Raw genomic sequence first — 144,179 nt, forward strand, 5'->3', positions numbered from 1 at the left:
TTTTTTTACTATGTCTTTTATAAACTATTCTTCATTTACTTGCTCCAATTTATTGTTATTTACTTTTGTACTACTTAATTGGTTTTAATAGTAATGCTTTTAATTGCTTTACAATATTGTTCTCTTGTAATTTTTGCACGTTTATCTTTTAAATTGCTCTTTTAAATTATTCTTTTAATTGACACTTTTAATATATTGCTGTTTTAATGTTTAGCACCTTACATGATTTTAGCTGTTCTACGCCCGCCATGTTCATGGGCTGTTGCCATGTCTGATGTGTATTTTGTGTAATTTATGTTTCTACTGTTCTCTGGATATTTTTTTTTTGATTTTAATAAACATTTACCCGTATAACCTAAAAAGGGCGGGTCGGGGTAAATTCTTCCATAGAGCGTCTAATAATTTGACTGTAGCTTTCGGCAAGGATTCATAAGGCCAGAGAGGTCCAGGTCGCAACTTGACTCATTGTTGCCAATATATTTTTTGTGTATTTTTCTTTGAGATTGTCGGTTAGAATCTTCAGATAGCAAAGTTTGAAATAAATACAAGCACGCATTTACAAATATAGTATATGCTTATGCTATAAAAAGTTTAAAAGCATTGCGCAAATAAACGATATGTAAACACTTCTGTACCTAGGGCTTAGAGGAGATCTAGGGCCACTGGATTTCTGAATCAGATGTTGGTTTTTGGTGTCAGTGAGGTGAATGTTGTAGAATGTTTTATTTATGTGTCAGTCATTGCTGCTTAAATTGACGCGTTTCTTTGGGTATATTTCAATTTTACCTTTCATTGTTTCTGTACCAATTTATCAATATTTAATGTTTTATTTTTTAAATTTTTTATTTGTAGGGCATCTGCTACATTTTAGATTTTCAAATTCATGATTCATTTCAAAAATTTTTGATATCAAGTCCTCGTATTGTAGCAAAAAAATGGCTTAAAGATTAAACACCGCAATTTATAATTTATGTTGCTGATAAAAATGGCAAAGGGACATAAGTTAGAGCAATTTTTTATTTATTTTTTATATTCGTCGTTAAGCAGCCGACCCAATTTTGGGTTTACGACTTCTAACGTTCAACTCCGTAGCCTTGTCATTTTGAACCAATTCAGAAGACAAGGAAACTCCTGGATCAGTAACCCCAGAGGTGTTGATTTGTTATGGAAACATGAAGGACTTTGCAACTCGACAGATTTAACGTGCATCAGTCACCATTTACTGCACGGGGAGTCTTCGGTCGACCTGGGATCGAACCCACGAACTCTTGGACATGGGTCCAGTGCCCTACCAACCAGGATATCCCGGTCCTAACGCAATTACTTTGGCTTTAATGCATAATAAGTTATTTTTTTATGAACCAAGTGCAACAGCAGCAACATGCAACTTAGCCATAAACTGCTTTTACGCCAATTACTTTCAACTGCCTGGAAGCCTGGTAGGAGGGCATTGGTCCCATGTCCAAGAGGTCCTAGGTTCAATCCCCACCGACTGAAGACTCCCTGTGTAGTAAACGGTGACTGCTGCACGTTAATGCTGTCGAATCACAAAGTCCTCCATGTTCCCATAATAAATCATACTCCTGGGAGTTACTGATCCAGGAGTTTCCTTGTCTTCTGGATCGATTCAAAATGACATAGCTACAGAGTTGAAAATAAGTAGTCGTAAACCCAAAAACTGGGTCGGCTGTTGAAAGACGGATATAAAAAATAAAATTTCAACCAATTAAACCAAAAATAGATGAGTGCTAATTCATTTATATTAGTTAATTTTCTTTTTTTTAATTAATTTTGTTAAACTTATCTCTAAAATTATTTTAATTGCTTTCAATTTTTCGTTTTCCATGGTTTTACAAAGATAATTCTTATGAACGAGGAAAACAAAGGGAGACTACTCACAATGAAGTTCTAAAGTTAAATGAAATAATCAAGTTTTGCATAAATGCTTTTAACTGTACTGTACGACTTTTAACTGTACTGTTTGTACTGTACGAGCTATTGACTAGGGCAACGTAGAAAAAGGATTTTCAAGATACTTGAAAAATGAATAACAATAATGAAAGCATAATTATTTTTTTTCTATTCAACACCTGCTAGAAATGTGTGGGTCACATTCCTGATGTCACATTCTTAACCACTTCATATGGATTATACAACAATTCGAATATTGAAATATTTTGTTTCCTACGTGTTGACATTACTAAAAAGCATTATTTATGACCAGTTTTTTTGGGGGGAGGAGGGGGCTTTCAGCTAGTCTTTTTTTAGTGCCAATCACTAGGATACAAATAAATGGTGCAAAGTTTTTTAAGATGGTTTTAATTTAAGATGTTAAAAGCTTAATTTATAATTATGATGCTACGATTTATCGATATTTTGCATGCGCACATTAGCCTTCTGTTAATTTCATGAAACTATTTTTTAAAATAAATACATTTATTACTCTCAGAAAATGTTTTTCAAAAATATCTTTAAACTCAATCCGAAATACTTTTTCCATAGTCGCAGGGCAAACAAGCCACTAAAGTGAGATGATTTATATCGTCATACAACAGACACCTTGTTAACTTGTGTCCAGAAATAGTAAGTCTAGGGATATAAAACGTGAAATAGATTTTGGAATAGGCTCTTTTCTTTGTGAAGAAGAAATAGCCTGTCTGTGTTTTTCTTCGCACTCTGCACTGTTTTTATTTTCTATTTACTGACAGGTGTCTGTGCTCATGCACTTTATTAATTTTGACCTTTATTTAAAACTGTCTTATGTTTACTAAAACTTGAAAAATGCAATAATTCAATTTAAGTGATTAGAAACTTAACTTAAAATATTTTTAAAAAAGTATGAATATTTTATTCGAACTTCTAAAGTATGTATACATTTTTCCCGATGCAATATTTAATCGTAGTCGCTAGCTATTCTTCGTAGTTTGTAGTGTAGTGTGCTATTTTTTAAATGAAGTAGTTTAGTTTGTTGTGCGATACAAAAAACAGTAATTTGTAGCGATTTCTGGCAACTACTTTTAAGGTTTACTAAAAAAACAAAGTTTAAACGACGCTAAATATTTTTCGAATCTGATTGGTGCAAATCCTTTCCAGATGACGCAATGAGAATGCCGCTGTGACAAAGCGTTTATAATAGTGGTGGGGAAACTTTTTTTAAGACGGGCCATTTGTAATAACTAGACAATCGTAGTGGGCCAAAGAATAATGCTTAATCGTTAAAAAATTTATGTGTTCTATAAACATATGCATATATTATTACATACATTTATTATTTTAATAGTAAAAAAGCAAAAGGTAAGAAAATTATAAGCACAAAATATAAAATGAATTTAGTGTAGTTCTTGATGCGAAGTATTATCACTTTATTTTCTGGTGTCATTACTGGTTGATAGTGCATGAGAAAAATGAAATTGAGACTGTTTCTTCAAAATTTCATCATAGTCCGGTTCCATTTGCGAAGCAGAAATTCTTAAAACTGATGAAAGGTGCTCATCTGTAATTCTGTTTCTTAAAGAAGTTTTCCTAAGCTTCATTGTTGAAAAGATTTGTTCGCATATATAAGATGAGCCGAACATTGTCATTATCTTCATTGCATGAGTAATTAGATTTGGGAAATTATCTGGACTTAAATTTTTATAAAATTCTAGTAATGGTATGAAAAGTTTGTTTCAGGAGAGTATTACAGTTCACTTCTATTAACTCAAGTTGAAATTTTGTATCAACTTCTTCGGAATTAACATTGAATGGTCGCAAAAATAATAAACTCTGGTTCCATTTTTCTAAAGTCCTGAAATCTCCTTTCAAATTCTGAAGATAGTTTTCTCAAATTATTTTCTTATTTTTTAATCTTACTGTTTGATATAGTGAATTTTAAAGATTGTATTCTTGGATTGTATCCGACCTAAACTCATCTGTTTAGGTCGGATGGATTTGTCCAGAATACTATTATGTTTTGAATATCGTCGCAGGTAGTTTTTATGCGGGTCGTCACATTACGAAGTAAGAACGCGTTCAAACATTCTCACGACGGCACTCTTAAACGGGCCGGATTAAACCTTTCCGCGGGCCGGACTTGGCCCGCGGGCCGTAGTTTCCCCATCACTGGTTTATAAGATCAACGTCTAATGCTCCTGAGCAGCAATTATTTCTTTCATATTCTTAAGTTATTTAATTTTTTTCTTTTATATATGTGTATATATATTATTAAATAAAAATACTTCAAGAAAAAGAAAATAATATTTAAATAAAAATCAATAGTTTTATTTTTCTATCTATAAATTTTAAATTTAGAGCTAATAGATAAATTAGAATTTTTTAATTCTTTATTTCTAACAGTTCGGATTTTCTAAAAAAGTGAATTAGGATATTTGAAAATGTTTAATTAAACGAATTGTTAAAATAACGAAAGATTTAACTTTAAATACGGATTTCAACTCTCAAGAAAAGTTGGATTTCTGTTACCAATGATTTAAAAATACAGTCAAACCCCGCTATTGTGAACACAGCTTATAGTGAACTCCCGGATATAGTGAACGAAATGCTCGGTCCCGTGCCTTGCTATACACGTATAATGTTATTTTTAGTGGATATAGTGAAACAAAAAAGTGAGGAAGTTGGATATAATGAACTTTCTTCTGTCTTCGACTGATTTCTCCCCCATTTTCTTCGTAGAAATTTCTACTTCAAAATAAATGCATATACCGATTTTTAAAACCATCTATAGAAACTACTTTTATGTGGTCGAATGGCAGGTTAGACAGGTTTAAAAAGCGGAATAACAGAAATTCAAGAAAAATTATCTGAGAGTCGGGAAGTGTTTCCATATCTGATGTTGAGGATTGCTCATCAGCTAAAGATTACTGATTTTTTTTTTATACGCAGGACGAAGAGTAATAAAAAATAACACATTTTTGCTACTACATAACATTTTTCAGTCATTTATATGAATATAATGTAATAAAAGGGAGGAGTTTGGGAACCATTAGTGAAATCGCCTGCGTAACGGATATAGTGAACTCCCGGTTATAGTGAACCGAAATTTAGGTTCCTTAATGGTTCACTATAGCGGGGTTTGACTGTACCTGAAAAATTTTAAGAATAACAACTTAAGCTCAAAGTATTTCAAAATATTAAATGAAACTTCTTCAAGAAAAGAATTAAAATAACTTTGTACGTACCAAAATAAAAAAAGAACTAGGATAAAGGAACCTTTTCCACTTAAATAGCTTTAAGATTAAATGAAACGTAACACTTGTTCAACTTTCTAAGCCCAGAAAAATTTTCTCCATCATAAGAAACGTTACGTTTAAGCTAATACCACACAAAAAATTTTCAAATAAATAAATCATTGCTCAACTTTCAAAAGCAGGGTTGAACATAAAACTTCGTTTTATTCTTAGTGCTGTGTAAAATTTTAAAGGAAAGGTTTGAAAAAATATAGTCCCATTTAAATCGCAAAATGTATTTTATGCTAGATGGTAAATGAGTCATTTTTTCCTTAATTTCGCAGATTGCAAAAAAAAGTTATTTTATTAAAACTTTCAGCTTTACTTTTTAATAAATCTTAAAGAAATGAACTCATGACAGTTTTGAGAAATTGATGAAATAGTGAACCATGTTTATCTGAAATATGCTCAAGGCTTTAAAAAAAGAATTCGTTTCGAAAAAAATACGTTTCTTTTATTCGGGAATCTTCAAATAACGCTTAAAAACTGGAAAAATCCCGGAAAATTAGTTTATTTATAATATATTATTTTTTTTAAACTCGTTTTACAATATTTTCACGATAGTTTAGCATACGAAAGGTATTCGATGTATAAAATCAATTATCTTTCTTTGTGAAAGAACGCATAATGAAATAAAAAATAAAATAAAATGGCGGGAAACAGTTTGAAATTTCAAGACCGACTAACTCCCTTTAATATTAAGTTATAATTTTAAAACTCGGACTCAAGGTGGGCCTCTACAAGCCGAATCTCCCTTCCAAAGTGTACTTTTATAGATCAATTAGGGCTATGGCTAAATATATCTTTTGTTTAGCATGCCGGGAGAGGGTACTTGAAGCTATGTAGCAGCACGATCGCCGTATAAGCGTGGTCCAACGGCTAAGATCATGTGCTTGTGACTTACGCCTGGAGGGAGGGGGCAAGGTTTCGAACCCCGCCTGTGGTCAATTTTTGAAATATTTTCTTTTTTTTTTCTTTTGTTTATTTTACATTATATTATTTATTTAATGTGTTCTTCGATATATTAAACTTGGAGTGGATTGGTTCATAACAGCAAAAATTGGTGGAAATTATCGGAATTCTCCTTACACTGTTTTGAGACGTGATAGCTCAGAGGCTAAGGCAATAAACTGTCTTTGAGAAGAGCTAAAGTTCGATTCCCAGAGGCGGTTTGAAGCCCACTCAACTTTAGATCGATAGGTATCAGTTGGTGTGTAAAGTAAAGGGGGCCTGTGCGCAGTTCTTACCACATTATCACAATCATGCCGTTGGTCACGAAATTGTGCAGTCATACCCCCCATGACCCAATACAGGCTGTGGCGGGAACTCTTTACTTTACCACTGATTTATTTCTATACAACACTGCGACCACCAATCTTGGGAATTTTAATGACCGATGCATTTAAAATATAATATAAAACAATGCGTAAAATTAAAAAAATAAGTAGTGAAAAACTATTAATATTTGACCTATCGGTAGTTTTAACCAATGCAGATGTGTAAATATTTACATTTCCCACACAAGGTAATAAAAAAAAAACCTATTCGAATGTGCTTAAAACAGGGTTTCTTAACCTGTGGTTCATGAACCCCTAAGGGGTCCATGAGTCACATTTTGGGGGTCCGCTAACTACTCCTAATTTTTAAAACGTTTGGAAGCCTACCCATTGCTTGTAAAGCGATCTATGGCAGCTATAATTCCGTTTGCTACGGTGTATCTTTGCGAAGCGGGATTTTCCACACTCATGACAATAAAAACAAAACATCGAAATCGATTGAATGTTGAACCATGACATGCGAGTTGCTTTGTCGAAAACTATACCCTAAATCAATTTGTTAATTAAGGAAAAGCAACCTTCACATTGAAAATCTTAATTATAAAAATTTTTTATACTATTAAAATAATAAAAATAAATGTTTTCTAATTATGGATGTCTTTTTGCAATTATTTTTTTTTCACAGGAGGGTGGTCCGTGACTTCTTAAAAAAATTTTAAAAAGGGTTCATTATACCAAAAAGGTTAAGAAACACTGGCTTAAAATATTAAAAGTAATTGATAAATAGAAAAATATTTTTCTGAAATTATTTAAATGCTAAATGTTTTAATACTTAAATTAATGCTAAATTTAGTAAATAACAAAAACTACTTCCTTTGACAATATATTCTGATTCAATGTAATGAAAAAGTTATGCAAAGAATAAAATTAACAATCAGCGGTTCAAGCAGTCAAATTAACAAAATTGTTGGATAGTATTTTTAAAATTTTGTTATTCCTTATAATGCGAGTCAAAAATTCGTCGCAAAAAAGACATGTTTTTCCAGAACACCCAAAAAGTGTTCCGTGGAAGGCCGAGCGTTAAGACAATTAAATTGAGTCGTGATTCATCAGGGGATAGAGCCTTCCAATGAGGTGAACCGGGTTCGAATCCCATCGAAGGCTGGTCGATACGTATTCCACATTCTGCTTGCTGACGTAAAATATCCTCAATTGTAGACGAGTCATGGGTTAGACTCCCCTTGCAGTCAGGCTAACCGTGGGAGGTTTTCCTCTCCATGTAACGCAAATGTGGGTTAGTTCCATAGAACAGTCCTCCATGAAGGCAAATTTCTCCCAATACTTGATCCAGGAGTTCACTTGTCTTCTGGATTGGGTTCAAAATGACAAGGCTACGGAACATTAGGAGTGAAGTACAAATGGGTCGGCTATTCAACGACGGTTATAAAATAAAATTCAATTAAAGTAGTAACAATTTTAGAAACCTAATATTATATTTATATCGAATCATTATTTATTTAATATTTTAATTATTTCCACTGAATTATTAAAGCAAAATGTCACTGAAAACGTTCGCAGTTTTAAAAAAATACCTCGTTATTAAAATAAAGCTTTTAGTTTTGTTTCTCACCTTTATTTTCCCAATTCACGTTGGACCCATAACGTTTTTCATAATTCAAATTGCCTTTGTTACGTATCATTTACGTCTGGCAAGTCTTGAAAATGAGCGCTAATTTTGAGTACGTGAAACATGTCGACTGTTATTTCAAATCAGATGTCATTTGAACCTAAAAATTATGAAAATTATTAAAGTGCTCACCAAATAATCCTATTAAAACGAGTTATTAATAATAATTCGAAAGCAATGGAGAGGAATGCCTATAAGCGAAGTAGACAATAGTACACATTAAATGTACGCTACATATAGAATTTTTTAAAAACCCTCAATTCGTATTTTACACCATCATCGATCTCAGCGACACCTGTGCTAACTGTTAAAGCGTGACAAGGACAAAATAAAATATTTTTTGAAAAGACTTTATAGATATTTCTTAGCATATTTATATATTTTTCGAAATTTTGACACCTATCCTTTGATTTGGTATTAATATGGAAATTGTCATTTGAACCCAAAAATTATAAAAAAAATTATTAAATTGTCCACCAAATAATCCCCTTAAAACGAGCTATTAATAATAATTCGAAGGCAATGGAGAGGAATGCCTATAAGCGAAGTAGACAATACTATACAATAAATGCAGGCTATATAATTTCCCCCCGCCCCATTTCGTATTTTATACCATCATCGATATTAGTGACTAACTAACATATATGGCAGTACTTTTACTTTCGTTACTTGTACCGTCGGTACAAGTAAAAAGTACGTACTTTTACTTGTACTTCGTTACTTTTAAAATTTAGTACTTTTACTCGTACTTTCGTTACTTTTTTCTAAAACTCGGTAAACTTTCTAAAAAAAAATGCTTATGTTATTTTAATTTATAAAATTAATGTGCAATATATATGCCTTCACAGCTAACTTCGTGTTTAAATACCTTCTGTTTCAACAGTTTCAACTTATACTGCACATTCAATTATTTTTCACTAGCTCAAAGATCTCAAAGCTATCTAGTTTGCTTTGTTTATGTTTGTGCTTTTAAAACGCGTTTCTAAAGAGTAAAACAATTTTAAATCATTGGTAATTTAAATAAATAAAAATAATAAACTAAAAATTAAAATCAATAGATAAAATTTCTTTTTCGTGCAAATCCATAAAAAGTTTGATATTAAAATTATATTTGATTTTAAAATTATATTATACGATTATATTATAAAATTATATTATAATATTCTTCAGAATTTAAAAATAAATTAATATCCATAACTTTCAAAATTAAAAATAATTAAATAAATAACAACAATTTTGCAAAAACATTAAAGAACATAAGAATATTCTTCAATAAAATTTTAGGTTACTTTGAATTTTCGATTTCCTAGAAATGTACTTTTAAATCGTTACTTTTTTTGTTCAGTACTTGTACTTTTACTTGTACTTTTTACTCGTTAATTTTTAAAATAAGAACTTTTTACTTTTTACTCGGTACATTTTTTAAAAATACTTGTACTTTTACTCGTTACTTTTTAAAAGTAACGTTGCCATACATGCTAACTAAACTGTTACATACAGAGTGACAAGGACAGAATAAAACATTTCTTCAAAATGTTTTATACATATTTCTTAGCATATGTATACGTTTTTCGAATATGTATATACATTTTTTGTATATGTGTTTCGAGGGGGGCTGCAATTTTGTTAACGGTGGTTTTGGCCCAGTTTAACAGATTTTTGAGATACACATTGTTAGAATTATTATTCCAAAAGGTGTGTTTGGCATCTCTTTGGAGGATGATATTTGCTGAGAGTGAGAATACTTTAGAAAAATTTCTGGCCGTAAAAGGTATTATAGCTTTTTTAGGGGTAAGATTGTTAGTGGCGGAGAGTTAGGAATAAAATTTTTTAATGATTGTAGCCTCTAAATTTCGAAAAGCGGGAATGTAAACATTTTGATGTATAGTGCTGTTTTTTACATAAATACGCGTACCACCTGAAGCGGTAGTAAAATTGTTTCTGTTATTTAAATAAATAACATAATTAGGGGGTTTGCAGCCCCTGCTAAAGAAATGAGTTTCCTGGATAAGAATTGAAACAAAAATATTATCCAGTATGCATTCCCAAAATTCTTGGAATTTCGGAAGCAAACCCGCTGCATTCCAGAATCAAATCGCAAGGGAACCTGTCGTAAGGGATTAGGAGTGGGAACGGCAGTGGCCATTTTAATTTTGATGGTGCTTTCTTCATTCCCAAACTCTTTTCCAAGTTCCATGGGTGAAAGCCCTGAACTCATTAATTTTGGAACTTTGGTTGGTTTTATTAGTGGGAGAAGGAGTAGACTTAGTGCCCTTTAACTTAAAGGGCACTAAGTGGCCTTAGTGGCCTTAGTGACCTATGTTCGCTAAAAGCTTTGCGCACCCTGAGGAAAAGTTTTAGTTTTGTGGTGGTTTGGTTCGCCCGGAGTTTAGTGGTATTTTTATTTTTTATGGCTCTTGTTTTGAATAATATTTCTATTTTTTGGAATATTAGGTTTCCCATTTACGGGAAATGATATTCATAAAACCGGGTATGATATTAATATTGACATATAACTGATATTGGCGTCAGTTACTAGCGTGTTCCCCGCCACAGTTAGCGCGCAAAAGTCGTGTGTTTAAGGGATGTGTGCACTCCTTAACCTGATGTGGCTGAGCGCAACGAAGGCATTTAATTGGACGATGGCACATTTCCGAAGAATGGTTAAATCCCTGGCACGGCTTTGGGCCTTTCCTTCCTCGATAACACTCCACCTTACTTTCTGTTCCTAGGAGTTCAGTCAATTTTCTCCGAATTTTCTGATAATGCGATTTGGGGGTAAAATAGGGACATGGCGGTTTTCTTAGCTCCCTGTCTGGTTAATTGAGTGAGGCCATGCTCCTCAAAATCCTAGGTTTTGATATCATCGACGAGAGTGAGAAAGAATGGAGACCCTTTATGTCGATTTTAAGTAATCGATCCTCCTGTATGACGAAACCCTTAAGCTCTGCTCCCCTCGTGAATAAAAAATCGAAAACATTCCGATACTTATCAGGAGTCGATACCTTTAATTTAATGAATTGTTTGGCGAGGGGCAGGAGTAGCCTGGTTGTTAGAGCAATAGGCACATGTCCAAGAGTTCGTGGGTTCGATCCCCGCCGGCCGAAGACGGTGTTGTAAATGGTGACTGATGCACGAAGTCCTCCATGGCTCCCTAACAAATCAAACCTCTGGGGGTACTGATTCAGGATTTTATTTGTCTTCTGGATTAGTTCAAAATGACAAGGCTACGTACGGGTTAAATATTAGTAATCGTAAACCCAAAATTGGGTCGGCTGTTCAACGGTGATAAAATGTGAAATAAAATTGTCCGGCGGGTTTTGCTCGCCCGGACAATGCTTCTCTTTTTAAGAGAGAGAGGGACCAATCTTGCCTCGGTTTGATCAAAAAGGGCGGTGTTTTAATTACGTTCTAGTTCGTGCTTTAATATTTTCAGTTGTGTTTTTAATCAGTTCGTGTTTCAACAGGGTGAGCTTCAAATCGATACTGGGGATCGAACCACAGCTCCTTATAATGTCAAAATAGTTGGAGGAGAATTTTGCTGATTTCTGGGATTCTGAACTAAGCAACACCAAATTTTAAGTACAAACATTCGTAAACATGCCATACCTAACTGTCTGTCAAGTTTAAAATTACCTCCGAGCACCGATTGGTGTGTTCCCCATAGTAACAGTAGATATATATTTTATAATAGAATGTGAAATATTTTTCTATTATTACTAATAGGCAATTATTTTATAATAGTTGGATAAATAAAGTTGAAGAAATCGTGCCTCGCCCAGGTCGTCCCTCCTTATATTTCTACTGAAGTATAATGCTCTAGCGAAAAAGATTCGGAAGCTTTTTTCATGTGGAAATATCTTCATGCAGAGTAAACACGTTGCTGTGCACTTCTGGTAAGTTTTAATAAAAATTTATTGGTTTTACAAGTTTCAATGTTGTTTTTGAACATCTTGTGAATGTTTGTTTTTTTTTTTTTTTTTTTTTTTTTTTGTAGGACTAAAGTAATGAACAGTGTGCGAAAAATATATAAATAAACAAAATTTTCTGAATAACTTTTGATTTTGACCATATTTTTAAAAACAAATGGTTCGAGGGTGGGAAGACTTCAAATATGTTAGCTAGTGTGGATACTTTAAGTTACGTAATTAGATTCAAAAAAGCCTTTTTTCTGAATAAACACACCAATTTTTGAACGGAATATGATTGTCGACCCCCAATATGAAAGGGGTGCTGCAATCTGGATAATATGGCCCCATAGTTCGTCCAGGAAAGCGATTGAAATTGTGGTCCCTTAATTATTAATTTTACTTAATGAGTATTCGGGCGGAATTCCCAAAAACTTTTAAATCAAATAACAAGAAATTTTTTGAAGAAAGACACGAGCTAATCAAATTGAATGTTCTGCACATCGATATTACAGATAAAGTGCATTCATTTATCGTTACACTACCGATACTGTCAAAAAATACTTCAAAAATTGCAGTTTCATACAATGGCATCACATAGAAAACCTTTGGAACATTTAATAAATACATTAATTAATTCAGAGAATTTCATAAATATAGAACATACTCTTAACGAGCTGCTGAAATCTTTTTTACGAAGGAACCTTTAAAGTTTTTATTTTATTTTTATTATATTACTTTTATCTAAGATTATTTTTGTTTTATTTTTATCGTCGCGGAACAGTCGACCCAATTTTTGGATTTACGACTACTCATGTTCAACTCTGTCATTTTGAACCCAGTCCAGAAGACGAGGGAACTCTTGGATCCCCAGGAGTATGATTTGTTATGGGAATATAGAGGACTTTGTGACTCGACAGATTTAACGTTCATCAGTCACCATTTACTACACGGGGAGCCTTCGGTCGATGGGAATCGAATACACGCCACCTGGGACATGGGCCTAGTGCCCTACCAACCAGACTATCCCGGCCAGGGACAGTATATTAAGAATTTTTACCACAAACGCTTTTCCCAAAACCGTGACTTTCCACCCCATTGACGTTTTGCGCCTATTAAGCATAGACAGCGCTGGCTTTAGATAAGCTAAACTTAACCTAACAGTCGTGAGTGACAGTTTCAAACTTACAGCAGTTATAAAAATAGCACTCTATGAGGAAAAAAAAAATTTTTATATGACGACAGAACTTTCAAAAATGACGTTAATATGCAATCGCTACATAATATAATATGTCATTTATCGTCTACATCAGCGGTTCCCAAATAATATTTCGTGGAACCCTGGTGCACCGTGGAAGCGTCACAGGAGTTCCAAGAGTTTAAATTTTTTTTAAACTTGAAATTATATTTATACTTAAACAATAGACCCTAGTTTCTTTGAAAGTTTGGTTATTTTTATGAAAGTATTAAAGTGAAAAAGAAATGGCAAAATTTATAAAAAATTGCATCCATATTCCTCGTTGAACTTTTCAATTCAAAATAAAATTACCCAATTTAAGAATAACGAGTTATGTTTCTCTAATAAATATTCTTAATGTATATGAGAGTTTTTTTTTTTTCAAAAACGCAATTATTCATTTTTAGCTAATGTATGCAGCAAAAACAAATTCAAAACTGAACTAGGTAGGTACTACTCCCGACTTGAAAATTTTGACATAAAATCAATAATTTTAAGAGTTTTACTAATAAAACGGTTACTGTACAAATTTTATTTTTCACATTAAATGTTACCAAAATAATTGTAGCCTTTCTTTGGTCAATATGATGCAAATAAATTTTGTTTATATATTTAAGGTTCTCCTAAAATAATGCTCCATCATTTTAGGGTTCTGTAGCCGTAAAACGTTGGTCTAAATTGCCACTCTCGAACCTGAATAATCCGATCATAAGATCAAAACTTTAAACATTTTTGTTTTATTGTATTGTTTTATTGTATTAACATTTTTGTTGTATTGTGGTACAAAGTAGTATAAAGTAGTAATATAAAGTAGTATGTAGTAATAATAGTATTAGTTTCTCATAGTACAAAGTATTATTCAAATTAATTAACTTTTGAGAACTTTTTTCGTGAATAATTTTTCTGAGTTTAAAGTATTCATTTTTGAAAATTTTAATACAGAAATTATAAAGACTACAGACCGAGGGAAAAAAATTATCCAACCATCAAGATATAATTCATTATTTATTTTAAAATGCTAACATTTCTGTTTATTAATTAAATAATATTAATTTCCCTTCCAAACTTAATAATTTCGGTATAAAACCATGAAAATTAAAGTAGATCAAGTTGAGAAATTCTTAGAAATAAGAAAAAATTAAAATTCATTGTCAAGAAAAACCTTTAAATATACTTTTTTTTTAATTAGCATAAAAGCTTTATGACTTTTACTCATATTCCGTTTTGAAATATTAAGAATTAAATAAATAAAATTAATCTTGGGTCATTACTGTTTTCCCACCGTTGTTTTGTCATTATATGATTACACGACATCATAAATACGTATATTTACATGTCATGCTGTCTAATCAGAACCTTCAACAGGCAATATATTCTAGAATTAATTCTTTTCAAAACATAGCTATATTTATTAGGGCCCTTAACATAATTGGAAGAAGGCAATTTCATTTTTTAGTCGATGTATCTAAAAAAATAATTTCTGGATAATTTTTCAGTTATGATATTCTGAAACGTGGGCATATGCGATGATTAAAATCCTATAATTTTAATTCCATTTCATAAGAAGTGCTAAAATTTTTAGATTTAAAACTAACAAGTGTTCATCTTTTTAAGGGTTTGTCTTGAAAAAAACCTTCCCAACGATATTTTAACCGAATTCAAGAGGTTTTATGAAATTGGCATTTTATGATTAGTGTTATATTTAGAGAAGAAGAGGAACAACTGTGGACTTAGGCAAAAGTGAGAAACATGAGTAATTTTTTTTTTTTGTCAAATATCCTCTTTAAGAAATTGTAAACTAATATCATTGATGTTTTACACTTCACTTCCATGTGCAGTTCCATTATCATAATGTGAATACGTAAGTAGGAATTTGTAAAAAAAAAAAAAAAAAAAGGGTTTTCAGGTGCAGAAGTAATTTTTTTTCTTTACTCTTATTTAACATTCTCATACTCAGAGTTTGTACCGCAGTGATCTGATAGTAAAGACACGGTTCCCTGCAGATCACCGAAGTCAAGCATCACTGGCTGTAGTCAGTGGTGTGCGGGTGGGTGACCACTTGAATTCGTCTTCGTAGGGACCGAGGGTGTGCGGTATGGGTCCTCGTTAAACTGTTCTACCGTAAGTTGCTCGACTTCGCGTGCAGGTCGTTGGACTACCAAAGCAGGGGAGCCATCCCTTCAACATCCCGGAGCATGACTTCGGATCATCCTCAGGGATGTTTCCCAGACCGTCACCAATAGCCCATTGTGCAGCTCTATTGCGACGTAAATGAACTAATACAACAACACTATATTCAGAATTTCAACAAAGAGTGACAATACATTATAAAAAATACTTTTACCTATTTTAAAATCAGCATTTTTGCGTACTTTCAATTAGCATGCATTAAGCATGAACGTCATCGTGGGGCTAGTATAGACGCATGATGGTGGGACTAGTGTGGATGTACTCATACTGACATCATTCATTGTCCAATGGAAGAAATATGAAATATTAATCGGAAACAAATGCAATGTTTTTTATTTTCTAAATTAGAACGATTTTGTACAATAATATATACCTTTACAATGGGTGGTTTAAATTTCAAATTACAAATTTGGTTCAAAAGCTTTCTATTAATTCACTCTTTAAGGGCTTTAAGAAAATTTAAATATTTTTAACTAAGCTTGTTCTAAGAAAAAAATTCCATATTGAATTGAAGAAGAATTTTCGTCACGTAGTTAACTAAAACAGAATATCCGCGAACCGTCATCTTTCAAGCGAGTTGTTTTTAATGCTCCGGTGCGGAAGAAAATCGCTAAGAAACTCACTTTCCATTCGGAATATTCTCAAACTATGTTTATTAAAATTGATTCAGCTTAAAATTGGTTCTGTTCTTTTAAATAAATCAAATTAAATAATATTTTCTAAATCTAGTGTATCTTTTTTTAGTATAGTGAAATGCTCTATGAAAATTAATTAAAATATGCCAATTCTCCAGTCAAGCTTATGTTAAAACTGATTCCATTTTGGCTTTAAATATGCATTTCTGAGTTGTAATAAGAGATTAATATGTCGTTTCAGTTTTTCTACGTGCAGATGGGATAACGTAGTTATAAACATCCTTTACAAAAATATTATGGAAAAACTAAACAACCTTGTTATTGCCGATATACCAGAATGCAGTCTTACATTCAAATTAGTGTTTAAAGAAAATACTGAAAGGGTAACAGATTCTACTTTGTTGTTGACGTATGCCTGTTAAGACAGAGGGGTGAGATTGTTCTTGTTTTCCAGTGGCGCAATCCATGGCCAACAGTTCGACTTCTGCCACACCCATACGTCACCCCAGTTTATAGGGCATGCCCATTATCCATAGATGGTAATTTTGACCTGAATCAGAGAACGATCCATCTCCAATTCAGGGCCGGGATAGCCAGGCTGGTAGGGCACTGGGCTCATGTCCGATAGTTCGTGGGTTCGATCCCAGGCCGGCTGAAGACTCCCAGTGCAGTAAATGTTGACTGATGCACGTTAAATCTATCGAGTCACAAAGTCCTCCACGTTCCTATAATAAATCAATGCCTCTGGGGCTACTTATCCAGGAGTTTCCTTCTCTTCTGGATTGGTTCAAAATGACAAGGCTACGGAGTTGAACGTTAGTAGTCGTTAACCCAAAAGTGGGTCGGCTGTTCAACGACGGATATAAATATAAATTAATATTCTATTCTATTATATTCTATAAATATAATATTCTATTCAGTACCATCAGAGGTATTGATTTGTAATGGGAAAATAGAGGTCTTTGAGACTCGACAGATGTGCATCAGTCACCATTTACTACACGTTCCCACGTCTTCGGCCAGCGGGGATCGAACCCACGACCTCTTGGACATGTGCCACCGTAGCTAAACTAAAGGCCGGTCGCACACTGAGGAGGCATAGAATCAAGCTCGTATAGTTTTTTCATGGGGGTGTTTTGTGATTGAGGAATTTATTATCTAGATGTAGTTTAATTAAACCAATTACATACATACATGTCAGGGCCGTAACTACGCCGGGGCAGCCGGGGCCCCGACGGTCAAGGGGCCCCCATATGAAGAGACCACATCATGTTTTTGTTTTTTTCAAAATAAAGCACTATAATTATATATATGTAGAAAAGAAATTGTGTTAAGATAGAGTTGATGAAAATTTTCTTTTTTGTAATTGCGTACCTACTATAACATAAAGGGAAGGGTAAAAAACAGTAAAACACCTTTTCACAAAATGTTTCCCTTTCTTAAAAGAGCAAACACGCTTTGCAGAGAAGGGGAAAGGCCACAGCTGCATGTAGTTGATTGCGTCAGACCCAGTGGCGTGCCAACCAGGGGGAGGCAGAGGGCCCCTCTAAAATTTAGATGACGGGGCAAACGATGCGTTTCGCCCCTCCTGAAATTTAGACACTCACTAAAATAAAGTCAAGTAAAATCAGTAATTTAAAAAATAAAAAAACGTTTCAATTTTGAAGCTATTTTTGAAATAGAAAACTTTATATTCCTCTAACATTTATGTGCCTTGCCTCTTTTGAGTTATTCGCCAAGACGAAGTCTAGTAAAATAGGTAATTTTAGAGGAAAAAAAAGCTATTCTTTTTCAGCTTTGAAGATATACATCAAGTTATTCTGTTATGGGCGATTAATATGTTTTTTGACTTTTGGAAAAGTAAAGTAAAAGTAGAAAAAGTATTTTATTTCCAATTTTTACTCTATTTTCTTCCGAAATAGTAATGAGGGGACGAACGTAGTGTTTCGCCCCTTCTGAAATTTCAATGTGCTCAAAAATAATAAAAATTGGTAACTAAAAAAAAATGTCATCGTTGAATCTATTGTCCAAATAGAAAGCTTTATTTTCTTCTGAAATAAAAGTGAGGGGGCGAAAAATTTGCTTCTCATTTTCTGAAATTTAGACATTAATAGAATAAAATCAAGTAAAGTTGAAAATTTTAGAAGAAAAAAATTGTTTTGTTTCATAACTTCGACGATACTTTCCAAATAGAAAACTTCATTTTCCTCTTAAATTATAGCAAGGGGATAGAAAACTTTAATTTCTTCTGATATAAAGTAAGTGGGGCTAAAAAAAATTTTGTATCTTCAGAAATTTAGACATTTGAAATAATAAAATCCAGTAAAATTGTTTTGTTTTTTTAAAAATAAAAAAAAAGAAAGGAAAAAAAAAAAACCTTTGAAGCTATTTTTAAAAAAGAAAATTTTATTTTCTTCTTAAAGTGAAGGGGTGAAGAATATACTTCACCCCTTCTGAATATCAGACATTCGCAAGAATAAAGTAGAGTAAAATTTATATTTAACTCTTATTTTCGACTTTAAAGCTATTTTCCAAATCGAAAAGTTTAGCCTCCCCTTCTGAAAATATGACATTCGCTACAATAAAGTAAAACAGAATTGAGAATTTCAGAAAAAGAAACTACTTTTTTTCCCAATTTAATAGCTATTTTTCAAATTGAAATAGAAAATGCCCCCCAAGAAAAATGCTTCGGTTTTGTTTAAATTTTTTTCTACATATTACAACTTTTAATTTATTAAAAAAATTTAAAACAAAAACACGAAAAAAGAAGAAGAGCACACCATAAAAAAAACATAACAAGTGTTTAGAAAACTAAAATAAGCACCACTGTTTTTCATCCTGAAAAATGCATTCTACACTGAGACTAATAGATATATTTGAAAGCGTCTTTTGATTGTGGGTGGTATGAAGGTGTTAAAACCTTCATATCCCCCACAGAGTTGACCCACAGTTATCTGACTCCTCAAAAAAATAGCCATCTCCTTTTACACCATGGGAAAATGACCTTTTCCTTCTTCAAATAGCCAAAATCATTTTTACGACCCTGTGCTCTTTTGTGCTTTTATAAAATGTCATACATTTACAGTACCATCTATATGTCCCTTAAGTTGTCTGAAACTAGCAATTATCTAGATGTTCTAGGAAAACGGATGTAAGCATTTAAGGGATCCAAGGGGATAACTCTTGTTAATAAATTCCAGTTTTTAACTCATTTAATTGCGTCATTTAAATTAACCATTTTTAATTCAGATATAAATTCTGTTACCAATATTCCATACCATACCATAAATTAACATACTGTACCATAAATTCTGTTGTTCAATTTTTGAAATTAAAATTTAACTTTAATTAAGAGTTCTTAAAATTATTTGCAACTTCATTTTTTCAAACATAAATCGTGATATCAATAATTCCCATTCTTAATAAAATTTTTCTTTGGAAAACAAGAAAAACCAAATGTAAATTTATTTATAAGGAGGTAAGTAAATGTTCGCATTAACTCATTTAATACATTTAAATTTTATATTTATATACTGTTAGAATTCTTTTATAAGAATGGTAACATAAAAATTGCTTTTCTTTATGTTCGTATATAAAATTTAATTTGTATAGTACTTTCATTGATAATTTTACTGTTTATTGTGTGCATGAATTTTGTTCTTATTTTATATTTTTTAAATTATTAAGACCTTTAAATTTTTTAAATTGGAACTTTGAATTTTTAGGGTTTTCAACAACTTTGTTTTCATTAAAAAATGAAATGCAATCTTTATTTTATATAAAAAAAAATAATATTTAATTTAATAAAAAAACTCATTTAATTTAATAAAAAAGCTATGAACATCAGCTTAGAAATCCGTAGCAATTAAAATTCATTGCCATGACAAACCATTAAAAAGAATTTTTTTTTAATTAGCAAATATGCTTTGACTTTTTCTCATTTTTCTTTCATTAAAAAAAAAATTTACCCTTTGTCATATCGTTGGTTCAAAACTAAAACGACACTTCTGCACTATCTTCTCATGTTATTTGAATGAGAAGTGAGTGCAGAAGTTTTGAACCATCGATATGATTACAAGGCGTCATGTATACATAGGCCAAATATTCAAGAACGAATTCTTTTCAAAATATAGCTATATTTTCTAGGGACCTGTCCATATTGGAGTAAAGCAACTTTGTTTTTTGTTAATCGATGTATATAGAGAAAGAATTTCTGTATATTTTTTCAATTAGGACTTTTTGATGCCGTAAATTGGTAACATTTACGTGCAGTGAACAAAAAACGTACCACCCTGAATAACTTTTGATTTAATGATCGGATCTTCACGTTCTAGGACTCCATCTTAATAATTCGAGGGTGTGACTTCAAATATGCAAATTAATTAGTGCACGATATTTTATTTTAAGTTACGCAATCAGTCATACTTTCCCTAAATAAATATAACTTTTGTTCAACAGATTCGATTTTCTAACCCCCGTAATATAGGAGGTAGCTGTAATCTGTGAAATATGGTCCCAATAGTTGGGTCGGGTGGGCTATCCAAAGTTTGGACCCCCAAATGTTAAGGGAATTGAAAAAAATTTGCACACTATTATAAAATTCTTTTATCTAAAGATAATTCCATGCAAAAAATAACTTTTAGTAAATATTTATTATTTTTTATTTAATAATAGTCTGATGTTGTTGATCATTTACGTCGCACTAGTGCTACACAATAGGCTATTGGCGACGGTCTGGGAAACATCCCTTGAGGTTTGATCCTCTGCAGAGGCGAGGTAGCCCGGCGACCTGCACGCGAAGTCGAGCACTTTATGGTAGAACAGTTTAACGAGGACCGTATTGTAACCTATATACTATATATCTAAGTACAGTATAGGTTACTTTATATATATATATATATATATATATATATATATATATATATATATATATATATATATATATATATATATATATATATATATATATATATATATATATATATATATATATATATATATATATATTCATTCGTGAATAACACAAAAGCTTTCGAAAAGTCAGAAAATACACTTTATCATGCCTTACTATTGACCGTAGTACATGTTACGCTATATAATACCTATAAAAAAGGAATTCGTTTGCTAAGAAAACCCCCACGGATACTTGATGTTATCGTAAAAATCTTTCGGACGTCTTTGATTTATTTTGTTTTATTTTTTCCATTTCTTGAAGTATTTTCTTGATGTGTTGAAGTAAATAGAAGGACTGCATTTGACAAGTCTTAAAAGCGAACGGCTTTTAACGAAACTCTTGACACAGAAGTAGCGCTTCAGTGCTTCAGGAGTACTTTTTCAGTTTCTATACCGTGTTTTAAGTAGAAGTGTTGTTTATGTATTTTAGCTTCATAATTTTGAATAAAATCGGAAGCATTATGAAGCAATGCAAAGCTAATATAGAAACAGTTATATATTTAAGCTTAAAAGAAAAAAATTTTCTCCTTCAAATTCTTGGAGACTGTGAAGAGGTTAAAACTCGTTACTGCTTCCCTGATTATCCCCAGTTAACTTTGGGTATGTATATATATATTGCAACTATTTATTATCCCGAGTCAACTCCTCCACTGTTATAAATTCCTTCATGTAAGAGGAGAAAAAAATAATAAATTTTTTTTAATCAAATTTTTCAAATAATTCTGGCACCATTTTTTTTAAAGTTACTTTAGTAACATATCGTCAATATCTACACCATCAAACAGTGTGTATATTTCTTTTCGTTTGGCGTACTCAGGTTTATATATATATCTTTTGCATAGACTAATAAATCATCAAACTCTCGATATAACCACATTCGAACTTAACCACCAATTCGTTTTACCTGAACCTGCCATTTAAAGCAGTGTTTTGGTAATAAATAAAAAAAAATTTGATTTGTGTGAGGATAGTATTTATCGACAATGTCAACCTTAATCTATGAAAGGGTACCCCATCATAGATTTGAGGTAACATGTCTTATATACTAGTGAATTGGATTCGAATTTTTGTAGTGGTAGACATACTACAGTACACCCCCACCAGAATTATAACTGTGATAGAATTCAATGGACAGATACCACTAGTTGATTCATTGCTGTTTTGTGAGAAGTCGGGAGAGCTGTATTAATATCACGAGTATTTTTTTTTAAATTTATATATCTGTAAGATTTGTTTTTGTGCGAGTACAGGTATTTTTTGTACACCAAAACGCAAATTACTGAATGAAAATTAAATAATTGAAATTGAAATAAAACATAGTAAAAATATGCACATGAATGCTTTTTAGAGCATAGTTTTTTCCTTCTAAATAAATCAAAAATCGTTACATGCATTTTCTGGACATAGATATCATACACTTTTTTCTAAACGTATAAAGAAAAGTTCTATTATAAAACAAATTCAAAGCTGAAAAATTATAGAATTTTCACTATCTCTACTTTTATTCAATTAACGATTAAAACGTTTTGAGAGTTGGAAAAATTGTCATTCCGAATTGCAGCTAACGAAAAACATCTCTGCAACGAGATTTAAAGTTTTTAAAAAATGAATTTAAATTAACTTTGACGAAATAAGTTTCTGCAACAATTGAAAGTATCCTATACACGTTTCAGGCGCTATTACAGAAACCGTGATGTTTTGGAACGCAATGAGTGAAAAATATCCTTGTAACAATTGAAAGTATCCTATACACGTTTCAGGCGTTATTACAGAAACCATGAAACGTGTCGTGCGTTATTACCGAAACTTTAATGCAAAAACTGGAAAAATAGTCGTAGGGGAAAAAAACGAAGGATGTCTAGAACTTTAAAAACATTGGAATTGTAGAGATTTCTAAAAGAGGACTTTAAAAGGCATTTGTGAAATTTATACAGTTGTGTACAGAATTACAGTACAGCAAATGGGGTTTACTTGGAAACATATTAATCAGGTATGCGTTTCGCTTAACATTTTCATATTAAAATTAGATAAATAGATTTTATATTTTAATTGGATAAGTCGTTGGAAATTAATATCTGCACATTGTATTTCAAGGAAACGTATAAGCATATCGATTCGTCATAACGTGCACTTGATTAATCAGTCTTAAATGAGGAATTCTGATTAACCATTTCGAAATGGTAAATGAAATAAGTTCCATAAATAAGTCCTCTATTTAACGAAGTCCCTAAATCTCGATAATAAGTTCGCAATATGGAAAGTTCGTGAAATAGGAAATCATCTTTTGAAATACTTAAATGACGGAAAACAGGTTTTAAATTCATAAACACAAGACATCATTAAAATAGCAAATGATATGCCTTTATCTTGTAATCTAGTATCTACTATTTATTTTATAAATCTTAACCATAAAAGAAATCTGCATGGAAAGCAAGAGTAGAACAAACCATTATCATGCTACATACATTTTCAATTAAAAAAAGCTGAATTTATGTATTGCGTTTATCATAAAAGTAATTTCAAGCATACATTACCACATGCTCTCATAAATTTAATGGCTACCGATAAAATCCATTCATTTTGTCTGAGTTTTTCGTTTGAAAGGCAAACAAAAAGAGACTGCTGTCTCTAAAATTAAAAGCATCTTAGAAAATCAATGCGAGGTCACTTCTCCCATAAAATGCGTTAACAAGTTTGAAATGTTTCGAAATATTTTTGGAAAATAGGGAAAGTGAATCTCAAAGAGAAGTTCGTTGAATAGAAAATTCACTTCGCAATTTGAAAGTTATTTTAGGACATCCAAAATGTTCTTGGTTCCTCGAAAATAGAGAAATTCACAAAATGGAATTTCGTTAAATAGAAGTCCCACTGTATATCAATAAGTTGTGATAGAAAAGATTCGTCTTACTATACTTTAGTAAAAGATTCGTAAGAATATGTGTTTACATCAGACCGCATACAAGTATTTATCGAAACGAATCCAGTTCATTCTATGTAAGATCATTTATATTTCTTGAACGCGTCTGTTCGGAAACTTTAATGGCTTTTCCTATACATAAACGTTGCAAGAGAACAATTGAAAAATCATTGTATTTTCTACAAAAGTTCATTACTGGTAAAGACAAATTATACAATCATTAAGAACAGATAATTTTATCCTAAATTGTTGATCTTTTACACAATATTTCATCAATGAACTCAGCATTATTCATACGGTCGTTCTTGGCCAATGAATGGGGCCCAAATGTATTGCACTGCGATTATTGCAGAAAGTATTGAGACTATTCTTGCGAGAATTGAGTCATAAGAATGAATTGAACTTTACAAATTTATGAAATCAATTATAACCTAGTGTAGTTGTCAGGATAAAATCCTTTAATTATCATCAAAAGTTTTAGTAATGACAGAAACTTTTTCTACAAAAGAAATTTTTCCTCATTTCAAAAGCATTTTCAGCTGAGGACGGGAAAAATTAGTGTATTACGTTGTAACCATTTAAAATTATTTTTATCATTGTCATATTTACGATTAATTTAATTATATAATTAAAATCAAGTACTTTTATTTTGTTTTTTTTAATAACCGTGGTTGAACAACAGACCCAATTTTATGGGTTTACGACTCCTCATGTTCAACTTTTAACTTTGAAACCAATCCAGAAGACAAGGGAACTCCTGGATCGAGCATTGGAAGAAATTTGCCTTCGAGGAGGACTTTTTAATAGAGCTCACCCGCATTTACGTTATACGGAGAGGACGACCACGAGAAACTCCCACTGTTAGCCTGACGGCAATGAGACTCTAACCCATGATCCGTCTACCACTGGGGATATTTCACGTCAGCACTGTGGTTGGTGCAAGCCGGATGTGGAATTCGTATCAACTGGGATTCGAACCAGGTTCGAATCATTGAAAGGCGAACGCTCTATCCCTTGAGCTATCGTGGCTCTAATATCAAGTATTATAATTATTAATAAGTATAAAGTATTAATAAATTTTTCTCGAATATCTAAATATTTTCTTTTCCATAATTGATATAAAAACACTTGCTTACCGTTAAGGGTTGGTATGCATAGTGCAATGCATTCAAGGAAGAATTTAAATATTTAATATCATTTTATTATACAGAAGTTTTATGAATTAAAAATTAAGCTACGTTTGTAGCGTGGAATTAGTTTATGAAACTAGTGGCTGGTGTGAAAAGGAATGGTAAGTAAAAATAACGTAAAGTTAAACAAAAAAAAAGAAGGAAAAATTAGAAATGAAGTTGTATATTCTTCTTTCCTTGCGTAAGTGAAACTTTTTAGTACGATTCTACCTCTGCTGAAAGTAAATCTTTTCTTCCAAAATCTTTTTTCCTCAGTCTTAAGTAGCAGGAGAAGTTTTCGTGAGAACAAATCATTCTCCGTCGTTCTTTTTTTTCTCTTTTTTCTCGTTACCTCCAAACTATTCCTGCTTCTTATTTACATTCTTTCTTCTTTTTTTTTACCAAAAAAGAAAAATTTTTGATAAAGTTGAGATGGAAGATAAAAACTAAATGTTACTATCTGTACTCAAACATTTCGCTGCTTTTACTTTCCTACACACAAATGATTTTTTCATGGTTATTCCTGCCCAGCAAAAATTCATACAACACACTAAACATTAAATTTGCCTCTCAGCGAGGTTTTTATTTCCACACATGAGTCATAACTTCTTTATGCAAATATATTTATGTGATTATGTCTTGGTATAATGTTTGAAATACAGTAATTAAGGACTTATTATTCTTTAAAAACACAGACGCATGAGGCACTTAAGCATTGTATTTCCATTTTTTAAAAAAATTTCTTTCATAAAATTTTTAGTTTCCCCAACATCCATCGAAATTGAGTTTTGATCCATATGAATTTAACAATGTTTCTGTGATTTTATCTTGGAATAATGTTTCAGTTAATTACCTACCTTGTTATTCCAACAAAATATAAATTGCAAAATCTCTTAAACATTGTATCTTCATTTCAGAAAGATTTTTTAATTTCCCAAGCATGTATCGCAGCTTCGATGCTCTTCCGAATGTCTTTCTGTCATTATTTTGAAAATATGCTTAAAGTAAAATTATTCGCCAAAACACGGAACAAAACATGGCCAAATTATTGGACGCACTATAAGATTCTATGTAAAATCTTAATTATCAGGTGATACTCTATACAGCTTTATTGGTTTTATTTGACTGTTTGTACTTGTTTACGTTCGTGTATCAAAGGGTTAAATTAGACGATATATTATATAAATATAGACTATTTATTATATCAGATATTATATTACTATATTATAATAATTAGACTAAATTTTATTAGACGCACTGTAGTTTTTAAATAATTGCATGTTCTGCACGAGTTTGTGGGCATTATTTTTATATTTAAGCGCACATGTAATGCGTTTTTATTCATGAAATTTTTTATATACTTCCTATGTGCATTTATTTTTAACGTATTGCATTACATTGTCAACCAATGAATACTCAAATATAAAGAAGTGTAAACCGATTTCAGTTGCGTAAAAGCACTAAAGTTGTGGAGTATCACCTGATAATTAAGATTTTACATAGAATCGTACAATGCGTCTAATAATTTGCCCAGAGACTGTAATAGTAATATACAAATTATAAGAAACCACCATATAACGTCGATAGTACGTTACAATGACGAAAGTGTAAAAAAGGGATGCATAAGTAATGGCTGACAAGGAAGTAAAACTACCCACAATAATTCTGTATGTCACTCAGTGCCGTAACCAAATAGTTATGACACAAAAGAAACCGCAAGTGGATGATTTTTTACGCGGTGGGCCACCTGGAATATGGGTTTGCTGGAATAGGCTAAGAACTTTCAATCGCCTCTACCCCCATCTCTAGATTACAGTAACGATTCTAAGATGATGGACGTGTTAGAAGACGTTACTGTACTCGTGAACCCAGATTTACAACACCGAATGAAGACAGATAGTTAGCAACAACTGACTAAAGAAGGAGCACAGCATTCACCCTGTCCCTTCGGCTATCTACAGTCACCGGTACCACAGTTTCGAAGCAAACCATGTACAGACGCTTGGAAAAAATTGGCATAGATGCGCGCATGTTTATCTGATGAGTTTCACTCACTGTCCCCACTTATTATCCTGGAGAAGAAAACATGCATTAAGGATATCATTTTATGACCGTCGTTAAACAGCCGACCCAATTTTCGGGTTTGCAACTACTCATGTTCAACTACATGGAATTGTCATTTTGAACCCAATCCGGAAGACAAGGGAACTTCTGGATCAAATATTGGGAGGAAAGCCACGAGAACCTCCTCCGATTAGCCTAACGGCAAGAGGACTCTCACCCACGACCCGCCTCTGACTGATTTTGCACTGAACTGATATTTCGCTTTAAAAAAAAGTTCATTAAAGAAGAAAACAAAAAATAAACTTTCTATTCGATTTGGGGGGCGCCTCTAATCAGGGGGCCCAGGGCAGCAGCCCCGTATGTCCCTGTCTTAGTCTGGCTCTGAATGTCACAGCCATAAATAAAGTGAAAGGTTAACCATGTTTTGAATATTATCCCTTATATGGCCATAGTGTTAAATAGAACCGTTTGTAATCTTTTCGGAATTCATTTGTTCGTTTCGTTAAAAGTCAGATTGAAAGAATGTGTTGCATTCAAAACTCAAGTATATAATAAGATTGGATGGTGCGTTTTTTCAAGTTTCGGCGTAAAAATCAGTCGGAAGTAGTAAACCGGAAGTTTTATGACGAATTTTAACCTGTAGCGCCATCTGCGTTTAGCTTCACACGGTTAACCAACCAAAATTAAATTTCGAAAAATAAGCCTCTTTGCGAAATCGTCTGTATTTCCGGTTCCTGTTTCTGTCTTCCTTGACGGTATTTAGGTAGGTCATTTGAATGACTCCTTTAAATTGATCCCTTCAACCTAATTTTAAATATCTTTAATATTTTAATCGAAAAGGTAAATTATGGCTGAAACACCTTTAACCGAAACTGAAGCATACAAGCTATTGAAAGGTTATTTTGACAATAATAAGAAAACCCTTATTTTGAAGGATTTGTTTGCTGCCGATCCTGACAGATTTAATAAATATAGGTTTGTATAGCTTATTTAAGATTATAGTCAGTTGCTATGTTAGCTTTAAATTTAGTTGAAAAGTCTAGCATTCTTTAAATTAATTCTTTGTCCTTCTTAGCCTTACTTTACTTACTCCTGCCCCTGGAGAAATACTCCTTGATTTTTCAAAAAATCTGATCGATGACAAAGTTTTCAAGCTTTTAATCGACTTGGTAACGTGCTTTTAATTTACTTTTGAGTCTTTTAGTTTATTCAAGCATTATTATTAATTTTTAAAAACAATTGTTTCAGGCAAAGCAAAGAAATGTGGAACAATTCCGAGATGCGATGTTTAAGGGTGAAAAGATTAATTTTACTGAAGATCGTGCTGTTTTACATATTGCATTACGAAACAGAAATAATCTTCCCATTTTAGTAGACGGAAAAGATGTAAGTTTTTAATTTTGGAATTTTACTAAATTTTGTGTTTTAATTTATCTTTAAAAACATTATAGTTATTTATCTTTAAACATTACAGATTCCAATGGTATTTTGAACTGCTAGTTTAACTCTTAATAATTGTCGAGCTAAATAAATTGTTTTATTGCATTATACTCCCTGTACATTTTTCTACACACCTTCTTAATTTAAAATTTGTAAGGCTAGTAGTTTTTGCACCGCAAAAAAAAAAAATAATAATAATAATAACATAAAGCTGAAATTTCAAACAGTATAGCTGTAATGATTTTTTAATGTAGAAAATTGATTTATTATTTCTTGGTAATTCTGATATGTATTTGTGATGTGCTGTTATTTATTTTTATGTATTAATTTCTAGAATGTATAATAATCAGAATAAGTTTAAGAGCTTAGTATTAACATTTTGCTTATGGTTGGTACAATAGGCAGGCCAGAATAACAAACAAAGCACTGTACTCAAATGATTAAGAGCAAAACAATAAAGATTTTAAAGTGGTAAAACTTCATTTTTAGAATTTTTTTAAAAATTATTCCAGTTACAGTTTAGAATAAGAAATTTTGTTTCTCCAATAATCGTTTTTTCTTCATTTACATGTGCAGCATGAAATCTTTTGTGGGCAAACCTTGAAACGGGCGACATTTCAGTACAGTGATCTGTTGTACCAATTACAATCGCCAAGGTGCCAACTAGATTTTAAACTTGCAATTTTTTAAAAAAAAACAAAAAACATGTAGATATTTGCCAGGGGATGGTTACAAGTTATACATTTTGAGTTGGTTGATTTTTTAGTTTTTCACGGGCCACTGAAGTTACCAAGACTTGGCAATTGATCTGGCACAGATCAGGATACGGAAATCTCCCCTTGAAACTTAAGCCTTTGCATTTTATAAAACTTAAGTGCATATTTCTGGAACTGCTCAATATTAATAATTTGAAATAATTTTAATACTTTTATACAGCAATACGCACTTATGTATTTATTATTTATAAATATGCACTTATGGATTTATTGTTATTTATTACAATAATTGTATTATTAAAAGTATAATAAATAAAATCCAACAAACTTATCAATTATGCTTTACTTTTGGGATTGTAACATTAATGTGCTAAAATTAATCGAATCATGTTACGTAAATCTTCTACTGCACATCTTTTTATTATTAGTTTGAGTCAGAGTGTTATCAATTTTAAACAGTGGAATTATAAAGATTGTTACACTCAAATCAAAAATTATTTAACTGAAAGATCCCAAAAAAGATGTTTGTTTTAAGAGGGAGAATTGATACAGGGTAGCACAAGTTTTATTTCCGGTTCTATTTGTATAGTTAATTCTGACCATTTTACACGATTACCAATGCAATTCTCTTTTTAAAAAAAAAAATCGTTTTTTTTAAAATTCTTATTTAGTTTTCGGTTCTTATAAAAAAACTCAAATATTTTTCACCAAAGAGGTGAAGGGTTCATTTTAGCAATAGCAGGAAAGGTTTAATATTAATATCACCTTAGAATACTAAGTAGATATTTTATTTATTATTTTAATTACAAACCTTGAGTCAACACAATTTGATGTAAAATTTAATTTCAACGTAAGTTTGATGTAAAAAAACTGTAAAGACAACTGCCCTGCCTTCCCTTTGATCCCATGAAATGCACCCTTTTTGTAAAAATAAACCACCATTTCTTAAAAAGATTGCTTTTGTTTTATTCATATTCCATTTTGAAAAAAATTAATTCACTTTTTAAATAACAATTACACACTGGTCAAATTATCTGTGTTTATAGGTTTAATTCTGATTGCTATTACAAATATTTACTTTGTTGGGATAACTCTTAACCGGTTAAAGTTCTATGATAAATTACAATAAACAAATACTTCCTTTTTTTTATAAAAAATAATTTACCTTTTAAAGGTTTATGTGCTCATAATTTTCAGTTTAAATTATAGAAAAAAAGCTTTGAAGTTATTTATAAATTTATCATTTTCTTAGTTTACTTTTCTTTAAAAAAAAAGCATGCAGATTGCCTTTTAGTATGCCTGTAATTATTTTTACAATTCACAAATTTTTCTCTTAATCTGATAATGAGAGAGAATTACTTTTTGAATTTTACTCATAAAATAGTTTAAAAATTTTTGAGGATAAAATTCAGTTTGTACATAATAGGATGTTTTGATAAATTTTTACAGTCTTAAGTTATTACAGTTTTTCAAATTTTTACAGTGTTACCCTTTCAAAACTCAGACTGCCCTTTTCAGAGGGGAGCCACCTTGTCCTTTTTTCATTCTTAGGGAGATCTCTGTGTTACAGTCAAAACTTGCTATAGTGAAGTCCCGGATATAGTGAAAGAAATGTTCGCTCCCGTGCCTTGCTACACACGTATAATGTTATTTTTTGTGGATATAGTGAACCAAAACAAGAGAAAAGGATAGATATTATGAACTTTTTTCTGTCTTCGGCTGATTTGTTTTCTTTATTTTTTTGTAATAATTTTGAAGTTTCTATTTCAAAATAAATATGTATACCGATTTTTAAAACCATCTACGGCATGGAATGTAGCGATAAGCATTTTTCTTTTTTGCTTCTTTATTGAATAGCATTATTAAGTTGGTTCAGCATTCAAAGAAGCCGCAATCTGGACAAATGCTTGAAATCAAAGACGATGAACTTGTGAGATTGTGACGATTAACTTGATTTGGTGAGATTACTTTTATGTGCTCGAATGGTTTAAAGGTTTAAAACCCGGAATAACATAAATTCAGGAAAAATTATGAGAGAGTCTGGAAGAGTTTCCATATCTGATGTTGAGGATTGCGCATCAGCTAAAGATTACTATTTTTTTTTGTATGCAAGGCGAAGAGTAATAAAAAATAAAATTTAACACATTTTTGTTACTACATATTATTTTTCAGTCAATTCTATTCATTTTATTGGTCATTTATTTAAATAATGGGTAATAAAAGGGGAGAGCTTGGAAAGATTAATTAAAATTGTTTGCAGAACGGTAGTGAACCGAATTTTCGGTCCCTTGATGGTTCACTATATATATTATATATATATATATATATATAGATATATATATATATATATATATATATATATATATATATATATATATATATATATATATATATATATATATATATATATATATATATATATATATATATATATATATATACTAGGGGTGCACAACCTGCGGCCCGCGGGCCAAATGCGACCCATCAACTGTTGATGTGTGGCCCGCTGGAACTTCTGAGCGCAACAAAAAAATTCTTTTAGTTTGTTTTTTGTTTAAACAATATAAATTTTCTTAAATTAAAATAGTTAATTCAAATTTATATTTTTCTAAGTGGCCTATATTTTTTGCACTTTTATTCTGTATGCTTCTTTTTGGTTAGAATTTATTTCCCCCCTAATATTTATGTATACCTATATATATTTGATAAATTAATTATCGAGAAAAATGTAAAAAGTTTTTTGAAAAAAGTATCTGTTTCTTTTAGTTTTAAATAAATTCAAATGATTAAAAGCCTTTAATTTTTTGCTGATATGTTATTAAGTTTACTCATAAAAATAATAAGTACTTAGAACACTAACATTTAGATAAAATTCATCATATTTGCCGCTAACATGACTAAATATGTGTGCGACCCTTCGCTAATCTACCTGCTGTGCAAGTGGCCCTTCACTCAAAAAGGTTGTGCACCCCTAATATATACATACAAAAAGGGAGAGAACCCTAATCCCACTATTGAGATACTTCTACGATCATTGTCTCTCGAATAAAATTTGGAAGTTATTTTATTGACCATTCTGTTCTGTAACAAATAGTCCTTAACACTGATTTATATATATTTTTTTACCTACAAGTTTTTTTTTGAAACTTTTATGTTATACTTTCTATGGAGAAAACAAACAATTGACAATAAAAGAATAAATTAAATTTATTAGTTTTGAATAGAAGTTCTATGTCTTTGATAAATTTTTTTTTAATAACAGTATGCATTGCTTAAAACAATATACTTTTTTCTTTATGCTTGATCTTCAATTTCTTCCTGTTGCTAACTTTGATGTTCTTTCTTTAAAAATGAATTGTGCTTATATGCCAGATTTAAAAAAGAAACAATTGAATGCCAAGTTTGCTTCAGATTTTTTTTTTAAAAACTACATAAATATCAAAAAATCTCTTTATTCAACAAAATTATAGTAGATAGGAATGTTTTTTTTTTTTTTTTTTTTACAAAAGTTTTAGACAAATTAATCAATTTGATATCAACAATATCCTTGTGTGTGTTTATTTTTAACTGGGTTGTATCTAATTACACCAACGTTAGATTTTAAAGCACAATAAATACTATAATTGCTTCATATAAAGGATTTTGATTTGTTTCCTATCCACATTAAATATTATATCGTCACGTTCAAACATCATGAAATGAGTATAGATGAGTTTAAAAACAAGTTTTTTAGTCGAATCAATGTGTTTGAAACCAGTAACACAAAAAGATGGTCATTGACTAATGCCATGAACTTTTTTTTTTGTTGATTATCTACACAATCCAATAAGTTTTTTTTTAATTCTTACATTTTTAAATGAAAAACTTATTTTGTTTAATTTATTTTGCATAAGTTTGATTTGCACACTATATTTTTAGCATCATATTTTGTTATTAACTACGAGAAAGATATTTTTATTCAGCCTGCGCTTGAATTATTTTCAAGAGAACTTATTACGTTACAAGAACTGTTTCTGTTATTTTATTTTGGTCTTTTAAGTATCAAGTCGAGTTGTTTTGATGTTGTTCAGTCTGATATTAGAAGAAAAAATAAAAATAAAAATTCAGCTATAGCTTTATCAACATAATTAGTAATTATATAGTACATTAGTTTGGACATTAGTCATATCATTTCTTTCTTTCTTTTTGGGCAATTTTATCAATTTACAAATGTTGTATTTGCAAAGTTTAAGAAAATTTTAAAATTTGTGAGAAAAATTTTTTGAATTAATGAATTGTTTGAAATTGGACTCCAATTCAAACAAGCCATTCATTTCAATTAATGTAAATAAGTTCCAATGAGTGTAAATGATTTTACTTTTAAAAGTCTGCAAATATGAACTTTCAAAATGATGGGAATGCTATAATAACTTTTCTTTTTTTTTCTTTGTAAAAGTAAAAATTTGTTTGTTATCTGAATTGAGCAAAAAAACTTATTAATTTAAGGTTATGCCTGAAGTGAATGCTGTTTTAAATCATATGAGAGAGTTTTCAGAGAGTGTTAGAAGTGGACAATGGAAGGGTTACACTGGTAAAGCAATAACAGATGTGGTCAACATTGGTATCGGTGGATCAGATTTGGTAAATAAAAAAAATTTTTATATCTTCTTCAACAAGCAAAAAAAAAAATCAGTATGCTTTTATATGTACAGTACAGAACCCGTTATCCGGAAATCAGAAAACCGGAAAACCAAAAATCCAGAACGAAATTCGATAAATTTTCTCGCCATTTTTAAAAAAAAACTTTTTTTTCCTCATAAGATTTTACGATTTTTCTTTCTTTTTTAAAAGATGTTTACCTTACCATCATTTTAAGATTGTTTCCAAATATTTTTTTTTTTAATTGGGTTTAACAATAAAAAAACGTCTTTTTGTAGCGATTCAGAAAAACGGAAAAATCAGTTATCCGGAATAGCGATGGTCTCGAACGTTCCGGATAATCGGTTTCCTACTGTAATTGCAACTGAATATTTTTTTTTCATAGAAATTCATTTTCTATAGAAATTCAGTCAAATAATTTTAATGACAAGTTTTCACAGGGTTGCCACTCCACAGGAAGAATAGGGAAAATCTGGAAAATACAGGGAATTTTAAAAAATTACCAAGAATAACAGGGAATTTTGAATTTTTCTTTAGAAACTACTAAAATACAGGGAATTTTATTTCTTTTTCCGTCTCTTAAGGAACGGTAACCAAAGTGTAATCTATAGGATATTTAAGGATGATATTCCAGCTATATTAAACTAGTTCATTTACTATAACATTATTTGTTTTAAGTACGTTCTGCTGTTCCTTTTTTTCAGCAATTATAACTAGTAGTATAGTTTTCCCAATATAGCTCCTGTCTATAATACATACATATTATATCTTGTGTATAATATGTACAGGAAAAACACAGAGAAATTTTTTTCCAGATTTGAGTGACAATCTTGTTTCAGCATTATTATAAACTAGCTGTATTGCAGGTATTTAAAGTGCAGTTCATTGTTTTGTGTTTATTTATAAATTTTACTTTTTATGTGTTGTATAACTTGCAAGTATTAACTAAACTGGATATTAATGTAACTGTTTAAATGCATTGACAAATTATTTACTAATTATCTTTTTGATCGATAAATTAAATAGCTAAAAAAAATCCTATAGCCTCTTAGATAAGATAAGTTTTAAGTATCATAAGTCATAAAATATCACTATTTAAAAGAATTAGCTCTTTTAAAAAAATATGTTTTAGTTTCAGTATGTAATAAATTTAAAACTTTTTCTCGGAATTAAATTTAATTCTCTCAAGAAATGTTGTTGCATCATAAGTTGAAATGATTTCAAATAGTAATAGTTATTCCATCCATGCATGTAAGATTTTACTATCCATGCTGTTTCATATGTTTTCTAGGATAATTTTGTATACTTAAAGACAGCATGTAAACTTACTCTAAAGGAAATTTGTTTGATTTTTAGAACTTCTTATATTTTTCAAAACAACTACTAATCCTCCAATTAGACCATTACAGAAAAATATAACTGTCATACTCATTAGCAAAACTTTTTTTAGAATAGTTTATGTTGATGCTTTAATACTTGTTAACACAGAAAAATTTCTCTTGTCTTTTAATTTTTTGTAGTGTAAATTACTTTTTTAATTATAAACATAAAACCATTATATGGTTTATGTGACTCTAGCATTTTATTTTATAAGAGATTGATAACCTGTGATGTTTGATGTTTACAACTTGAGATAGTGGTGTGACAATATATGAGTTTGGTTTGATTCTAGAACATATGTATCCCAAGTAGCACATACATGATATCGTCAAAGCAGTGCAAATATAAAAATGTCTATTGATTATAGTGTTCACAGTAACTTTAGTTTTTACATTTGAGTTGAGTTTTGATTAAGATTTTCACTAAAATTTGGTTGTCTCTAAAAGCAATAGGCTAAAAAAAGTAAAATTTTATTTTATTTTTAAAAAAAATAATAAAATAATGAATTTAATTAAAATATGCTTAATGCACAAAATATTGCAGCAAAACTATTATTTTACTTAGAAAGTGTCTTGACTTTTGTAATAAGTCTCTATAAAATTAAAAATTTGAATTGTTTTTTTTTATTAAGCATTAAAAGAAATAATTAAAGAAAAAATAATTAAAGAAAATTTTAAGGATAAGAAATAAACAGACCTTGGAGTAAAATTTTTATTCTTAAGATTTTACTATTAAAAGTAAATTCTTGAGCATTAAAATTTTTTTGAATTTTAGTAAAAATTTTCATTTAATAAAATTTGAAAAATCTTAATCATGAATCTTAATCATTCATCAATCAAATTTTAGTGAAAATCTTAATCATTATATATTAGAAATTTATAGTGATTAAGATTTTCACTAAAATTTGATTATCTCTAAAAACAATAGACTATTAAAGTAAAATTTAATCTTATTTAAAAAAAATAGATTCAATTAAAATTTGCTTAATGTACAAAATATTGCAGCAAAACTATTATTTTGCTCAAAAAGTGTCTTGACTTTTGTACTTACTTACTTATCCTCTAAGTGCCTTTGGGCACTTAAGGCCTCTAACATATCCCTCCAATGCCTCCTGTCTCTAGCAATAGATCTTGCTTCCTCCCAGCCAGATATTCTACATTCTTTGAATTCGCCCAAAAACATGCGCTGGATGATAAGTCTGGGTCTTCCTCTTGTTCTTTTACCATCAGGGGCCCATGTAAGCGCAACAGATGTAATTTTTTCTTTGGGCATTCTAAGGATATGTCCGAGCCAGCTCCATCTTCGTTTTTTAATTTCATCTTCTATTGTTTTTATTTTAGCTTTCTTTAATAGATTTTGACTTGATACTTTGTAAGGCCAGAAAATTTTAAAAATAAATCTTAAACATTTGTTTTGAAAGGTTTCTAATTTTTGCATTTTGATCTTAGTCTGTTTCCAGGTTTCTGCGCCATATAATAGTACTGCTCTAACAATAGCGTTGTAAACAACTATTTTTGTCTTTATTTCAGTATTTGACTCTCTCCAAAATTTATGTAATCCCTTAAAACATGTTCTTGCTTTGATTATTCTCTGTCTAATATCTTCACTACTTCCACCTTTTTTATCTACAATAGAACCTAAATAGCTAAATGACTCTATGTCATCTATTTCGTGATTTTCGATTTTAATTTTGTCATTTTTCTTTTGATATATTCTCATTACTTTAGTTTTCTTCTTATTTATGAATAAACCTACACTATTTGAATATTTGTTGAATTTGTCTGTTTTAAGCTGAAGGTCTGTACATTTGAATGAAATAAGTACGATGTCATCAGCAAAATCAAGGTCTTCTAAAGTAGTTGTGAAATTCAACCTTATTCCTCTTTTTTCATCTTTCAAGCTGTTTCGCATAATCCAGTCTATCACCAGTGTAAATAAAAATCCTGATAAAAAACATCCCTGTCTCACGCCAGTTTTTACCAAAAAGAATTCAGTTAATTCTCCATTTACTTCTATACATGCTTTGCTGTTATCATACATATCTTTGATTATGTTAATATATTTCTCTGGTATATTATAAAGTGATAAAATTTCCCATAATTTCTCTCTCTTAACTGAATCAAAAGCTTTACTGAAATCAATAAAGTTTATATGAAGAGGTGTTAAATTCTAAGCTTTGCTCAATGATATTTCTAAGTGTAAAGATTTGCTGCATTGTCCCATTTCCACTGTGGAAACCTGCTTGTTCTTCTCTTAAAATTCCATAAATTTCATGTTTTAGTCTATTCAAAATTATCCTTCCAAATATTTTTCCCGGTATGGAAAGTAGGCTAATGCCCCTCCAATTTTCGCATTTTGTTAGATCGTTTTTCTTGGGAATTTTCACTATTACTGCTTCTTTCCATTGCTCTGGTATTCTTTCATTTCTCCAGATTTCATTGAAGAGCTTTTGCAACTGTCTTGTAGCGGTTTCAAAATCTGCCTTAAGCATCTCTGCCACGATTCCATCTCTCCCTGCGGCCTTCTTTGGTTTTGTGGCCCTCAGGGCATTCTGTACCTCATCCAGTGAGATATCTTCCAAAGAAAAATCTACAGTAGATGCTACATTTAATGCAACATTTGGGAGTTGCTCAGAATTTTCAACATGGTGTGCGTTAAGCATATCTTCAAAATATTCTCTCCATCTTTCTTCGATCCTCTTATCCGTAGGAAGTAACTTATTGTTTTTGTCTCGTATTGCACACTGCGAATTTCGTTTATTTCCTTTTATTTGTTTCACTTTCTGATAGAAAGTACTTATTTGTCCTTTTTGCGCTGCATCTTGAGCTTCAGTGCCAAGGTCTGTGAAATATTTCCTTTTGTCTATTCTGGCTGACTTTTTTACTTCTCTATCAATTTGACTATACTGCTGTCTATACCGATTAAATAATCTTTCAGACTTTGTAGTTTCCATCTGTATTTTCTTTTTCCTTCTGCTTTCAATTAGTATTAATGTTTCTCCCGTTATCCATTCTTTGCTTTTCTTTCCTTTCTTTTTACCCAACACTTTTTCTGCTACGTCGCAATAAATGTTTTTAATATGTTCCCAAGTCTCTTCAACTTTTTCTTTTACCTCATTTTCTGATTGCTGAGTGTTGCCATGATTTTCTTCTTCCTTTAACAGCTCAAATCTATTTTTCAACTCGATTGAAAATTCTTGTCTGCACTCTTTGGCTTTTAACTTAGCAATGTCATAGCTTATTCTTTTATGTCCCGTCTTCTTTGATGATTTTCTTAATTTTAGTTTTAATATTGCTAGAATCAAGTAGTGATCTGATCCAGCGTCGGCACCTCTCATCGCTCTTACGTCTCTGACTTTTGTAATAAGACTATAAAATTAAAAATTTGAAATTTTTTTTTTATTAAGCATAAAAAAATTATATAATTAAAGGAAATGTTAAGGATAAGAAATTAGCAGACCTTAGAGAAAAAAATTTTAATGCTTAAGATTTTACTATTATAAGTAAAATCTTAAACATTAAAATTTTTTTGAATTTTAGTGAAAATCTTAATCATTTCACTGAAATTTTAAAAAATTTTAATGTGATAAGAAAATTTCAAATTTTAGTGAAATGATTCTTGATTTTTGTAATAAGACTCTATAAAATTAAAAATTTTATTTTTATTTTATTTTTTATTAAGCATTAAAAAACTTTATATATAACGAAAATGTTGAGGACAAGAATTTAGCAGACTTTGGAGAAAAGTCTCTTGTCTAGTTACTGCCTTGTGTCCGGTCATTTTACGGTAAAATATGGAAATTGGGGGAATTCAAAAGAACTCTTGGTAATTAGTAACTCATTTTTGTCTTGAAATACAGTAGAGAACCGATCGGGAGCATCGCTATTCCGGATTTGTTTTCCTGATTTTGCTAAGTCCTGATTTTTCCGGTTTTCTGATTCACTACAAAACGACTTTCTTTTATTGTTTATCAAACCTAACTTAATAAATATTATTTAGGAATAGTTTTAAAAAGAAGAAAAAACGAGAAAGTCACGCATAATACATAAGTGTAATAAGATAAAAAGGAAAGAAAAAAACAAAATTAAAAATATATACAGAAATATATACTTTCTTCCTTTTTTTTAGAAATGGAGGGGGAAATTTATGGAATTTCGTTCCGGTTTTCTGGTTTACAGATAAGAAGTTCTGTATTGTACCTTTTTTTCATGTTACTTATTTTATATTTGTGAATAGGGGCCTTTGATGGTTACAGAAGCTCTGAAGGCATACCACACAAAAGGACCCAATGCTCATTTTGTATCAAATATTGATGGCACCCATCTTGCTGAAACTTTGAAAAAACTCAATCCAGAAACAACATTATTTATTATAGCTTCAAAGGTAATTCCTGAAATCTTTTTTCTGAAGTTTTATTACTTATATATGAGTATCATATACTAAGTCATTACACAGTTGCTCTCATTTAATTTTACAATACTTCTTTAATTATTTTACAATTAAGAACAAAAATAAAATTTTCCAGGTCTTTGAAATTGTAACTGTAACAATATTTTCTTTCATACTCAACTATGGTTATTTTGTGTACCCATTACTTGACTTTTCAAACTTGAAGTGAAGATCTTCAAATAAGAAACTATATGAATAGAAAAATTTAGTCATGTCAGAAAATTTTTTTTAATCAACCTAACCAATAAGTTGTTCTTGCTTGTTTGTAAATAACAATGTAATCTTTGCCTAAGCAGAAAAGATGTATCTCAATTATTTTTTCATTTTATGATTTTTTTTCTTGTTTAGTTGAGCTACTTGACATTCGTCTTAAGCAAGATGGTTGTATCCTTTTTAGAAATATAGTTAACTCTCGCTACTATGTTATCTGATACAGCAATAACTCCCTCTATTACAGTAATGTTTCGTGGTCCGGACGAACTTGCATATGAATTAATGTTATCCTCCTCTCGATATTACGATATTCTCTGAAACAATAAACCCCTGTAAAACAATTTTTTTTCTTCCAAATTTCAACATTATTTTTTCCATAGACTCCCCAAAAAGGCTGTTAGCGACGAAAATATCAAAAAAGTCCACAAAATAATTTTAGATTACCGTAAAGTGAAGTTGATCAAAATATCTGAGACTCTGAAGATATCAAAGGAAAGTGTTAGACATATCGTGAATGAATATTTGGGTACGAGAAAGCTCTAGGTAAAGTGGGTGCCGCACGAGCTCACAATTGACCAAAAACAGCAAAGAATTGATGATTCTGAGCTGTGTTTGAAGCTGTTTAATCATAATAAATCTGAATTTATGTGTCGATATATGACAATGGGTGAAACATGGCTCCATAATTTCACATCGGAGTCCAATCGCCATCAGTGAGTGAACTGCTTGAGAAGAACCAACTCCAAAGCTTTGGAAGGATGCAAAAGTCAGCAGGCAAAGTTATGGCATCAGTATTTTGGAATGCTCATGGTTAATATTCATTGACTATCTTGAAAAAGGAACAACCATCAACATCGACTATTACATAGCATTATTGGAGCGCTTGAACTACGAAATCGCAGAAAAACAGCCCTATTTGAAGAAGAAGAAAGTGCTGTTTCATCAAGACAATGCACCGTGTCACAAGTCAATGAAAACGATGGCAAAATTATATTAATTGGTCTTCGAATTGCTTCCGCATCCACAATATTCTCCAGATCTGGTCCCCGGCGACTTTTTCCTGTTCTCAGACCTCAAGAGAATGCTCGTTGGAAAGAAATTTAGCGCCGATGAAGAAGTAGTCACCGAAACTAAGCCCTATTTTGAGGCTAAAGACAAATCGTACTATAAAAATGGTATCGAAAAATTATATGACCGCTATAATTGTTGTATCGCCCTTGAAGGAAACTATATTGAATAATAAAATGAAATTTTATCAAAAATTTTTTTTCTCTATGATAGCCTACGAACTTTTCAGCCCACCTGTTATATATTGGGTCCCAAAAGTATTAATGTAGCAAGGTTTTACCATATTAGAAAATCATTAAAGAAATCTTATCTCAAAAAGTTTTTGAAATCTTGTCTACAATGAGAGTTTTGCTCTGGTAAGGAAAGAAACGGAAGAAAATATTCTTCCAATAATTTATACAGCACAGCAAGGACCCCTTCAAGTTAATTTCACTTTTTGCATGTTTCACAATGCTTCTAAAAATTGCTAAGTGAATCAAAAAGTTTTTGCACACAATTATGAAATTCCTTTATTCAACCATTGTTCCTTGCTAAATAATAGTTATTATGATTTATCTTATCTAATGAAGGGGATTTGAATTGTATTACGTTGTTAAGTATATTATTTTCAATGACAAATTACAAAATTTAAATGTAATTGGTAGAACGGTTCTCAAGAAATCGAGTTTTAAATATACGACTTATTTAAAATTTGTTAACCCAAGAAGAATTTTGTTCAAACTTTGTATTTTGTTTAAAATTAAGTACTTTAAAATGGTATAAACATTTGCATTCATTGCAGCTCAAAAATTTACAGGGAATAAAAAAAATTTTCCATCTTTTCCTTCATTATGAAGAATAATATTTGGGCTAGTAGTTGCTCCTTTATCTTCTTTTCATAAGTAATACCAACTAGTGGGCAGCAACTATATTTTACGCTCCAATCTATTTTTCTAAATAACATAATTTTGTTTTAAAATGTTCACTGCCTTTGTGTTTTAATCAGCATGCCTAAGACAGGGTATCCGCACCTGGAAAGTCATGAATTTCAGTATTGAACAAAATTTGTCATGAAATGTCATGATTTTAACTATTTTTTAAAAAAAAAAACATGAAAAGTTATGGATTTAGGTCGCCGAAAAATTTAAAATGGAATTTACTCCCTTCACCCCAATTTCACGGTGTTCCGAATATCTGAATTTGTAATAAAATCCCCACTCACAGTCATATTTGATTAAAATACAAAATGTTTTTATTGTGTTCTTTAAAAATTACGGTGTTCTTTCAAAAAAAGAAAGAAAGAACATAATTTCTGGAGCAAATTATCTTTCAAACTTCTGTGATTTCAGAATTTGTTTTTAGTTATTTATTATTTTTTTTTATCAATTTAAAATTTTAGTTTAGGCTTTTTATATTGCACTTACTTTAAAGAAGAAATAAAAGCAGTTTTAAATAACTACATATATCTGACAGTATTTAGTTATTTGCTTTAGTATGTTTTTCAGCTATTTCATTGCATCTATCCTTTCTTTACTCTGTTTTTTAAGTTTAAAATCAATGATTATGAAGATGCAGAGTATAACAGTTTTGGTCATACCCATCATTTAATTTAATGTTATTATAATGCTTTTTTAAATTTATTGTTGTGTTTTTGTCGGAGAAAGTAGTAGCTTCGTTAAGCCATGAAAATTTCTTAGAATTAGTCAAGAAAGTCACGGATTTGAAAATCTAAAATGTGGCAGATACCCTGAGTAAAGTACATAGTTTTATGTTTTTCAGTATATTTTATTTTAAAATAATTTCAAAGAATCCATTTTTAGAATCAATGTTTAGTAGATAATATGATCTATACAGCACAAAAATCTATTTAACGGAAAGCCTCTCATTTCAAGGTTTGTGTTATCTTCTCTGAAAGTTGATTTGTTTATATTTCAGCTAAAAAAATTTGTTTTGAAAACTAATTGTATCATACATATTTATGTATACTGCACATTTCTAGAGCATCACTAATGGTGGTCATTCTATTTTTAGACATTCACAACTCAAGAAACCATTACAAATGCAGAATCAGCAAAATCCTGGTTCTTGAAGTCTGCAAAAGATGTAAGTAAAACAAAATTTCAAAAATAAAAGTATAACCATTTGATTGAAATAGCTATAAATTAGAGTACCATTTAATCAGCAGGGGTCTGTCTAGACAATTTGTGAAAGGTCCAGTTTTTGTGAAATTGTGACTCGTAATCTGTGAATATAAAGTAAACAATAAGTCACCTTTTTTCAACCAGGGTCCTGTTTTGTGAATTTGTGCAAATAGGGTTCTGTTATTGCAAAAATACTTTTTCAATGAGTTTTTAAATTGTAAATGGATACAAGATTATGGTCAGCACTGTAAAATTATAATAAAAGAAAATAAACAGCTATTGCTGCTACTAAATTAGAGATGCAACATACAAATATTTGATATTAAGCCTGTACTACACAGCACAGAATATTCATTTCATAGGAATAATGGAAACAAATACACAAAAATATTTTAAATAGCACAACTTAGTTATGTATCACTTCTAATGTGTTACACATTAATTAACTTAAACAATTCTTAAATTTATTATATTTTTTTAAAAAAAATTAACACATTTAATTTTTATTTAGTAATATTTTATCAATTAATTTTATGAATAATCTATTGCTCAATTATTTATTTACAAAAAAAATTATCATTTAATATCAATGAGAATGTACGCATGATGTTTGTAGAAATAGAAATATTTTCTTAGAATACTACATTTGAAATTTATAAAATTTTTTTGACTTCAAAGATGTTTAGATGAATAATAGAAATGAAATGAGATTAAATAATTTAGCCTTAGAATTAAAGCAGAAAAACATGATTAACAAAATATTAGAGCAATATACGCCGATTTCCAGTAGATTTGAAAATAGCTGAACACTCAGCATCAGTCAATTTTTCCCACCCATTTACAATAATACGCAAATGTCTATCCAGTGTCTCTTGTAAAGGGTCCGATTAAAAGATGAATTATTTTGTGAAGGGTCCGTTTTTATGAAAAGATATTTTGTGAAGGGTCCGTTAACGGACCCAAATTTCTTCGAAACAGACCCCTGATCAGTATTATAATTTTTTCGTCTGTGGCAGAATTGCTGCGACACGTCGTCATTGTCGTAGAATGTTAGAGAGTTCTTGCAGAAAGATTTTTCTTTTGAAAAGCAAAAAAAAGTTACTTTACTAAAAGTTTGCTTACAGTAAAAAAAAGTTTTCTTTTCTACAGAAATTTACACCTAATATTTGAATCATGCATGTAGATAATCACTTTTTGACACTCTCAATTTACGACGATAGTATCGTAAATCGATGTAATGTTTCGGTTGTATTTTCAGCAGATATTGATATTTTACTTTAATGATTTTAAATATCCAGATATATTTCAAACAATATGGAAAATTTGAATCGTGCATTTGAGTATTTACTTTTTTAGGCAATAATTCTATGGAATTTTTGGCAGTTATTGCTACTAATTTCGTCGTGGTTTTTAAATGCGATATTTTTATCTGATATTATTTATTGCAGCAAACTAGTCTCATAACGAAACACGCATTTGAGCAGTCTGATTCGCGTGATTTCGCTGTCGATCTCTTTTTTGGCAATTACTTCTACAGATTTCATTATTTTTAAATTTTTTTTTATTGTGATGATTGCATTTACAAAATGCGAAGAAGGAAATATCACCACACCTTATATTTTATTTTGATAGTTTTACTTTATTTCTAACTAACTGTTAGTTTTTACCCAGAAAAATGATGAAACAATCGAGACAGCTCAAGTTCTTAGAAGAAATAATATTAATTATAAGAATAATTAGTATAATTCTAATTCTTATGATTATAAGACTAATTATAAGAATTACAGAAGTAATCATAATTAGAAGAAATATGTTTGCAGAAAAAGTACAATGTAAACACCCTGTATATATAAAAAATGCATTGAGCAATGAATCAAAAATTCTTTGTGTTTATAATAGATAAAAATTGACAATATACAATTTTGTTTAATTGTAATAAAGTCTTTTTGTTTATTTCTTTCCAAACATTCATATTTCATACATTCAATCAAGAAACTTTAAGTTCGGTCATTTGACCGGCTATGGTAGAAATAGATATATATTAAGTGTTGGTATGTTTTTAGTGTTAAACACTTTGATTCTTTAATTATAATATAATTTTTATTTATCTATTTCCATTTAGCCTTCTGCTGTAGCGAAGCATTTTGTTGCTCTTTCAACAAATGGAGTAAGTTGAATAAAACTGTAAAAAATATTCCATCATTTTTCATTTTATCTTTGAGATAATAAAAATGACTTTCTTTTTAGGCAAAAGTAACTGAATTTGGAATTGATGAAAAGAATATGTTTGGATTTTGGGATGTGAGTTAGTTAATATGTTATTATTAGCATTAATTTTTAAAATTAGGATTGAATTATTAAAATTCATTTTTTGTTTCAGTGGGTCGGTGGTCGTTATTCTCTTTGGTCTGCCATTGGTCTATCAATTGCTCTGTATTTAGGTAAAAATATGTTTACATAATTTTATTATTGATATTTTGAAAAAAGATAGGGTGTACATTGCCTTTAATATAGGGGTGCACAGCCTTTTTGAGAGAAAAGCCGCATGCACAGCAAATTGACTAACGAAGTGCCACGTGCATATTTAGTCATGTTGGGGGCAAAAATGATAATTTTTTATATACAGTCGGACTTCTATTTAACGAACTTCCATTTTACGAATTTCTCTATTTTATGGATTTTTTCGAGGAACCAGGAACATTTTGGAAATTTCTTTGTAAAATAACTTCCGAATAGCGAAGTGAATTTTCTATTGAACGAACTTTTCATTGAGATACACTTTCCCAATTTTCCAAAATATTTCTTAACATTTCAAACTTATTAACGCATTTTTATGGGGGAAATGACCTTGAATTAATTTTCGATGCCACTGCTTTGTGAAATGTATTACTGTTTTCTCTAAAAATTATCTTCACTGAAGTCAAGCATCACTGGCTGCGGTCAGTGTGCGGGTGGGTGACCACTTGGATCAGCCTGCGTAGGGACCGAGGGTGTGCGGTATTGGTCCTCGTTAAACTGTGCTACCGTAAAGTGCTCGACTTCGCGCGCAGGTCGTCGGGCTACCGAAGCAGAGGTGCCATCCCTTCTGCAGAGGATCAAAATTGTGATGGCATGTCTTCGGATCATCCTCCGGGATGTTTCCCAGACCGTCGCCAATAGCCCATTGTGCAGCTCTAGTGCGACGTTAATTAACAATAACAATCTAACTAAAAATTATCTTAGAGAAAGCAGTAAATTCCCTTTCCCTTTTTGTTTTCATTTCAAACGAAAAACTCAGTTAAAATTAATGGATTTTATCCGTTGCTATTTAACTTAAGAACGCATGTGGTAATGTATGTTTAAAATTACTTTTGTAATAAATGCAACTGTAATTTTATACATAAATTCAGCTTTTTTTAATTGAAAATGTATGTAGCATGATAGTGTAACACTGGATAATGGTTTGTTCTACTCTTGCTTTCCATGCAGATTACTTTTGTGGTTAAGATTTATAAAATAAATAGTAGATACTAGTTTACAAGATAAAACTGCATCAATTGCTATTTTTATTATGTTGTTTTGCTATTTTTATTTTCTATTAAACGAATTTTCAATGTAACAAACTTATTATCGGGATTTAGTGATTTTGTTAAATAGAGATCTGACTGTAATTAGTTTTCTAAACACTAAATTTTTATATATATATATATTACAATTAAGTGTAAAAAATCTACTTTTGTTGAAAGTAGCAACTTTTTCTTAAAATCTTTTAAAAGTAGTTCATATTTTTTCTTTTTGTTTCACATTTTGCTACACATCATAAGTTAAAAAATGATTAGGTAACTAAATTAGGGATATTATTATTTTAGAATGCCATCTATAACTTGAAATTAAAAAAAATTTACTGTCACGGTTTTATGCCTAGCCAAAGGATTTTCTATCCAAATATTACATATTTTCCCTCTTGTCAGCAAAAATAAGCAAATCAATCTAATTTTCGGATTAAATTCAAATTAAAAAAAACATAATTTTCCACAGAACAAAATTTAAATTTTTTTGAAATTAATTTTGTGTTGAATATTCTTTAGAAATCTTTTGCGTTTTCCTTCTGTGATCGAAATTCTTAAACTCTTAATTTCTTGAGCTCTGAAACTCCTAAAAAATTATTTTGCCTCGAACTCTTTCATTCCTTGAATTTAATTACAAACTTGAAATTCTTATCATTGTAATATTTTTGTTTATTTTTCATTTAAAAAAATTATGAAAATCGTGAAATTTGACTGTCTTACCTATGTATTACTATTACCTCTCCTTCCCTTCATCATCAATGACTTGACAGCCCAGGGTGGGCCTTGGCCTTCTTAAGAAGTTTTTTCCAGGCTAACGTTTTTCCTGTTAGTGTTTCGAGTTAGTGCTTTCTAGTTTTTAAGACCAAAAGGTCTTTTTCTAGGCCATCTATCCATCTCAAATTCTGCCTGCCTCTTTTTCGTGTGCCGACTAGTATGGCATTGAAAACTCTTTTTGTGGTACGGTCTTCGTCCATTCCGATAACGTGGCCTGCCCATTTTATTCTTTGCCGTTTAATAAAGTTGTTATTCTCCTTAATCACAGCAAAAAAAAGAGCCCTCCTTCATTAAGTGATATTTGAAAGTCACCTTACAGTCCAACTATGTATCTCAAGATATTTTAAATTCTTGACAAATTTTATTGATATTAATGGATAGTATTTGAACTATAATTTTCTTACCATTTCTTATTCATGGTATGCATTGTGTTTCAAAATTTCTTAAAGGTACTTTTTTTGTTTTTTGAAAGCCCTTAAAGGTGCTTTTTTCATTAGGGTTTTTTTTAAAATGTTTAATATTTCCTTTCATAAAATGAGTTTGTAGATTTTTGCCACTATGCAAAAGCGTGGTTTTCATATTGTTCTATTCAATGTTTTCACAATTCAATCAATCGCAGCCCATTTTGACATACTGTCGGTCCGTAGCGTCTGTAAGTGCAAGCGATTTTACGCTATGGAAAACTTGCGAGTCCGCATGTGCGTCTACTGAGCTACGTTGGCTGAGATTCTAGCATTCTCATATGCAACTCTGCTGCATTTTGCTAGATATTCTCAATTTCAGGCTTCATTTTCCACCTTCTGAAATTGAACTGAAAAATCTCTTGATCACTTTTTAATGGCTAATATAATCGAGAAAATAGTTCTTTCTCAAAAACTGGTTATTTTGTCATGTCCATGTAAAGTCTTAAAAGGTGCTTATTTTTCGTTGAAATATTTGGCTACTCACCCTGTTAGCTTTAACATTGGTTATTTTGCTGTTACTACTAGAAGTTTGCAAAGTCTATTCTTTGAAATTTCGTCAAATGAGAAATAAGTTATTTTTTTTAAAAAATATCATAAAACATTCTGGTTTTACAAAAATGATGCGTTCCTGGCAATAGAAATAAATAAATTGATCTCCTGATTTTTTTCTCTATTGTTATCCCACCACTTACAATGACTTCTAAAGCTTAAAAACTGTTTCAAAATACATGAAAAGTATTTAAAAATATTTTCAGGCATTCCTAGGGGCATTTAACTTATTGCCTAAAATAACATGCTGTGCAAGGCATGTAAAAATCTTTTTTGAGTCAATGTCCATACTACCTCTGAGCACATGTAAATTTCACTTTTTTTTAATAAAGAAAACTTTTTCATGGATTAAACACCATGTAGTGGGGAAAAAAATCTTCAAATAAATTTATTTAGAGGCTTAATAACTTTGAAATAAGGTATCAAAATATTGTAATACTTGCAATTAATGATTTATTGTAAGCTTGTACATGGTGCATAGCGGTTTTAAAAAGTGCTTAACGGTGCTTATTTTCAAATTTTTTTTAAAAGCTCTTAAAGATGCTTTTTAATTGGGTGTTTTTTTAAAAGTGCTGATTTCGAAAAATGAACTCCTTTCGATTTTCCTTTTCGAAAATGAGATTTTTTTTTCCTTACCATGACGATTTTCACCACATATTATGCAAAAGCGTGTATTTCACATTATTCTATCCAACATTTACACAATGCATTTCGGCATACCGTTGGTTCATTGCTTATCAAACTACCAATCATTTTACATGTTTCATGAAATACTTGCGAGTCCGTATGTGTGTCTACTGACTTCGGTTCGGTGAGATTCTTACACTCTCATGTGCAAGTCTGCTGCATTTTGCTAGAAATTTTCAATTTCATTTCATTTTCCACCCTCTGAAATCGAACCGAAAAATTCTCAATCATTTTATTATGGCTAATATAATCAAGAAAGGAGTTCTTTGTCAGAAACTAGTTACTTGATCACAATCATGTAAAGTCTTTGAAAATTATTTTACATTTTGTCAATGTTTAGGGGAGAGTGGGGTCAATTGTAACAGGGTACGATTGTAACAGAGAAAAAATTTCGAGTGTCGGGTTCTAGATTTGGTTCCTAGGTGGCGCACAAGGTGTATTTAATAAATCTACATGTACACCCCTGATGGCAACCATTTTTATGTACTTTTGAAAGAGTTACATCACAAAAGATATTTTCACGCCACGCAAGTACTTTTTTTGGTATTAGAATATTATATTGTAACAAAGTAATTTTGTTTAAACAAATAAAAATTAGTAACCGAATATGTAAGTGGACACTTTAATTAACATTTCAATAAAAAAAAAATATTAGTTTTGCTAATTAACTAGCATTGTTTTTAACAAATGAAGCTGAATTGGCATCTTGGGGACAATTGTAACAATAAGTAAAGGGACGATTGTAACAGCTGAAAATAAATAATCTTATGTTTACAAACCATTACTTAACTCTTTAAGAATCACCAATAGTTTCCTATATCATTTATATTATGTTGCATGTGCATTATTTTATTTGTCACCTTTCACAGCATAAATTAAAATTTTTAACCCCTTAAAGTTAAAAGTTTAACCCTTTAGGTTTCTGCTCATTATTATTTTTACTCCTAAAATATCACTACTATTTTGATCAATAAAAAAATATATCACAACTATGATAATATGTATAATTAACTATGTTTTAGTTGAATTTATGAACTGTTACAATTGACCCCGTAAGTGGGGACAATTGTAACAACTGCACGACTGTCAAAAATTGTTAGTAACTAATATAATAATATTTAAAATCAGCTATTTATTTTTTTTCTAGTAGAGGATAGTCTACTTTACTCGTCTGTCAATTAATACTAATAATATATTGGATTTTCTGTTAGTTAAAAATAGTTAAGTAAAAAATGTTACAATTGACCCCACTCTCCCCTATAGTGCCTAAAAATATTTTTTGACTGCTTTAAAAGAACCTAAAAGGTGCTTATTTTTTTGTTGAAAGATTTGGCTACTCAACCCTGTTGTGGAATAAAACACATGAAAATGAATGTACTATAAATATATCTTTTCTATATTATGTACTATAAATGCTATATATATTTTTAAATAGGAATGGATCATTTTGAAGAACTTCTTACTGGTGCTTTTTTTATGGATCAACATTTCTTGACCACACCCTTAGAAAAAAATGTAATGATTATTATTCTCTTCTTTTATTGTGCCAAATTGTGTGTTCTCATTTTCATGTACTTACATTTTTATTTAGGTTCCTGTAATTTTAGCTGTATTAGGAGTTTGGTATCATAACTTTTATGGAGCTGAGAGCCATGCTTTACTTCCTTATGACCAGGTAATATTTCCTTTTAAAAGTTTTACCCCATTGGCAAAATGGGTCATCGTTTGGATTTATGGCGTCCATACACTTTTTCAACTGTGTTCAAGAGTAATAGTAAACAGTGCGCATGCATTGCTATGGCGACCGCTGCTGTTTTTATTTAATTTTCACTAGCAGGCATTTTTAATCTATTTACGTCCTGCAGTGGACTGATCGTTAAGACACGGTTCCGAGCAGATCACCGAAGTCAAGCATCACTGGCTGTGGTCAGTGTGCGGGTGAGTGACCACTTGGATCAGTCTGCATAGGGACCGAGGGTGTGCGGTGTGGGTCCTCATTAAAATGTTCTACCGCAAAGTGCTCGACTTTGCGTGCAGGACGTCGGGCTACTGAAGCGGGGGTGCCATTCCCTCTGCAGAGGATCAAAATGGCAATGGCATGTCTTCGGATCATCCTCAGGGATGTTTCCCAGACCGTCGCCAATAGCCCATTGTGCAGCTCTAGTGCAACGTAAATGAATTACAATTACAATTAATGTATTTACACAATAATAATTTAAAGTATCTTTATATTATTGTTATTATTAACGTCTAATGACTGTCCTGACGGTGATTTCAATACAAATATGGATACTGAAGAAGGAAAAGTAGTTTGTGAAATACGTACCTAGGCAGGATATGAAAATCAATCCGGTGACAAACATCAATGGAGACAGTTTTTGCAAGTAAAATGAATCTTGTAAAATAATGTATTTTGTTCTCAACAATCACAAATAATACTTGATACTATAAGAAAATTTCATTTTCTTTAAAAACGAAGTCAACTTGTTTTGATTGCTTGAAAATAAGTGCCTATTCTCAAGATTTACCACACATGAGTGAGGAAAATGTAACGTATTTGAAACTGAAAATGCAAAGTTGCCCACAAAAATTGAAATAAAACACGAAAGAAGAAGAACAAGAACCACAGTAGTCGAGGGAGGAAAATCTCAACTAGGTTATTTCCAAAATATTTGATTTTCTCAAAATATTTGACTATTTTTATAATTTTTTGTCTCCTGAAAATGCTTTTCCTGTTTTTTGGTAAAAGCAAAAACAGACTATTGTTATTACCATTTTTTTTTGAAATTATGTTTTCAATGAAATTGTTAAAAAATATAAATGTCTTTTTTCTTTCCAGTATATGCATAGATTTGCAGCTTACTTTCAACAAGGGGATATGGAATCAAATGGAAAGTATGTGACACGCTGTGGGAAGCCAGTGACTTACACCACAGGGCCCATTGTGTGGGGGGAACCAGGCACAAATGGGCAGCACGCCTTCTATCAACTCATTCATCAAGGTCATTATCTCTCTTTATTTGTACAATATTTGATGTTTCTATATACATTTTATAGAGTACATTTATAGTTACACTTTACAGTTACATTTATAGTGCATACATTTTATAGTTATTAAGATAATATTATTCAAAACAACTAATAATCCTTGTGGCAGAATCGTGCGAGACGGTGTCACTGTCGCAAAACGTTACCGAGTTCTTGCAAAAAGAATTTTTCTTTTGAAAAGTTTTAAAAAAATTTTCTTTTCTTTTATACAGAAATTTGCATGTAATATTTGAAATATGCGTTTAAATAATCACTACTTGACGCGCTCAATTTATGCCGATAGTATCGTAAATCGATTTAATGTTTGAATTGTAATTTCGGCAGTTATTGATATTGATTTTCATGTGGATTTTAATTATTCTCATATATTTAAAACAATATGAAATATTCGAATCATGCATTGGAGTTTTTTTTTTTTTTAAGGCGATAGTTCTATGGAATGTTTGGCAGCTATTGCTATTGATTTCTCCATAGTTTTTAAATTCAATGTTTTTTTCATACTGCATTATTTATTACAGCAACCTAATATCGAAACGAAACACGCATTTGAGGAGTCCGATTCGCGTGATTCCGTCGTCGATCTTTTCATCGGCTATTACTACTTCGGATTTCATAATTTTTTATTGTGATTATTTACAAAATGAGAACAAGAAAATAATTAATGTGTGCCCCCTCCCCCCCCAAAAAAATATGAGAATATCACCCATAATATCAGAATAAAAAATTATTACATGTTCAGTTATATCTATATATATATATATGTAAATGCCTTGGTTACCATTAATAAAGTCAATCAAGACATTTAATGATTATGCTTATTCTTTAATGATAACATGAGTCACACAGACTCTTAAACATTTAAGATCAAACCCCACAGGTTCCCAGTTTCACACAGAAACATTTAGTTACACAGGATCGAACCACACAGGTTCCAAGTTTCACGCAGAAACAAACTTCAATTAACTAATAATATAGTCATCTAGACTCTTAACCACTAAGGTTACCCGTTTCACTAAGAAAACATTATCAACTGACTCTCTTCATTTACATCAAGAAAGTTCTATGCCTTTCGTTCAGACGAGCGACATCTGGCGGGATAACATAGAGGTTGTCTCGCTTATTACACATATATATATATATATATAACAATATTTTTTTTCTGTAATCTGCTGTTGTTATTTTATATTAGTAACATATATGTTTGTTTAAAAATATCTTGCAGTAAGATATTAGTGCTAGAAAGTTTTGTCTCAGGTAGCTCGAAAAAATTCTGCCTCAGGGCTAATAATAAATGTTGTCCAGTCAGTGTGAGAACTTATTTTTTTTCTTGAACCTTTCAATTTTTGAATATCTCTAATTTTTTTTAGCGAAGTATCATAGCTACGTATTTCTATTTTATTTTCAACAAATTGAATATAAGTTTGCATTCATTGCTTTGTCAGTATAAAAATACTCTATCATTTTGTTTCAGTTTAGAGTTGTGAAACGATATTTATATGATTTTTTGAACAGAAAATTTTCAGCTTAATAGTAGCATTCGTTATGGTTTTTGAGCGTATTTTGTATCAATTTTTTGAAGAAATTTATATATATCATTTAAAAACATATCAAGATCATTTTTTTATCATGCTTCTTAAAACAGCTAAGTCTTGTTATAAGTTTTACCTAACAAATCAAAATTATTACTAAAAAAAAGGCATCTAAATTTGTACAAGTTCTTAAATGTAAACTATAATTCTAAAAAATTTCGCAAAACTTTTTAAAGAGCTCATAATACAGGGTAATTCGAAATGGATATAACGATTACAAACAGCTGTGCTATAACTATTGAATGAAAAATAATTTGTCCCTAAGCTTAACAGATAATGTAGAAGGAGCTTCAAAATTTCTTTCTTCTGCTCTTGGCCACCGAGATCTTCGGACTTGACACCCTGCTATTTCTATCGACAGGGTTATGCGAAAGACATGCCCAAAACAATTTTATTTTTTAACCGTTGTTGAACAGTCTGCCCCATTTTTTTTTTTTTTTTTTTTGGTTTACGACGACTAATGTTCAACCCTGTAGCCTTGTCATTTTAAACCCAATCCAGAGGACAAGGGAACTCCTTTATCAAGTATCAGGAGGAATTTGCTTTTTCATGGAACTAACCCGCATTTGCGTTACATGGTGCGGAAAATCACGAAAACCACCCACGGTTAACCTAATGGCAAGGGGACTCTAACCCATGATGCCACTGAGGATATTTTATGTCAGCACTGTGGTTGGTGCAGGCCGGATGCGGAATTTGTAACAACCAGACGTCGCTGGGATTTGAACCCAGTTCACCTCATTGAAAGGCTAACGCTCTATCCCCTGAGCAATCACGGCTCGCCCAATTATATTTTATATCCATTGTTGAACAGCTGACCCAATTTTGGGTTTACGACTTCTAATGTGCAACTCCGCAGCCTTGTATTTTGATCCAGAAGACAAGGAAACTCCTGGATCAGTACCCTCAGAGGTATTGATTTGTTATGGGAACATAGAGGACTTTGCGACTCGATAGATTTAACGTGCACCAGTCACCATTTACTGCACGGGAAGACTTCGGCCGGCCTAGGATCGAACCCACGAACTCTTGAACATGGACGCAGTGCCCTACCAACCAGGCTATCCCGGCTTGCTAAATTTTTTTATTTTATTTTATAACAGTCGTTGAACAGCCGACCCAATTTCATGGGTTTACGACTACTAATGTTCAATTCTGTAGCCTTGTAATTTTGAACCAATCCAGAAGACAAGGAAACTCCTGGATCAGTACCCCCAGAGGTTTTGATTTGTTATGGGAACATGGAAAAACTCTCAAAGAAGTGGTAGAAAAAAGTGCGAAGAAAGTGCAAAAATCTTACGCAGAAATTGCGAAGAGCGGAACCAAAATAGGAGCCTCAAAGGTGGCTCTGAACCACGTGCTGGTTGTTCGTCCGGTTGTCCCGTGCACCTCCGAAGAGACTGAAAAAACCTTAAAAGAGAACATTGACCCAGCTGCGCTTGCTATTGGTGTCAGAAACATAAGACCAATCAAGGAAGGCGGGATTGTAGTTCGAATGGTGTCCAAGAAAGATGTTAAGAAAGTTCACGAAAAAATCGTGGACCAGGGTCTAGAGACCAAACTGAAGTGCTCATTGCCGATAAAAAAATTTCCAAGAGTCATACTCTTCAATGTTGACAAAGAAATGGAAAAAGAAGAGCTAAAGCAAAAGCTAAGCAACCAAAATAATGAAATGGTAGATGACAAATTTGAAATCTGTTTTCCCATAAAATCCTTAAATGGTACCAACTGGGTTATTCAAACTGACCCAAGTGTTTTTAAGAACATAATGAGAAAAGGAATACTAAAACTTGGATGGTCTATAATCCGAATCAAAGAATACCTAAGACCCCTTAGGTGCTACAAGTGCAACTGCTTCGGACACATGGCGCGAGACTGCACTAAGGAAGAATGCTGCGCAAATTGCGGCGACGAAGGGCACAAGAGAAATAACTGCAAAAATAAGAGCAAATGCGTTAACTGCGAGACAGCAAACCGAAGATTCGGCCTAAAGCTAAACACGAATCACTCAGCAAACCAAAGAACTTGCCCATCGTTCCAAAGAGCAATAGCAGCCCTGCGAAAACACATCAAATATTGACCCACTTTTTGTGAGCCGTTCTAAGGCGTCCTCCACCCCTTCCTGGGGTGTTAATGCTGTAATTGATTTTATTTAAATTTGTTTCCTTTGTTTGATCACCGAGTTGGTGGTCCATTTTGTTGTATAATCCATTTTGTTGCATATTTAACATGGCACCGCCGCACCCGTCTCGGGCTTGTCCCTTTGGCCTCCTCTGTCCGTCGAACGACAGTGTTGCTCTCGCCGGGCGTGACTCGGGGACATGGAACCACGTGTCCATGCACCACTGGGTCCTCCGACTGATTCGAGGTTTGCAGCTACGATAGTCTTCACGTATTTCCCGGATGTCCTGCTATGGGTCGGGGTAAAGCTTCGCTTGTTATGGGAACATGGAGGACTTTGAGACTCGACAGATTTAACGTGCATCAGTCACCATTTACTACACGGGGAGTCTTCGGCCGGCGAGGATCGAACCCACGACCTCTTGGACATGGGCCCAGTACCCTACCGACCAGGCTATCCCGGCCTCGGCATGCTCAATTGAAGAAATCAAAGAACACATTTGTAATGTGCTTGTGTCGGTGACTACACAAACGCTTCAGAATGCATGGAGTGAAATGGACTACCGCCTAGATGTTGTCCGTGTGACCAAGGGAAGTCACATAAAATATCTGTGATGCATGTCATGCAAAATTTTTAAGTTCCTTCTACATTCTGTGTGAATTTTATCGATGCATTCTTTTTTCATTAAATAGTTATAGACATTTGTAATCACTATATTCATTTTGAATTATGCCACTCAAATACTTCCTTTGTTTTTTTTCTCGAAATGTTTATTGCTGTTAATACATTTAATAAATAATTTCAGGTACTCGTCTCATTCCCTGTGATTTCCTTGCTCCTGTTAAAACACAAAATCCAATTAGCGACGGTCTCCATCATGAGGTACGTTAGTTTTTTTTTTATTTCTGACTCATCCTTTCATCTTACCAATCATAATTTATTCCTTTTTAAACCTAAAATCTGCAAACGCCAAGAATTTCATTTAAAAAGAGTGGTTGTGGGATGAGTAGATAATTGACGATGTCAACATTCGTCTATGAAAAGGTACCCCGTCGTAGAATCGAGTTAACGCGTCTTATATACTAGTGAATTGGAATTGTATTTCTGTAGTGGTAGACACACTACAGTACTCCCCCACCAGAATTATATCCATGATGGAATTCAATAAACGGATACCACTAGTTGATTCATTGTTATGAGAGAAGCCGGGAGAGCTGTATTAAGATCACGGTCCTGGTTGCTCTTGTCTTGCCATCAGCAGTCGAGTGTATGCAGGCTCATCCCATGCAGCAGAGATAAGTATAAATTACGTGAAAATAACGTTAAAATGCCACAAGGTTTAGAGCAAAAAAACGTTTATTTAAAACGTTTTATTTGCGTTTCGAGTGGTAGTCTCGAATTAGGTAAAAAAACGTTTATATTTGGGTTGTTTTTAACGTAAAAATGACCGATTTTTGCCGTTATTTTGACTAAGGTGAATTTCGTAACCAATTTTTAACGTATTTTTTACGTTTTTTTCACCAAACTATTTACGTATATTTTTGGTTCTATAAATTCGTTTTTTTCACCATGAATATTTACGTGTTTTTAACGCTTATTTTTATTAAAATAACGTACATTTTACGTTATTTTAACCAAAATACAAACGCATTTTATCCATACTATTTACGTATTATTAACGCTTATTTTTGAGCTTTATTTACGTATTATTAACGCTTATATATCAATATTTTTAACGCTTATTTTGAGCTAGGTGAATTAATAAATTTTTCGCGTAAATTTAACTAAATTAATTTCAATTTATCGTAATTTTAACCGAATTGTTAACAATAGCATATTTTAAGTTTTTTTTTTTAACTAAGAAGGAAAGAAACCATTCCGTATTTTAATGTTTATGCTGCACTAATTACACTAAAAAATATAGCATTTACTTTTTATTTAAAAAAAAACTTTTAATTCTTTTCGAACTAAAACTAAAATAACGGAAAATAGTCGATATTCATGCTTTTTTTTTTTAGAATCCTAGAAAAAGCTTTTATTTTTAATCTCACACTTTCTGTAAATTTTTACAATTCAAATTATAACTCAACGAATATGGAATGCAAATCTTTCTACCTCTTCACAGCAGCATACTGGTTTATTTACGAAGTTTCATGTCTCTCAGGAATTTTTTACATTTTTCATTCCTAAAAGTTTGTAATATAAAGAATTGGTAGAAGAAAAAAATACTCAATACTTACATGATTTTCCAAACCCCTATGGAAAAAATATTTTTTTTTTTTTTTTTAGTTTAAATTAATAAATCTATTGCTCTGCTGAAGTCCATGTTTCCAAATTGCTTGCTGGAAATTATCTACTCTTCTAGAATGCTTTTGGGTTCATTATTTTTTTTTTTTTTAAATGCATATATTTTAGTTTTTAGCTTGAAAAATTTGACTAAAATTTACTTTAACACACACACAAAGTAAAAAAAAAAATTTTAACCAAATTTACCATTTGATTTGTTTATTTACAAAAATTACAATTTTTCTAAGTCTTACGTTCGTAAAATTAAAATTTTTAATCCAGAAGAGCAGTTAACTAAATAATTTTAAATACAGAAAAAAACATTATATCAAATAAGATTTATTAAGTTTTATTTATTTTACAACTATCATACAATATATTTACAATATATAGATTTACAATTATAACACATCGCTACAGATCTGAAACATTCATAACTTCTTCCACCCCGCTGTTACTATCACCTCTTCACTGCAATGTTCCTGGAAAACAAATAAATATTTTAGCATATGAAAAAAAATATACCGGACAATAATATTAAATTGTTACAACCAACAGTAGATTTCTAAAACGAAGCAATACTGACTAGATAAAATACAGTTAAATAAAAAATTTTAAAAAAATATTAAAACATGATTTTCATGGAATTTCTACTAAGTATATATCGATTGAGTACATCCAAATACTTAGATATAAGAAAATCTATTTTACAAATTTTAATCACATATTACATGACAAAATTATATACATATACAGCACAAATCTGAATTAGAATATTTAATATTTTTTTTATCCTAACTAAATCTTACAATGAAGCCAGCAGTAAGTTATAAACAAAACATTAAATTATTTTTCGTGTGGCTTTGAGGAGAACTCCTCCAGACTTTTAGTCTGGTGCTGTCGGCTGCTTTGGTAACAAGTAAGAGCACAATGAAGGAATAAAGGTGTCAATTGGTTTACCCACGCTGACCTAAAATCAAGACAAAACTATTCACAAAACACCCCTATTTGAAATTACTTTTTCTCATAACCGCAATACTTGCCACAACATGCACCCGTTGTCAGGTAAAGTACTCCTAAAAGCTGCCCTATACTTTCTGTTTATTTACTTATCATCAGAATTTTATTTTTCTCTCTCATTCTTTTCATTTTCTTATTGCTCCTTGGGTGCAATTTTCATTCCTCTTCAGAATATTTTGCAAGAACTTTGTAGTTCAGAAACACAATTCGATTAGTTTCAGTTACGTAATTTTTAATTTCTCATTTATACTAAACAGTAAAAATACTATGCCTTTTAACACTAACAGTATCTTTAATATACAAAAGGAGTAATTTTAACAAATTCAGTAATTTGTTAAACTATATATTATTTAGTTCAAGTGAAGAATTACATTTTACAATTGCCTCTGTTAAAGCTTTTTTAAACAAAAAATGGTTATTTTGAAAATTCTTTAATTTCTGGAAAATCGCTGCTAAAACATAACACTTTACTCCAAAATACATTAGAAAGCTGTTAGGTGATTTAGAAATTCATTTCCACAACGGAATTCTTAGTAATGGTGGGGCATTAAATTCCAGGGTGGGAAAAATAGGTTCTGTGTTCCTTGACCCAAGTGTGTTACTATCAGGTTGCTTGGGGGCAGTAAAAACTTTATTTGTTTAAACCACTTTAAAAGGACTGGATAAAAAAATTTTTTAAAAAAAAACAGTTAGTGTTAGTTAAATGTAGCAACATGACAGAATGTTTGGAGTAATGCAGTATAGCAATTTTGGACTATAAAAACAATTCGGAGGAACAGCTTTAAACTTAAAATTGTTTCAAAAAATAATAATTTTATGCTTGGAACTAATTAGAAATTATCTTTTTTAATGCTGCATATATATATGCATATATATATATATATATATATATATATATATATATATATATATATATATATATATATATATATATATATATATATATATATATATGAGCAAAACAAAATTACCAACTTTCCACACCCTTGCAAAAAAATAAAATAAAAATTTTTTTGAACAAGTATAGAGCAGATATATCAAAAAAATTTTTTAACTTATTTAAAGATGTGAAAACAAATATATATTTTTTTGTCAAACTGTAATTCACATAGTTTGTAGTAGTGATAATTTCCATTGCATGAACTACTTAATTTACAAGATATATAAGTTTTCTGCAATATTAGACATTTAACATAAATTTTACTTAATAGTTTTTGTTTAAATAAAAAGTTGGAACATAAGTATGCTAAATGTATACAGTAAAATGCAAGAAAATATAATAAATTAATGAAAACTAGTCAGTCTCTTTTAGAGAAAAGTAAGCATTTTTTGCAACCTTGATATACACAATGAATTGTGTTTTAAAGCATTTTAATCATTAATACTTCAACACCAAATAATAGACACAAAAACATTCACTTGGAAAAATAAGATATTTAAATAAAAGATGTTTTCAAACAGTATGAAATTAAAAAAATTTTCATTTAATGTAAGCATAATAATTCAGTGCAGAAGTTATTGAAAAAAAAAACTTTATAAAAATAAAGTGATAATATCATAGACAGATATATCATATAAATAGAAAATATCATATGTATAGCATAGCTGCCAACCTTAGGAATCAAAAATTAGGAACACTATATGCCACAAAATTACACACCAATTATGAGAGTAAGACAAAAATTTAACTATTAAATATTAACATTAATTGACAAATATTAAAATATCTTAAGTAAATTAGTAAAACGAAACTATAAACACTATCCTTTGAGGGAAATTTATAATAATAATATTTTATAATTAGGAATACCGGTATAATAGTTTAAAAACAACCATTACTTTTTAATACATAATTATTATTCTCCAAATTATAAAAGACAGGTAAATAATAATCTACGACATAAGCAAATATTTCTGATGCATGTGTTTAAATACTGTAATACATTTTTTCAAAAATAATAATAGTTGTTTAAGATTCAATTTAGTGAAATGATCAGCAACAGCTATTGGAATAGTATTTTCCAATAAAAAGCTACTAAAAATTACTTCTGCACAATGATCACAGGAAGCTTGTGGCGATCAGAACTAGGGTTTGATTTAAAAACAAAAATACTGAAATTTTAGGAAAATTCAGATTTTTTATAAAAAATATCAGATTTTTTGATTTGATATAAAAATTAGGAACAAATCCGAAAAATTCTGAACAGTTGGCAGCTATGGTACAGTCATAGATATAAAATCATTGATTAAAGTTAACAATATTGAAAGTTCAATTTCTAATATGCGGAATTGTAGAAAACTGCAGATGTACAAAAAAAAAAATATATATATATATATATAAACATATATACAATTGGCTTAGTTTAATTAAAACAAGGATAATTTGAAATCTTGTAGCAGAATGTTTTTGAGCTATCTGCGACTAAACTCTCCAGCACTAATATCTAATTGCAAAATACTTTTAATACAAACAAACATATATGTTGCTAATTTAAAATGGCAAATACGCTGTGTCAACAAAAAATAATAATAATGATTTTCTTAATTTAACACGAAATTTTTTTTTTTTTAATATTATGGGTTATATTCTCACATTTTGTTGGTGGGAAGACACACACTTTATTAGCTTCTTCGCATTTTGTAAATAATCATCACAATAAAAAAATATTAAATATCATGAAATCCGTAGTAGCAATTGCCCCCCCCCCCCCCACCAAAAAAAATATATGATGTAATTACGTAAATTGGACTCCTTAAAAGCGTGTTACACTTTGAAATTAGGTTGCAATAAATAATATCGTATAAAAAATATCGGATTTAAAATTTAAGGAGAAATCAGCATCTATAACTTCTAAAAATTCGATAGAATTTTAAAAAAAAGAAAAAAAAGATAGCCTTAAAAAAGAGATACTCAAATGCACGATTCGAGTTTTCCATATTGTTTAAATATATCTAGATGGTTAAGAATCAAATGAAAATCAATATCAATAACTGCCGAAAATACTATCAAAACATTACGTCGGTGAAAATTGAGCATGTCAAAAACTGATTATCTAAATGCATGATTCAAATATTGCATGTTCAAATATTTCTGTAAAAAAGAAAAGCAATATTTTCTTCCTTTCAAGAGAAAAATCTTTCTGCAAGAGATCTGTAAAATTCTGCAACAATGTCGCTGTGATTCTGCCATGCAGATTTGAAATACTGAGCAATATGTATCAATCTTAATTCCCCGAGAATTTCCAATTGATGTTGTTTATTCATTTTATAATTCATTTTAATGTTTGCCAAATGTTTGGTTTGAGTAGTCTTAGCCTTTGAGGGATTCATCAATCTGCATAATCGTTGAAGAATTGTTAAAAGCAAAATAGAAGTTTCAGAATTTGTTTGAACTTATGGAGGACTATGAATAAAAAGACTAATTTAATGCAGATAAAACACTTTTTTTTTTTTTAAGTGCCAGTGAAATAAAACATTGGAACAGCAAAAATAGTGGTGGTAAAAACAGTAACAGTTTACCATTCTACTTGATACTAACGATGAAACTTACACCAGAAACTTCTATTATAAATTAGTTGAATAGTGCAAAGGCTGATGATTGTGCATCAAATAATTAGGATTCTACAGTACATGGAAAATATATTTACAATATATGATAATTAATTTTAAGAGACAAATTTTTGAGTACTTTTATTTGTTGTTATTGAAGCATGGGCAGCCTATGTAAACAATGTTTAATTACTATTTTTAATATCAGCAAAAGTAATCTGAAATAATTTTTAACAATTGATTTGTTCATGTTTATAATTTCACGAATTTTTTTTACCCATTTTTAAGTACAAGAAAAAAGGAAACAATTCAAATACAGTTATTTCTTTAGACATACTTAATTCAGGTACCTTCAAATGAGACTTGATGGAGGTTCATTCTCAAAGCTAGATCCTTTTCAAAGATCTTCCTCAGAAGTACATCAATAGATTATGAAAAAGAAAATTCATTCAGTTAATACGTTTAAAAACATAGAAATTATTCAAACATATTTTTATACGGGCACATTTATTATTCAGAACTAGAGAAGTAAGGAGTAATGGTTTGACAGAATGTTAGCTAAAAAAAATGGTGAAATGCAGAATATATTTTTATAGCAATATTTTTTTTAAAAAAAATTCATTAATAAATATTTTTTACGAATAAATAAGTTTATTTATAATTGGAAATTACTCCATGCTTATCTATATTAGTGGAATGGGCTAAAGGGAAAACAAAAAATTAAACCAGAAATACTTAATAAAGTTATGAAGTAAAATAGAAAGAGAAAAAAAAATTATCATAATTGTTACAACAAAACTTCCATGCTAAGAATAATATTTTCTGTAAAGCAGTATCCATAAAGCAACATTAACTAAAATATAATCTATTAGAAATATGTTATTAAAATGCTTTGTTATCGTAAAAACACTAACAAAAACAAAAGATTATATACAAATGTAAAACAGAAAAATCTATTTTAATTCTCAAAATAAAATTTTAAAGCTTTACATCTCAGTCTTTCCAATTATCATATTTTCCAGATAAGAATAACGTCAATAGAAACATTCTTAATTACTGTGTCATACAGTTAATAAAAACAAAGTTTTTTAGAAATGTAAAAAGCTAGGTAAGAAAACTAAGACAAAAATTATTTAAAAGAAAAATTTAGCAATAAAAATTTCAATTGAACTTTTTCACCTAGCAAGGGTCTGTCTAGGTTTTTCTGAGAGGTACCTATTTTATGAAAATTTAGACATAATTTGTGAAAAATTAAAAACTACATTAAAAAATCAACACAAAAATATGGATTTATCGTTTCTTAAGGAATACAAAAATAAAATTATAAGAAAAAGTATTTTGTGAAACTACTGTTTTTTCTAAAGTTTAATTTGTGAAGGTACCGCTAAACGGTAGTAAATTTGGCCTTGACAGACCCCTGCCTAGGCATATTTTTAGAATACAATGACTATAAAAGAATTAAAAAAGTTTTAAACAGCAATGTAAATTTAAATAAAAGCTTGAATAAGAATAATTCTAAAGATAATTTAATATTGAAAATTACTGCAATTATTTTCCATATCGTTTTAGCTGATAAATTTCAAAAACTGTTTCAAAAATAAGAAGAAAAATTTCCAGTAAATGTTCAACTGGGTGTTTTTTCTTCTTTTTTTTTAAAGATATCATGTTGCAAAATAAATAGTCAAAAAACTATTTTGTCCATGTGAGGTTTTCTCTTGCAATAGCTTGTTAAGATGATACTTCCACGACATTTTGGTTGAAGAACCATCTGCTATAGACTCTTGTAAAATTTACCCCAATCAAGCGTGTTTAACCATTGGTTCTTTAAAAAGGTAAAGTTAAAAGAAAATGCCACGACTCAACTTTTTTAAAAATGCAACAACTAATAGTTTTTATACTTTATAAGACAATAGTAGGTAAGTAGATAAGACAGCTCAAATTAATAACAATATGATAGGACTGTTTCACACATAAAACTTGTCTCGTCTCATTTGCTAATAAAATTGCCATCTCGTACTGAGTAGGCAAAACAGTAAGAAAAATGCCCGTATCATGATCTGCCGGTGAATAATCACTATATCTTCTAAGCAACTTCCACGCAGCAACTAGGAGGAACTAAAAAAAATTAACTAACGGATATCAACTTGAAGAGTATAACTCGTAGCTACCTTTCTCACACCTTTACATATTCTTTTAAAAAGTTAGCAGTTAGAAATCTATTTGGTGCCTGGACGATAGCAGTTGGCATAACTGCTCACAATACAGAAGTAACCCTAATAGAGAATTAAAAGTTTAATGAGTATTTCTATGTTGTTACCTATGGCTAAATATTTATAAACTTCCAGAGGTCCACGAAAAATTAAGTAAATATCTCAGAATGGGAGTAACTCAGAGAATATAAGTTGAAACAACCCTCAGGAAAACTTCTACATACTTTTTTTTAAATTTTTGCAAAGTACAAAATCTTTTTTTTTTTTTTTGTTTCAACATTTTTAGTTGGCACAATCTAGTTCAAATAGGGAAACATCCCCTTTTATTTGATTCATAAAATAAGGGGAGATCTCTATAAAATGAACAATGGCAGAATAATCAGCACGTCTTGGCAACTTCTGGTATCGGAGAAACTGAAAGAAAGTAAAAAAATCACAGAAAGGGACGGACTCGAAAGATATAACTCGTAACCATTTGGCAAACATTCATGTTTTTTTTAAAAAAAATTTCAAGTTTATATCTTTTTGGTAGCTTGGCTATTGTAGTTAGTGTGACAGATTAATATACAGAAATATCCCCTAAAATTAGTGAAACAGAAAAATTTACATTATAAATCTAGCTAAAATTCTTTTCTACTCCGGAAAATTTGTTTATCATCACCTGTGGTAGAATAATCAATAGGTCTTGGTAACTTCCAGTGACTATCATCACACTGAAAACAAAACATGGGAAGAAATTCAAAAGGGTATATCTTGTAGCCACTAACCCCTGGCAAACCTCTACAAGTTTTCTTTTATAAATGTATGCAAGTTTGAAATCCACAATAGTAGGCGAAGCAAATCACAGAAGGAAAATATCCCCTCTACTCATATTTTGGTGTGTAAAGTCAACCATGATTAATAACATTTAAGTATTATCTTCAGAATAATGCTTATAATTGTTACTTTTTGTTAATTGTTATTTATTATAGCAACAAAATTTGTCAGGTGAATAAAATAATGCAGCATTAATTTAATAATTTTGATAATTAAAGCTTTAAAATAGAAATTCTTTTTATATAAGATCGCAACTAGTTTAACTCAGCATTTTAGATTAATATTCCTTGATTAAGCTTAGGTGCCATCAGAAAACTTTCCAAAAATTCATGATTTTATTAAAAATATCTTAACTGCATAACAATCGTATATAACGGGTCTGTATTTCGTCTCTTTACATTTTATGCACAGTAAATGAGATTCAACAAATTCTCTTGCTTTTTTCCAAAATCGTTACGTTTTGTCATAGTTTGTTAAACTTCGCAAATGATAGGCTTAGAATATTTGTGTTTATTTCAAATAGAATTAACTACAATAATTATTTACTCTTTTTGATAGTGAAGCATTAAAATGAATTAACATTCTAAATCGCAATAATTAAAGTAAGGAATAAAAGAACTTACCATTGAATTCGGCGTATATAAACACACGCGTGCAAAAATGTAAATAAATGCAACTAGTGTCGTCTAGTGTAGGGGTAGCAATCCTTGTGTAGAACTTGTTCCCACGGAAAAGGAGTGAAAAATTGAAACTCAGTATCGTTTACTGTACTTGTAAAACAAAAACTCAAATAACTGAAAGCAATGTGGAGAGTTACTTTGGATCTATATTGTGAATCAATTTTTTCTCTATTTTTGATTTTTCTTCTTATTTTTCTTATTATTATTCTAATTAAACCTGGAATAAAATGCTACATTGTAGAATAACTTTCATATAATATTTTTAAAAAAGTTAAATAAAACTGTCAAGCCTTTTTTAAAAAATTATTACTATTTTACCTCATGACTTAAAGAAAAATGGAATTATATTGTTATGTAATGTTATTTTCATTACAGAGATATAATAGTATTTTATTTTAACTAGTATAATATTATTTGAATAACTTGCACATAAAAAAACTCGATTTTAATGCTTTTGATAATTTTTATGAATTCATAAAAATTGCTGTTTTATGCTCTGGAAATGTAAAATTATTATTAACAATAATTTATTATTAAAAGACAAACATGAATAAATATTATAAATTAAGATCACTGATTCGGAAGACATACAAGATTATTTAAAATACGTGATTATTTATTTTAAAACTTTACACTTTTTTGCTTCCTCTAACCAGGAACTTCATTTCCAATCGTTAGGAATTAGAGGATCGTACTATAGTAATTTAACTAAATGAGACATTAATTATGTTATATTTTAAAACTGTAAAACTAACAATATACATTGATTTTTTTGTGCATCATATAGGCTGATCAATGAACCATAAATTGTAGGATTTCCATTTAATCCGAAATGAGAGTAAGAAAGATATTGTAGAATACATTCTACGTTACACCTTCCATCAAATCAAAAAGATTTAATCTAACTACATCCACCAATGTAAAAGTTTTATCGATTAACATAATATGGGATCAACATGTACATTTATTTATCTCTGGTTAATTTTAATTATTTTATCATGATTACATGTTATTTCTCAAATTTCGTGCTTATTTTTTGTTTTTCTGGTCTGCGTGGGTGAAGATTTTACATACATTAATTGGCATGCATAAAGGCATGGTCTCATGATTTAGGTATCATTTTTAGTTGTTGGTGATGACCGTGTTAAAAATAATAGTTTGAAAAAATTCATAAAATATTTATTACATAAAAAAAAATACACATTTAAATAAAAAGCACATTTTAAATCACGATTTCATTTGGAGAAAAGAAAAAAAAAAGACGTAATATAATGGATTTGAAAACTTGATTATAACAATAAGGGTAAAAAAGGGTGTCAAGTTGTTAACATTTCCAGTGGATCTAGTTATTTTCATATAATATATTAAAAATTTTATATTTAATTTTAGCTGGAAGGATCCATTTTCGTTAAGCGTTCCGTTTCTCTCTTCAGTGCTTTAGATAAAAAAAAAAAAGTAAATTCTTATGAATCTGTTTGTTCGCTTGCTGATATTTGTCTTCATTTTAAAAGCAATGTATGTATATATTAAAACGATTTTGTTGAAATTGTATTCCCAGATAACACAGTGTAAACAGATAATGTGTCAAAGAATTAATGAAGGTAGGAGTTTTAGTTATGTCTCACTAGAGTTGTACATTAGGCTTATCATCCATTTAAACTTAAATCTGAAGGGGTAGGAAATTTTCTCCAGATCTCTGTACATTTGGCACAGCAATGTGATCGACCACAGGCCTCTCGATTCCACAGATTTCAATAGCACATATATCGCATGTACTCGGTGGTGTCGAGGATCGAGCACCGCCCCCGTCGAGGACTAGAATGGCCCTTAAAACCCCTATTAACCGGGAACTAAGCTTAAATGGAAAAATCTTGGTCAAAAAACAAAGAAAAAAATTTGTCGCACTAATGTCAAAATATGAAAAAGCAAATATTTAATTTCTCTCTTCTTTTCTCTTTCTTGTTGTTGTCGTTGTTGTTAATTTACGTCGCACTAGAGCTGCACAATGGGTTATTGGCGACGGTCTGGGAAACATCCCGGAGGATGACCCGAAGACATACCATCACAATTTTGATCCTCTGCGGAGGGGATGGCACCCCCGCTTCGGTAGCCCGACGACATGCGCGCGAAGTCGAGCACTTTACGGTAGCACAGTTTAACGAGGACCAATACCGCACACCCTCGGTCCCTACGCAGACTGATCCAAGTGGCACTTGCACACTGACCGCAGCCAGTGATGTTTGACTTCAGTGATCTGCTGGGAACCGTGTCTTAACGATCAGTCCACTGCGAGACCTTTTTTTTTCCCTCAAAGGTGTTTTTTTTTTTTTTTTTTTTTTTTTTTTTTTCAGGGTCTATGTATTACCATTGCAAAATTTAGGTCTTAACTTCAATTTTTGAGGAACTTTCTCTTTTCCTTACTTAAATCCTTTTCTTTTTTATTTATATGATCTAAATAATTAAAAACAATTTATTTAACTTCATTAGCTATTTAAATCCTTCCAAGCATTGTGTCCCTAGGAAAATTTTACTAAAATTCCCTGTTATGTAACATTATTGCCAGATATGATTAAAAAAAAAAAAAATAAAAAAAAACAAAAACAAAAAAAAAAAAAAACAGACTATTTAATGCAAGAAAGCCTAAAACTGACAGTTCGGAAAAATAAACCGAACTCTCTAACTATTTTTAAAAGTACTTCAATTTCACATACACAAAAACTCACTCATAAATAATATTTTGCAAAGAAATAAAGAATTATCATTACTTGCTCTTATAAAAAAAAATTATTTTTCTGACATTACAACAAAACTTACAATTATTATTTATATTTTATGCTATTTTATATTATTTTCTATATTTTATAAATTTATATTATTTTTTACTATATATGATTTTCATAAATAATTTACTTACTGCAATTGAGATTTTATAATTAAACAATTTCCAGATTATAAAATTCAAGATTCAAAGCAAAATTTAATAAATTTGTAAAAACGTTGTTGTGTGTAAAAACGTCTTTTAATAACAACCAATATTTTAAAACTTCCCACACTAAATTTTATTACGAAAACTAATTTTGAGAATTATCTTTTAACCTGTCTTTTGATATGTATGTTTTTTTTCATTAATAAATATTATATACATTAAAGAATCAAGATTGATAAATTTTTCAAAATACTTTAATTCTATTTTTACAATTTATGAAGTTTCTGGAAGGAAAAAAAAAATTAAATCAGTATTTTAAAATAAAGTATATGTCTCTTTCATGCAGTAAGAACATGGAATTTAAAAGTAGACTCATTTCTTAGCAATTATTTTGAAAAAACTTATATACGGTAAGCGATTATTGCAAAGTAAGAAATTAATAAATAAATGTTAACAAAATTAACCAAAAATAATCGTTTCTATTTCATGTTGATTGAAGTAGAAAATAATAATTATAATATTAAAATTATTTTTCATAAACTAGTATGGTGAGCGATAATTGAAATATAAAAAAATAGTGAATCAATTTTTACATAACAGAAAAATAAATTTTTTATATTAAGATCTTTGAATAATAATATTTATTAGTATTCGCATAGCACTAGAGTAGGCTCGAACCTAGGACGCCGTACCCTTGAGGCGAACGCTGTAACCACTACACCACGACTCTTGTTCTTGACAGAGATAATTTAAATTTAAGTATAATGTGTTTCTACGGTATGTTCGTTGCATGTCAAGTTGTAGAAAATGTTTACATTATTCAGTATTTCGGAAAATTTCTTAATTTTCATCATAGTTTAGTTATATAAGAATTAAAACTCATATTTCCCTTGTCAGTTACTGATAATGAGCCGACTCAATATTATCAACAAGCAAATATTTATAACCAGTTTAATGAAACAAAAATAATTATAAGTATTAAAAATTAAATATGAATTGTGATGAAAATCTGCAATGTTCAGTTTATTCGAATTCAAGAGAGACGTAAAAGATTATCTTTCTTGGGCTCTCACAGGTTCATCCTTTTTGTTTGAAACATTTTTACAATTAAATTTACGTTTATAATCCCAAAAAATTTACGTAAATATAACTATGCAACAAAACGTCAATTTTTCGCTAATAAAACGTTTTTAAAAAACGGTCAAAAAATGGATAAAATGTACACGTTAAAATAACGTATTTTAAGTACGTATTTTTAACGAAATATTTAAAGGGAAAATTGATAACGTTAAAATAACGTAATTTTAACGTATACGTTTTAACGAATGAAGAAATGGTGAAAATCATTACGTAAAATTAACGTAATTTTAACGTATACGTTTTAACGAATGAAGAAATGGTGAAAATCATTACGTGAAATTAACGTAATTTTAACGTATACGTTTTAACGAATGAAGAAATGGTGAAAATCATCACGCGAAATTAACGTAATTTTAACGTATACGTTTTAACGAATGAAGAAATGGTGAAAATCATCACGTGAAATTAACGTAATTTTAACGTAAGACCAAAACCTTATAACGGACAAACGGATTTTTAACGTTTATTTGCCCTTTCATGCTGCATGGGATGTTGTGTGTGATCGAGACTAAGTAGCAACAGCTCGAGGAGGTGGATAATGACGCATTCACAAGTAGCGAGTCAACTGTTTAATGAGGACCATCCATCGAAGTAGACGAGTTCAGATCGAAGTGAGCGTTGCTGTCTAGTTAGGCATGTTCGCATCACGTCAAGGTCACCAATGTGGGGAGACTTGTTATCGACCTTGTCTACCTTCATCTATGAAAAGGTACCCCTACATAGAATCGAGTTAACATGTCTTATATACTAGTGAATATACTTTATTAACAACGTTGAACAGCCAACCCAATTTTGTGTTTACAACTAAAAATAAAAATTTAACTCCGTAACCATGTCATTTATAACCCAACCCAGAAAACAACAGAACTCCTGAATTAAGTATTGATCCAAAATAGCTTTCGTAAATGACTTTTTGATGGAATTAACCTGGATTACAAGGAGAGGGAAGCCACGAATACCTTTACCTGACAGCAAGGTGATTTAAAACTATTATCTGTTTCCAATCTTAAAACCAAATCTAATATTCGTATCTACCAGCCATTGCTTTGATTTAAACCTTTGTCCTCTGTCCTTTGAGTCATTAATAAAAACTTAAGATTAAAACTAAAGTAATGAGTGAGGGCCAAATTATGTTGAGGACGGAAAAAAATGGAGAAAAAGGAACTTTAGGGGTATAAAGGGACATTTATAAGGAATGTGGAATTGCTGCAATATCAGGGTTGCCACTCCACAGGGAAAACCTAGAAAATACAGGAAATTTAAAAATCACCTAAAATAATAGGGAAAATGTTGGGAATTTTGTTTCTTATTTTTGTCTTTAAAAAAATGGTGACCACTCAAAGCGTAATCTGTGGGATATTTAACCATGATATTTCATCTATACTAAACTATTTTATTTGCTGTAGCATAATTTAAGTATGTTAAACCGTTTTCCCAGCAATTAAAACTAATAAATATAGTTAGCCTAATATAGCTCACACAAGAACACAGTAATTGTTGCTTTCTCTTAATATATTGTGTATAATATGTACAGGGAAAACACAGGAAATTTTTTTTACAGATTTGAGTGGTAACCCTGAATAGCCTATTAATTTAGTGCATTTCATTACAAAATTGTTGAAAAATATTGAATGATTGTTTACTTAGTGTCCGCTCGAAACTTTCAGAGCAAAATCAATTCTTTGGTGTATTCCTAAAAACATGATGGTAGTTGTGAGTGAGCTGTGAGTGAAAATTTGCTGACCAAAACAGGATATCTGCGCACCTGGGTAAATTGAAGTATTGAACAAAATTTGTCATGATTTTAACTTTTTTTTTAAAAAAATGATGGAAAGTCATAGATTTAGGTCGCCAAAAGGCTAATTTTTAAAATGAAATTTACCCCCCCCCCATTTCATGGTGCCGCGAATATCTAAATTAGTAACAAAATCCCCACTCACAGTCATATTTTATTAAAATATAAAATGTTTTTTTTTTCATGTTCTTTAAAAATTATGGTGTTTTCTTTCAAAAAATGAAAGAAAAAACATTTCTAGAGCAAATTATCTTTTAAACTTCTGTGATTTCAGAATTTTTGTTATTATTATTATTTATTTATTATCAATTTAAGATTTTAGCTGAAGAAAGCCAGTCATTGTCGAATTTTTTTTTCCGAAATGAAAACGTAGAAATCAGGAGTATTTCTTTCCTTTCAGATGAACAAGGGAAGCATCTTTAGAATATAAATCGGCAGAAAAAAATTTTTTGTTTTTGTTATTTATTATTTTTATTTTATCAATTTCAAATTCTAGCTGAGGCATAGGCGAGTTTTTTTTTAATTCCGAAATGAGAACGGAAAAATCAGGAGTATTTATTTCCTTTCTGATGATCAAGAAAAGTATCTTTAGAATATAATTCTGCAGAAAAAAGGGCAAAAAAAAATATTTGCTTTTGTATTTTTCCCCAGCTATTTTATTGCTTGAACTCTTTCTTTACTCTATTTTTTAAATTTAAAATAAATAGGAGTATAGACAGACATTTCAATTAATGTTATTATAATGCTTTTTAAATTTATTGTTGTGTTTTTGTCGGGAGAAAATAGTAACTTCCATAAGTCATGAAAAATTCTTGGAATGAGTCATGGAAAGTCATGAATTTGAAAATCTAAGATGTAGCAGATACCCTGTGAAAAGTATTTTGAAAGAAGACATAAAAACTAGTGAATACAAAAAATACACACAGATATTTAGGTTGAGTCAAGTTTTTAAACGACATGTAAAAAAAAAAAAAAAAAAAAGAATTAATGAAGATCTGATTATCCTATTAACCTTTTGCTAAACAGTTTACTGCTTTTGAAAATATATTTGTAAGATTAAATGCATGTTAACTAAATATATATTCTATAGATATTACTGGCCAATTTTCTGGCTCAGCCTGAAGCTCTGATGCGAGGAAAGACCACTGAAGAGGCTGAGGAAGAACTGAAAAAAGCTGGACTCCCTGATGATAAGCTGAAAAAGATATTACCACATAAGGTGACTTTCTTATTACTTGAAATAAATATTTGATTAAGCACATTAACTTCCTTCTCTAATGGTTGCACTTTCTGTCAGTCCTTATAATAATCTATCTTAAAGTAAGGGAAGTTGGATCGAGATTGTGTTAGCTCGAAAACACTACAATAACTACTGTAAAACCTCGCTACAACAATATTTTGGGGACCAGATAAATATATTGTTGTAGAGGGAGTTATTTTTATAAAGAGTGCCTGCATACTTAGTGGACACGATAAGATTTTTTTAAATTTTAATGTTATATCTGTATTAACTATAAATGTATTTATATATTATGCAAAAAGATTAATTTGCAGAGCGTTTTTTATGGTTAAATATTAAAAACAAATTCAGAAAATAGTATCGTAAACATACCTGAAAACCTATTTTATTGAAAATAATCTGATATTTTTGTATGTGTATTCATTTTTTTGTACTGTCAAGTCTACCCACAAAGTATACATTGAGTCCAAAGCACAAAAATGATTTTCGTTTGTGAATGGTGCTTCTCCCACCCTCTGCGGAAAAAAATATCTTTCTGGTGTTAATGTGATGCTTGTGGTCATTTGTGACTCGTGATCAGCTTTTAATATGATGGAAATGAAATCAGGTAGGAATGTTATATCTGTGACTTCTTAAGAGATAGGGGAGGCAATTCTATATATATTCTATTGTATGAAGTGTGCACTTTCTTTCTACAAACAGTGATTGGTTGTCATTAAAACATCAATAATTTGAATGGTTTATCTCCAAGAAAGCTTAAAAAGGCAACCGAAATCTATTTTTCTATGTTCCATTGAAAAATTTTTAGATACTTAGGCATTGTTTTAATAACTGTTTAGTTTGACAAAATAATTCATACTTTTTGAATTTTTTTTAAAATTTATTATACCTTTATGTTTATTTAATTTTATTTTTTTAATTCATTTATATAATTTTGAAAATTGTTTTATTATTTGAGGTTTAAAAATGCTTTGAGTTTTTGGGGTCATCAAAATATGCTTAAATTTGTTAAAATTATTGCATCGTGTCTTAAAAATGATTTATTTTATGTGCGTGAAGTTTTTTAGTTCGTTTTTAAACATTATGGTATACTAAAGGAGTGTAAAACATTTTTGTGCTTGGGGACCAAGCATGCTACTAAGAGGACCCCTGATCATATGTCAAACTTCTTCAACTTAAAGACATGAAATTCTTTTTTAAATACTGCCGTTATGTAATTCACATTAGTTATTATTTTCATCACATTAGCTATTAAGCTTATAAAGTATTAAATTATGATGCATAGTATCATAACATATTTTACTTATTCTTCAGAATAGGTATTAATAAAAGGAACTAGCATGTTAATTTTAAATAATAAAATATAAAAAAAGTCAATAAATCCAAGTCAAAATTCTTGATGGTTTATGTTGGTTTCATTGTGATTCATGATGTTCTAGCAATCATTTGATGGTCACCATCATTTTACATTCTGCTTTCATGGATTTTGATATGCCAACAAACTTCCATTTTTTCTATGATGGAAAATGCTACCTTAATACTAAGATGGTTAACCATCAAGAGAAGGTTGATTCTCTCGATCAACAATCCGTGATGGTTACAACTATACATTTCGATGATGGTTTAATGGAAATTCTTGTTTGTTCTCAGGAGTATACTATCAAAATAATTTGGTTTTTCTAATTTGGATCATCATAAATCAGTCCGAATTTCAACATTGTGGCGATGGCGGTTCATAATCGTTCCAACATTTGTTTCTAAGAAACTATGATGAAAATTTTTGATGGTTCAAAATGAACAAACCATCAAAACAAGTTGCTATTCTTATATTGGGCCATCATAAATCATTCCGAAATCCTACATTGGGATGATGGTTACTTATGTTGGTTACTATCAGAAAATATAATAGTTTATGATGGAATTATTGAGGGTTAAAATCAAGATTATGTTAGTCCATCAATGAAAAACCATAAAAAATTTGAACTTGGGAAGAAAAGCTTTTTTTAAAAATAAAAGCTGACCTTTTTAATAAAAATAGACCACTTAGCCTTTTCCGGAAAAGCCCGGCTTTTTAGCAACTCTGAGTATTAATTTGATGTTTTTTAAACTCTTGTATAAAAATATTTTTTCTTTTCTAGGTTTTCCTTGGTAATAAACCCACAAATTCTATTTTATTGGATAAAATATCACCTCTTAACTTGGGTTGTTTAATCGGTAAGTTCTATATTTTTAATTCCATAATTCTTAAGTTTACTTTTTTGTTTCCAAATCTGTTTGATTTTGTTAACTTTATGCATTGTCATCGTAAGTATTTTTAACGGAAACAGGCAAAATCGGGAAAATTAATAATCAATTACAGAAATTTTTTGCCATATTAGCTAGCAATTTGTAATAATCACACAGAATATCTGCACTAATGTGTTTGTATCTAATATTAAGGCATTAAAACTATTTTGCATAACAAATATGTTACGTAATATTTCTATTGGTGAGCTCATTTATCTATTTTTTTTATCATGCATTTTTTATCAATTTTTTTATTTATCAATTTTTTTATTTATCAATGACTAATTAATATTTTTTTTTTCTTAAATTTTCTGTATAAAAAAAATTGTTTTTTTTTTTAAACTTTAAATTAAATTTCCGTAAACAATATAATAGTAATATCAGTTAATTTAATGCTCATCTCTTTTTGACTTAAATAAAATGAATGACAAATTTAAAACTAAAACTATTGTTTTTTATTAATTTATTTTGTTTACTATCATGAAATCTTTATTCATGAAATAATCAAGAAATTTAGGTTATAGAAATTATCAGTTTTGTTTCTAAAATAGTTTTTCTTTGGATTTATATTTTAATTCTTAATAGACGTCATGAGTAAATTTTTGAACTATGATTAAAGTCATGCTATTTTTATGAACCAAAAACTGTAAAATGCTTTGAATTGTACTCTGAAAATCTCAGCAAATTTGGTGTTGCCTGCGGAATTGATGTCCCGAAACTTAGTTTAGCACAGTGTAAGTGATTCATCTACCCATGCAATGTAGTTCTAAGCTTAAAATATTGTATAATATGCTTTTGTTTCTAAATTTAAAAAAAGTTAAAATTTGTACATGAAGCATTTTGTTAGAAAACACGTGTTTTTTAATTCAAAATTGGGAATTTTTTATTTCATTATTATTATATGGATATATATGATAAACAATATATTCAATTAGGGAGTCTTTGTTACCACACAGTTTTGACCCAAATTTTTCATGACCGTTTTACCTAAATATAATTGGATTTAAATGTTGCAACACTCAATTTTCTCCTATATGATCTTGTAAAGTCTATGAAAATAATTTTGCATTTTGTTAATGTATATTATCAATTAATTGTTAAATTACAACAAAAAAGGAGAGCAAAATATGAAAGGGAAATATATCTGGGTTTTTTCAAAGTAAATGTAGTATCATGTCTAATACAAATGTGGAGTTAATAAACAGTTTTTCTTCTTCAATTTCAGCTATGTATGAGCACAAGATCTTTACTCAGGGTATTATTTGGGACATCAATTCATTTGACCAATGGGGGTAAGTATTCTAATCTATTTAGTTTATCTTTAGTTAAAACTTTATTTAACATATTTTATTTTTTTTAAAGTGTGTAAAATATCATTGATAATGGCCCTGACATAAAATTTCTCAATTTGTATTTTGATTTCAATTTGCACAGTAATTTACTATTGTGCTAATCGATAAATCATAGATACTATTTACCAATTCTAGTTATTTCAAAAGAGCGTTTTTTTTTTACCATTCAGTGTTTCAGTGACGCCTGGTGGCTGAGTGGTAGCTCTTCGTGCGCCCGTGCCACAGGTCTTGGGTTCGATCCTCGGGCCGGGAAAGGTTGACTCAGCCTTTCATCCCTTCAGTGGGACGATAAATGAGGACCAATCATGCTTGGGAACTAAACACTGGGGGTTCCGAGTTCGGCTGACCACCTGCCCGGAACATCTGCTCCTGTACCCCAGAGCCCAAGGTCAAGAAAACTGAGATGGATATGGTAGGCCTTGGGCTGTCGCGCCATTAGTTTAGTTAACAGTTGATGTGTGAGAGTAAAATCATAGTCATATATGTAGAGAGAACAAAATATATGTTATTCTCAAGTCCCCTATCTTGAAATGGATTCTTATAGATTGAATGAAACAGTAAGGAGTTTTACTTACTCAGGATTAATTATTACCATTGACAGCAGAATGACTCCTGATATAAAAATCCAACTCTATCTGGCAAATAGGGCTGTTTATGGGCTGAGAAGATTTAATAAATCTAGGTTTCTTTCTAGAAAAACAAATTTTGTTCAATGCAGAAATCCATGTGGGCAGATACCCTGTTCATACTTATTTAGATTAAATTTCCATTAAGGGTTTCTGACACAGTCTAGCTTTCTTTCAACTAATTGTTACCCATATGTCTCTAAACAGAGATCTGTCAAGGGTATATTTACTACCATTTAACGGTACCTTCCCAAATTCAACTTTAGGAAAAACGGTAGTTTCACAAAATACTTTTAATGAAGCAAGCTCTCATGCAAACCCCATTCTCCTTGCAATCTAGAGAAAAGAGGAGCTTTTTCGCCAGATGTCTTTTACAAAAAGGTAGCACATGTTTGGTCAGATACTGCAATATGGTATACCTAACCTTTTTTTTTAGCTGAGTTTTTTAAAATTAAACAACGAGGATCTCCCTCTGTAAACCTTACAGGAAGTCAAAATTCGAACATTATTTTAAACATTGAAACATTATCTTAAACACTGTTGTAAATTCATTCTGACAGACCTTTATTTTTTATGAATTTTTTTTTTTCTATGTGAAACTTTTTTCTGTATGACCTAGTCGAAAATATTCTCTTAATGAAAATAACTTTTAGTGCCAGTACTGTTAAATGCATGTTTTTATTGAATTCAAGTTGAAATTTAACTATGGACAATGATTTTTTATGAAATTTTAAGCCCGCAATTTTACAATAGCAAAATTATCTTTTTTATATGGGGAAAAATATACAGAAATTTACTTGTCATAAGTGATTTTTATTTTTTTCTGTATGACCGAGTCGAAAATCTTCTCATAATGAAAATAACTTTTAGTGCCAGTACTGTTAAATGCATGTTTTTATTGAATTCAAGTTGAAATTTAACTATGGACAATGATTTTTTATGAAATTTTAAGCCCGCAATTTTACAATAGCAAAATTATCTTTTTTATATGGGGAAAAATATACAGAAATTTACTTGTCATAAGTGATTTTTATTTTTTTCTGTATGACCGAGTCGAAAATCTTCTCATAATGAAAATAACTTTTAGTGCCAGTACTGTTAAATGCATGTTTTTATTAAATTCAAGTTGAAATTTAACTATGGACAATGATTTTTTATGAAATTTTAAGCCCACAAATTTAAAATAGCAAAATTATCTTTTTCATATGAGGAAAAATATACAGAAATTTACCTGAAATAAATGATTTTTATTTGAAGTGGCAGTTTTTGAAAATATTTCTTACTTTATCATATTTTGGTGTTGATTTTTTAACATAATTTTTAATTTTCCCAAATTTTGTCTAAATTTTCACAAAATAGACCCTTGCTAAATGAATGTTGTAATTCACAGTAGAAAACTATTTATTTCTTTTTTCAGGGTTGAATTGGGAAAGCAATTAGCTAAACTGATCCAACCGGAGTTGAAAGGAAAAGATCCAGTATCATCCCACGACAGCTCTACAAATGGACTCATTAATTTCATTAAAAAGCATAACTAATCTCGATGTTGAAATAATTTCATTTCCTGTTTTAAAAGTACCTTAATTACCCATCGTTTGTTAAAATAAATTGAATGGAAATTCCTTTAAAACTACTTCTTTATTCAACATTATTTTTCGTGTTGCGTAAAGATTTAAAAATCTATTTAGTTTAACAATTATTATATTTTTATTCCTGTAAAAAACTGTGTGCTTGAATACTTAATCTAAACCTTATATCATCTTATTCAACTGAGTGAATTATGAAATGTATATTAAATTTGAATGAAATGTTGTGGATATATTTTACATGATGTTATTGTATTTATCATTGAATACAAAAGATTTGAAATTACTGTTTTATGACATAAAAAATTGTGGATTTATTATTACTGTCAAAGATTAAATGTTTTTTAATTTATCTGCATATTGTGTGTGTTTTATAAGCATACTTATTTAAGTAACAGTATTTGCTGAATTACAAAGTTCAGTAATATGAGCTTCGGTATTATTCTTTAGTTTGAAAATATTTGCTTTTTTTTTAATCTTGTGAAATTCAAAAAATTGAAATAAATTGATCCTAAATATTTCTTTCATTTTGCTGTTAGTGTTTTTGATAATTTTTTTTGCACCTTCTTGATTGCTTTGGTAGTCAAAATTTTTGGTAAATTTTATTTTTAATATTTTTTATTAAGGAGATTTCATTGCTTTGTTAACATTCTTTTTTTAACTTCTACTCTTTCTTTATGTTGAAAAAAAAAGATATAATGAGAGTGTAATTTATGATAGAGTATTCAGTTTAACCTGGGAAGTTGCATACTAATTTCATCATTACTGTAGGACATGTGTCACGGTTTGTACATGAGTAAACAAATCTCTCTCTCTTTTTATATATATATATATATATATATATATATATATATATATATATATATATATATATATATATATATATATATATATATATATATATATATATATAGCATAATAGAGAAATACAAAAAGGTCAAAAAGAAAAAAAAATTGAGAAAAACAATAAGTTTTATTTACGGCGCATACGCTGCAAGTAAATAGAACTCATAAAATACATTCAAAATGTAGAGAAAACTTGGAAAAATTACAGGACAATTAAAATAGAGAAAAACAATAATAATAATAAATATAATAAAAACCCTAGAAAAAAAATTCCGAAAAAGGAGAAAAAAATTTATAAAAATCAGGAAAATACAAGATATAATCTTCTTATCAGCTCACGCGATTATATCTGCAAAAAAGGAGTGCTTTCTAAAATTGTATCAATATAGCCGGAGTGAAATATATCAATACAATACTGTGAAGAGCACTCGAAAAAAATTTTACAAAAAATTTACAACAAATAAAATATAACACTTTAAGTAAAAATATCATGTAAGAGCAGAAAAGGAAATATGAAGGAAAAACAGAATAAAATATAAAATAGAATTTTTTTATTATTATTTTTCTTTTTCCATTGTCCTGTAATTTTTCCATGTTTTCTCTATACTTTAGTTTTGGTATTTATGGGACTGCAGACATGTTTTGTACAATTGTATTTATGACGGTTGATGAATTTACATAGGAAAAAAAAGAGTAAGAAAATGGCTTTCGCAAGCGAAAGTGAAAATAATGCAGGTGATATTTCAGATTGTAACGATGTGAACACATACAAGGACTAATATTGATTTTTTTTCATTCATCCGAGATAATTCGGGATAGTAAACTAATGGTAAATTAACTATTTTTTACACATAAAAAAATTTAAATTTCAACTTAGAACTTGTGTATTAGGTTTGTTTTAGTTCCTTGTATTTATGATTGAAATAAAATAAAAGTTAATTTTTTTTTTTCATTTTTTTTTCTTTAAAAAAATTGGTGAAAAAGCGGTTAAATATATATTTTTCTTGGATAAGTTTTTCTCATTGAAGCTTGGTATAGCACCCCTTGTGTCACTTTAAAAAGAATCCATCATTCAATTAATTCATTTAATTATTTATTTTTAAAACAATGATGGTACAGCTAATTTTGTTGTACCTATTTTTCAGTCAACATTCAAAAATACAACTTAAATGACTAATTTATTTTTTTCCAAGAGATGGCATAATCATTAAAAACAAATTTTCTCTTCGTGTTGTCAGTGCTTGCAATGCCCTTTACTGCAGATTCTGCGGAAGATGTCATGCGCTTCTGGCACGCCATTATCAGCTGCATATTTGATGAGGTCATGGGCTTCCCTGCAATACACCACAAACACTGGATTAGAGAAATTTTAATGTTAGTAGGCATGTAACGAGTATTCGGCCCTTTTGTCAAATATTCAGTTGGCCGAATATTTGATAAAAAAAATTATTTGGAAAATTTACTAAATTTTTTTTGGAGGGAAATTTTAAAAGATTTGACAAAGAATAATCTCAAATCGTAATTTATACTAAACATTATTGGAAATACTTTTTACACTTATTTATTAAGTTCTAAGACTTGTTAATTTATGTTCTGAAAGACACACGGAAAAGATAAAAATTGAAGAATCAGGGTTGCCACTCCTCAGGGAAAACCTGGAAAATACAGGGAATTTAAAAATCACCTAAAATAACAAAGAAAATGCAGGAAATTTTGATTTTTTCTTTACAAACTGAGAAAATACAGGGAATTTTGTTTTTTAATTTTTGTATTTTAAAAAATGGTGACCACTCAAAGCGTAATCTATGGAATATTTAACCATGATATTTCAGCTATATTAAACTATTTCATTTACTGTAGCATTATTTAAGTATGTTCAGCTGTTTTTCCGGCAATTAAAAGTAATAAATATAGTTAGCCCAATATAGCTGACACAAGAGCACAGTAATTGTTGTTTCCTCTTAATATATTGCATATAACATGTACTGGGAAAACACAGGGAATTTTTTTTCCAGATTTGAGTGGCAACCCTGAGAATTGAAACTAGATTATTTTATACTGAACTGAAAGAATAAGGTTTGTAATGCTGATTTTTTTTCCCTTTTCATGCTATATTCAGGAAAGTCAATTTCATCGTTTTCCCAACACTTTATAATTTAAAAATTGAGAACTTTTTTTTTTTTTGGTTTCATTTGTGCTTGTTTTTCTGTTTAGCTAAAGTGAAGCATGTTAATATAGCGTTTTTAACAGTCTTTATTCTTTTGTTGTCACTTTTATATATACAGGATGTCCCAAAATGACCGCATAAACTCTGCACAGCTAGATTCCTCATTGGAAGTACATAAAAAGTACAAAAAAAGAAGCTTTCCTGTACGATTCATAGTTTGCGATACGAAAAACAAAGTATGACGTCACTGCCGGTGCAAGAAAAAAAAACACTTAATTGGACATTCCACGGCATGCTCAACCCTGCCTCGACATGCACGGCGGACACTTTGAACATCTGCTTTAAATTGTGCATAGTATACTGCTGTTGATATGTTCAATAAAGTGTTTTTTTCTTGCACCGGCAGTGACGTCTTACTTCGTTTTTCGTATTTTTCTAGTAAACTATGGATCGTACTGGAACGCTTCTTTTTTTGAAGTTTTTATGTACTCCCAACGAGGAATCTAGCTGTGCAGAGTTTATGCGGTCGAATTGGGACACCCTGTTTATAGATATATAATTTATTTATTTTTAAATGTTGCTGTTTGGCTATCGAATATTTGTCTATCCCTTACTAAATGTGAGCAGAATAATATATGTTTTTATATAGATAATAATTTGTGCTTATTTTCTTAAATGCAGAAAACTAAACTTTTACACAATGGTACATATATAAGAAGCATGCACAACATTACTATTTTAACGATGAAATAACACATCTAGCCCTCCTTAATAATAATTCCTAGTGTGTTTTTAAGAAATGTTTTTGCAAAGAGCAAAATGTCATTTTTAATACAAATAGGCGTGCAACGTTGATTGTTGTTTAGCCATCTGATTTTTTAAAAACTCAATGAAAAAAAAAGTTATGATAGAGTTGGTTTTCTTTTAAATAGAAAAATAGTTTGCATCAGTGGTGAACTTTTTACTGCGTATAACAGAATTCATAATAAAAGTATTTGTTAAGATTTGAGGCAAAACTGAATATCCTTACCCTTTCTTGACATCTGTGTCAAATCCTTGCATGTGAGCTACGGCTAAATTGTATGCCGAATGAGGATGACCCTGGTCAGCTGCTTTTCTGAAAACAAAAATCCCTTTATTTCAAACCTATAACAATGTAGTCTTTCTATGGATAAATTTAACATAATGCAGTGGTAGCCTGTAATAGTAATAAACATGTCCACGCACATATCCTGCAATAATGGAAGTCTCTGTGTGGAGAATTGTTATCGACTATGTAAACCTTCATCTATGAAAAGGTACCCCACTATAGAATCGAATTTACATGTCTTATATACTAGTTAATTGGATTTGTATACTTGTAGTGGTAGATACACTACAGTACTCCCCCACCATAATTATATTTGTGATAGAATTCGATGAACGGATATCACTAGTTGATTCATTGCTGTTTTGTGAGAAGTCGGGAGAGCTGTATTACGATCACCGTACTTTTTGAGTGCTGATCGTGAGAGTTGTATTCAGTTCACGGTCGTGGTCGCTCCTGTGTTGCCTTTAGCAGTCGAGTGTATAGGTTGTGTGTGATCAAGAGTGAGTAGCAACAGCGTGAGAAGGTGGATAATGTCGCAGTCACAAGTAGCAAGCCGACTGTTCCATGTGGACAATTCATCGAAGTAGGCGTGTTCAGTGGGAGTTTCTGTCAAGGTAGACATTTTCACATCACTTCCGGGTCACCAATGTGGGGAGAGTTGTTATCGACAATGTCAACCTTTATCTATGAAAAGGTACCCCACCATAGAATCAAGTTTACATGTCTTATAGCGCATTACTAAAAATGCTTTTAAATATTAAATATTGAAAAAGTACAATGAGAACTTTCTTTGAAAAAGTACAAAAACAACTTAGAAAATTGCTTGAAACTTATTATGTTCAAAAAAAGCTTTTGTTGCCAAATGCGATTTCCTGCAAAATTACGTTTTTCTTTTCATGGTATAAGTTTAATAAGTCACAAGTAGCAAGTCAACTGTTAAATCTGCACCCTCCATCGTAGTAGGCGTTACCGCCAAGACAGGCATGTTCATGTCGAAGTGGGAGTTTCTGCCAAGGTAGGCATCACGTCCGGGTCACCAATGTGGGGAGAGTATTATCTACCATGTCAATCGTCATCTATGAAAAGGTACCCCTACATAGAATCGAGTTTTATACTAGTGAATTGTAGTAGTGATTTTGTAGTGTTAGATACACTACCATTACGCACTTTAACGGGTTAATGTGCAGAGGTAAAGAGCTTACCTAAACCAGTCCATTGCTGCTGTATGATTTCGCTCCACACCTTTACCTATAGTAGTACAATGAATCTATAAATGATATATGAATGAATATATACTATATGAATGAATAAGAGAGAGAGAGAGTATTTACCATTGAGGTATTTGTGGGCGATGGCGTGCTGTGCGGGGGAGTGTCCAATGTGAGCGTACAGGTGAGTGACGTGGAAGTGGAGGTAGTCAAAGTGGAAGTACGAGAAGTACAGAAGTGCCAACACAAACGAAAATGCCGTCAGCTTCAAAATAAGAGGGGGAGAAATATATTAATCCTATCATTCAATTCTATATAAAACTTTCAGTGTCCAGATAGCCACAATATGTGTACAATCTGCAACCTACCAGCAAGTGATGTGCGGTCCGCGGTTGCGGTTCCCAGCAGATCACCGAAGTCAAGCGACAGTGACTGTGGTCAGTGTGCGGGTGGGTGACCACTTGGATCAGCTTGCGTAGGGTCCGAGGGTATGCGGTATGGGTCCTCGTTAAACTGTTCTACCGTAAAGTGCAGGTCGTTGGGCTACCGAAGCGGGGGTGCCATCACTCTGCAGAGGATCAAAATTGTGATGGCATGTCTTCGGATCATCCTCAGGGATGTCTCCCAGACCGTCGCCAATACCCCATTGTGAAGCTCTAGTGCGACGTATATTGACAACAACAAATCGAATATATCTATTAAAAGTAATATTTTTTAACCAATATAATCTTTTATGACATATGAATATATAAGCATGGTCCCGCAGTGGACTGATCGTTAAGACCCGGCTCAAGTAGCACTGGCTGAGGTCAGTGTGCCGGCGGGTGACCACTTGGATCAGTCTACGAAGGTATCGAGGGTATGCGTCCTCGTTAAGCTGTTCTACCGTAAAGTGCAGGTCGTTGGGCTACCGAAGCGGGGGTGCCATCCCTCTGCAGAGGATCAAAATTGTAATGGCATGTCTTTGGATCATCCTCAGGGATGTCTCCCAGACCGTCGCCAATACCCCATTGTGAAGCTCTAGTGCGACGTAAATTAACAACAACAAATCGAATATATCTATTAAAAGTAATATTTTTTAACCAATATAATCTTTTATGACATATGAATATATAAGCATGGTCCCGCAGTGGACTGATCGTTAAGACCCGGCTCAAGTAGCACTGGCTGAGGTCAGTGTGCCGGCGGGTGACCTCTTGGATCAGTCTACGAAGGTATCGAGGGTATGCGTCCTCGTTAAACTGTTCTACCGTAAAGTGCAGGTCGTTGGGCTACCGAAGCGGGGGTGCCATCCCTCTGCAGAGGATCAAAATTGTGATGGCATGTCTTTGGATCATCCTCAGGGATGTCTCCCAGACCGTCGCCAATACCCCATTGTGAAGCTCTAGTGCGACGTAAATTAACAACAACAAATCGAATATATCTATTAAAAGTAATATTTTTTAACCAATATAATCTTTTATGACATATGAATATATAAGCATGGTCCCGCAGTGGACTGATCGTTAAGACCCGGCTCAAGTAGCACTGGCTGAGGTCAGTGTGCCGGCGGGTGACCACTTGGATCAGTCTACGAAGGTACCGAGGGTGTGCGGTATGGGTGCTCGTTAAACTGTTCTACCGTAAAGTGCTCGACTTCACGCCCAGATCGTCGGACTACTGGATCGGGGGGGGGGGGTCATCCCCTCTGCAGAGGATCAAAATTGTGATGGCATGTCTTCGGATCATCCTCAGGGATGTCTCCCAGACCGTCGCCCATAGCCCATTGTGCTGTACGTAAATGAACTGCAACAACAGCAGGGATGGACTCGACTATCCCTGCTGTGGCCTGTTAACTTGCGACCTCATGCACCGTTACTTTCCTTTGAAAAAAAAGTATAAATTTTCTTGGTCTTTGTTTTTTGGAAAGAAAAAAGTAATACAAATGAATAAATTGTAATAGAGCATTAAAAAAAATTAAATTTTAAGTGTTTTAAATACTATGAAATAAATCACAATCTAACATGCAAATAATTTTGGTGATTAAAAACTTCAGTTTTTCCAATATATTATTTATTTATTTTATACACCACACGGCACCCTCTTGAAGTTGCGTTCATCTTACTCCAGGGTGTTCAATTTCTTCCGTGGTACCGATAAAAGACAGTAGATTTGTTGTTATGGTTCATTTACATTGGAAGGCTATCCCCTCAGCCATCACGACCCATCCTGAGATTTCTTCTTTATATCAGTCATTGAATAGCTGACCTACTTTTTGATTTGCGACTTCAGCTCCGTAGGCTTGTCATTTTGAACAAATCCAGAAGACAAGGAAACTCCAGTACCCCTAGAGCAGTCTTTCCCAAACTTATGACTATTGTGTACCCTTTCTAAATTTTTCGTAACCCTGTGTACCACTAATAAAAAAAATGAATGCATTTTTTACTATAAAAAAATTGCACAAAAGTTACAAATCACAACTGGCTGTTGACGCCACTCATTATTAACTTTTAACTCTGCAAAAAATAGCCAAAAGAAAAATACGTAATCGTAAATTTTCATGGCTAGCTTTGTTTTTAAATAAAAGTTTTTGAAAATTTCGTTTGTTGCAAAATATTTCGCATAAGAACGCGTACCCCCGCTAAACTGTTCCCGTATCCCTGGGGGTACGCATACAACACTTTGGGAAACACTGCCCTAGAGGTATTGATTTGTTATGGGAATATGGACGACTTGGTGACAGATTTAATGTGCATCAGTCATTATCACACAGGGTCTTCAGCCGACGTGGATCGAACCAACGACCTCAGTGCTTTACCTACCAGGCTATCCCGGCCCCCTTCCTGATATTCATTGAAAAATTTAATATAGTACAATCCAGATTTCCTATAAATCGAACACCACAGCACCGATATACTAGATTTGGTAGTTTTGAAAGCCCATCCATTGAACTTGTTGTAGTTCATTTACGTCGCACTCGAGCTGCACAATGGGCTATTGGCGACGGTCTGGGAAACATCCCTAAAGATGATCCGAAGACATGCCATCACAATTTTGATCCTCTGCAGCGGATATGGCACCCCCGCTTCGATAGCCTGCATGCGAAGTCGAGCACTTTACGGTAGAACAGTTTAACGAGGATCCGTACCGCGCACCGTCGGTCCCTACTCAGACCACGCGGCCACCCACCCGCACACTGACAGCAACCAGTGATGCTTGACTTCGGTGATTTGCTGGGAACCGTGTCTTAAAGATCAGTCCACTGCGGGACGCCCATCCACTACTGAAGAATTTGCCACTGATCATATGAAAGATCGAAGTATTTTGTAACAGTAATCATCTTTTTCATTTTCTTAAAACAGTTTAATATAACCGAAGCCATTTTGGACAAATCTTCACGTTTTTGCATGCAGTGAAATAATTCGTTTCCACTTTCTTTCTTTCTTTTTTTTTTTCTTAAACCCATTTGAATTTCGAATAAACTGAATGCGTTCCAGAACAGAAAATGCAAATAATTGCCACCAACTATAACAATCATGCTCCGTGGAAAAATTATTATCAAGTATGTGTGGTCGCCATGACACTACAAAATAAACGTTTGGATCGATTTTCCTCTCATTTTTATTCATTGTACAATAATAGTATATTTCATTACATTATTAAGTCTTATTCTTTGAGGAATGGAATTTAATAACTATTTAATTTTTATTAAAAAAAACAGAGTTTTTTTATTTCTCAATATCTAGTTAACGGATTTCATTCAAATTTTGGCTTTTGTAATTTAAATTTACACGGCTTATGAAGAATTCAGAAATGGTATATTTTGCAGTTATTTTCCATCCTTCTCTCTCTGTTAAAAAAAAGAAGAAAAAAATTAGGATCGATGCAGTTGCGAGTGCTTAACTTAACATAAAAACTATAAAATTTAGATTATACGAAGGTGTGTAGAAGAATGCACAGGAATGGAATAAAAATATATAACATTAGATAATTATTTCGAGAATTATTAACTGTTAACTTGGTACGAAATGCCATGCTTCACAGACCCAAGAATAACAAATAAAGACTTGAAATGGCTATTATTACTGTTAAACTTCAATTTCCGAGAACCAATTTGCCAAGCTATCAAATAATCAAACATTTCAAGGATTTTACATGTATATATATATATATATATATATATATATATATATATATTAAATAATTAATGAGTTTTATTAACTGCGCATAAGCTTGAAGTAGTATATAGAACTCATAAAATAAGTTAAAATATTGAGAAAATATGGAAAATAATAAAAAATAATGACAAGAGAAGAAAAATTATTTTTTGAAAGTATTCTGGTACGAGTAAATTCATTTTAATTCGCTCTTCACTATCTAGATTTCCTTTCGTGTTTTGTCCTGTAATTTATTTGCATTTTATTTCCTGTTTTTTTGCTTTATATGTTTTATTTCATATATATTTTTTTACTTAATGTGTTCTACTTTCGTTTCAATTTTTTTGAGTGCTCCTCACACTATTGTATTGATGTATTTCGCTTTGGCTTTATTGATACAATATCAGAAAGCACTCCTTTTTGCGGATATAATCGTGTGAGCTGATGCAGAGACTATATCTTTTCTTTATTTTGCTTTCCGGATTTTTACATTAATAAAAAATATTTTTTCATATGTTTTTAAAAACTAATTTTAATAATTTTTCGTCTCTTGTCATTTTTTATTATTTTCCATATTTTCTCATTATTTTATACATATATATATATATATATATATATATATATATATATATATATATATATATATATATATATATATATATATATATATATATATATATATATATATATATATATATATATATATATATATATATATATATATATATATATATATATATAATATGCGGTGTATCCACACCGATATTTTTTAGTTAATTAGGTGAAAGAAGCATGATGATGAAGTCCAAATTGTGCATAATCTTCTTTTATTAAGTTGCGATGGTGAAACAGCAGTTTAACCCCTCTCCAAAGCGGGAGAGGGGGAACACATATCCCGTCTAAGCTGACGGATTTTATTTTAGCATGATAAACAACAAAAAGCCACGCACAAACATTAGGTCCTGCGTTATATAGGATGATTAAAAAGAGTAAAAAGTCCAGTCATATATCTTTTTTGTATTCTTACGCCTCATCAAATTTATTTATTACTCAAAGCAAATCGTTTAATCTTTCATTATATGGAAGTGAAAGATCTTAAAATAACTTTTCTTTTAAAGTATAAATCTAATTATTATTCATTGGCATGTTTTTAGCCTTGAAGTCCCAAAATAGAATTTCTACCCTTATCCTTTACTAAAGATATTTTATGAAAAGGAATGAAGTTTTAATGCTTTTATTAATACAAAAGTATTTAATTTTTGTATTACATATATATATATATATATATATATATATATATATATATATATATATATATATATATATATATATATATATATATATATATATATATATATATATGTATGTATATTAAAAACACAATGCGAATCTCCCATACAGATAGGTAGGTACTTTATTGACGTCGCACTAGAGCTGCACAATGGGCTATTGACGACTGTCTGACCATCGCAATTTTGATCCTCTGCAGAAGGGATGACTCCCCTGCTTTGGTAGTCCGACGACCTGCACACGAAGTCGTGCACTTTACGGTAGAACAGTTTAACGAGGACTAATACCGCGCACCCTCGGCCCCTACGTAGACTGATCAAAGTGTTCACCCACGTAACATACACTTAACGTAAGATAATTCATAAATAGTTTAGTTTCTCTTTTTTTCTTCGAAACCATGCTTTATTTGGTTTTTCAAACCGGTTGTTTTGTTGACTCATTAAAAACAAAAGAAAAAGTGATATTTTTAGCCCCAAATTAAAAGTAACTAAATCATGAAAATGTATTTTGTAGTTTTTGTAGTTTATTTGCGTCTTTCTAGAGCTACACAATGGGCTATTGGCGACTGTCTGTTGAAACATCCCTGAGGATGATCCACAGACATACCACCGCAATGTTGATCCTCTGCAGAGAAGATGTAACCCCCGCTTCGGTAGCCCGAGGATCTACGCGCGAAGTCGAGCACTTTACAATAGAACAATTTAGTTAGAATCGATACCGCTTACCCTCGGTCCCTACGCAGACTAAACCAAGTGGTCACCATCCCGCACACTGACTCCGGTGTTCTACTGGGAACCGTGTCTTTACGATCAGTTCACTGCAGGACGAATCTCAAATACAGTGGACTAAAAGGCAATCAATTGAAAAACAAAAAGAAACGACTTCTTTAAAAAAAAAAATGGTGAAATATTGCATCAGAAACAAATAAAGATTTTTCTCCATAATAACAATGTGAATTTGATGTGGTAGAAATAATTTTTGTATTTTTAAAATATATGCATTTAAATTTGAGCGATTTATTTTATTTATAATTTTTTTCTTTAACTGAATCTTTTAAGTTGGTGTAGGCCCACATCAATTCGGAAAATCGGGAATCTACTCAATTTATGAGATTAAAAACTTTATTTTATATGATATATCTTCGGGTTAAGTCGAAATTAATAAAATTAATGTGAGGAAATCCAAAATTTTTTACAGTTTGAAGGATTATTTAACAGACATTTTCCTTTAATAAAAAAATAATATCGCTTTTCGGGAATTCAATATTTTTTATTCATAAACAGATAGGAATCATAACATAAGGCCGGGATAGCCTAGTTGGTAGGGCATTGGGCCCATGTCCAGGAGTTTTAGATTCGATCCTGGCCGACCGAAGACTCCCCGTGAAGTAAAATGGTGACTGATGCATGTTAAATCTGTCGAGTCGCAAAGTCCTCCTTGTTCCCATAATACCTCTGGGAGTACTGATACAGGAGTTTCCTTGTCTTCTGAATTGATTCAAAATTACAAGGCTACGGAGTTGAATATTGGTAGTCGTAAACCCAAAATTGGTTTGGCTGTTCAACGACAGATAAAATAACATAACATAAATAGAATTCTTGTGCGTAGAATAAAACATTTTCTAGATTCAATTAACAGATGCTGATATCATGCAAACCGCCCTATTTTCGGGCAAAAATAGGGTAAAAAAAAAGGGCAAAAATATTTTTAAAACAAATTTCAAATTACTCTTTGAAATTTCTAACTATTTTCTGACACAAATATTTTGAAGCTCTCAACTTTTTTCTAAAAACTGCAATCAAATTTTTAAGATAAGTAACTAGGTCAGTGTCATGTATGTTTACCCCATAAAAATATTTTGTTTCGACCCCGATTCAAACAAAATTTTTTAAAAAAAAGTCATGAAATTTTAGTTTTTGTTCTTAGCACATGTAGCTCCGATTAATTCTAGCTTGTTGCGAATAAATAACAATCTTGGAAGTCTTTTAAGATTCAACAAAATACCTTCTTACCTCTAAAAATGTATAAAACCAACTTTCTGGCTTTTTTTTCTTCGCTAACACCACTTTGCCCCCAAAGGGTACATCCTCGTCTGCCGGAGGAATATACCTTCGCCTCACTGGCATGCTTTCGAACAACTAGATGAGAATGTTCCGAGAGAATGTTTCTCAAACCAAACAATGGTTGCCAAGGAAACGGGTTTTACTTATTAAATGAGCTTTCAGAAAGTTAATAATTTTGTTATCATTATGTAGCATTGAGATATAGTTTTCTACCAAAAAATTCTCTCGTAAGCGGGGAAGAATAAGACACTAATAAATGAACTGTTATTAAATTTAAAAAAATAAGGAAAGTTAATGGAGAAATACCTCTAAATCGTTTAGTAAAACGCCATACTCTTATTGACGACAACGATATATATATTGGACTTCCATATAACGAACTTGCGTTTTGCGAATTTCTCTATTTTGCAATTTTTTTCGAGGAACCAAGAACATTTTGGAAATTTCTATGTAAAGTAACTTCCAAAGAGGGAATTGAATTTTCTATTTAGCGAACTTCGCTATGAGATCCACTGTCCCTATTTCCCAAAATATTTCAGAATATTTTAAACTTGTTAATGGCATTTAATGGGGTGAAATGACCTTGAATAGAATTTCGAAGTTTGCATTTCAAACGAAAAACTTAGACAAATTAACGGATTTTATCAGCAACTATTAAACTTAAGAACGCATGTGGTAATGTATGTTTAAAATTACTTTTTTAATAAATGCAGATATAATTTTAAACATAAATTTAACTTTTTTTTAGTTGAAAATGTGTGCAGCATGTACTGGATAATGTTTTGCTCTATTCTTGCTTTCCATACAGATTTCTTTTATGGTTAAGATTTATAAAATAAATATTAGACACTAGTTTACAAGATAAAGGTGTATATAAATTTCAATTTTAATTATGTCTAGGGTTTATGAATTTCAAACCTGTTTTGTGTTGTTTAAATATTTCAAAATATGATTTTCTATTTAACGAATTTTCCGTATAACGAACTTTTGTATCGGGATTTAACTACTTCGTTAAACAGAGGTCCGACTTAAACATACAAACATATATATATATATATATATATATATATATATATATATATATATATATATATATATATATATCAATTACTTAATTATCAGGGTGATACTATACAGCCTTATTGTTTTTAGACGGCTGAAACCAGTTTACACCTGTTTATGTTCTTGTATCAATTGATTAACATTTTATCCGTCGTTGAATAGCCGACCCAATTTTGGGTTTACGACTACTAATGTTCAACTCCTTAGCCTTGCAATTTTAAATCAATCCGGAAGACAAGGAAACTTCTGGATTAGTACCCCCAAAGGTATTGATGGAGGACTTTGCGACTCGACAGATTTAACGTGCATCAGTCATCATTTACTGCACTGTGAGTCTTTGGCCGGCGGGGATCAAACCTACGAACTCTTGGACACGGGTCCAGTGCCCTACCAACCAGGCTACCCAGGCCTTATTTGATTGATTAACATTTTATTTTATAACCGTCGTTGAACAGCCGACCCAATTTCATGGGTTTACGACTACTTACGTTCAACTCCGTAGCCTTGTAATTTTGAACCAATCCAGAAGACAAGGAAACTCCTGGATCAGTACCCCCAGAGGTATTGATTTGTTGTGGGAACATGGAGGACTTTGAGACTCGACAGATTTAACGTGCATCAGTCACCATTTACTACACGGGGAGTCTTCGGCCGGCGAGGATCGAACCGACGATCTCTTGGATATGGGCCCAGCGCCCTACCGACCAGGCTATCCCGGCCGATTGATTAACATTGTAATGCAATACGTTATTAGTAAATACAAATAGGAAGTATATGAAAAATCTCTTGAATTATAATTATCAGATCGAATTATTAAGCGCACATTAATTTCTTAATATTTACACGATTTGGAAGAGTTTACATACAATACTCTTATATTTAAACATATAACATATGTAATGGGTTTTTATTCGGGATATTTTGTATATACTTCCTATTTGTATTTATTTTTAACGTATTGCATTACAATGTTAACCCATTGATACAGGAGCGTAAACAAACGCAAACAGTTGGTGTAAAAACAATAAAACTGTATAGACTATCACCTGATAATTAAAATTTTACATAGAATATTTTACATAGAATTGCGTCTAATAATTTGGCCAAGGGACAGTACTTGTAAAGAAGAAAAATAATTTGTAAAGAGATTTCAAGGAAACAAATGTAAAAAAGCACTTGTAATCAGTTTTTCTGTGACGATATTTTAAGAAACAGGTGTTAAAAGTCACTTGTAAAAAAATTTTGTGTAATGATCAAATTTTCAAAAAATTAAACGATGATCGCGATAAAAACTCGGAAGATGTATAGATCATAAAGTACTGTATGGGGGAAAATCGAAGGGAGGGGGAGTGTTCTTTTTTTAGGTCAGGGTGTTCCAGATTATAATAAAAATAGTGATCGACTTCATCTTCCACCTGCTGCCATCGCACGTGTGCTAACTTTTAAAATCAGGTTAAAAAAAAAATTATTTTTACTCTCCATTAAATTATGTCCAGCAACGAAATTATAAATTCAATCACGTTGTTCTAATAACCTGTCCATTTCGCAATTGCCCGCCGATATTCATCTTTAATATTCAGTTCTGCTACGAACAACAAAAGTGAACACACGCAGCATTAGTTAACACTAACCCGAAGAAGTTTATTCGAATCAAATATTAAGGTATGTACAAAAGTTTAACTATTATACATTAAAGTGAACGAAATATTTTAGAAGAATCGTAGTTTGTCTTCAGTTTCTTCTTCAAAAAATTATCTGTTTTATTCAATTTTGAAGAAAAAGTTTAATTACTGCAGAAATGTACAAACAATTTCCTTCAAAATTTGTATTTTGCCATTTTTATATAAATTCCATTTCTTCTTCTTCAAACAATTATCGGGTTTATTCAATTTTGACAGAGTCAGATATTTGAAATTTGATTACTCAAGAACTATTCGAACGATTTTCTTCAAAATTCGTATTTTGCCATTTTTATTTAAATTCCATTTCTTCTTCTTCAAACAATTATCGGGTTTATTCAATTTTGACAGAGTCAAATATTTGAAATTTGATTACTCAAGAACTATTTGAACGATTTTCTTCAAAATTCGTATTTTGCCATTTATATTTAAATTCTATCTCTTCTTCTTCAAACACTTATCGGGTTTATTCAATTTTGAAACAGTCAGATATTTGAAATTTGATTACCCAAGAACTATTCGAACGATTTTCTTCAAAATTCGTATTTTGCCATTTATATTTAAATTCTATCTCTTCTTCTTCAAACACTTATCGGGTTTATTCAATTTTGAAACAGTCAGATATTTGAAATTTGATTACCCAAGAACTATTCGAACGATTTTCTTCAAAATTCGTATTTTGCCATTTATATTTAAATTCTATCTCTTCTTCTTCAAACACTTATCGGGTTTATTCAATTTTGAAACAGTCAGATATTTGAAATTTGATTACCCAAGAACTATTCGAACGATTTTCTTCAAAATTCGTATTTTGCCATTTATATTTAAATTCTATCTCTTCTTCTTCAAACACTTATCGGGTTTATTCAATTTTGAAACAGTCAGATATTTGAAATTTGATTACCCAAGAACTATTCGAACGATTTTCTTCAAAATTCGTATTTTGCCATTTATATTTAAATTCTATCTCTTCTTCTTCAAACACTTATCGGGTTTATTCAATTTTGAAACAGTCAGATATTTGAAATTTGATTACTCAAGAACTATTCGAACGATTTTCTTCAAAATTCGTATTTTGCCATTTTTATTTAAATTCCATTTCTTCTTCTTCAAACAATTATCAGGTTTATTCAATTTTGACAGAGTCAGATATTTGAAATTTGATTACTCAAGAACTATTCGAACGATTTTCTTCAAAATTCGTATTTTGCCATTTATATTTAAATTCTATCTCTTCTTCTTCAAACACTTATCGGGTTTATTCAATTTTGAAACAGTCAGATATTTGAAATTTGATTCCTCAAGAACTATTCGACTGAATTTCCCTCAAAATTTGTATTTTGTCATTAATATTTAGATTCTTTTAAATGGTGTAACAAAAATTGCAAAGCTTTCAACTCAAAATTTTCTTGACTATTATTAAATAAAATAATAGAAACAATAAGTAACTACAGTCAAATCCCAATATAGTGAACCTTCAAGGCACCGAAATTTCTGTTCACTATAACCGGAACTTCACTATATCCGTACCGCAAACAATTTTAACTAAATTTTTCCGAACTGCTCCCTTTTATTGCACATTATTTAAATAAATGAGCAATAAAAAAATACAAAAATGAATTAAAAAAACAATATAAAGTAGCAAAAAATGTGTTAATTTATATTTTTTATTACTCTTCGTCTTGCGTACAAAAAATTTACGGATGGCCTTTATTTAGGGACGTGAAATTGAGAAACAAGAATAAAATGCTTACGGCTACATTCCCCTCAAACTTTCCCCTCCCTGGTTTTAAAAATCGGTATATGTATTTTATGTATAAATTAAAAAATTACAAACAGTGACGAAGAAAAAAAAATCAGTCGAAGACAGAAAAAAATTCATAATATCCAATTTCCTCTCTTTTTTTTGGTTCACTATATCCACAAAAAATAATATTATATGTGTATGGCACGGCACGGGAGCGAACATTTCGTTCACTATATCCGGGAGTTGACTATAAACCATGTTCACTAAAGCGGGGTTTGACTGTATTTAGTGAATGAGTGAAGAATAAATTTGTTCATCTGATCTTTTTATCAATATTAGTCTTAAGATTGGTTTTTATGTCAGACAGTTGACTTCGCACATCTAGAAAGGTATGGAGTCGGGTTCTTAATTTGATTTTAATTCATGCATTAACAGAAAATTAGTATGAGCTGAAATATAGTTTACATAATCATAAAAACAGAAAAAAAGTAAGAAAATAATTATAATCGTTGCGAATGGTTATCTGAGAAACATACTCCTTTGTTTAATTTGGGTATTTTTTTATTCGATTTGAATTATAAACGGAATTTTTCGTAAACGAATATCTTTTTCAAAATTAATTTATCACATTGTTATTGGAAAAAAAAAACATTCTAAGATTTTTTTCTTCACAAGCATTCAATAATTTTGTGAAATTAACGAAAATATTAAATAAATATAGGATTATCAATTGGATATAAATTTAATTGCAAGTTTCGTAAAACATTACTGTTTGAAAAAAAATCCAAACTATCGGAACCGCTGTAACCCTTTCGCAGAACCCTGTGGTTCCTCGGAACAAAATCACTCGAAGACAGAAAAAAGTTCATAATATCCAATTTCCTTTCTTCTTTTGGTTCATTATATCCACAGAAAATAATATTATATGCGTTTAGCAAGGCAAGAGAGCGTTCACTATATTCGTTCACTATATCCGGGAGTTCACTATAAACCATGTTCACTATAGCGGGGTTTGACTGTATTAAAAATTCTATTTCGCATGAAATTTTTTTTGGAAAAACAGTTTTTAAAATTGTGTGCAAAAACTTTTCGATTCATTTTAAAACTGTTACTGAGAAATGGTGAAATACGCAAGATTAACATTAAGGGGTCCGAACTTATGAGTTTCTCCTGAACAAACTATTGGTACCCTATTTTGCAGATTTCGGCTCCCCCTCAAGAGAAGGGGAGCTTCCTTCCTTTAGGAGTAAGAATCTGAATCCTTTGGGGGGGGAGTCATGTTTATTCAGAGAAAATACGTTTTTGTGACTGATTTCGTAACTTAAAATATCGTTGTGAGCAATAATTAATTAGCCTAATGAGCTCCCCAGACTAATAACATGGAGTCTTTGCACGTTCTAATCCGATCATAAAATCGAAAGTTATCCGGAATGTTTTTTTTTTCTTCCTTCCCTAGGCCAGTGTACAAACTATTCAGATATCATACAATTCTGACCTTTAAAGTAGACTGGGTATAAAATATTTTCGGAGTTTAAAGTTAAATCACTTCCGGTTCTTCTTGTTGAAAAAATTAAATTGTACAGACCTGACTCTGCAGAATATTTAAATTACTAAAATACTGAGTTACCTAAATTCATAATTTTCAGCAGGTTTAAAATAATTAAAATACAGTCTTTGGTTAAATTATTAGACTCACCATAAAACTCTATGTCAAATCTTAACTATCAGGTGATACTATACAGCTTTACTGTTTTTGTGCGACTGAAACCGGTTTGTACTTGTTTATGTTCGTGTATCAATGGGTTGAATGAGACAATATATAATATAATTTCGACGATTGGATACATTAGGACGATATATTATATAAATATAGAATATTTATTATATCGAGCATTATATTATAATAATTAGATCAAATTGTTAGATCCAGTGTAGTGTTTTAATAATGACATGTTTTGCACGAGTTTATAGGCAATACTTTTATATTTAAACAGACATGCAGTGGGTTTTAATTTAAGAGATTTTTTATATGCTTCCTATTTGTATTTATTTTTAACGTATTGCATTACAATGTTAACTAATTGATACACGAACATAAACAAGTGTAAACCGGTTTCAACAGCATAAAAACAATAATGCTGTATAGAGTATCACCTGATAATTAAGATTTTACGTAAAATCTTACAGTGAAATCTTTGAAAACATTTTTGTACAATGCAGGATCAGCACGCAAAAAATGACTGGAGTTTTATTTTAGTAGAAGTCTGTTATGAACGACAATTCCTAACAGCAGATGAAATTGTAAATTTTCCCAAATACAGACGTTTTTTTGAGCGGTGGTGGCTCAAGGGATAGAGCGTTCGCCTTCTAATGAGGAGAACCGGGTTCAAATCCCAGCGATGGCAGGTCGATAAGAATTCCGCATTCGGCTTGCACCGACCACAGTGCTGACGTAAAATATCCTTGGTGGTAGGCGGATCATGGGTTAGAATCCCCTTACCATCAGGCTAACCGGTTTCCGTGGTTTTCCCCGCCGTGTAACGCAAATGCGATTTAGTTCCATCAAAAGACCCTCCACGAAAGCAAATTTCTCCTAATACTTGGTCAAGGAGTTTCCTTGTCTTCTGGATAGGGTTCAAAAATGACAAGGCTACGGAGTTGAACATTAGTAGTCGTAAACCCAAAATTGGGTCGGCTGTTCAACGACGGTTATAAAAAATAAAGTAAAATACACACATTTAATATAAAAATAGTATTAACAGACTACAAAATGAAATAGACTATGCTTCTTTATCTTTTATTCTGAACAACTACGCGAGTTTTTATTTAAAATATCTAGAGTAGACTACTTTTGGTTCGTTGGATGAATTACGTAGCTCTACGTAGGTGAATTACGTAGCTTTCTGAAAGGTAGGAATGTTTGAATATCAGTTTTTAACAAAAGATGAACTCTTTTTCGGAATTCGTAAAAATTGAGGTAAAGTTTTTATTTTGTTAGGTGATGGTTGCCCAGGCATTGTTTTATAAAAATAAATAGTTAAAATAGTAGGAAGGAAACAATGTTTTCTGTGATAAATACTTAAAATAGTAGGAAGGAAACAATGTTTTCTGTGATAAATACTTAGAATAGTAGGAAGGAAACAATGTTTACTGTGATAAATAGTTAGAATAGTAGGAAGGAAACATTGTTTTCTGTGATAAATAGTTAAAAGAGTAGGAAGGAAACAATGTTTTCTGTGATAAATACTTAAAATAGTAGGAAGGAAACAATGTTTTCTGTGATAAATACTTAGAATAGTAGGAAGGAAACAATGTTTACTGTGATAAATAGTTAGAATAGTAGGAAGGAAACATTGTTTTCTGTGATAAATAGTTAAAAGAGTAGGAAGGAAACAATGTTTTCTGTGATAAATACTTAAAATAGTAGGAAGGAAACAATGTTTACTGTGATAAATAGTTAGAATAGTAGGAAGGAAACATTGTTTTCTGTGATAAATAGTTAAAAGAGTAGGAAGGAAACAATGTTTTCTGTGATAAATAGTTAAAAGAGTAGGAAGGAAACAATGTTTTCTGTGATAAATAGTTAAAATAGTAGGAAGGAAACAATGTTTTCTGTGATAAATAGTTAAAATAGTAGGAAGGAAACAATGTTTTCTGTGATAAATAGTTAAAAGAGTAGGAAGGAAACAATGTTTACTGTGATAAATAGTTAGAATAGTAGGAAGGAAACATTGTTTTCTGTGATAAATAGTTAAAAGAGTAGGAAGGAAACAATGTTTTCTGTGATAAATAGTTAAAAGAGTAGGAAGGAAACAATGTTTTCTGTGATAAATAGTTAAAATAGTAGGAAGGAAACAATGTTTTCTGTGATAAATAGTTAAAATAGTAGGAAGGAAACAATGTTTTCTGTGATAAATAGTTAAAAGAGTAGGAAGGAAACAATGTTTTCTGTGATAAATAGTTAAAATAGTAGGAAGGAAACAATGTTTTCTGTGATAAATAGTTAAAATAGTAGGAAGGAAACAATGTTTTCTGTGATAAATAAAAATGTCATTGATTATCCATTGGCAAAATGGGTCTTGGTTTGGATTTGATGGCGTCCATACTTTTCAATTGTGTTCAAGTAATAGTAAACAGTGCGCATGCGTCGTCATTGCATGCGTTGTTATGACGACCGCTGCTGTTTTTCTTCTTATTTTCACTAAAAAATGGCAGGTGTTTTTAATGTATTTACATAATTATAATTTAAAGTATTTTTATATTCTTTTTTATTATTAACGTATAATGACTGTCTTGACGGCGATTTCAATATAAATATGAATGATGAAGAAGGAAAAGTATTGAAACACGTACATAGACAGGAGATATGAAAATCAATCAGACGACAAAACATCAATGGAAGACAGTTTTTGCAACCCATGATTTGAAATGTTTAACGGAGTCAATCCAGAAAGAAAAACCATTTGACCCATGGGCAACCGATGATCGCAATAAGAGGATCACAACTTTTTTTGCTGATTTTGTTTTGTTTTTTTTTCTAATTTTTTTTCTTCTAATATTTTAATTAATAGTAATCAAAACAATTATGAATTGTAACGTATACAAATTTTAACATCATTTAATAAAATGCAATTGACAAAATACGAAATTTGAATGAAGTCAGTCGAATAGTTTCTGAGAAATCGAATTTTTAAATATTTGACTTTTTTAAAACTTTTATTTATTTATTTATTTATTTATTTATTTTTGTAAAATATTACTCTCTTAAACAACAGAAAAATGTACCCCCCCCCCCAAAAAAAAGAAAAGAAAAAAGGAATTGAAATAGCGGAGGGCTAATAATGTATGTGTATTTCATATGGCTTTATTAGGAATTCAATCCAAAAAATTTGACAGCTCACTGCATCACAAAGGAGCAGAAAAATAACAAAAAAACAATTCAACAATTTAGGTAAAGTGAACAAAAAAGAACAATAAACATTCGAATCAATAAACATTTCAACGATATAAAATATTAAACATTAACATGAAAAAGGTAAAGTTAGTGACAATTCATGAGAGTTCTTGCGCCTCAATACAATTTAGTGACATTCCCACTTTTCTGGGAGTTCCTATCTAGTCCCTTACACAACAAGAGATGATCAGAGTTTAATACACCTGTGTCACAAATTGGGCATGCTTTGCAGGGAAGAATTTTTATGTTATATAAATGTTCTGATAAGCAATCGTGGCCTGTTTTAAGCCTAAAATGGGTTACTGCTTCCTTACGGGGTTGGTAACAGAGAAATTTCCAATTGTCTTGAATATTTTCCCTTTTGATTTTATAGTTAAATCATCATTATTTATTTCGTTCGGTTTTTTCATAACGCATTTATTAAGAGTATCAGGTGTGACGGTTGTTATTTCTTGAGGCATAGTTTTTTTTTGCCAGATATTCTGCGTTCTCATTGCCTTCGATACCAATATGTGAAGAGATCCACAGTATAACTATACTCATTTCCTTGAGGAGCTGATCGAGCTGAATTTCGTTTAACAGCTTAGTTTTAAAACATTGGTTTTCTGTGATTGCTTGAATTGCAGAAATGGAGTCTACCAATAGAACCACCCTTAGGAACTCATCAGATCTTGTTTTTAGGTTCTGTAATGCTAGATAAATTGCTTGGATCTCTGCATCAAAATCGGTCATATAATGACCCACGGAGGCGCCTTGGGGAAATAGTTTACAAAAAACACCAGCTCCAGATCTATCTTGTATCTGAGATCCGTCGGCCATGTAGCCAGTCGCTTTCCGGGTATTTTTCGCAGATCATTTGCAACGCAGTTTCCCTCAGCTCTGCCTCGATACTGTCCTTTTTCCTTAAGTTCCTCACAGTCAAGTTGTTTTCGATGTCTACATATTCAAGTGGGTTGATAATTTTATATGTGCTTTCAGTAGGAATGTGTGTTTTAACATATTTCTACTGGTGAAAGTTGAGTTTTGAGAGTACTGGGTTCCTGAGGCTAATAATGTTTATCTGGTTATTAAGGTCGCACATTGTGTCCTTGGATTGACAAGAGTCATTTACCTCAATCACACGGCCATCATGTTCCCCGGACTAAAGGCCACGTGATTTCTTTGCTTGCAGTTAGTTTAAAGACATTCCACGAATCAATGATTTCTTAAGTACTGAAGGGAGCTTAAATACAGCATCGAAAACAACTGTTGATTTAAATTAAATTATTAAATGTGTGGTTACAGGTAAGATGTTTGTCGGGTAACACTAAATAAATATTAGCAAGAAACTGAAAGATGTACTTTATTACAAGCGCCATTGGCTTGAAGAAAACATGAAAATGATAATGGCGTGTTTCAAACACTCATAAATAGGCTCCCATTCTCAAGACTTGACAGGTCGTGAATGGAGAAAACAAAAACGTGACCACCTTTTCACAGCATCGCATTTACAATGATTTGTCTCTCTCCCGGCCCCAACAGTTTTTAAAGTTTTGTTTTTCACCTTTATTTACCTTTTTTTCGTTGGCAACTTCACGTTTTGATGTTGTAGTTCATTTACGTCGCACTAGAGCTGCACAATGGGCTATTGTCGACGGTCTGGGAAACATCGCTGAGGATGATCCGAAGACATGCCATCAATTTTGATCCTCTGCAGAAGGGATGGCACACCCTCTTGGGTAACCCGAAGACCTGCACGCGAAGTCGAGCACTTTACGGTAGAGCAGTTTAACCCATACCGCACACCCTCGGTCCCTAAGCAGACTGATTCAAGTGGTCACCCACCCGCACACTGACCGCAGCCAGTGATGCTTGACTTCGGTAATCTGCTGGGTGTCTTAATGATCAGTCCACTGCGGGACAACTTTACGTTTCAACCGCTTTTCCTGATTATCCCGAGTTAACTCGGGTATGTATATATTGCAAATATTTATCATCCCGAGAAAACTCGGGCTTTGTAGAATTTGTCAGTACATTTTGTTTTATCACCTTTTCACTCGGTCGGAAGCAGAAAACATAATCTACTGTGATTGGAAGTTTGCCAAGTTTTATTTGAGAGTTATGCTGTTTGAGAGTGGAACTGTGTTTTGTGCAATTGCACAAAACACAACGATGGTTGCTGAATTGTGCAACGATGGTTGCTGAATTGACATAACAATATGAGTAAAAAAAAATGGCATAACCCTTCACTGACGTTTGAAAAGTACCATTTTGTGTTGTCCCTTGTTTTAAAAACTAACATACAATGACTAATATTTAACTTTTTTCATTTGCCCGAAATAACTCGAGATAGTAAACTGATTTTAAATTAAAGGTTTCTTACACATTAAAAAATTCAAATTTCAACTTAAAAATTATGTTTTGTTTTAGTTCCTTGTATTTATTAATGAAAAAAATTTTGATTTTTTAAATTTTTTTTTTCAAACTAATTGGTAAGGTAAGTGTTTAAGCTTCAAATCCTTGTTATTTCCCTCATTCATGCCAAGCAAGTCTTGAGAAAGGGTGCCTATTTTTAAGCGCTTGGAACGTGTCGAATTTCGGTAACATTTTCATATTTTTTTTAATATTAATAAAGTCTAGTAAAACGGGTGCTCAGTTGAAAGAGTTGTGTAACAATTTTTAACAATTAACAATTTTTATTCTCTTTTCAGAATGAAAGCACTGGTGATAGTCTTGCTGTTTATGGGTTACGTGGCATATATAGTAAAGGCAGACGATGCAAGTAAGGAGACGTCTAAACTGAAAACTTTACCATTGGCCAATTTTTTAAAATTATTTTTGCTAAAAAACTGCTCTTTTCATTTTTAGATTTAATAGACTATATTTTTCGGATATTTCTTTCCCTTTTTTGATTAAAAAATTTTATTTATTTATTTTTTTATTCTTACTATTAGTTCACACTCTTCCTATATATTGTTCAAATTTTCAATCGTTAATAAAATACCTTTTATTCATGCACTCAACTTCAAATACATTTTTTTTAAACTTGTACTGGATGTTAATACAGTTTTTCTCAAATATTAATTCATTCATTAAATTTAATTCATTAATTTTAGTTTTATATAGGATTAAAAAATTATAATCATTTAATAAAAAGTAACTGAAATAAAAAATTTCTTTGTTGACCGAAGTAGGAATTGACTTTAAAAAAATTTTCTTTACATAACTTGTTTATTAAGTTTATTTATTTATTTTATTTAATTTTTATTTATTTAATTTTGAGGTTAGCCATTAAATCCAGTGTTATGCTCGGATGAAAAAGGATGATATTGCTTAAGTGTAATATAACCGTTATGCAAAAATTAGTATTAACGTAAAGAACTCCCGACATGCTAGAAAAAGCACATAACTTTTAATCTCAAAACTAAATACCTCATCCCTACTTGAAATACGTCGCCAATAGCCCATTGCGCAGCTCTAGTACGACGTAAATGAACTATAACAACAACCTTACTTGAAATAGTAAAAATTCGTATTCTCACTGACTGAGCCGCGATGGATCAGAGGATATAGCTTTCCCCTTTCAATGAGGTGAACCGGGTTCGAATCCCAGCGACAACTGGCCGATACGAAACCCACATCTGACTTGCACCGAACACAGTGCTGACGTGAGAAAACCTCAGTGGTAGACGGATCATGGTTTAGTGTCCCCTTGTCGTCAGGATAACCGTGGGAGGTTCTCGTGGTTTTCCTCTCCATGAGTAGTCATAAATTCAAAAAACTGGGTCTACTGTTTAATGACGATCATAAAATATGACTGACCATACACGTGCAATGACTGTGACTATTTTATATTCATTTTTGGTACTTGGTATTAGGGATCGGTAATAATTTACAAAAGAAAACAAATATTTTTGAGCACCCTATGTTAAACAAACTTGTAACTTTTATTGATTACTTTAGTTGTTATTTGTAATAAACGCATAAAATTTTGTAAATCTAGCTTAAACATTTATGGCAATATGAATATTTTTATTAAAAAAAAACTAATTTTGTTTTTATTTTTATGCTTTTTATTTTGCAATAACTTTAAAAATATTCAGTCAAACTAAACAAAATTTCAAAGATATTTCAAATAAATTACAAAATTATTGTTTTAAAATTAAAAAAAAAAAATAACGCTTAAAAACGAGCAAGAACATGAGTATTTTTAAATAGTTTTTTTGTACTGCGCATGCGTGGAAAAATTTAAAATTATTTTTTTCATCATTTTATAGTGAATCGTATTTGGCAACTAATAGAAACAATTTAATTTAAATAATATCTTAATAACGTAAAAAGTTTCAGGCAATTCTCTTAGTAGTTTTTGTACTTAGTTATCTAAACTAAAAATAATCAGGGTTTTTTCACAAATTGTATTAAGTAGTATTGCAGTTGTAGTTCATTTACATCGCACTAGAGCTGCACAATGGGCTATTGGCGACGGTCTGGGAAACATCCCTGAGGATGATCCGCACACATGACATCGCAATTTTGATCGCAATTGTAGAGGGGATGGCATCCCTGCTTCAGTAGCCCGACGACCAGCACGCGAAGTCGACGGTAGAACAGTTTAATGATGTTACCGCACATTCTCGGTCTCGACGCAGACTGATCCAAGTGGTTACCCATCTGCACACTGACCGCATCCAGTAATGCTTGACTTCGGCGATCTGCTGGGAACCGTCTTAACGATCAGTCCACTGTAGGACTTAAGTAGTATTGCAAATTACACTACCATATTATGACTGAACTACAAACGGAAAATTAAATATGTGGATAACCCCGAATAGTATATATTATATAATACCCCTTATATGTGAATAACCCCTCTAAGTATTCTTCGTACTTTTTAAAAGAAAGTTAAAACAATAAGGGATTATCCACATATTTAATTTTGTTCTTGTCCAGTCTTCTTGTCACAGTAAGGTAGTGTAATTTGCAATACAACTTAATACAATTAGTGAAAAATAACCTGATAATTTTCAGTTTTCTTTTGAAAAGTACAAAAACTACTTTGAAAATTGTGTGAAACTTTTAAAATTTTTAAGATATTTAAATTAGATTTTTTCCATTAGTTGCCAAATACTATTAACTGTATATGAAAAAAAATAGGTTTAAATTTTTCTGCGCATGAGCAGTACAAAAGAAATACTTTCAAACACTTATATTTTGCGCAATTTTTTTTAAAATAAAAAATTCAAATTTTAAAACATTAATTTTGTTATTAGTTTTCAAATTGCTCCGAAACGTTTGTTAAATTTTACTGAATAATTTTAAAGTTATAGCAAAAAAAAAAAAAAAAAAAAAAAATTCAAGACAAAAAAATTAGTTTTTTAGCACGTTTATATCAATTTACCTCCGTTTATGTCTGTTCAGGTGGAATTTCGCAATCGATTTTAAACTAACTTCCCGACTAGCTACAGACTTCAAATTTGGCACATAGTTCAGAATTGGATGACAATGCATGAAAATGAAGAGAAAGAAGACATACAAAGTAAAATAAAATGAAAGAAAAATTAGTATTTTCGCGATTGTCTTTTGTTGCCGATTCGATTATTTCAAATGAGTGTCACATATCAGTTGAAAAGTTTTGTGTACAGTGAGTGAAAAAATTGAGATTTTGGAAGTGAGTACAAAAAAAAAAATTAAAATAGAAAGTAATATTTTTGAAAACCACGTTTTTATAGTGGAGAATAGTAATTAAAAAGCATAAATTTGAAAAACGTGGTGCGCATGAAATACATAACAGTACATACACACATACATGTACATATTTTCTTACTCATACACTTGCACAGCCACATACGCATCCTCATACACATGCATATACACAAACATAGTCCACATATACATCCACATTCAGATACAATTACAATTACAGATATACATATACATACACATATTCTCATGAGCACACATAGACACACTAATATAACATTACTGTTATGTATTTCATGCTCCCAACGTTTTTCGTTTTTCAAATTTTTGTTTTTCAATTATTATTCTCCACTACAAAAACGTAGTTTTCAAAAATACTACTTTTTATTTAATTTTTTTTAATAAAAATATTAATATCTTCTTCAATATTTAAGCTAGATAAACGATATTTTATGAAGTCATTGTAAATAACAAACAATGTTATCGATACAAGTTACAAACTTATTGCTCGATTTTTTGGCATAGGGTGTTTAAAAATATTTGTTTTCTTTTGTAATTTATTGTCGGTCCCTAAAACCCACGTAAACTTCAGACCTTATTGAAAAGTGTGATAAATCGCATCTAAATGATCTAAATAGTTTTAATTTTACGAAATAGTCCTCTAAGTAATCTTTGAGAAATTCAAAAAAAATATCAAAATAAATGTCTCTTCTATTATAGCAGGGTAATCTATGTAGTACAGTGCGCAAAAAATAAACTGACCACCCTAAATAACTTTTGATCTAATGATCTGATCTTTACGTTCTATGACTTAATCCTAACGTTTCTAGGGGGAGACCTCAATTATGCTAATTAATTAGAGAAGACAATATTTTAAGTTACGAAATCATACACAGAAATATACTTTCTTTGAATAAACATATTTATTTCCCGACGGTTTCGAATTTCTGACCACCAAAATATAGATTTTTGTTCATTTTATTTTTAAAATTTAAAGTTTGGACTCCTTAATGTTAATTTTATTTTTTGCGTATTTTGCCATAAATCGAGAAATTTTTAAACGAATTGAAAAGTGTTTGCTCAAAATTATAAAATTCGAAGAAAATTCCACGCAAAAGACCAATTATTTATACTTGCCTGTTATTTTACTTAATAATAGTCGAAAAGCTGTTAAAATGTAAGGTTTGGAATCTTTGACGTCATTTTAAAGACCGCATTTTTAAATGGCAAATTACAAAATTTGAGCCGAATCGGTCAAACAGTTCCTGAGATTTCAAATTTTTAAAAAAATTTCGTATATTTAAAATTTGATTTCTCAGGAAAAGCATAACCGATTTTGCTCAAATTTCGCATATTTCAATGTAAAATTACATTCTTTAAAATGATGTAAAAAATTTTATACCTTACAATTCAATTTTTTTTTACGATTATTAAATAAAATAATAAAAAGTTATAAATATTTGGTGAAAGTTATTTTTTGCATGGAATTATCTTTAAATAGACGAATTTTATTACTGCGGGCTAAAAATGTTCAATTCGTTTAAAAAAATTCTCGAAATATAGCGAAATACGCAAAAAGGGGAAACAAACGGTTCCAAATTTGGAACCACTTTCCTGACAGAACTATTGGGACCATATTTCTTAGATTCCTCTGCATTCTTCGTAATAAAAATCGATATCTGTGCAAAAGTTTATTCATAAAAATTACGTTTATGTGTTTAATTTCGTAACTTAAAATATCGTGCGCACTTATAAATTAGCATATTTGAGGTCACCCCCTCTAACTATTTAGATTGCGTCCTATAAATCCGATTGTTAGATCAAAAGTTATTCAGGGTGTTCCGTTGTTTTGCGATCTGTGCATACATACATTGTACATATGCAAATAAATTCACTGGGCAAACATATATTGTACATGGCCAAAGTATTAGATGCACTATAGGATTCTATGTAAAATCTTAATTATCAGGTGATACTCTATACAGCTCTATTGTTTTTACGCGGTTTGCACTTGTTTACGTTCGTCTATCAATTGGTGAATTTAGAAGTTATATAATTTCGACAACTGGATACATTAGACGAAATATTATATAAACTAGGAGGCTCCGTCCCCTGCTCGCTAATGCTCGCCAACCCCCGAGAATTGCTACACAATCCTATGTGGTTCACGCCGTGAACCATGGCTCGCTGCGCTCGCTCGCCAATGAACACAATGTTCTAGCACAAAGACATAATATATTATCATCAAAGACATAGTATTTTATCATCAAAGACATAGTATTGTACTTATGTAGAAGAATTCTATCAATGTTCTTATTGGCTTTTAAAAAAGTATATTAGCTATTTAGATTGTACATCGTGAAAAAATCAAAACATTAGCTAAATAAGAAACATATTAGCAAAATAAATTATCAAATATTGCTTCACTAATATTCTGCATTTTAAAGCGTGATAATTCAACGCATAAATAAACGCGAAATATAAAAAAAATTCAATGCATTCAATACAAACACTTAAACGTTTTTTAGACGTTCAGGTAGCTCCCAGTAGAAAAATATCAATTCAACAGCGGCCTTTTAAAGCATTTTCACTTCAATTAATTAATTAATTCCTAATTGAGTTTAAATTAAATATTGTCGTGTTTTTAGTGCATGAATCTGAATTGAACAACCTGATAATGCTCACTCTGGTTATTGTTATCTGGTTGCTCACTACGTGCTCTTGCGCGCCGAATCCAATCAATTAAAAATGAAAACTGTTGCCAGCGCGAGAAAAGAAATATCATCGGTTTTATTGATACATACGTACGTACGTATTAGCGTTTTATATAATATAGATAGATATTTATTATATCAGATATTACATTAGTATATTTTAATAATTAGACCAAACTATTAGAAACACTGTAGTGTTTTAATAATTGCATGTTTTGCATGAGGCAATACTCATATATTTAAACAAACATGTAATGGGTTTTAATTTAAGAGATTTTTTATATGCTTTCTATTTGTATTTATTTTTAACGTATGGCATTGCAATGTTAACCCATTGATACACGAATGTAAACAAGTGCAAACCGCGTAAAAACAATGAAGCTGTATAGAGTATGACCTGATAATTAAGATTTTACATAGAATCTCATAGTGCGTCTGATAATTTGGCCAGACACTGTATAATGACTAAATAGTTATAACATTGGTGTCTAAAAATTGTACAATTTTATTTTCAGGTCAATTAGGCCCAGAGGAAAAACACACCCTTCTAGACGAGGAAGATGATAAAATATTCAAACCAAATGTGAGGTACACATATATTTCATTTACTACGTTTGGTGCAATCTCATAAACATTGTTTGAAGTAAAATTTTGTAATGCTCTGAAGAAAACAAATTTGAGTTCATATCGTTCCTTATCTTGATAATAGTTCTACATAGCAAAAATAGTATTTTTGCTATATAGAACTAACAGTTTGTATTTTTTAAATACTACAAACTGATAGATGCTAATAGTTTGTATTTTTTAAATTGTTGATGCTTTGGTACAACATTAATTTAAAACAAATTAAGATAGATGTTGAAAAAATAATATTTTTAGCAGGTAGAATATAGTGTTTCCATTCAATAAAAAAAAATTTTAATGTAATACTTTAACCGTTTCCCTGATTATCCCGAGTTAACTCGGGTACGTATATATTGTAAATATTTATTATCCCGAGTTAACTCGGGTACGTATATATTGTAAATATTTATTATCCCGAGTTAACTCGGGTACGTATATATTGTAAATATTTATTATCCCGAGTTAACTCGGGTACGTATATATTGTAAATATTTATTATCCCGAGTTAACTCGGGTACGTATATATTGTAAATATTTATTATCCCGAGTAAACTCGGACATAGCAAATTTTGTCAGTTTCACGTTTTTATTCGGCCGGAAGTAAAACAAAAAATAATAATTATCAGCTCTGACTGGAAGTTTGTCAATGTTTGTTTGGGAGTTTTGCTATTTGTGGGACTGCAGGCGTGTTTTTTACAATTGTATATATACGATGGTTGATTAATTTACATAGAAAAAAAAGAGCACAAAAAATGGCGCTCGCGAGCGAAAGTGATGCAGATGATATTTCAGATGATGAAGATGTGAACATATACAAAGAGATATATTAAACTTCTTTAATTGCCCGAGATAATTTGGGATAGTAAACTGATGGTAAATTAAATATTTTTTACACATAAAAATTTCAAATTTAAACTTTGTTTTAGTTCCCTGTATTTATTAAGAAAGAAAAAATTCTGTTGAGTTTTTGCATTTTTTTTCTTCAAATGGCAAATACAGAGCGATCCAAAACATCTTGCAAAAATACTGTTCATTATGTCTGTATTAAGCAAAAGAAAATAATTCCAGGTGGTTAGACATCAATAAATTTTATATTTATTTACATTTCAATAAAATTATTATTTTAAGAGAAATTCAGTATTCAGAAATGGATAACGCAAATGCAAAATTGCCAAAATTCTTGTTACATATTCTATAGAAGAAGAAAAAAACTAGATAAAATTCTTTACATTTTATTGCTTTTTTTTCCTATTTGAAATTAAAATATTGAAAGAATTCGAATATAACCACATGATTTCTTAGTTTAGATAAATTATATTTTTTTCTTATTTGAAATTAAAATATTGAAATAATTCGAATATAATCACATGGTTTCTCAGTTTAGATAAATTATGTTTTTTTTTTCTTATTTGAAATTAAAATTTTGAGTGAATTTCAATATAATCAAATGGTTTCTTAGTTTTGATTAGTTAATTGTTTTTAAAACTGGTCAATTCCGCGGTGCCGGACGTAAAAAATTCAAATAAATTTCTGCGACAAACTCTCCCATGAAACATAAGTTTCCAGTCATAAAATTTTTATAATCAAAAATTGAGTACATCATAACCTATCAAAAAACAATAAAAACTTATTATTATGAGTTAAAATTAAATTTTGTTGTGTCGGACGTCAATCACACGAAAGTAAAAAATGATCACTCATTTACAAATTGTCTAAACTCTAAAAATTTGTTTGTAATTTAAATGTAAACTTGACTGAATTTTGAAGCTGACATTTGAAAAAAAAGAATTCTATGCAAACCTTGTAACTTATAAAATACAATATTTTTATGAGGCCGAGATAGCCTGGTCAGTAGGGCACTGGGCCCCATGTCCCCGAGTTCGTGAAAAACCCCCATGTAGTAAATGGTGACTAATGCACTTTAAATATGTCGAGTCGCAAAGTCCTCCATGTTCCCATAGCAAATCAATACCTATGGGGGTACTGAATTGGAGATTGATCGTTCTCTGATTCAGGTCAAAATTACGATCTGTGGATGAATGAATGGATGTATGAATGGGTCCGTCCTATAAACGGGTGTGACGTATGGGTGTGGCAGAAGTCGAATTCTTGGCCATAGATGGCGCCACTGGAAAACAAGACCAATCGCACCCTTCTGCCTTAACAGGCATACAAAACAACAGCAACAATAATTTTATGTTCATGTAAACATAAATAAATAAATATTTCTAAATAATTCTTCATGCTTAATATAAGCCAATTACTTATTCAAAACCATTTAAACAAAAAAAAAAACATTTCTCCAGCAAAGTTTGTCTCCTTAAAGGAGCAATAGTAGTAGCTACATTTCGAAAATAGTTTGTAGTCGCTATATTTTTTAAAAAAAGTTGCAGTTTGCAACAAAGTAGTTGCAGTAAAGTACAAAAACAATGTAGTTCTTCCGACTACTGAAATGGGGCATTGTTTGCGATGTATTTTTACACTGAATCAAATTAAAGGAAAATCGAAAACGTTTGGATATAGAAGTCATAATGGTTTTTATGTCACAGTGTTTAATCTATTAGGCATCTGAAATTTGCCGAATGAAGTCTCATTTCCAAAGTAATATAATAAAAAAGTATTCTTTTTGGTACCAGATTCAAATTTATGGGTAGCAGCTAATCTGTGAAGTAACGGCGGTCGGTACTCAATGCTGACCACATTGCCCCATTTCACAGTGGACCAGCATCCAAAGTTTCGTGGCCAAAATTAGTACCGTCATTCGGCGCTACTTTGTGCAGGATTTCGCAGTTTTTGAACTCTGACATGTAAAAAAACTATGTTAATTCAAACTTTAGTAAAATTTATCGATATTATATTCATAACTAGACTCAAACGAGTGAATTTGATCAATATTGCCATTATTTGTATGTAATATTTACGAATAATAAGTCAAAACATACCTTGCACAAAGTAGCCCCCAAATGGGGCTACTTTGTGCAGCGATAGGAATTCAGTTTAATAATCATGTTTTTAGTAAAATATTGATATAAAATTGCTAAAAAAGTTAATTGTTGACATTTTTAAAGACAAAAACATCAAGATATGTAAAGATATTTGTTTGAAAATAATTTTCAGCGTAAAAAAAAACATTTTTTTTGTTTGAAGAATTTTTTCTTAAAAAGAATGTTTATTTCAAAACATTTGAGTTTAAACAAAAGGAAACCATATACATTTTTGAACATTGAAGTGGATGAAATTTCAAAAATAATAATTATTACACATTCATTAACATTTATAATATTGATAAATTTGAACATAACATGCTTGAATGAACATGACAGAACTTGCTCTTCAGTTTCTGTCAAAATCACCTGATGTCCTATGAAATATATTTTTATGTGTTAAATCGTTTGATTAATTCATTAGAAAAATCTTTGTAGAAGAAAAATAATAGTTTACCAGGAAGTTTCACGTGTTTCTTGTGAATTTTGTTAGAGATAGTATTTCTGTGGATTTCGTACTTCCGAGAAGCTTCTGCAATCGACATACCACCAGCAACTGCTTGCAAACATTGTTGCAGCTTTTCTAAAGTGTAATCACGGTAGTTTCTCGTTCCAGGTATTTTTTTTATAACGTCTGACCATTTTTCTGTCGAAAAAAAAAGACGAATGAAACTTTGCACAAAGTAGCCCCAAAGAGCATCTTTTTTCATTTTCCGTTTATTTGTTATTAATTTTCAAATTTTTTTAACGCTAACATGATATAATTGCTTATTAATATATTAATAAAAAATTTTGCACTTACGACAATTGTTTTATCAGCGTCTTTGCATTTCACAGCTAAAGTTTCCACGCACACTTTTCGACATCCGACGTCCTCGGAAAGTTGTTGACATTGGATGAACGAAACACACTCTGAGATTGTTTTAAAATTCGAAAAAATGTTTGTAGTAATAGAAGAGACTTCTATCTTCAAATTCCACACATTTTTAACGTGAAATAAACATAATACTGAATAGCAGCACTTGAAAAATGCCAAATTCGAATTTGTACAAAGTTGCCCCCGCTGCACAAAGTAGCCCCGAATGACGGTACTTCGATGAAATTTGTTTCAAAATTTGGGGTTTTTATGTGCAGGTAAATTGAATTTATAGTTGAAATTTTGAAATACACTAAAAATACCCCCCCCCCCAAATGGCTGCTGAAATAGGGCGAGCAAAAATAAAAATAATAATATAGTACGCTTAAATAATTAAATGTAGCAATGAAAATATAATTTTCGTAATTTTATATTAAAAATGAAAGGCAAATTATATTTCCGAATTAATATTACAAAATAGCGCGAATTAATTACAAAATAACGCGAAAACATGAAGAAAGAAACATAATATTTGTTTTTCGGTATATTTAGTCCACCTTTGCTATACGGGCAAAATGGGGCAGGTTTTTTCGCAAGAAGAAACATCAAAGAAGACAACAAAAAAAGTTTAGCTAATTACCTCGTGGAACTAAGTTTCGAAAGTCATTCAAACATTGCAAAATGTCAAATGATAAAACTATAAGTTTGTCAAGATCCAACACATTGAAAAATTGTACTATAATTTCAGACTCATTACTCTGATAAAAATGTAACAGTAAGGTGAAATTCTGAAATATATTTCTGAAATAAAAATTAAAAATTTAAATTTAAAAATTTTTTTAAACATATTTTTCATTAGATTGTACTCTTGTTGGTCTAAAAAGTAAATTATAATGTTTGGAATGATTATGAATACTTAATTTGGGCTATATTAAAACTGCCTACCCATATTTTAGTCGAAAATTTAATTTTTGACTTTTGGGCGAAGATCATGGTCTTCTGGCCCACAGTGCATTTCTGACGTTGATCAATAAGTAGTGGCACCTTAACTTAAATGGCCTTCCTTTCCTCTTGGCCTAAAATGGGCAGAAATTCTTTACTTTATTTTACTTGTTTACATTTTTAAGAATTGTTATATATCTTAAATATCTAGAAGACAAATGTGAGATTGTTTTAGAATATCTTTTTATTCTGAATCGAATGAAACCAAATCCGAGTTAAATAAATAAATAGTTTGGAGAAAGAAAAAAATAAAAGCTGCGATCGGCTTATTACGATCACTGGTTGCCCATGGGTCAAATGGTTTTTCTTTCTGGATTGACTCCGTTAAACATTTCAAATCATGGGTTGCAAAAACTGTCTTCCATGGATGTTTTGTCGTCGGATTGATTTTCATATATCCTGCCTATGTACGTGTTTCAATACTTTTCCTTCTTCAGTATTCATATTTATATTGAAATCACCGTCAAGACAGTCTTTATACGTTAATAATATAAAAATACTTTAAATTATTATAAAAAAATACGTTAAATTATTATTATTTTTTTCTTTTCCGAATGGCAGGCACTGAACTTCATTCGTTTCGCCTTATAAGATGCAAGAGGTGTTACTCATTTCGCGTTACCAAGTGGGCACCTGTGAACCAAAGTCACAGAGGCGAGTAACATTGCCCACACCACACAGCCACAAACCGGTTCATAGGGTGGGCCACATTCTCACACAACAGAGGACAACAAAAGAGAGCGAAACATCCATGCCCAGAGCGAGATTCGAACCCGCGGCCATTGGCTTCGCTGTCAGGCGCGCTAACCGCTCGGCAACCTGGCCGGCATTATTATTATTATAAAAATACTTTAAATTATTGAATACATAAAAAATGTCTGCAAGTGAAATGGAAAAGAAAAACATCAGCAGTCGCCAAATAGCAGCGCATGCAATAACGACGCATGCGCACTGTTTTCTATTACTCTTAAAAACTTCTATTTTTCATAAATCATTCTAAGTCCCAAAAATATTTTAACATTACTAGAAAAAAGTGGCTATATTAAGGGTTAACGAACATTTTTTTTTTTCGTTTCGTGTTTTTATGAAATGTGTAAAAAACTTTTATCTTATTTTATTTACTTATTTTATATTTTGTATTCTGTTCGCAAAATAATATAGTTTTTCACATTTGCAGGCAAAAATGTGCCCGCCAGTATGAAGACTGCAGTGTTTTGGATTGCTGCAATGAATGCACCCGTTGTTCTTGTGACAGAAATGGCAGAAATTGCAGGTGCACGGGAAAGAGTGACCTGGCCATATTTTTGGGATTGTGCAGAGGATAAAAATTTTTCTTTGTATTATCTAAGAGACACATTGAATTGCAAAGGAATGTTATTATGTAATAATAAATGTAGTTTTATACAGTGATACTTTTAAAACAAAATTTCTGCGTTTCGAGATTCAGTGGTGTATTTTAATGTATGTATATTCGAGGGGGTTATCAGTTATCTCATTCCAGGGCTAAGGAGAATAGAAGGGCTAGTTCACTCCGCTCTTAGAGCTGAAGCCACGATTTCCCTCCTCATGACGTCACTGTGTCCACAGATCTCGGAGATCGCAAGCAAAGATATGATAACTTTGCATCTTTCTCTTTGTAAAAATAAGTTTAGACTTTTTCTGGTTATTAGCTTTCAAACTTTACGTAATTAACACATTATTTACGTTCATAAACATAGTTCAAAAAAAACTTTCTTGGTTATTATATTAAAAAAAATACCATTTTAAACTTATAAAAATGTTTTGCTAGTTGGTGAAAATGACACGATAAATACTTTATTTTAAAAAGTTCAGTTTTAACTTTAACTATTAAGAAAAATGAAGGCATATATCAACACTTTTTTTTATCTACATATTCTTTTATAACGATAAGTTAAGTTAAATTTAGAATCCCTGATTTTAAAATATGTTGTTCATAGCAATTTGTTCATACTTAATCATTAGGAAACATCAACCTTAAACGCTAATTACTGAAACAAAATAATAATTTAGATTCATAGTGACATTAGAAATTTTACAATTGTTTATAGACATTTAAATTTACGATGATATAATTTATAGATATTTAAATTGAAGAGAATATAATTTTTTAAAAAAAATCATAAATATTTAGAATAACTACATTAAAAAATATGTTATGAAATTAGGAGAATTTCAACTATATATTTTATTTATACTTTTTATTTACATTTTAATTTTCTTTGACTTTATCCATTTTTTAATTCTTTTCACCTGCCTTTCTTTATGAAGTAACGAGGCGGTTTCTATTTAGATAATGAATTTTTATAAAACTTCTTTACGACAGAATAAACGTATTGCTGTTTTATAACGAACGTATTGCTATATACGTATTGCTATAGTGAATAAACGTATTGCTGTTAACTGTGTCATTTCGGAATTTATTCTTTACATAGTTGTTCATTTACTTTAGGGAACACGCGAAAAATTATACTTTTTCCTTTTGTTTTTGTATCAGAATTTTTGCAAATTGCAATCGCGCAAACTGGCATTTCGATAATAGTTTTAAATTCTTGTAAATTCACTGCAAAAACTGAGGAAAGTCATTATAGAAAATAACAAATGTCTTAGAATATCTCGCAAAAAGAAATGATCCAATATTAGTTAGAGCTAGTAAGGCCAAACGCTCCGTTCTTGAAGTAAAAGTGCGAGTTTTGCGCCAAAGTGACGTCACTAGAGTGACGTCGGAGGATCGGCGCGGCGAGAGATACTTCAAAGGAGTGAACCAGTGAACCAGCCCTTCTATTCTCTTTAGCCCTGATCTCATTCTAATATATATATATATATATATATATATATATATATATATATATATATATATATATATATATATATATATATATATATATATTACCGGCAAAGTATAAAATCTTCTGTGGCCATGCTAGTAAAGGTGAAGAAATGGATATTTTGTGCAATATTTGTTTCCAAATTGAAAATAATTGTGATTTAACTTTTTTATACGAAAATTTTGTTTCCCTTAATAATAAAGGCATAAATTATGTTTCGTACAACTTTCATTTCTCTTTACGCATGTTGAAAAAAAAATTTTTGATGACACTCTCATTATTTTTCAGGATAACTTTTTTAATTTTGAGAAATGCCCATAATTTACATAATTACCTCTTCAGGACGTTTTTTTCATACTTTACCTAAATAGTTTATTGTCATTCTATAGAATGCTTAGGTATTATATATAATGCCTTGGGAAAGTATGTAATACATCTCATATTTCGAACCTTGCCTAAAAACATCCGGCATTTTATACAATGCCTAGGCATTGTATAGAATGGAATGCCGGTGTTTCATACTTTGCCGGTAACATATACATAGGAGGCTAAGCCCCCTGTTCGCTACCGCTACCAACCCCAATAATTACTTCGCAATTATTCTCGTTTCTTGACAGATTGGAAAACGATTTGTAAGATTTGACGACCTTTCTACCTAACTTAATCTTAAAATGTAGTGCATAATTACATTATAATAATAAAATAAAAAAAATTCTCTTAGTTTTAAACTCGAAAATTGAATTAAAAGAGTAATAATAGCAGTGCAGGGAAACAACTTTAAATTGGGTATAATATGAAAAAAACACAACTACTTCGATTTAGTAGGAACAACATATGACGCAATGCTAAACGAATGGAATTTAGTTGTTGTTTATTTAGTTATTGTTATTAGTAGTTGTTGTTATTTGTTTTAGTTGTTGTTGTTTATTTAGTTGTATTTAGTTTCAATAACTTTTCTTTATAATGCAACAAAATCTGGCGAGCAGCTATTTAAACGATCGAACACTTCGTTTGTTTATTTGTGGCTTGAAGTTAGGCTCGCAGAAAATGCCGTTCATGGGTTAAATTTAGTAGGAACAACACAACCTGTGACGTAGGCTATATTATACCCAATCGCGGATACAAAAATATTTATAGAAAAACAATACCTTTATGGCTTTTATTAGTTTTATGCTGATGACAACCAAAATAATCTGGAAATGAATGAGGAAAAACTGGATCCTATATATATATATATATATATATATATATATATATATATATATATATATATATATATATATATTCTTGAATATTTTCCCGTTCATTTGAATTCGCTACTCGCTTTAAAGATTTCGTTTTATGTCTTGTTCTGTTTTTTCCTTAAATTTTAATTTCTATTTTTTATGTGATATTTATTACTAAATGTGTTCTATTCTATTTTGTTATTTTTCAAAATTAGCTATTTCCAGGGCATATATAATTTTAATTTAAAAATGCGCACTTTGCGAACATTTTATACTTCCTTTACTCTGCGTGATTCACTTAATCCTTGTTTTATATTAAAGTTAGGGCTTGCATATTTTATTATCTGTATAAAGGTAGTTTCCCGAAAATTTTTAAAACAAATATTATGATATTCAAAACACACCCACTTTTTTCAGTGCACATATAATTAAAATATAAAGATGGACACTTTTCGAATTATCTATAATTTTTTGCATTCAACTTAAACTGGTTTCATATTAAAGTGACATTTGTATTCTAATCACTGGTCACATTATTCTAAAATACCCGTATCAGCCTAAATGAATTTATTAAACATTTTAAAACAAATATTTGTGTAATCTAAAATATGCTACTTCAAGGGCATACACAGTCCCCGGCCATATTATAAGACGCACTCTAAGATTCTATGTAAAATCTTAATTATCAGGTGATACTCTATACAGCTTTATTGTTTTTACTCGGATGAAACCGGTTTGCATCGGTTTACGCTCCTGTATCAATGGGTTAACATTGTAATGCAATACGCAAAAAATAAATACAGATAGGAAGCATATAAAAAATCTCCTGAATAAAAACCCATTACATGTATGCTTAAATGAAAAAGTATTGCCTATAAACTCGTGCAAAACATGTCATTATTAAAAAACTACAGCGCGTCTAATCATTTGATATAATTATTATAATATACTAATATAATGCTTGATATAATAAATATTCTATATTTATATAATATATAGTCTAATTTAACCAATGGATACACTAACGTAAACAAGTGTAAACCGGTTTCAGTCGCGTAAAAGCAATAAATCTGTAAAGTATCACCTGATCATTAAGATTCTACACAGTGCGTCTAATAATTTGGCCAGGGACTGTAATTGGAAAACCTTTTTCTCTACATGGCATTGTCTTAAAAAGTAGCAAAACCAACTATAAACGAAACTCCCTTTTTTTAGTTGTGCGTTCACTTAAAAATCTATTTAATGCGATACATTTTAAAAAAAATCCATCCCTCGAGCTACTCGTTAATAAAAATAACTCTAAATCAAAAGACAATTAAAAAAAGAAAAGAAAGAAGAATAGAATTCGCGTAACGAGATCCGGTTTAGTGACACTCCTGATACGGAAGTATAAAAAAAAGAACTCCCTCAACATCTCCGAATATCAACAAGACGATCAAGAATATGAAACATCTAATAAACAAAAAGCAAATGGCGAACTAAACAGGAACTTAGCGAGTCCTTGGTGTTCGGCTTGCCTGATGATGAAGAGATGGTCCTTAAGGCGATGGGCTACCAGGCCATATTCGACCACTTTTTTTCAGGTTCGTCGACCTGAATTCACCGCTTGTTTCGTTTATACTCCCGTTCTTCTCATTTTTATTGTTTCCCAGTTTTTGTTTTCATTTCCGTCAGTTCGCTCGGGTGGTTTTTTCCTCACCTGCTGTTCATTTTAATTCTCCGGCATTCATCGCACGCCCGCAGCTTTTATCAGAGCAAGCGATTCTCTCTTTGCCTCTAATAATCCTCACATCGCGGCAGAAACGAGCGGTTGCAACCCTTCTCCGTTTGTTTTCATCTAACTCTTTTTGTTTACATTTCGCTCGGCGATATCTCATCCATCAGCTGCTGGATAAACCAAGTAGAAAACATGGATTACTCAAATTTAATTTAATTTATTCGGGCATTTGCAAGAATATTATACGTGCAAAAAAGGAATAGAATTGTTTTAAATAATTTTTTGACTGTTAAATTATATCATTTGCTTTGGAAATTATATCGTTTGCTTTCACACTTCGAAAAGGAATTGCATAAAAAAGAACGGAAAATCTTTCATCTAGGTGCAATGGAGTTGGTCGTCATAGCAACCAGCATGCTGCGCCTTGTACTGGTGTCAGCTGTTTATCTTTTAAACATCAGAGGTCTCCTAAGGTTAACCTGGCAGCCAAAACCATGCATACATTCGTGGACGACAGGAGCTGTTCTTCTCGCTGGAATACTATATCTCAGCAGCTGGGCACCGTACATCGCCTACACACTGGCCAATGGACATTGGCTACTACTCGGTGCCCGCAGACACTGTCTTCTGCAACATTTCGTGTCAGCTGAAATTGGTGCCGTTTTGCTGGCACTTCTTGCAGTCCGGCTGATGTACCGATGTTTAGTAAAGGTTTACAAAAGACCACCCCCATCTGCTAAGGCAGCCAGCCTGGTGACCTGTCTGGCTTGGCTCGGACCGCAGCTTCTGTACGATGCTGTTGCAGTGACAAGGGATGATTCGACCCCCGAATCTTACAGATTTCTGGATGATTTGTTGGTGGTACCGCAGGGGGTGAATGCCTCTCACGGTTACAGGGTCGGGTTCATGATTTGCATGCAGCTTCTGAGTGGACCAGTGCTGAGTTATTATGTGTGGCAGTACCTAGTGCTGATACTTCCGCTGGCTGCTCTAATCATATACTGTTCCTCGAGACTGGTCCTGGTGGCTCAGATACGGAGGAGAGAAGAACCAGCGGAATCATCCATCGAATCGAAGAGTGGACGTTTCGGTAAGTGTAGACTTTTTCTGATGGATTATTTTGGAATGTTTTTTTTAGGGTTATTTGGGAGTAGATAGTTGGACTACCGGAATATTGTTACCCAAAATTTGTAATATAATAGCCTCTCCTCTAGTTAGAATTTGCCCTAGTTGGGTGCAAAATTAACTCAAACAAAGGTCCCGCAGGAAACTTGTTCCAGCGAGACCCAGATTGGAATGTCTATAGATTTTGCTCAAACGGATATAGATGAGGTCAGGCAAATACACTCCCTGGTTACATTATTAGACACACTATAAGATTCTACGTAAAATTATAATTATCAGGTGATACTATATACAGCTTTATCGTTTTTAGTCGGATGCATTTGTTTACGCTTCTGTAACAATGGGTTAACATTGCAATGCAATACGTTGAAAATAAATACAAATAGGAAGTATATAAAAAATCTCCTGAATAAAAACCCAATTACATGTATGTTTAAATATAAAAGTATTGCCTGCAAACTCGTGCAAATCATGTCATTATTAAAAAAACTACAGCTCGTCCTATAGTTTGATCTCATTATAATAATATACTAATATAACAGAGATGCCAACTGCTCCGGATGCGCCAAAATAATTTTTAAAAAAACGTTAAATAACTATAAGTAAAGTTTGCAAATATTTGACTATTTTTGCTTGCTTTTTAAAAGGTATAGCATGACATAAGTACTATAAAGTGGTGAATTATATAAGCCTACGAATTATTTAGAAATAGTGGTGGATAAAAATCTACTCAATTGAATTTATTAAACCAAGAATCACAATTGATTAACTACTACTTGAAAATATATATTTGCTGTCCGGAGCAAGTTGGCATCTCTGATGTAATATATATTCTATATTTATATAATATATCGTCGAATTTATCCAATCGTCGATTTTGTATGATATATCGTCTCATTTAACCCATTGATACACGAACTTAAACAAGTGCAAACCGGTTTCAGTCGCGTAAAAACAATAGAGCTGTATAGTATCACCTGATAATTAAGATTTTACATAGAATCTTATAATGCGTTTAATAATTTGGCCAGGGAACTGTACCAATGAGAGTTATCTGTAGCCGGTGATGACCTGTACAATACAGAACCTGGTGTTGTTCCTATGTTTAGGGGAAATTGTCTTATGGTCCCGATAACCACCAGATTTCCAATATTTTTACTTTTTAAGTACCGTTAAGGGTGGTCGTTATAGAACACTTTGCTGTACTCACCATCCTTTCATTTAATTTCACGTTTCAAAGTTCTAATTAATCGAGATCAAGTCGTCTTTTTCTCATAATTTAAATTTATGCGTTTCAAACTAATTATTTAAACATTCAGCGAAAGTATGTTTTTGGTTTTTCTTTCTTAGTAATTTTTTACCTGTAAATTTAGCAATTATTAGGATTCTAACATTACCATCACCCGATTATGGCCCTATTTTCAGGGCCCTTCAGGATTCTATCCCCGTGCTTAATTTGGGCATAGAAATAGAAATGGCCCTTCTATAAAAATGGGCCATTTTTAATTTTCACAGGTAAACAATCTAAGTTTAAATAAAGCACATTTAAAAATAAAAAAAATGTAAAATATTAAGTAAAAGCCAGCATACTTTTTTTAAAAAAAAAATTACGTCCTTCTAAAATTAAGAAATTCTAAATTTTGAATCTTGCATGAAATACTAAAAGTGCTTTTTAAAAAAAAAAATAGATGCGAAAAAATAGATGCGATGCACATAAGCACAGAAACAGAAAGAGTTTTTGGTAATTTATAGTAATTTATAATAAATCAAACAGTTTTACAAAACTTATAGAAGTATGCGTATTAAATATTGATTAATCAACTAACAAAAAATAAATAAATATTAATAACACAGGGTCCTCTAGACCTCTGCGGTGATACGGTCACTGTTAATGTTAATCAGGATTCGTTCATGTTAAAGTATCTTAAAATAATCTTAATCACTTGTTTTAGATAATACAATAATAACAACAACAAAACTATGATAACAACAACAAAAAAACAATAATAACAAGAAAAACTATAATAACAAAAAAAACTATAATAAACGATTTACTAAATACAATAGTAATGGATTAATTTTTAATTCCAAAAATATTAAATTTCTTGAAAATCTCATATTGATAATTTTTTTATTTACTTTTCTGTGAGACTCATTCTGAATGCAATTTTGAACTATTATAAAAGAAATTTTATTTAATCGTTTCGATATCGGATATGATGTAAATATGAGACATAGTAATTTTGAGAATATCACTACATACAGTCCATGGCCAAATTATTCGACACACTATAAGATTCTACGTGAAATCCTTATTATTAGAAGTAGGACTGGGCGATATAAGAAATTATATATCGTGATGCATCGTCAGTTTTGCATCGCGATATAGTATTTGTGAATTTCATTTACTTGTAAGGCACAGAAAGTCAGATTTCCATCAAAACTTCATACTCAGATTGATTTAAATTAATTTATAAATTTGAAGATATATATGTTTTGCTTAAGAAAGATATTAAATAATTTGACTACAATGTACAAATCTTACTTAAAATATTTATTGAAATGTTTGTTTAGAAATTCATAATACGCGTAAAACAAAGTGTTAAAAATATTTTTAAAGTGTTTTTTGCAAATTAATATTTTTTTGTACTATTATGCATAAATAATTACATAATTATTAAGTTTGATCGTAATGTTCAATTTCTAAACGAAACGTTAAAAATGATTTGTATGTTTAAAACAAAGTGCTAAATAAATTTTAGAAAAAAAAACGCTTTTAAAACTTTATTTTTTATTATTATCATTTCAATTATTATAGTTCTATTATAGTTCATTCACGTCAGACTAGAGCTGCACAATGGGCTATTGGCGACGGTCTGGGAAACATTCCAGAGGATTACCCGAAGACATGCCATCACAATTTTGATCCTCTGCAGATGGGATGGCACCCCCGCTTCGGCAGCTCGATGACCTGCACGCGAAGTCGAGCATTTTACGGTAGAACAATTTAACGAGGACCAATACCGCACATCCTTGGTCCCTACGCAGACTGATCTAAGTGGTCACTCACCCGCACACTGACCGCAGCCAGTGATGCTTGACTTCGGCGATCAGCAGGGAACCGTGTCTTAACGATCAGTTCACTGCGGGATCTTATCATTTCATATAAATAATTAAATTAAATTAAATAATGACCGAATTATGAACGAAAAACAAAGTAAGATTTAATTTCTTAAAACTAAAAAAATTGCGATATTCGATAATACATTTAGCTAATTAACAAATAATATGAAAAGAATATTTTTAAAAAAAAATTATTATACTCTCTAATAAAACGAAGTGCTAAATGATTTAAAAAAATGAATAAAATATGCAAACCTTTCAAATTTTTTTGTATAAACAAAGTTGATTGACTTATGTCCAAATCCAAATGACAAAAACAAATTTTGTTTTAACTTTATTTCTAAAAATAAAAACAACAAGATTTATAAATTTAAAATCAGTAATAAATTATCTCATTAAATTATTATTCATCCAAAAAGTTTTTAATAAATTAAAAGAAAGTAAAAAAATAACCTAACAAATTCAATTCTTTATGGGCACCTAAACTAGATTGCCGATAATTTTCACATAAAATAAAAAGTTTTTTTTTAAAAAAAAAACTTAATCTAATTAATGAAGAAACTCTTTTTTATATATTCTTTTCAATAATAGATTGCCTTCAGAACAAGGTAACATCGGCGATCACGAAGTTTGTCCCACTGAAAATAATCTACAAGAAAAGTCGCGACAAAGAAAATAAAGCTATGAAGTGCGTAAAGGAACATGCGATATAACGATATGTGTTCTCAAAACTCTGATTCTGATTCTACAGCTCACCCATCAAAGCCATTTCAACATAACGAAACGAACATCGTCTTCCACAGCGCGAGTCGACATCGGAACGTAAGAGAAGAGTCTTATATCGCTATATCGTTATCTTATATCCTTGCGTGTCTTATATCGCTATATCGTTTTGCGCTTGTTGTCTTTACTCGACGGCTTAAATGGGATTTCTGATGTATCGCCTTGAATGAAAGTCGCTGTATCGTCTTGCCGATATATGCGTTAAATCGATATGTCTCGATACATCGATTTATAGCCCAGTCCTAGTTAGAAGTTTTGTTGCTTTTATGTGAAAGTTTGCACTTGTTTACGTTAAATTAGACGACGTAGAATATAAATTGGACGATACATTATATAAATATAGAATATTTATTATATCAAGCATTATATTAGTATATTATAATAATTAGATCAAATGATTAGACGCGCTGTAGTGTTTTAATAATTGCATGTTTTGCACGAGTTTATAGGCAATACTTTTATATTTAAGCATACATGTAATGGGTTTTAATTCAAGAGATTTTTCATATACTTCCTATTTGTATTTATTTTTGACGTATCGCATTACACTGTTAACACATTGATAGAAGAGCGTAAACAAATGCAAACCGGTTTCATCCTAGTAAAAACAATACAGCTGTATAGAGTATTACCTGATAATTATAATTTTACGTAGAATCTTATAGTGCGTCCAATAATATGGCCGGGGACTGTAGTTGTCTTTGAGAAAAGGAACGAACTGTAAGAAAGAAAAAAAAATATTAAAGAAGAAGAAAAAGGTGTAATTGGTTTGCCCTTGTTCGGAAAACCCTAGGCGCAGTCTTAATCAGTGGGTGTAGAAAGAAAAAAATGAATAAGTAACTAAATAAATAAAAAAAAGATCGAAATTAATGTTAACTTTCAAATGATTTTATTCTGACTAACCTTTGACTAAGTGAAGTCAAGACTTTCCTCTTCTTTTATTGAAAAAAAAAATTTAAAAAAAAAAAAAAAAAAAAAACTTCAACAGTTTTTTTAAACTAACGATTTCTATTTTTCCTCTATTTTTTGTGAAGATAAATAAGAATGAGTATTTCGTTTTAGCCTGATTCAAATACTTTACGAACGCAAAGAATAAAAATGAATTAACGGAAGAAAAAAAGAAGTTTAAATCATACATTTGATTTTATGCGTTGAAAAATAAGAATAAAAGAACAAACAAACGAAAGTCGACAGCAAAGACCATTCTAACAATAAGGGGCGGAGAGGCCTTTTTGAATAAATAAAGAATATCACGTTCCATTTCCTTGACCTGGGGCCAGTGATTTATTCAACCACTGGAACGCGTCGTGATGGAATATATATCGGGGCGTTGATGTATCCTACCCCATTGTACAGAATTGTGGTGCAAGACCGTGAAAATCATTCATCATACAATAATGTTCCATCTGGAATTGAAAAAAGAATAAAGGTCAAAGCGTCGTGTCTAAACCTTGACATATGTGAAATATTTTATTTTATTTTGTTTTCTAACTCTTTACAGATAAATTAATGGGCTGACATAATTCTTGAAGCAAATAAAAAAAAAAAGTAACTTACATTTCAGGTACATCCCACAACACTCACTAATCGGCCTGGCCAAATTATTATACGCATTCTAAGATTCCATGTAAAATCTTAGTTATCAGGTAATCCTCTATACAGCTTTATTGTTTTTATGTGACTGTTAGCACTTGTTTACGTTATATCACACAAATGAGACGATATATCACATAAATTCGACGATTGGATACATTAGATGATATATTACATAAATATAGAATATTTTTCATATCAGGTATTATATTAGTATATTATAATAATTAGACCAAATTTTTCAACGCACTGTAGTGTTTTAATAATGACATGTTTTGCACGAGTTTATACACAATTCTTATATTTTAAACTTACATGTAATGAGTTTTTATTCAGGAGATTTTTTATATACTTCCCATTTGTATTTATTTTTAACGAATTGCATTGCAATGTTAATTAACTGATACACGAACATAAACAAGTGCAAGCAGTCAAATAAAAACAATGCTGTATAGTATCACCTGATAATTAAGATTTTACATAGTATCTTATAGTACTTCTAATAATAAGACCAGGTACTGTAAGTGCATTTTCCTAAAAAAAATGTAAATAAAAATGTGCCGGACTCATTATAAACATTTAACACTAGGTTGCCTAAAGGAAATCATTTTGACTGCTTTTTCATTTGCAAAAAAATGTACAAATAATAATGCATAAATTAATAATTTGTTTACAAGTGAAGTAAATTTTTTTATTGTTAATAATTACTAATAACTTGTTACATAACTGTAAATAATATGAAAAATATCAAAAATTAATTAAACAAATTTCTTTACACACTAGTTATTCTTTCACAATGCAGTCCTTTTGACTGCTTTAGGACAATAAAGGTATGTACCCGATAATAAGTTCGTTATATGGAAAATTCGTTTAATAGAAAATTCCCTTTTGAAATACTTAAACAACACAAAACGGGTTTTAAAATCATAAAAACTAGTCATAATTAAAATAGCAATTGATATACACCTCTATCTCGTAAACTAATATCTACTATTTATTTTATAACTCTTAACCATAAAACAAATCTGTATAAAAATAGAGCAAAACGTTATCCAGTGTTACACTATTATGTTACATACTTTTTCAACTAAAAAATAGCTTAAGTTTTGTACAAAATTATAGCTGCATTTATTTGCTGTATAAAATTGTAACTGCAAAGTAATTTTAAACATACATCGTAACACGAGTTCTTAAGCTTAATGGCTACTGGTAAAATCCGTTAATTTTGTCTGAGTGACTTCGGAAATCAATTCAAGGTCATTTTCACCATGAAATGCGTTATCAAATTTGAAATGTTCTGAAATATTTTGGGGAAATAGGGAAAGCGGATCTCAAAGATAATTTCGCTATTTGGAAGTCCTTTTACGAAGAAATTTCCAAAATGTTCTTGGTTCCTCCAAAAAATTCGCATAATAGAGAAATTTGTAAAATGGAAGTTCGTTAAATAGAAGTCCGACTGTACGAAGTTTCATTCTATTTAGCGTTAATAGCATGGAGAAAAAAAAAAAAAACGATGAACTTCTTTTGTGTTCAACGTCTTATCAAGGAAAAAAAGGTATTCTGTTTCATAGAAAAATGTGTATTTACTAGATAGAGCAAAAATTATTGCATGAAATCAGCAGTAAAGTAAGAATTGGATTAAAGTAATAACAATAACTGTCGGTGATTTGACTTTAGAAAATTTCATTTGTTTGTTCACCTGCGAGAAAGCATTCCAGCAACAGCTACTCAAATATTTTATAGATTGAAAGGCGACATAAAAATAAATTAATAACAGCTGAATCTCTTTTAAGTATGAATCACATTTCATTTAACAACTTTTAACGCTACCCTTCAAGAATAGATTACGCTATGAATGGGGAAAAAACCCTCTAAATCGATCCATAATTAAACTTTTTATGTAATTTAATACCAGTTATGCGCATTCTACAAAAATTCGGAAAGAAGTGTACAAGATTCTAAATTTTTTTTTATAACAATAATTAGCACTATAGATTAAAATAAAACTGCTATGTTTTTATTAAAAATAAAAATTCCGTATGAAAATTATTGATGTTATCTACAGTCCTATGATATGATATGATTTGCACGAGTTTATAGGCAATACTTTTATATTTAAACATACATGTAATCGGTTTTTATTCAGATTTTTTATATACCTCCTATTTGTATATTTATTTTTAACATACTGTTTTACAATATGAACCAATTAATACAGGAACGAAAACAAGTTCAAACCGGTTTCAGCCGCGTCAAAACAATAATGCTGTATCACCTGATAATTAAGATTTTACATAGTACGTCTAATAATTTGTCCAGGGACTGTACATTAAAATACATTAACTGCTAAGTTTCTATTATAAACAAAATTTCCGTATGAAAATTACAGATGTTATCTATACATGTATAATATAAATGGAATTTTCTGATTGGTTTAGCGAAAGCCATTGCATTAACGTTTGTATTAACGATTCAGTTTATTCGAATATCTTAAAAATAGCATCAATGAAGTTTGCTGGATTATAGCTGAAATCAAAAAGTTGTTTATTGCGAGTAAAAGTTCTGTAATATCTAATTATTTTTTTTTTATTCATTATGTCACTGAACCTGAATGATCCATGTGATCGTTGCAGCATAGGCGGACTACGTGAGCAGATTATTATTTCTAAGGTTTACCCGAAACAGCGTGTTACTATTAAACTAAATACATAATTTAAAATCAAAGATAATCAAGTAAAAAGATTGTGTTTCTGTCTGCGTGTCTCTCTTATATCTCCACAATCGTTAGTGGTAGCGTCCTGAAATTAGGACAGTGGGGAAAAAAAGTAATTTTAGCTCTTGATTCTTAAAATCGTTCAAAAATTTCGATTTAATCGTTCGGAAGAGATGTTTTAAAAATGTAATTTTTTCCTTGGCTTGGAACTGTTGCCAATGATAAAAATAAATAAATAAATAAAAATATTGAATTGCAGACGATTCCCTTATTTCATAAATTTTAAAGATAACAACAGCGGTGTTTACAAGCTTACAACTCACAATAGAAAAGTTATTCGCAAGTACTTTAATATTCATTTTTTTTCTTTTTTACTCATATCGTCAGATTAATTTAATGATTAACGTGAGTTATAAGCAATTCACGTTGTTCATTAAAAATTAGAATTAACTTATCTGAAATCACGTGTTTATTTTTTTATAGTTACAGATTTATAATGTATTTATATAAAACTAAATTTAAAAAAGTTATATTCTAACAAACAAAATCAATGGAGAAATAGTACTAAATCGTTTAGCAGAAACGTAAAAAATCGCCCTACTATTATTAACACCAATGATACTCAATTAATTTTGTTAATTGATACTAATTGAAGTTTTAAAAAAATTAGCCATGTACTTAAAAAATAATAATGGGAAAGTGGGACTAATTTCGATTAAAAGAATCGTAAAAAATGAACAAACTATATTTGACACCAATGATGTTTCATTAATTTTGCTGATAGATACTAATTGAAACAAAAGAATAAACTATGTATTATAAAGCAAAATTAGTGGTAAATGTTATTAATTCGTTTATGAGAAACACAAAAAAATCGTCATACTATTATGAACGTCAGTAAGGGTTAATTAGTTTTGGCAATAGGTACTAATGGTAGTAAAGTAACTAGTACAATTTTTAATAGGTTCCAAATATGCTAATATATGCACAATGTATTAGTATATTTGATATGTATTAAAACTGATAAAGTAATTTTTAAAAAAAAATCGTTTGATTTGTTTCTGATAAATTCATTGAAAATTAAAATGCATCTCAGCTCAACTTTCACGATTGCTATTGCAGACGATTTTAGAAGCTTAAAATTATTGGAGCGAAAAATTCATTCCAATTTTAGGATGTCACGCAAACTATCTTCAGTAGGATAATGAAAAAAAAAATTTTTTTTTTTTTGAAGAAATAATAATAAAGGAAGGAATAAAATAAATAAAATATCTTAAGGTAGCAACGTGTATTCCATGTAACACATACCTGGTTTTTAAAGTAGACCAAATAATTAAAGGATTTAAGAAAAACCCTGCAGGAAAAAAACGATGTTTGAAAAAGAATTGTTTCTAAAAGCTCACAAACTCCGACATGCTCAGTTGGTTTTCGATATTATCGACGCAGACTACAATTGATAAAATAGATGTCCTCACGATTTTCAAATTTAGCCTACCAACACTATCTACCTTTATTTTGTGTGCCACTGATGTGAGATTAAGGTCAACTATATATTTTATAAAGTGCTCCAATTAAATTGGGTGAAAAACAGAAATGAAAATAAATGAAATGCCGAGTTATTTTGCGATACTAGAGGAATCCGCTCCTGCTTGCTAACTCCAATAATTGCTACTCAGTTATTTTTTGTTCGCTTCTGAATAAATTATTTTATTGTTATTCCATTCGGAATTTTTTACCGTGTTGGCATAACACAGTTTTTCTACGAAAGTTGAAACTATTTACAGTCCCTGGTCAAATTATTAGACGTACTATAAAATTTTGTGTAAAATCTTAATTATCAGGTTATGCTATGCAACTTCATTGTTTTTACGCAACTGTTAAGATAACATAATTTTTTTTCCGCTCTAAACGCTAATTTCTTTTTCTTTCGCAATAAACGCTCCGAATAATCCTTTCACTTACTAAGCCCCCAGTATTTTTTTTTTTTAATGCTATTTACAAAGTAAGTAATAGCATTTTAGTAGCAAATGGATGGCGTCGCTATGAAACCAAGTTATTCGTAAGATTTAGTTTTTCGGTTTTCACAAATTTATTTATTTTGCTCATTCTTGTGCACTTTAACGTCTAAAAATGTTATAACGAAATTCTGGTAGCTAAAATACGAAAAAAGGAATGCGAAATCGCTACTAAATAAAAAACGAGGAAAAATAAACTTTTGTTCTTTTTCGTTTTTTAAATTTGAAACACGATGACACAGGGAATCGTCTGCGTGGAACCACCTGTTATTGAGTGGGAAAAAAATATAACTATGCGTGAATTGAGGCATGACAAAGAGGGGAGAGAGAGAGAGGGAAAAAATAAAAAAGATTGAAATCTATTTTATTTTCTATTATTCAAGCAGGAATTCCTGTAGGGCAGGAAATATATTTAATTTCACAACAGTAGATCTAATTGATTATTATATATTTTTTCTTTTTGCCATAAATAGGAAAAGGCGGATATGCAATTTGGACATTTCACATTTAGTGATTAGTTTTTCGAATCATTCGATCTTATGTTCTCGACCTCTCGATGTTATGATCATTTAGCCCTATGCCTATGACCATTTTATTTTATTTTACAACCGTCGTGGAACCAGTGGCGTCGTGGAACCCAATTGACCCCCCCCCCCCAAAAAAAATTGAAAAGAAAAAATACTTTTTTTAATAGTGAAACAGAAGCAGGACTTGAAGTGCCCAACGATCTTTCCAAGATTATTAATGCCTGTGACATCGATTTCTACCCATCAATCAATATGTGGTTGAGAATTTTAATAATTCTGCCAGTTAGTGCAGCAACAGCAGAACGCTCCTTTTCAACTCTTCGTCGTTTCAAAACTTGGCTTAGAGCAACTCAAAATCAAGAACGATTAAATGGACTCGCATTATTAAACATTCCTCGAGAAATTGATTTGGATGTTGCAAAAATAATTGACAGATTTGTCAAAGTTTCTAAAAAACGCATTACATTTATTATTTAAAGATGTTGAATACTTGAATTATTTATTTATTGTTCATTATAAAAAAATTAATGAGAAGATTAGCATTAAAAAACCCCAGTTTTTTTTTCTCAAAAAAATATTTAAAAAAAAATTAATTTGTGGGGAGGAGGGGATCTGAGTATATGAACCCCATCCCCCCAGGAAAAATTTTTGGATCCGCCCCTGCGTGGAACAGTCGACCCAACTTTGGGTTTACGACTACTAAAGTTCAACTCAGTAGCCTTGTAATTTGGAAGACAAGGAAACTCCTGGATCAGTACCCCCAGAGATTCTGATTTGTTATGGGGAACATGGAGGACTTCGTAACTCGACAGATTTAACGTGCATCAGTCACCTTTCACTACACGGGGAGTCTTCGGCAAGCGGGGATCGAACCCACGACCTCTTAGACATGCGCCAGTACCCTACCAACGAGGCTATCCCGGCCGGCCTTATGTACATTGGATAATATAACGTTTATCTGAATTCGTTAATATGCAAGAAGACACTATATCATTAGAGAAGATCTTCATGGCAACTTATTTTCGCACTACATTAATCATTCAGTATTCAAAGGAAGCAAAAAAAAAAAAATAATAATTAGTTCAGGTAACCCATAAGTAAACTATAAAGTTTTTTGATTCAAAAATAACGAACTGACATCTTATCTAATTGATCATATATTTCGATAACTTCCCTTTTCCATCTATAATCATTATATATATATATATATATATATATATATATATATATATATATATATATATATATATATATATATATATATATATATATATATATATATATATATATATATATATATATATATATATATATATATATATATATATATATAACTGTTCTAGGTGTATATATGCCCCCTTAAATAATTTTTAAAATACTTTATTTCTTTTGTAAACTATTAAAAAAATTATTATTTTTATTATTTTGTTTCACTTTTTTTTGGGGGGGGGGGGGTCATGACCCCTATGATCCCCCCGCTGGATCCGCCACTGAATATACTTCATAAAATTGTGCTTTGAATAAGCGTTTTAAAAATTAATAAAATTTTACGGCATGTTGTATTTGATTCGATATTTAAAAAAAAAAATTTTTTTTTTGTTCTTATTTTGCACATAACTATAGAAAAGATACTAATCTATATATAATGAAATTAATCTCTAAATTCATAATATTAACCATCAAAACAGAAAAGAAAAAAAAATTTTTTTTCTTTTTTTTTTTTTAAAAATAATGCAGAAACTTGCAGTTTTAAAAAATAGAAAATTTTTATAAATACTTTTTGTTTTCAAAAAGAAATTTTTTTCATTGGTTTTTGTTATTTATTAGATATTTTATTTAAGTGTGTGCGTAATGCAGCTGAAAGGGTTACATTAACAATAATAATAATTAATAATAATTGTTGTTCTGAGGGTACTTTGACCCCTTAATCAATGACTTAATAATGTACTTTGACCCCTTAATAATCTACTATAAAATTAAATATTTATCGTAGTGTACAATCTTTTTTAAAATATGCGAGAGAAAAAAATTTATAATTTTCTTACTTGTCCTTACAAAATATGACTTATTTCCTTATTCATTTCTAATGAATGAATAAATCTAATATTTCATTATATATATATATATATATATATATATATATATATATATATATATATATATATATATATATATATATATATATATATATATATATATATATATATATATATATATATATATCCTACATGTCCATTTTATTGAATTATAACATAATAAATTTATTCCAATAAAAAACTAAAAATTCGCCACTTAAAAATATTTAAATGCTGGTATAATAGCTAAATCAAAAATATTTTACTTCGATTATGAATTTGTTCTATATAATTCGATTCTAGATAGATAATATATTTGGTTATAAATTTGTTCTATATAATTCGATTCTAGATAGATAATATATTTGGTTATAAATTTGTTCTATATAATTCGATTCTACATAGATAATATATTCGATTATAAATTTGTTCTAGATTATAAATTTGTTCTATATAATTCGATTCTAGATAGATAATATATTCGATTATAAATTTGTTCTAGTTATCTCTTAGAACAAATCCGATTACCCAGTACCATAACGTTTCCAAGGATGACGTCAAAAACTTAATGAGAGACCTTAACTCTTGGTAGTTATGCTTGAAGCCAGTTCAGAGGTACCCAATCGATGGGTACCAATTTGTCTCGGAAGTAAAGGTTGCCTGTGCGCGACGCTGACGATATTGCCACAATCAACAACCACCATGATTCCCTCAAAGGGCTGTTGCGGAAATGTTTCACTTTTATTCTGGCCTATAAACATAACAGGGGTCGGGATAGCCTGGTTGGTAGGGCACTGGGCCCATGTCCAAAATCGTGGGTTCGATCCCCGCCTCCTGAAGACTCCCCGTGTAGTTAATGGTGACTGATGCACGTTAAATCTGTCAAGTCACTTAGTCCTCCATGTTCCCGTAACAAATCAATACCTCTGGGGGTACTGATCCAGAAGTTTCCTTGTCTTCTGGATTGTGTTCAAAATTACAAGGCTACGGAGTTGAACATTAGTAGTCGTAAATCCAAAATTGGGTGGGCTGTTCAATGAAGATTATGAAATATTAAAAAAATAATAATAAACGTAACAGATAATGAATTGTTGAATAAATAAATATGAAAAAAGAAAAAACAATTAACGATGATTTATTATTATTTATATAATCTTATTATAAGCACAGTGGAATAACTTTTGATCGAATGATCAGATCTATTATAGGATTCAATCTTAATTGTTTAAAGTGGTGGCAATGAATTTCTTTTTATAAATGAATTTCAATCCTAAAAATATTTCAATATTAACATTACCAAAAATAAATGACCCTATAAAGATTGTTTATATAAAAACACTCCACAAAAAAAAATTCGATTCATTTTAAAACTTCGATCTCGTCTGAAACATTTTTCGTGTTCCGATTTCCAAGACAAGTTTAGACTTCCGCCTTCGATTAACCTTGAATATGGAATTCTGGGTCATTCTCCTGACTGAACAAAATAAAACTCTTTCGTTAAAGTAAAGCGTCAGGACTCCCAAACCAGTTGAGATCTAACTGATTTCATTTCTTTCTTTCTTTAAATATATATTTCTTCAAAAAATGAGAATTAAAAGAATAAGAAAGCTTCGAAGACCAACAAAGACAAATGATTCATGTTAACAGAATGAATACAAAAACGTTCTTATGCGTATTTAGGTCACGGGTTCGTGTAACAAGATTTAACCTAGATATTTATTTGTAGAAACAAAATTTATTTAGTTCAAGCACCGAAACAAGATACAGTCGAACCCCGCTACAGTGAACACGGTTTATAGCGAACTCCCGGATATAGTGAACGAAATGTTCGCTCACGTTGCCTTGTTACACACGTATAATGTTATTTTTTTGTGTGGATATAGTCAGGGGTCTGTCCAGCGACATTTTGTGAAAGGTCCGTTTTCGTAAAATTGTGAAAAAATGACTCGTCATTTGTGAATATGAAATAAACGTTAAGTCACATTCTTTCAACCAGGGTCCTGCTTTTGTGAATGTGTGCAAATAGGGTCCTGTTATTGCAAAAAACTTTTCCAATGAGTTTTTAAATTGTAAAGAGATACAAGATTATGCTCAACACTGTAAAATTATAATTAAAAAAATTAAATCTTAAAAAATAAACAGCAATTGCAGCTACTGAATTAGAGATGCAACATACAAATATTTGGTATTTAACCGCCTATACTGCTGAACGCAGAAATTCATTTTCGGAGAATAAAGGAAGAATCGTCTGCCGAAGACAAAATTTAGTTCGTTTACATCTGTCTTTCTTCCCCACTCCCCTGGGAAGGGTTTAAACAAAACAACAATGAAGATAAACAAATTTGTGAAGGGTCGGATTAAAAGATGAATTATTTTGTGAAGGGTCCGTTTTTATGAAAAGATATTTTGTGAAGGGTCCACTAACGGACCCAAATTTCTTCTATACAGATAGTGAACAAAAAAAAGAGAGGAATTTGGATAGTATGAACTTTTTTCTGTCCTTGACTGATTTATTTTCTTCCTTTTTTAAAAAAATAATTTTGAAATTTCTACTTCAAAATAAATACATACATATACCGATTTTTAAAACCATATGTAGCAGGGAATGTGGCAATAAGTATTTTTTCTTGTTTGCTTTCCTTATTGAATGGATTCAGCATTCAGTATCTAGACAAATGCTTCACAGGCCGATGAATTTGCTAAGCGATTTGGTGAGACTACTTTTATGTGTGCGAATGGCTAATTAGACAAGTTTAAAAAGCGGAATAACATTAATTCGGGAAAAATTATCGGAGAGTCTGGAAGTGTTTCCATATCTGATGTGGAGGATTGCTCATCAGCTAAAGATTACTAAAATTTTTTATAGTTATAGTGAACCGAAATTGTGGTCCCTTGAAGGTTTGACTACATTATATAATTTCTGGAAGTATCAGAGGCATAGCGAGAAATTTTTCTTAGGCGGTGGGCACAATGTACAGGGGTGCATATCTATATTTTTTTAAAAATAAAATGTATGAGCTGCGTATAAAATATAAGATTTAGAATTTTAAAATTACATTTGTGAGTAGAAAAAAGTACAGGGAGTCTGACGGAATGAAAAAAAAATCGATAACCAGTTCGAGAATTATTAATTGTAGCACAACATCACCTTTGGTTGATTTGTAGCTCGCTGAAATGCAACTACGAAATCGAAATTTGACACGCAAAAGGACATCGTTATTTGTGTATTTAATTTTTCGAAATACTTATTTGTTCAAAAGTTACTTCAAATTTTGCTTTTCACGTGAATTATTTTTTTCAACAATTTTTTTTTTCTTTTTTTAACTATTTTTGACTATCTTTTGTTTTTGAATAAATATATTTTCCCCCTATGGATGGTGTTTTCTACATTAGAGAACGCTGCAAGCTCGGTACCGCCTAAATTTCCGGGTTACTGTTTCCGTTGTATTTTAATGCCATTTGTCATAATTGCGTTTTGAGATTCTTGCAAACAATGTATTTGATTACTTATTACTTGTGTTTACAATGATAACAATACTAACGTAAGATGGTGCACAGCTTGCAACGAGAACAAACAGTAATAAACTTATGGAAAGAGGCCATATCAAGACTGACAAAAAAGCGAGTTATTCAAAATCTAGCAACCATATCACCTTTTTTAACAATTTATCTCTAAATAACTAAAACAAATTTTCACTTCAAACTCACCAGAATTACATAATAGCATCAATATCTTATGAAAAACGGCAGATTTGAGATCAGAAATTATCTAATTTATTCCTTTTATTGAAAACAAAATTATCCGTTTGAAAATATTGCTTCGCAGAATAACATGCAGTAAGCAGCTGCAAGCTTTCTAACCGGAACTAGAGCAGGCATACAGCTCGAGATTGTTACTGTTTACATTTCTACTGGAAACACCATCCATAGGAAATTTGTATTTCTAAACGAGGCTCGGGCCCTTTAGTTAATTGGGAAGCGATCGAAATTTCAAGTGCACGATTCCACCCTAACATACACGAAAGCTACATAGTTAATAATAAAAACGTGGTAATAAAATGTATGTTAGATTCTTATCAATACATCATCAACAATTACATTTTTGTAAATCATAATTTCAAAAGTATCGCTTCCTTTTTTCATACACAGGGTGATTCATAAAATATGGGCAAAATTTTAGGAAGTGATAGTACACACCCAAGCAAAAAAATTTTTATCAAAGAATGCATGGTCGAAAACAAAACGCAAAGGAGCTGGCGCATTTGGAAAGTTGTTTCATGCAAACGAGAAAACCCCATTCTTGTTGCGAGTTATTATTTGCATGTTATGGGAAGAAGAGCCTTTAGCTTGGCCACCGCGCAGGCCAGATCTTTCACGTCTCGATTTGTTTCTGTGGGGGCAGCTGAAGGCTCTTATGTATAAGACTCCCATTCCCCTCCAGAAGAACTTGTCTCCAAGCTTTCGGCCACTGCAGGGGAAGTTCGAGATATGCCTGGTGTGTTTCAGAATGTTTGCCAATCTTTTCTTTGCCGTTGTACTGCGTGCTTATCCGCTGCCAGCCACTGTTTTGAACGCTTATTGTAATCGCATGCCATTAAATTTGCTTTTATAACTCAACTTCATCGTTCTTTGTGTGTTTTTGCCTCATATAAGAACATAACTTTTGACTTCCTCTAACGGGTTTGGGTTTTGTTTTCGACCATGCATTCTTTGATAAAAATTGCTTGATTGGGTGGAATGTACTATCACTTCCAAAAATTTTGCCCATCTTTTATGAATCACCCTGTATAATTGTGTTTTTTTAAATGTTGTAAATTCACCAAGAAAAAAAAAGTTCTATGATTATGATCATTCAGTCATTTTTACTAAGACATACCTCTTATTTCAGGTTTTCTAACGTGGTCTAAAAGAGCTGTCTGTCAATATGGCTGCAAGACCAACACCTTCGTCGACATGGCTCTTTATTATAATTTCATCTGGCTAGTCATACTTCGTCCCTTGGCCATCCTTCACGCCCTCTACATGCAAAGCGGAGAATGGGGCAATGCTTTCTACATGGACTTCGGCAGCCATCTTGTTTTAGCATTCTCGGCCGTCTTCAGTCCTTTCTCAGTTGGAAATCCCGCACCGAACAGACTCACGGAAACAATAAACCCCATCATAATGCAAAACAAGCACAAAGACGCTGGGACCGTCACTTCAGTGCCCGACATCTGCTCGCAAAGTCCGCGCGCGCATGCAACACCGAGTTACTCTCCAGTTAGGATAAAGAGAGTTGAAAGCTACGAAAACATTAGTAATATAAATATCATGGCAAACGATTGTTCTGTGGCGCTAGCGGACAAAGAAAAACCTGGAGAGGAGAGTGTCTGTTAAGTCATTCAAGTGCTTGTCTTTTTTTTTTCAACAAATTTATAGCTTTAAACAGCGGTTCCCAATTTCTTTTGGCTAGGGAGCCCTAAATGATTGACCTTATTTTAACGGAACCCCGAAATTTAAAAGAAATTTCGTTAGCAAATGTGAAAAAAAATATGAATTAACTAAATATCATTATTTATTTTGAAAATATTTGACAAATTCAAATTTTATTAATTATTCTGAAAATACTTAATGAATGAAAGCAGAGTAAAATTTTTTCATCGTTTAGTTTTAACAATTATAGCTTTATAATTGGATTTTTTATGTCAGGCATTTGAATTTACGGGCCTAAAGTGGCATCTAGTCTAGTTCATAATTTGATTTCATGGTATGCACAACCTGGAAATGATTGAGCCTAAATTCGGTTCACATTTAAATAAAAATAAATAAACATAAACGTTGAGAATAGTTTGTGGCGTAACTACCACTACAAATATTAAATACCAAATCACTAGTATATAAGAAATGTTAACTTCATTTCACCTTGAGGTACCTCCTGATAGACGAAGGTTGACATGACATAGTCGATTATGATCTCCCCTCAATGGTGACTTGCAGACATGATATGGACTTGCCAACATTGATGGATGATCCGGACTTGCCAACATTGATGGGTGATCCACATTAAATGGCTGATTTGCTTAAAAATATACTTCTCAAAAAAAAAAAAAAACCAGTTAAGTAAATTAAGTTTCCCGGAATATAGAAGGAAAAAAAAATGAGCGAAATGATAAAAATAAAAAATTACACAGCATAAATCAACTAGTGTTATCCGTTCATCGAATTCTATCATAGAAAAAATTCTGGAAGGGGAGTAATGTGGTGTAACTACCACTATAAATATTAAATGCAAAATCACTAGTATATAAAAGATGTTGACTTGATTCCATCTTGAAGTACCTTTTGATATATGAAGGTTGACATAGTCGATATTAAATCTCTTAGAGTTATCATATCAATGTTAAATAACTTATGAAAACTTAATTGGTTGTAAATATTATTGCAGGGTTTCGTAACTGATACTGTTGTCCTATCGGAATCCAAGGGTTCCACGGAACAACATTTGGGAATCGCTACTTAAACTATTATAAAGCTCCTAAAAAGTTGGAGAATGTGCATGTATTAATAAACACATACTTTATTAGGACATGTTCTACTCAACACATGCCCGACTCGAAATATATCTTGTGAAGATGTGTACATTTCTCTATATTGAAACCAAATCAAATAAAACTGTGTTTTATCTCAAAGTGGTGCAAATACTCAAAATGAAAAGAAGAAAAATTTTCTTGCAGATTTAAACCTCAACGTTAGCAGATTATCTCCAACAAGATGTCCTGCATCAGTTTTTAAAATACTATTTGAATTCATTGAACCTGAAATAGTATCAGGAATGACTGGACAAAAAGAATATGAAACAAAAAATAAAACTGGTTGGATCAACGGAGGACACGAATGCCAATTTTGCAACAGGTATATAAATTTATCTTTGGAGCAAAACTAGGAATAGACTGGAAGAAGTTCGGAATAAATTTATGTTCCAAAAATAACGCGCTAAAAATATTGATATCCGTGATATCGTTTTCACTCTACTACTACAAGGATATGATAGAATGTTTTGCATGTGATGTGAAAGAGCGATTGTTGCCATTGCGATAATAGAAATATGATATCGCATTTTTTAAAAATGGGATTTAAAAAGAAGACAAACTAAAAAAAAGACTCATTTGACTTCGGCAATCGCATTTTTGGTTGCCAACAAAATGATATTGCTTTTTTTTTTTTGTACAAGGTGCTGAAGAAGGGGCGAACTAGATGATCTTAATATAAATGAAACAATAACTAAATCAACGTGAATGGAGTGATTTTTCTTTTTTCCCCACGTGAAATTGAAAGAAGCCAACTGTGATCGAGAATACTCAGTTACGATAGATTTATCTACATAAGTTATATCGGTGCTGGAAAGAATATTGTAGTGGTAAAATAGTATTATAATTCAGCAAATATAAACACAATTATATTGGTAACATGTTTTTTTTCCTCTTTCTTTTTTTAAAAAAAAACTACACAAATCACTTCATTTCTCAGCATGAAAATAGGACCCCCTGAATCTGTTTATGACCACACATCCGCCCTCCTTCCCCATCCACTGTAGTAACTCAAATTAGGAAGAAAAAAAATTCCCTGTACATATTACACACAATATATTAAGAGGAAACAACAATTACTGTGCTCTTGTGTGAGCTATATTGGATTATTATTAGTTTTAATTGTTGAAAAAACTTAAGCGAAAAAAGGAACAGCTGAACATACTTAAATAATGCTATGTATAGTAAATGAAATAGTTTAGTATAGTTAGAATATCATCCTTAAATATCCGATAGATTACACTAGGAGTGATCACAATTTTTTAAAAGATGAAAGTAAGAAACAAAATTTCTTGTATTTTTTTAGTTTTTAAAGAAAAAAAATCAAAATTCCCTGTATTTTCCAGGTTTTTCCTGTCGAGTGGCAACCCTGTCATCATAGGTGCCACTTAAAAAAAGTTCAAGACTGAACTTACTTTTTAACTAATTAACCCAGTCTAGCGTTTCTCAAGACTGATTTCAGTCCTCAGGACTGTAGAGTGCCCCCCCCCCCTTACGTATGGGGAATCGTCATTCAGAATAATGAATAAAGACGAATAAATAATTACACAAAATCTTCTTGAATAATGAAGAAATAGTACATAATTTTTAGTCTTTATTCTTTAGTAATTAGTTGAGAATAAATTCAAAATGATAAAAATCTTGAAATACTGTTCAACAGAAATTTACGCAGAACTGACGACTACTGTAATTAACAACAAATAACAATGACATAGTAATAAATTTCTTGTAATCGTGATTACAAGAAGTCACAATTACAAGCAACTATAACTTCTGTAAAAAAAAAAGAGGCTTACAACTACTTGTAATCAGAACAAGAAGCAATTGCATATAATTATCATTACAAATAATCATATTCTTTGATTACCAGTCATCGTGTCTATATATAATTATAACATACGATTCCAAGTAATCATGATTGCCAGTCACCGTAATCTAACCATTACAAGTAATCAACAAATAATTATAGTAATTACAGCATGTTTAAATGCAAATGCTCTCAATTACATTGCAATCAGAACTGTAAAAAATTAATTACTTTTTAACTCAAATTGAGACTCTAAATGAATTTGTTTGTATGGTTTACAAAATGAGAAATTTTAATCATTGTAAATAGATGCATGCATTGTATGTACAGCGCTCAAAATAAAAAACGAACTACAGTGAATAACTTTTGATCGGATCATCACG

The 144,179-nt window shown here is 30.8% G+C and overlaps 4 protein-coding genes and 1 long non-coding RNA gene across 6 annotated transcripts; 3 read left to right on the plus strand and 2 right to left on the minus strand.

The window, feature by feature from the left end:
* Positions 1–27,901: 27,901 nt before the first annotated feature.
* On the plus strand, positions 27,902–80,106 carry Pgi (glucose-6-phosphate isomerase). Its single transcript, XM_043052754.3, has 17 exons — positions 27,902–28,237; positions 28,338–28,431; positions 28,511–28,648; positions 33,904–34,038; positions 39,673–39,819; positions 43,177–43,248; positions 45,409–45,453; positions 45,534–45,587; positions 45,667–45,727; positions 50,744–50,823; positions 50,900–50,983; positions 52,148–52,310; positions 56,873–56,949; positions 73,580–73,708; positions 75,868–75,943; positions 77,241–77,307; positions 79,411–80,106. Exons 1-17 carry the CDS (start codon positions 28,110–28,112, stop codon positions 79,529–79,531), a joined length of 1,671 nt encoding a protein of 556 aa, XP_042908688.1. The 5' UTR covers positions 27,902–28,109; the 3' UTR covers positions 79,532–80,106.
* On the minus strand, positions 58,687–66,690 carry LOC147803289 (uncharacterized). Of its 2 annotated transcripts, XR_015429012.1 has the most exons (3): positions 66,572–66,690; positions 63,260–65,195; positions 58,687–58,835 (listed from the first exon to the last, which is right to left on the minus strand). It is a non-coding gene; the product is annotated as an uncharacterized LOC147803289 (long non-coding RNA). The 2 variants fall into 2 exon arrangements; XR_015429011.1 differs by lacking the exon at positions 66,572–66,690 and having other exon boundaries at positions 63,260–66,531.
* A 1,425-nt stretch (positions 80,107–81,531) lies between the features above and the next one.
* Positions 81,532–92,485, minus strand: LOC107457131 (uncharacterized). Its single transcript, XM_016075208.4, has 5 exons — positions 92,329–92,485; positions 85,014–85,155; positions 84,885–84,930; positions 83,623–83,709; positions 81,532–81,759 (listed from the first exon to the last, which is right to left on the minus strand). The coding sequence occupies exons 1-5, from the start codon at positions 92,440–92,442 to the stop codon at positions 81,660–81,662; spliced, it is 489 nt and encodes a 162-aa protein (XP_015930694.1). The 5' UTR covers positions 92,443–92,485; the 3' UTR covers positions 81,532–81,659.
* A 2,481-nt stretch (positions 92,486–94,966) lies between these two features.
* Positions 94,967–117,106, plus strand: LOC107457132 (uncharacterized). Its single transcript, XM_043052753.3, has 4 exons — positions 94,967–95,103; positions 104,512–104,582; positions 110,730–110,802; positions 116,858–117,106. Exons 2-4 carry the CDS (start codon positions 104,513–104,515, stop codon positions 117,003–117,005), a joined length of 291 nt encoding a protein of 96 aa, XP_042908687.1. The 5' UTR covers positions 94,967–95,103; position 104,512; the 3' UTR covers positions 117,006–117,106.
* Positions 117,107–121,213: 4,107 nt separating this feature from the next.
* LOC107457130 (uncharacterized) lies at positions 121,214–142,265 on the plus strand. Its single transcript, XM_016075207.4, has 2 exons — positions 121,214–122,559; positions 140,312–142,265. The coding sequence occupies exons 1-2, from the start codon at positions 121,857–121,859 to the stop codon at positions 140,797–140,799; spliced, it is 1,191 nt and encodes a 396-aa protein (XP_015930693.2). The 5' UTR covers positions 121,214–121,856; the 3' UTR covers positions 140,800–142,265.
* The last annotated feature ends 1,914 nt before the right edge of the window (positions 142,266–144,179 follow it).

This window comes from Parasteatoda tepidariorum, chromosome 9, assembly GCF_982258835.1.
Source record: "Parasteatoda tepidariorum strain Cologne lab strain chromosome 9, Ptep-v5.0, whole genome shotgun sequence".
NCBI lineage: Eukaryota > Metazoa > Arthropoda > Arachnida > Araneae > Theridiidae > Parasteatoda > Parasteatoda tepidariorum.

Coding starts and splice junctions, on each gene's coding strand:
- LOC107457132 (XM_043052753.3), top strand. CDS start 104,513: ATGAAAGCACTGGTGATAGTCTTGCTGTTTATGGGTTACGTGGCATAT. Junction 104,583..110,729: donor AGTAAAGGCAGACGATGCAA/GTAAGGAGACGT, acceptor TTTTATTTTCAG/GTCAATTAGGCCCAGAGGAA. Junction 110,803..116,857: donor ATATTCAAACCAAATGTGAG/GTACACATATAT, acceptor TCACATTTGCAG/GCAAAAATGTGCCCGCCAGT.
- LOC107457131 (XM_016075208.4), bottom strand. CDS start 92,442: ATGCCAGTGAGGCGAAGGTATATTCCTCCGGCAGACGAGGATGTACCC. Junction 84,931..85,013: donor CGCCCACAAATACCTCAATG/GTAAATACTCTC, acceptor GTACTACTATAG/GTAAAGGTGTGGAGCGAAAT. Junction 81,760..83,622: donor GACACAGATGTCAAGAAAGG/GTAAGGATATTC, acceptor GGTGTATTGCAG/GGAAGCCCATGACCTCATCA.
- LOC107457130 (XM_016075207.4), top strand. CDS start 121,857: ATGGAGTTGGTCGTCATAGCAACCAGCATGCTGCGCCTTGTACTGGTG. Junction 122,560..140,311: donor ATCGAAGAGTGGACGTTTCG/GTAAGTGTAGAC, acceptor CTCTTATTTCAG/GTTTTCTAACGTGGTCTAAA.
- Pgi (XM_043052754.3), top strand. CDS start 28,110: ATGGCTGAAACACCTTTAACCGAAACTGAAGCATACAAGCTATTGAAA. Junction 45,454..45,533: donor TTGCTCTTTCAACAAATGGA/GTAAGTTGAATA, acceptor CTTTCTTTTTAG/GCAAAAGTAACTGAATTTGG. Junction 45,588..45,666: donor ATATGTTTGGATTTTGGGAT/GTGAGTTAGTTA, acceptor TTTTTGTTTCAG/TGGGTCGGTGGTCGTTATTC.